Source organism: Phyllobates terribilis, unplaced genomic scaffold, assembly GCF_046119375.1.
Source record: "Phyllobates terribilis strain yellow unplaced genomic scaffold, ASM4611937v1 Scaffold_3__8_contigs__length_932513732, whole genome shotgun sequence".
Taxonomy (NCBI): domain Eukaryota; kingdom Metazoa; phylum Chordata; class Amphibia; order Anura; family Dendrobatidae; genus Phyllobates; species Phyllobates terribilis.
The window spans coordinates 68,308,367-68,440,298 of record NW_027362763.1 but is presented as its reverse complement, the minus strand read 5'-3'; the positions used below and the strand labels follow the sequence as shown (position 1 = coordinate 68,440,298).

The 131,932-nt window shown below is 44.3% G+C and overlaps 1 protein-coding gene across 3 annotated transcripts; it reads left to right on the top strand.

Moving 5' to 3' along the window:
• The first annotated feature begins 10,403 nt into the window (after positions 1-10,403).
• Positions 10,404-76,925, top strand: LOC141258820 (cytochrome P450 2K6-like). Of its 3 annotated transcripts, none has more exons than XM_073673977.1 (10): positions 10,404-10,558; positions 37,243-37,433; positions 43,195-43,357; positions 58,033-58,182; positions 60,186-60,346; positions 69,540-69,716; positions 69,902-70,043; positions 71,217-71,401; positions 74,941-75,082; positions 76,283-76,925. In XM_073673977.1, exons 2-10 carry the CDS (start codon positions 37,266-37,268, stop codon positions 76,459-76,461), a joined length of 1,467 nt encoding a protein of 488 aa, XP_073530078.1. In that variant the 5' UTR covers positions 10,404-10,558; positions 37,243-37,265; the 3' UTR covers positions 76,462-76,925. The 3 variants fall into 3 exon arrangements, with proteins under 3 accessions (XP_073530078.1, XP_073530080.1, XP_073530081.1); XM_073673979.1 differs by having other exon boundaries at positions 10,457-10,588; XM_073673980.1 differs by lacking the exon at positions 37,243-37,433 and having other exon boundaries at positions 10,509-10,558.
• The last annotated feature ends 55,007 nt before the right edge of the window (positions 76,926-131,932 follow it).

Here is a 131,932-nt window from a genome sequence, read left to right as displayed (position 1 = left end):
GGACGGTAGCATGAGGATGTGTGTAGCTTATAGACAGATTAATCGCATAACACATAAAGATGCATACCCTTTGCCCCATATAGAGGAATCCATGGCTGCACTAAAATCTGCCAATTACTTCTCTACACTGGATCTCACTAGCAGGTACTGGAAAGTCTCTGTTGCTGAAGAAGACCGGGAGATGATGGCCTTCACAACCCCGATGGGACTGTGCGAGTTCAACAGTATGCCGTTTGGAATGTTCCAGAGGCTGATGGAGTGTTGCTTGGGACACTGGAACTTCTAGACAGTGCTACTGTACCTGGATGACGTTATCATGTACTCGAGGATATATGGGGACCATGTGAAGCACCTGGCCGAGGTATTTGAAGCCTTCTAAATGCCAATTGCTCAAGCAGAAGGTTCAGTACCTGGGCACATAGTCAGCTCAGAGGGATTAGCACCAGACCCAGAGAAGGTCACTGCCATCCAGAAGTGGCCTGAACCGAGAAGCATCAAAGAAGTGCGGCAATTCCTGGGACTGGTAGGGTACTACAGGAGGCTCATAAAGGACTATACCAAAAAGGTAGCACCTCTACAAGACCTCCTGGTAGGACAGTCCAAAAGAGGAAAGAGTCCCCCATTCCAGTGGGGCAAAGAACAGGCCGATTCCTTTGCAGTAATGAAGGAAATCCTGACTGGTGAAGAAATCCTGGCTTACCCTGACTACAGCCAGCCTTTCCTGCTGTACACCGATGCCTGCAATGAGGGACTGGGAGCTGTGTTGAAGCAGAATGGAAGAGAGAAGGTAATTGCGTATGCAAGCAGGAAGCTACGCCCTACCGAGAGGAACCCGGAGAACTACAGTTCCTTCAAGCTGGAGTACCTGGCCTTAGTCTGGGCTATCACTGAAAGGTTCAAGCATTACCTAGCCTCAACTAAGTTTACAGCTTTTACTGACAACAATCCCTTGACACATCTGGAGACAGCCTGGTTGGGAGCCATGGAACAGCGTTGGGTGGCCAGACTGTCAAATTATCAGTTCACCATCAAATACCGGGCAGGTCACAAGTGAAAACCAATGCTGATGCCCTGTCAAGGATGCCCCACCAGTCAGACACCGAGGATGTAATGGATGATTTAGAGGAAGTTGAATTACCTGCTTTCCACCAAAGCGGAGTGGTCCATGAGCAACACATCACCAGAAGACATCAGGAAAGGACGCTGAATCCTCTACCCCACCACAGTTGGAAGGAGACCCAGGACAGTGACCCGGTTGACAGCCTTATCAAAAGACTGATCACCCAGGATGGTTCCCACCTGGAGAAGGATGCTCCTCCACAAGCCAAGCAACTGTGGAATGAAAGAAGCCAGCTGTTCATCTACAGAGAGAAGCTGTGCAGAAGATATGTCAACCCCAAGACCCATGAAATGGTGTGGCAGATTGTTGTACCCAGGACAGATATCCAGATGGTGTTGGAAGCCTACCACGAACAAGCAGGTCACTTTGGCTGGAAGAAGCTGGAAACCCTGCTGAAGGACCGGTTCTACCGGGTTGGAATGTGGAGCTCCATAGAGAGGTGGTGCCGGAATTCTGGGCCCTGTAGCCTCAGAAGAAAAGACTACGGCAGCCAGAAAGCACCCTTGCAGTCCATCAAGACAACCCAGCCCCTGGAGATCGTTGCTCTGGATCATGTCAAGCTGTCACCCAGCAGGTCAGGCTACTCCTATGCCCTGACCATGGTGGATCACTATTCCCGGTTCCTTGTGGTAGCCCCTGTCAAGGACCTGACAGCAGAGACTGCAGCAAGAACATTCCAAGCATACTTCTGCAGACCCCATGGATACCCGGACAAAGTGATGACGAATCAAAAGCCCTGCCTTTGAAGCCGAGCTGTTTAAAGAATTCTGCCACCTGTACGGGTGCAAAAAGATCCGGACTACGCCGTATCACCCTCAGACCAATGGTTTGTGTGAGAAAATGAACAACATCGTCATAGACCTGCTGAAAACCTTACCCTTGGAAGAAAGAAATCAGTGGCCTGACAAACTACCTGACCTGGTAGATCTGTACAATCACATACCTGTGAGTTCTACAAATTGTACCCCAGCGTACCTCATGAGAGCAAGACGCGGAAAGTTGCCCATGGACCTGGAACTCGGAGTGGTAGAACCTGAAGCAGATATGTCCACTGAAGACTGGGATACAAATCGGCAAGAGCAGAACAGGAGAGTACAGGCCTGTGTCGAAGACAGTCTGAACCAAGTAAGGAAGAGGCAGGAAGAACAGTACAATAAACATGCACCAGCAGAAATCTTGGCACCTGGAGAGATAGTGCTAAAGAGGAAGAGAAGAAGTCACAAGCTCGATGACCAGTGGGAAAGAGAGCCCTACACAGTGCTGAACTCCCGATTTGACAACAGTAAAACTTGCCTGATTAGCAAAGATGGAGGAAAAACAACTGCAACAGTCTCAAGAGACCATCTGAAAGTGTGCCCACGTCTACTGAAGATAACGGAAGAAGAAGTACCTCCTATAGCACCGGATGAACCAAAGGAAGAAGTGCTTCACACAGTTCTAGGAGATTTCCCTGTGGACTGGCCTCAACTTGATGGAGCAGTTATAATACCGGTGATACACTTCTATCAGCAACCAGATGAACCTGTACGCGCCCTGGAAGAGCCTGCTCAGGAACAGGAAGAGTCTCCAGTAATAGGAAGATCACCCGTTGAAGCAGAGCCTGCATGCCCAGTGGACAGTGTACTTGCGAGTCTAATAGAGAGATTAAGGCAGTTCTATAATCTACCAGCACGTACACCTGCTAGATTAACAGAAAGTGCATGCACAGATACTAGTGACACCCCAGTACTACGAAGATCCACACGCTGCACCCAATGACAAATCCCTACCAGGTTTAGGGAACAAGCATGAAGTGCCTAAATTGTAAATAGTTACCCAGTGGGTATTGCTACTGTTATTGTTTATTGTGTGCATTTAGTTACCCGTAAGGGTATAAAGACTTGTAGGCTGAGGACTGTGAGCAGCCAAAAATTTTAATTGTAAATAGTTGCACTCATCAAAAGTGCCCCCTTATAAGACCACAGAACAAAAACCCGCTTGGCGTGGCTGAAGACATGGTCCAGCACCTGGATCACTTATGCCCTGTAGCCACGCCCAGGGCCTACGTTGAGGGTTTTCAGGCGGGTCCCTCATGTTCTTTCATCGGTGAAATGGATACCTGATTACGGGACTTACTTTAACTTTATTAATATTATTATAATTGTTATAATTGTTATAGCCTGTTACAAAATGCTTCAGTTCAGGAGTACTGAATTGTACTAGGGGGGAATGTGGCACCCTGCTGCGCACAGGTACCACAGGACCAAGGGTGCATGGATGGACTTCTCCACAAGAGGCCCTCATTACATACAAACACCTCCACCCTTCCACCTCACACCACCAGAGGGAGCCCGTTAGGGATATATATATGGAGGGTGGAGCCAGGCAGTTCAGATCAGTCAGACAGAGAGAGAGTTTGAGAGCATGCTAACGCTGAGAGCAGCGAAGACGCAGCACGCTGGCTGCTGTGCTTAGGCGAGCCAAGGCCTACAGCACGAGTTGAGTTCTGAGGGCCCCGAGTGTGGCTGACAGCAAGAGGAGAAAGGAGAGAGGAGTTAAGGGGGCAGAGGAGCATCATAGGCTCACCCCAATATACAAACCGGACACCAGGTCCGCGCCTACAGGGTCCTTTATACCCAGTAGGGACCACCGGCATTCCAGGAGGACTACAAGTCCCTTGCAGACTTGAAGCTAGACCCATTACAGGATCAGGAACCACGAAGGCCCCAGCGTTACCAGGGATAGTGGTTGCCAGCAGAAGTTCCTACTAACGAGCAACAGGTGAAGGAACAGCACGACACATAAGCTAGGCCCAGTTGCAGGCTGACCAGGAGCATACAGAGAGGCAGACACAGACCAGGAGGCCTTATACCCGCTCACTGGGGAGAAGTCCTGAAGTGCACCCATCCTACTGAGTACCCTGGACCGTACCTGATGTCAGCACCAGTAAAGGTATTGAAGCGAATCCCCTGTCTCTGTCAGTTACTCCTGCTGCGCCATCCCGCCTGCACTACAAGCCCCAGCATCACCACCCACCAAATTCCACACTGCCCCGGGGGCCCGCTCCACCTGTGGGGAGCAGAAACACCTCAGCTGCCATCCCATCACCCCCCGGAGGTCTGCAGCAGCGCTGGTAATACTTACCAGGTACCACAGGTGGCGTCACAAACTATTTACTTTATCTTTATTTTCTATCCAAGTTACAATCCCCTTTTTGCTTGACCGCCCTGGGCCATGGACCGGGCCAGCCACTTTGTCATACCCTACCCAGCATCCATAGGCCCGGCTGCCGAGTACCCCATAGCCCTGGGGGCGCGTCAACTGCATCCCAGACACAGTGACGGGTGGAACCGTGACACATGGGTTGTAAACCTATTGATTATGTTGCGCACAGAAACACCAAGATCTCTGGAGAAGGACTTGTGACCTAATATTGTTCAATAATTTTGGTTCCAAAATCCTCAGACAGTTCTCTTCTCCTCTTTCTGGTCTCCATGCTTAGTGCGGCACTCACAGACACACAATACAAATACTGAGTCAACGTCTTTCCTATTTATCTGGTTTCAAGTGTGATTTTCATATTGCCAGAACATGTTACTTGCCACAGGTGAGTTTGATCAAGCATCACATGCTTGAAACAAATTTTTTTATCCACAATTTTGAAAATGTGCTAACAATTTTGTCCTGCTCATTTTGATGTCTAATTTGCCAGTTTTGTTCTGTTTTTTTGTGTTGTTCCAATAAACACAAAGGATATAAGCAAGTGTATAACAAAACATGAGTAATTGCAATAATTTTCTGGAAGAAATACTTCACTTTCTGAAACAATTTCAAGGGTAACAATACTTTTGGCCATGACTATATAAACGCAAAACACACCACACTACATAAACATACCTTATATGCAGGTTTAGGCCCCATTCACATGTATGTACAGTATATCCGGTACATGTGCCATCTGTTTTTTTCACGAATACCACACGTACCCATTATAACCTATGGAGCTGTCTTTGCAAACCACACGGAAACATGTCTACTGTTTTCAGACAGCACCGATGACAATGGCCAATACAAATCTATGGGGCTGTGAAAAATATGCACTGCACACATATGGCATCCTTATACCATTGTAACGTAGCCATGGGTGAGGGAATCTTCTTCCGTGCCCTGGCCCACTGCTGAAAAATGTGGACCGTTTTCAGTGTTTGTGCGAGAACAGATTAGTTTAATGAACACTTTCCAGGTCTTCTGGGCAGCCACATATTGTAACGCGTCGATACCACGCAACACCATAAACGGAAAATCACACCAGTCCATAAAAACAAACTTATATTTACTGTCAGTTTCACTTGCATTCAAAAGACTGTTGGAGATGCAGATGTCTTTCATTTGGTGATTTGCAGAACAAGTTAAAGACCTTCAACATTTCTAGTGGCATGTAAAAGTTTGAGCACCCCGGTCAAAATTACTGTTATTGTGAATAGTTAAGTTGAAGATGAAATGATCTCTAAGAGGGCTAAAGATGAATATGACACATTTCCTTTGTATTTGGGGCAAAAAATATATATATTTTCATATTTTGCACTTTAAAAATATCAAAATGGATATTGGGATGATGAAAAAGTTTAGGCACCCTGTATCTTTTGTACCTAGCAGCACCTCCTTTTGAAAGTATCAAAGCTTGTAAACACTTTTTGTTGCCAGCCAAGAGTCTTTCAATTCTTATTTGAGGGATTTTCATCCTTTCTTCACTGAAAAATTCTTCAAATTCTGTGAGATACCTGGGTCATCTTGCATGCACTTCTATTTTGAGGTCAAGCCAAAGATTTTCAATGATGTACAGATCAGGGGACTGTGAGGGCCACTGTAAAACCTTCAGCTTGTGCCTCTTGAGGTAGTCTATTGTGGATTTTGGCATGTGTTTAGGATTATTATCCATTTGTAGAAGCCATTCTCTTTGCAATTTCAGCTTTTTTACAAATGGTGTTATGTTTAGTTCAAGAATTTGTTAAAATTTCATTGAATCCATTCTTCACTCTACCCATGAAATGTTCCCCATGCCATTGGCTGCAACACAACCCCAAAGCATGGTTGATCCACCCCCATTCTTAGTGGTTGGCGAGATGTTCTTTCCCTGAAATTTTGTGTCCTTTTTTCCCCACACATACCTTTGATATTGTGACCAAAGAGTTCTATTTTAACCTTATAAGTACTTATCATTTATTTCCAAAATGCATCAGGCTTGTTTAGATTTTCTTTTGCATATTTATGATGCTGAATTTTATGGTGAGGATGCAGGAGATGTTTTTTTCTGATGACTCTTCCATGAAGGCCATGTTTGTGCCGGTGACTCTGAACAGTAGAACTCTGTACCACAACTCCAGAGTTTGCTATATCTTTCTGAAGGTATTTTGCAGTCAAGCGTGGGTTCTGATTTGCCTCTCTAGCAATTCTACGAGCAGCTCTCACTGAAATTTTGCTGGTCTTCCAGACCTTATATTAACCTCCACTGTTCCTGCTAACTGACATTTCTTAATTACATATTGAACTGCGGAAAGGACAACTTGAAAACTCTTTGCTATCGTCTTATAGTCAGGGCTGTGGAGAAGGTAAGCCAAACCTCTGATTCCGACTCCTCAATTTCCATGACACCGACTTCGACTCCCTCATACATGGCTCATGTTTAAGTGATAAATTTACTGAAGCACAAATTAATCTCAGCTAAAAGTCTAGACCCTTAGATCAGGAATAGGACAGATATTTAAAGGACATTTCATAACTTTCCCAAATTCTTATAAAAAAATATTCCCCACAAGCTCGATTGAACTACTGTACCCAATATATTATATATTTTAGGAGTCGGAGTCAGTCCATTTTATACCGACTCCCACTCCACCAAAAAGGACTCCGACTCCACGACTCCGACTCCACAGCCCTGCTTATAGCCTTCTCCTGCTTTGTGGGCCTCCACCATTTTCATTTTCAGAGTGCTGGGCAGCTGCGTAGAAGAACCCATGGTTGCTGTTTTTAGGCACAAGGTTAGGGGAGGTTGGGAAATTTGCAACACCTGGGCTTTCCTAACGATGATAGTGAACAAGCCATAACCATAACAAGCTAATTAAGGTCTGAAATCTTGGTCAAAGTTATATGAGCACACAAATCTCCAAGGGTGCCCAAACTTTTGCATCAGCCCATTTTCCATTTTGTAATTATTAAAATGTAAAAAAAAAAAAAAAACATCTATATAGAGGCCTAAACTTTTACATGCCACTATATGTTTAGCTGAGCTTTTCCAGTGACCTATTTCCTACTGCCTACTTTTCAGGAACCATTTAAAATGAAGCACCTGTGGCCGCAACTGTATATGCTCCCAGCCTTGCTGACTCTCTTCTAGGACCTGCAGCTTTCAAGACATGTCTGACACTTATACGTTATACAGCCCCACTATCAGTATTTGGTCAGTATTCGGTCAGTATTTTTTCTCAGGAGTGGTGGCCAAAACCAGGTGAAGAACCAACAGAGAAAAGGTATAAGAGAAACAAGTTCACCAATTCTGCATTTATCACCCACTCCTGGTTTTGGCCCCCTTTCCCAAAATTCTGACTGAATGCTGACCAAATGCTGATAATGGGGCTGTGGCCTAAGACTATTCCTCTGCACCAATAAAATTTTTCCTATATGCTTCCTTTCTCTCTTTCTGCTCTCTTGTTCCACAAACACCCCAGGTGAAGATCACCTTGACCAGAGGGTGTCCTACTTCTTCCTCTTCTCTTTCTTAACTAACTTACTTCTTTTTCCTGTTACTAACCCAGAATCCCCAATCCTCTTTCCCACTATGGGTCGGCCCTTCAGCTACTGTTTTTCGTAATAACAGGAACTGCAGCCACCAAAGGATAACTATAAAATACAGTACAGTACACTATATGTAAAATAAATTTCTATACATGTAATTGACGAGTTGTCAGAGAAGTGGAACACCATCCTCCCCACTTTCACAGCCTATGTGTCATCCATATGCTGTACATGTTTAACATTGCAAAGTATAGGAGAATTTTTTTAAATTTTCATGTTCTCCTTATCCATATCAGAAAAACACGGATGGCAGACTGATGACACACTGATCCAAATCACTGATGACCCCAGTACTGTTCTTCCACTTCCGGTATTCTACGGATGTGTGAAGGTGGCTTCAGGGGGAGAAAAAGTTCATTGGAGGCTTCTATAATAATGGGCCAGTAGTTGCTCTGACGACCTCAGCTTTATGTTCATATGTAATCCTTCTACTGGCCTCAATGGTTACATCTGGCTCCTGTACTTCTACAAACATTACATGGCAATGAACATGATGTACAATACAAAGTTATATTGTGGTACCATGTTAGCCAGAAAAATCTATGTGAATACTTTTATGCCCAAAAATGACAAAAGTATTCTCGGAGTGATACCTTTATTGGCTAACCAGAAAAAAATATACATATGCAAGCTTTCAGAGTGCAGAGGCTCCTTCCTCAGGCAAATTATTTGTAATTATGCCTGAAGAAGGATACTCTGCGCTCTGAAAGCTTGCATATATTTTTTTTTTTAGATAGCCAATAAAGGTATCACTCCGAGAATCATTTTTGGGCATAAAAGTATTTACATCAATTTTTTGGGCTAACACGGTACCATAATATAACTTTGTATTGTACAGTGCCTACAAGTAGTATTCAACCCCCTGCAGATTTAGCTGGTTGACACATGCGGAATTAACTTGGCATTGTGACATTTGTACTGTAGATCAGCCTGGAAGTGGGAAATGCACTGCAGCAAATTTTGTTTTTGTTTTTATCTTTTTTTTTTAAAACGTAAAAAGTTAATTCAGAGTGTCATTTATTATTCAACCCCTCAAACCACAAGAATTCTGTTTGGTCCCCCTAAAGTATTAAGAAGTAGTTCAGGCACCAAGAATAATGAGCTTCACATGTGTGGATTAAAGATCTCTTTTGCCAGCCTTTTCTGACTATTTAAGACCCTCCCCAAACTTATGAACAGCACTCAGACATGGTCAACATGGGAAAGACAAAGGAGCATTCCAAGGCCATCAGAGACAAGATCGTGGAGGGTCACAAGGCTGGCAAGGGGTACAAAACCCTTTCCAAGGAGTTGGGCCTACCCGTCTCCACTGTTGGGAGCATCATCCGTAAGTGGAAGGCTTATGGAACTACTGTTAGCCTTCCACGGCCAGGTCAGCCTTTGAAAGTGTCCTCCCGTGCCGAGGCCAGGCTTGTCCGAAGAGTCAAGGCTAACCCAAGGACAACAAGGAAGGAGCTCCGGGAAGATCTCATGGCAGTGAGGACACTGGTTTCAGTCAATACCATAAGTAACGTACTCCACCGCAATGGTCTCCGTTCCAGACGAGCCCGTAAGGTACCTTTACTTTCAAAGCGTCATGTCAAGGCTCATCTACAGTTTGCTCATGAACACTTGGAGGACTCTGAGACAGACTGGTTCAAGGTTCTATGGTCTGATGAGACCAAGATCGAGATCTTTGGTGCCAACCACACACATGACGTTTGGAGACTGGATGGCACTGCATACGACTCCAAGAATACCATCCCTACAGTCAAGCATGGTGGTGGCAGCATCATGCTGTGGGGCTGTTTCTCTGCCAAGGGGCCTGGCCATCTGGTCCGCATCCATGGGAAGATGGATAGCACGGCCTACCTGGAGATTTTGGCCAAGAACCTCCGCTCCTCCATCAAGGATCTTAAGATGGGTCGTAATTTCATCTTCCAACAAGACAACAACCCAAAGCACACAGCCAAGAAAACCAAGGCCTGGTTCAATAGGGAAAAAGTCAAGGTGTTGGAGTGGCCTAGTCAGTCTCCTGACCTTAACCCAATTGAAAACTTGTGGAAGGAGCTCAAGAATAAAGTCCACATGAGACACCCAAAGAACCTAGATAACTTGGAGAAGATCTGCATGGAGGAGTGGGCCAAGATAACTCCACAGACCTGTGCCGGCCTGATCAGGTCTTATAAAAGACGATTATTAGCTGTAATTGCAAACAAGGGTTATTCCACAAAATATTAAACATAGGGGTTGTATAATAATTGACCCACACTTGTATGTTTAAAATTTACTAAAATTCAACTGAGCAACATAACTTTTTGGTTTGTAAGATTTATGCTTCTGTTCATAAAACCTACTCTCGTTTGCAGTTTGAAGGCTCTAACTTATTTGCATCTTATCAAACCAGCTAAATCTGCAGGGGGTTGAATACTACTTGTAGGCACTGTACATCATGTTCATTGTTATGTAATGTTTGTTGATATACAGGAGTCAGAAGTAACCGGGTGAGGCCAGTAGAAGGATTACATATTCTCTCAGAGGTGGAGTTTATTAACTTTTTAAGGCATAAAGTTCATTACAGAGATACAGAGTGTAGAAGTCAGCCGGCTGTATCCACCACACCTTATGGTAAGCACAACTCCTACTAATATCTATATGGTAAGCACAACTCCTACTAATATCTATACAATTATAGTAAATGTTTCAAAAATACGACAACTGTCATAAATACAAAAGTTTATGTTACATTTTTATACATTTTAAATGAAAGGACATCTTAAAGTTAATGTATAATGCTGTAGCAGAACTATGGAGGGGGCAATGTTTGAGATCCCTTGCAGGGTAAAGGGGGGGGGGGCTATGTAAATAGTTTTAATAAGTTTGTTGTTTTTATGTTATTTTTGCAACAAATTCATTATGGCTTTTGAACCATTTTCACACACATCTTTTCAGTCCGCATCATTTTTTAGGTTTGCTTGATAATGTAATTTTTTTAAATGTTTTTCATCTATTGTACTCAATTAGCTTAGAGTACAAAATATGGCTATATTTTTTTTTGGCCGCAGTTGAAGACTAATATGCGACAACGTTAGAGCTTACTGAAAGGATAGTGCAACATTTTACTCAAACAAAGCAAGAGCATAAACATTTATCAAACTTCATGTGCTATTTTGATGACATTCCACTTCATCATGACCCTCAACCACCAAGGAGGCGAAATGGCAATAGCTTCTTTGATACCCAAGACCACTTTTGCGGTGAGTAATAACACTTCCAATACCCTAGACCTTCACTTCTCTAGATCTCCAGTGAAGCTTACATCAAATTTTTTACCCAGCCACTATAAAAGCAGAAGTCAACTGTAGACCGTCTAGAACCTTAGACCACCTTCTCACTCTATGGGCCCGTGCACAATTGTATTTTTAGTCTGAGTGCAATCTGACAAAACATTGGATCACACTCGGACCAATGTTATTCTATGAGGCCGTGCACATGTCCAATTTTTTCATTGGACACAGCCGGTCCAAGAAAAAAACTGCTGCATGCTAGAGTTTGATCTGATATTTGGATTGCTCTCATCTATTCAAGTCAATGAGTCCATGGAAAACATTAGACTGCACTCGGATGACATCTGAGTGCAGTCCAATTTCTATGGACTAACAGAGTGGAGAAGATGCAGACATTTTTTTTCTCTATGTTCTTCTCATCTGAGAGAACCGGATCTCATTATGATCACACTCTGAAAGAATAGGGTCAATCATTCTAATCACAGAGTTTGATCAAATGAGAGAAAATACGCTTGCCCATGACTGTATTATTCATTACTTACATGGCAAAATCAGTCACTGTATTTTTTTTTTTCTTTACTTTCAATTCCCCAAAAATAAGCTTCATGTTAAGGTTAGAAAGAACAACCTTTTCCTTTATAGGCAGATTGTGCCTCCTGCTTGGCGAGTTTGATTTTCCCTAAGTAAAATATTATCCTTTATCATTCACTATAATTTGGTGTAAGCTGAATTAATTGAATATTTAACATCCAATCAACCTATTTAGGAGCACATCAAGTTATTATGAATAGTGTTGAGCCACCCCCGTAGTGTTCGGGTTCGGTTCGGTTCGTCGAACACCGGGATGTTCGAGGAACTGTTCGTCGAACTGTTCGTCGAACACCTTAGAACACCGTCGAACACCGTTAAAACCAATGGCAGGCAAACAAAAACACATAGAAACACATAGAAAACACCTGCAAAGGTGTCCAAAAGCTGACAAACTGCTCAGAAGACACTCTCTTTAAAAAAGCCGGCCGGCAAATTCAGCAGCGGCATACACCGGTACCCGACAATTTAGACAAGAAGGAATAGAGCATCACACATAGATTAGATAGATAGAAACATGTCAGTCACACATATAAGAAGCACAGTGACAGTGTTGGTTACTGCACTTGTCATTTAGTGTAAAGGATTTATTAAAAAAAATATTAGTGTTTTCATGCACCGTCTCTTTAAAAAAGCCGGCCGGCAATTCAGCAGCGGTACCCGACAATTTAGAACAGAAAGATAGAGCATCACACATAGATTAGATAGATAGAAACATGTCAGTCACATATATATGAAGTACAGTGATAGTGTTGGTTACTGTACTTGTCATTTAGTATTAAAATAAAGGATTTATTATTAAAAAAATTGGCGTGGGGTTCCCCTTAATTTTAGGCTCTAGCGGAGGTTAAGCAGACGGCTGGGGCAGATGTTTGAAGCCTGGGAAGGGGGTAATACCCACGGAGCTTCCCAGGCTACTAATATCAGCCTCCAGCTGAATACATAGCCTTTACTAGCTATTAAATTGGGGGACCCCCCAAAAAAAATGACGTGGGGTCCCCCCTAATTTAATAGCTAGCAAAGGCTAGGCAGACAGCTGGGGGCTGATATTAATAGCCCAGGAAGGGAGCCATGAATATTGGCCCCCTCCCAGGCTAGAAACACCAGCCGTCAGCCGCCCCAGAAATGGCGCATTCATAGGATGCGCCAATTCTGGCACTTAGCCTCGCTCTTCCACGCTGCCCTGGTGCGGTGGCAGGGGGTAATAGGGTTGGGGTTGATGTCAGCTTATAATGCCAGCTGACATCAAGCCCAGGTTAGTAATGGAGAGGCGTCTATAAGACACCCCCATTACTAACCCCATAGTCAAAGTTAAAAAAAACACAAACACCCAGAATAAAGTCCTTTAATTGAAATAAAGACACAATCCTTTATTGTTCTAAATTAAACCATACTTACCATCACGCCCATTCCAGCTGAAGACAACGATCTCCTGCAATAAAAGAAAAATAATAAAGCAACCTCATCCTTACCTTTCCATGGTTCCCACGGCAGCTTCAGCTCTGCTACATCGAGATGACAGGCTGGACCGCAGCAGAACGCTGCCATCCAGCCTGTCATCCCGCAGACACTGAGAAGCGCAGGCTTGCTTGCGCTGCTCAGCGTCTCTCTGTGACGACATCCAGATGAGCCGAGTTCATGTCCAATGAACTCGGCTCACCTCATGCACGTCACTGACAGCGTGGGAAAATTCTCACGCTGAAGCGCTGATTGCAGGAGAATTTTCCCACGCTGTCAGTGACGTGCAGGAGGTGAGCTGAGTTCATTGGACATGAGCTCACCTCATGCACATCACTGACAGCGTGGGAGTATTCTCCTGCACTCAGCACTTCAGCGTGAGAATTTTCCCACGCTGTCAGTGACGTGCATGAGGTGAGCCGAGTTCATTGGACATGACCTCGGCTCATCTGGATGCCGTCACAGCGAGACAGTGAGGAGCGCAAGCTTGCCTGCGCTTCTCAGTGTCTGCGGGATGACAGACTGGATGGCAGCGTTCTGCTGCGGTCCAGCCAGTCATCTCGATGTAGCAGAGCTGAAGCTGTCGTGGGAACCATGGAAAGGTAAGGATGAGGTTGGTTTATTATTTTTCTTTTATTGCAGGAGATCGTTGGCTTCAGCTGGAATGGGTGTGATGGTAAGTATGGTTTAATTTAGAACAATAAAGAATTGTCTCTTTATTTCAATTAAAGGACTTTATTCTGGGTGTTGTGTTTTTTTTAAATACTTTACTAGAAATTCATGGCGGTCATGTCTAATACTGGCGTGACCCCATGAATTTTGGGCTTGGGGCCAGCTGATAATACCAAGCTGGCCCTAACCCCTTTATTACCCAGTGAGCCACCGCACCAGGGCCCTGGATGAGTTGGGTACAGCGCCAGAAGATGGCGCTTCTATGAACGCGCCATTTTCCGGGGTGGCTGCGGACTGCAATTTGTAGCGGGGGGGGGCCCAGAAAGCTTGGGCCTCCCTGCGCTGCAGATTCCAGCCCCCAGCTGCCTAGTTGTACCTGGCTGGACACAAATATAGTGCGAAGCCCCACTTCAATTTTTTTTAATTATGTCATGAAATTCATGAAATAATTAAGAAAAAAAGGGCTTCCCTATATTGTTGTGTCCGGCCAGGTACAAATAGGCAGCTGGTGGATGGGGGCAGCCCGTTCCTGCCTGCTGTACCTGGCTGGACACAAATATAGTGCGAAGCCACACTTCAATTTTTTTAAATTATTTCAGGAAATTCATGAAATAATTTAAAAAAAATTGACGTGGGGCTTCGCACTATATTTGTGTCCAGCCAGGTACAGCAGGCAGGAACGGGCTGCCCCCATCCACCAGCTGCCTATTTGTACCTGGCCGGACACAACAATATAGGGAAGCCCTTTTTTCTTAATTATTTCATGAAATAATTTAAAAAAAATTGACGTGGGGCTTCGCACTATATTTGTGTCCAGTCAGGTACAGCAGGCAGGAACGGGCTGCCCCCAACCACCAGCTGCCTATTTGTACCTGGCCGGACACAACAATATAGGGAAGCCCTTTTTTCTTAATTATTTCATGAAATAATTTAAAAAAAATTGACGTGGGGCTTCGCACTATATTTGTGTCCAGTCAGGTACAGCAGGCAGGAACGGGCTGCCCCCAACCACCAGCTGCCTATTTGTACCTGGCCGGACACAACAATATAGGGAAGCCCTTTTTTTCTTAATTATTTCATGAAATAATTTAAAGAAAATTGACGTGGGGCTTCGCCCTGTTTTTGTGTCCAGCCAGGTACAACTAGGCAGCTGGGGGCTGGAATCCGCAGCGCAGGGAGGCCCAAGCTTTCTGGGCCACCCCCGCTGCAAATTGCAGTCCGCAGCCACCCCGGAAAATGGCGCGTTCATAGAAGCGCCATCTTCTGGCGCTGTACCCAACTCATCCAGGGCCCTGATGCGGTGGCTCACTGGGTAATAAAGGGGTTAGGGCCAGCTTGGCATTATCAGCTGGCCCTAAGCCCGAAATTCATGGGGTCACGCCAATATTAGACATGACCACCATGAATTTCTAGTAAAGTATTTAAAAAAAACACAACACCCAGAAAAAAGTCCTTTAATTGAAATAAACACACAATTCTTTATTGTTCTAAATTAAACCATACTTACCATCACGCCCATTCCAGCTGAAGCCAACGATCTCCTGAAATAAAAGAAAAATAATAAAGCAACATCATCCTTACCTTTCCATGGTTCCCATGACAGCTTCAGCTCTGCTACATCGAGATGACAGGCTGGACCGCAGCAGAACCCTGCCATCCAGCCTGTCATGCCGCAGACACTGAGAAGAGCAGGCTTGCTTGCGCTCCACAGTGTCTCTCTGTGAGGGCATCCAGATGAGCCGAGTTAATGTCCAATGAACTCGGCTCACCTCATGCACGTCACTGACAGCGTGGGAAAATTCTCCTGCACTCACCGCTTCAGCGTGGGAGAATTCTCACACTGAAGCGCTGAGTGCAGGAGAATTGTCCCACGCTGTCAGTGACGTGCAGGAGGTGAGCTGAGTTCATTGGACATGAGCTCACCTTATGCACGTCACTGACAGCGTGGGAAAATTCTCCTGCACTCAGCGCTTCAGCGGGAGAATTCTCACGCTGAAGCGCTGAGTGCAGGAGAATTCTCCCACGCTGTCAGTGACGTGCAGGAGGTGAGCTGAGTTCATTGGACATGAGCTCACCTTATGCACGTCACTGACAGCGTGGGAGAATTCTCCTGCACTCACCGCTTCAGCGTGAGAATTTTCCCACGCTGTCAGTGACGTGCATGAGGTGAGCCGAGTTCATTGGACATGAACTCGGCTCATCTGGATGTCGTCACAGAGAGACGCTGAGCAGCGCAAGTAAGCCTGCGCTTCTCAGTGTCTGCGGGATGAGAGGCTGGATGGCAGCGTTCTGCTGCGGTCCAGCCTGTCATCTCGATGTAGCAGAGCTGAAGCTGTCGTGGGAACCATGGAAAGGTAAGGATGAGGTTGCTTTATTATTTTTCTTTTATTGCAGGAGATCGTTGGCTTCAGCTGGAATGGGCGTGACGGTAAGTATGGTTTAATTTAGAACAATAAAGGATTGTGTCTTTATTTCAATTAAAGGACTTTATTCTGGGTGTTTGTGTTTTTTTTAACTTTGACTATGGGGTTAGTAATGGGGGTGTCTTATAGACGCCTCTCCATTACTAACCTGGGCTTGATGTCAGCTGGCATTATAAGCTGACATCAACCCCAACCCTATTACCCCCTGCCACCGCACCAGGGCAGCGTGGAAGAGCGAGGCTAAGTGCCAGAATTGGCGCATCCTATGGATGCGCCATTTCTGGGGCGGCTGACGGCTGGTGTTTCTAGCCTGGGAGGGGGCCAATATTCATGGCTCCCTTCCTGGGCTACTAATATCAGCCCCCAGCTGTCTGCCTAGCCTTTGCTAGCTATTAAATTAGGGGGGACCCCACGTCATTTTTTTGGGGGGGGTCCTCCATTTTAATAGCTAGTAAAGGCTAGGTATTCAGCTGGGGGCTGATATTAGTAGCCTGGGAAGCTCCGTGGGTATTACCCCCTTCCCAGGCTTCAAACATCTGCCCCAGCCGTCTGCTTAACCTCCGCTAGAGCCTAAAATTAAGGGGAACCCCACGCCATTTTTTTTAATAATAAATCCTTTATTTTAATACTAAATGACAAGTACAGTAACCAACACTATCACTGTACTTCATATATATGTGACTGACATGTTTCTATCTATCTAATCTATGTGTGAAGCTCTATTCTGTCTGTTATAAATTGTCGGGTACAGATGCTGAATTGCCGGCCGGCTTTTTTAAAGAGACGGTGCATGAAAACACTATTATTTTTTTTGATAAATCCTTTACACTAAATGACAAGTACAGTAAGCAGCACTGTCACTGTACTTCGTATATATGTGGCTGACATGTTTATATCTATCTAATCTATGTGTGATGCTCTATTCTTTCGGTTCTAAATTGTCGGGTACCGGTGTATGCCGCTGCTGAATTGCCGGCTTTTCATGTTTCACTGTTGACACTGTTCCCATCGATTTGGGCAATCACTGTAATGCCACAACCACCATGGCTGTGGCATTACAGTGAGTGGCAGACAATCCCTGCATGATTGGTGCTCTAAATAGCGCCAGACATGCAGGACACGCTTTTGGTGCACAAACAGTTATCGAACATAACCTCGAACAGCCGAATTTTTTGCAAATCGTTCGGGTTCGTCGAACAACTCGAACACCGCCCAAAACAGCTCGAATTTGAGATTGGCGAACAGTTCTAGTCGAACACCGCTCATCTCTAATTATGAATAGGAAAATTAATCAATTAATCAGCTCAGAAACCCTATGCATCTGCAAACTTGGTAGAAAAACTCTCTGCTATATCCATGAGACATATACTCCAATTGTAAAGAAATTCCACAAATGACATCTAGCAGGAGGGAAGTGGACTTTTAACTATAGGTTCTTTCATTGGGTATGCAACCCTTGTTCCAGGAATACGAAGACTGTGATTCGAGGGACAGGATATTATTCTTTCCAGCAACCTTTTCAGGTTCTTGGGAGCAATGACAGAGGCTCATTGTCCTGAAAGCCAAGGGTGGACATACAGCCAGTATAGCAGGTGTAACTGCACAGGGGCCCCGAAGCCAGCAGCAGCATCAACAGTAAGAGAGGAAGTGGCCCATACCGGAGTCATTTGCAGACAGATGGGGGCCGGGCTGCTCTGCAAAAGACTCCAGATGCGGCCTCCATCCTCTCCTCTGTGTTGATGGGGCCTCCATCCTCTCCTCTGTGTTGATGGGGCCTCCATCCTCTCCTCTGTGTTGATGGGGCCTCCATCCTCTCCTCTGTGTTGATGGGGCCTCCATCCTCTCCTCTTTGTTGATGGGGCCTCCATTCTTTCCTCTTTGTTGATGGGGCCTCCATCCTTTCCTCTGTGTTGATGGGGCCTCCATCCTTTCCTCTGTGTTGATGGGGCCTCCATCCTCTCCTCTGTGTTGATGATGCCTCCATCCTCTCCTCTGTGTTGATGATGCCTCCATCCTCTCCTCTGTGTTGATGGGGCCTCCATCCTCTCCTCTGTGTTGATGGGGCCTCCATCCTTTCCTCTGTGTTGATGGGGCCTCCATCCTTTCCTCTGTGTTGATGGGGCCTCCATCCTCTCCTCTGTGTTGATGATGCCTCCATCCTCTCCTCTGTGTTGATGGGGCCTCCATTCTCTCCTCTGTGTTGATGGGGCCTCCATCCTCTCCTCTGTGTTGATGATGCCTCCATCCTCTCCTCTGTGTTGATGGGGCCTCCATCCTCTCCTCTGTGTTGATGGGGCCTCCATCCTCTCCTCTTTGTTGATGGGGCCTCCATCCTCTCCTCTGTGTTGATGATGCCTCTATCCTCTCCTCTGTGTTGATGATGCCTCCATCCTCTCCTCTGTGTTGATGATGCCTCCATCCTCTCCTCTGTGTTGATGGGGCCTCCATCCTCTCCTCTGTGTTGATGGGGCCTCCATCCTTTCCTCTGTGTTGATGGGGCCTCCATCCTTTCCTCTGTGTTGATGGGGCCTCCATCCTCTCCTCTATGTTGATGATGCCTCCATCCTCTCCTCTGTGTTGATGGGGCCTCCATCCTCTCCTCTGTGTTGATGGGGCCTCCATCCTCTCCTCTGTGTTGATGATGCCTCCATCCTCTCCTCTGTGTTGATGGGGCCTCCATCCTCTCCTCTGTGTTGATGGGGCCTCCATCCTCTCCTCTTTGTTGATGGGGCCTCCATCCTCTCCTCTGTGTTGATGATGCCTCCATCCTCTCCTCTGTGTTGATGGGGCCTCCATCCTCTCCTCTGTGTTGATGCTACCTCTGGATCTATGAGGTAGGAAAAATAGTATCACAGGGAAGAAGCTGCTCACGCTAAGCCTGACAGTCATATTGTATGATTTCATCTCTTCTTCTTCTGCATGGCCTACAGTGAAGAGGGAGGAGAGTCTTCTGTGTGCTTTGGATAGAAGCAGTCACAATCCTCACAGCTCGATCCACGGGAGAGGAGTGAGAGAGGTGGTTTCTTCCCTCATGTGTATCCTCATGAAAGGGGTGTGAAGGCTTCTATCCATGGCACACAGGACACCCTCCTCACCTCACCACTGCAGGGCGTGCAGAAGGAGCAGAGAGGGAATTGTGATAGAGGAAGAGACAATTGTGTTTAGTGGCTCAGATTGGACATTACCCACAGCCCCTGTAAGTAGTCAGGAGAGGCCCCTTATGCAGTAACAGGCACAGCACACAGTGGGGTCTCATCCTGTCAGCAATCACAGACTCCACTTTATGAGCACATCTATGCTGGGCTGTCAGGGATGAAGGACAAGTGTCTTCTGTGCCCTGGAGTAGGAGACTGCAAAAGATGACCATGGACAAATCTGATCAGAAAAGCCAGTCACGTCCGCACATTGCAGAGGTTCTGTGTGTATAGCAAGGAGCACACTGGAGGACGGCTAATGACATGCACTAGCCTGTTCTATAAGGCTACATTCTCACGATGAGGTTTTGGTGCATTTTTGATGCTGCAGAATTTCTGCACCTATTTAAATGAAAAAAAAAAAGTAGCACAGCAAAAGCAATAAAAGGAACTTTAAAAAAAAATCCCAAAATAATTCAATTAGCTGCTATGATTCTATTATTTAAATTAGGTTACTTCTGTTTTTTCATTGCGTTTTTTTAACATGTTTTTTTTTACGTTTTTGGTGTGGCATGCTATAAATAAAACTGCTTGGTTTTTGATACTTTCTGTTTTTTTGCTTTGACAAAACTTTATTGTAATACTTAGGCGCGGATCACATGCATTTCTTATGCTACGGAAACACACTAAAAGCGCATGTGTGTTTTTGTTGCAGATATTCTACATCTAATGTAACTCTATGGGGAAAATCAACACAGAAAACTAAGCTCACCCGCAAGAGAAATCGTCATCTTGTGAATTTTAAAAACGCACTGCAAATCAGTTTACACGGTGTTAAAAATAAACACAGTGGGCATTAGATTTCTATAAAGCCCCTCCACTTTGTTTGAACTGTAAGACACAGCATTTTTGAAGCAGCAAAAATATGCAGAGTCAAAAATGTGGGAACGTAGCTTAAAACAGACCAGACTAGTACATGCTATGGCTATATAGAAAAATGTCATTTTTGTCTATATATTGAAAATTTTGCAATACTATAGTATAGTGCAGTTAAACATGGCATTTGGACAGAGCAGGAGACAGGTAACATGTGCAAGACCATCAAAGAAACTTGTTTCCAGGTCATTAGCATTACAACATATATTCAACGTATGTATTTGTATCATTTACCTTCTAGCTCCTGCAATCACTCACATCTATCGCTCTTTTACTTACTCTGTGCACTCGAACCATATCAGCCCCTCTCTCCTCTCCTATGTACAGTTCTTATGCTCTTTTCACAATCTTAATCTGCACTGATCCATTCATTCCCACCATACAACACAAGAGATGCCCTCTCAAATCACTTAACCATGTGCTCACTCTCTCTATTCTTCTACTCGTAGTCACAGGAGATATCTCGCCCAAACCATGCCCATTTAGTAATAGTAAGTTTAACCTCTCCCCTGCTACACTCAGAAACCCCACAAATTTCAGTAAAGTTCCTTGCATGGCTTCTGTCTTTATTAACTGTACCTCTGGAACACACAGTCAGTGTGTAACAAAATCTCCTACATCCATGACTTCTTCCTTTCAAATTCCATTAACCTTCTGGCTCTTACTGAAACCTGGATCCCGCTGTCAGACACCATCCCTGCTGCTGCTTTCTCATATGGTGGCCTTCATTTTTCACATACCTCTAAACCTGACAACAGACAAGGTGGAGGTGTTGGTGTGCTCCTTTCAACAAAATATACCTTTCAGTTTTTCCCCCAAGTACCGTCACTAATCTTTCCTTCTTTTGAGGTTAACGCTGTCAGACTTTACTGGCCATTAATACCTGCGAGTGGCGGTTGTGTATCGCTTTCTGGGCCCCTCCCTTCAGTTCCCGAATCACTTTGCCACCTGGCTCCCAGAGTTCCTATCCTGTGACATCCCCACCCTCATCATGGGGGACTTTAACATATCCATTGTTGATCCCCTCTTCCCATCTGCTACTCGCCTTTTATCTCTAACTTCCTCTTCATTTCACAGCCTAATAACTCTCCTACCCATAAAGATGGGAATATGGTGGACATGGTCTTTTCCCGACTCTGCTCAGTGTATGACTTTACTAAATCCTCTTTCCCACTCTCTGACATCAACCTTCTTTCTTTCTCTTTCAAGACCTGTCACTTCGCTCAGGACACTCCCACTTGCCACACTTCTAGACATATATGTGCCATTAACACCCAGAAACATATGAAATTACAGTCATCATTGGCCCCAAACTTCTGATATCGTGACTCTACACTGAAATATAATGACACATTGCAAAGTGCCCGGGAAGAAATTGCACCTCCTGCATATAGAACAACTCGGCACAGTCGGCGGTAACCCTGGCACACGCTGCAAACACGTTATTCTCCAGTGGTGCTCCAGGTGTGCCAAACGTCTGTGGAGAAAATCCAATCTGGACAAAGATTTCAGTAATTTTAAGTTCATGTTTAATACGTACAACTCTTCACTTTACTTCTCTAAACAAACATATTTCAACACCCTTATCACACACTATCCAACAATCCTAAATGAGTCTGACACTTTTCATTCTCTTCTCAATCCAAAAGTACAGGCCACCCCCACCATCGACCTCAGCGCTGATGATCTGGTCAATTATTTCAATGAAAAAATGACCATATCCGACAGGAAATTTTCTCTCAATATTCTAACATTATGCATTTTCCTCTCTTCTGCACTGCATCTACCTCCCTTTCTGTCTTTGATTGGATCACCGAAGAAGTAAACAAGCTCCTTGCATTTTAACTCCCTACTACCTTCTCCAGCGACCCTATTTCCTCACATTTCCTCCAGTCCCTTTCCCCAGCTGTCAACTCTCAAATAACTAAACTATTTAATCTCTCTCTCATCTAGCTTCTTTACCTCCTCATTAAAACACTCCAGCATACACCCATTAGTTAAAAAAACATCCCTCGACCAGAATTGTGCTGTCAAATACAGACCTGTCTATAATCTTCCCTTCATCTTTAAACTTTGGGAATGCTTGGTCCATTCCCATCTAACCGCTATCTCTCAGATAACTCTCCTCTCGACCCTTTGGAATATGATTTCTGCTCTTTACATTCTATTGAAACTGCCCTCACTAAAGTCTCTAATGACCTTCTAACAACCAAATCTAATGGTCACTACTCCCTGCTGATTCTCCTTTATCTCTCCGCAGCATTTGACACTGTGGTCACCAGCTCCTCCTCCCTTTGCTCTACTCTAACTGCCTCAGGGATACTTCTCTCTCCTGGTTCTCCTCCTATCTCTCTGCCATTCCTTTACAGTATCTTTTGCTAGATCCTCTATTTCTCCTTTTCCCCTTACTGTCGAGGTTCCTTAGGGCTCAGTTCTAGGCCCCCTCCTTTTTTCCTGATACACTGTTCCTATTGGACAAACCATCAGTAGATTTGATTTTTCAGTACCATGTCTATGCTGAGGACTCCCAATTATACACATTGTCTCCTGACATCACTCCTGCATTACTACACAATTCCAGTCACTGTCTTTCCTCTGTCTCTAACATTATGTCTTCACTGTATCTAAAACTGATTTTGTCAGAAACTGAACTCCTTGTGTTTCCTCGCTCCACTAACCTACCTATGCCCAATATTGCCATTTCCATGGGTGGTTCTACCATTTCTCCCCAGCAACATGCCTGATGTTTTGGTGTCATATTTGATTCAGATCTTTACTTCACTCCACACATCCGATCGATGACTCGCTAATGTCACCTACAAAAACATTTCTAGAATTCATCCTTTTCTTACCTTTGACTCTGGAAAAACTCTTAGTGTAGCTCTTAATCATTCTTGTCTGAACTATTGCAACTCATTACTAACAGGTCTCCTTTTGCTATTGTCTCCCCTCTCCAATCTGTCCAGATTGCAGCAGCCAGGATCATATTGTCACAAGTGTTTCAGAAGTGCCATCACCCTGCAGTTGGTTGCAGGAGATCTCTACATTTGACATTACAAGCATCTTCTTAGAGGCTGTCTCTAGGATCCAGTGGCTACCTCCCTCTGGCTAATTAATACTCTGGCATGGGTGCATAAATACCTGCTGTGTTTAAGAGGGAGGTGCCGTCGATATTTATTACTACTAGTGAAGGCTTTAGCAAGATCAGTACTTCGACCTCTCTGGAGCTTGAGGACGTGTGCGCATTTGTCTGAAGTCATCTAAAGCTAAGCTAAGAAATTTCCCCCTGTTTGTTCAACCTTTTTGTCTATAGTGATTAGTGGAGATTGAGTATGGCTCATCTCCTCCCTTCCCTAGCCTTAGCCATACGCCAGGGAAAGACAGTGCAAGGCACGCATGTGGCGATTGTTGTAGAGCCAATACAGGGACGTTAGGGGAGACAGGGTGACGCTAGGTCAACCTAGGAGATCTCCACTCCCCCATTTACCTAAAGTCTGGACTCATTTTCCCTGTTCCCTTTGTGTTGAACTTTCCCACACCTTGTGTGACATTATCGCTGGCCGAGTACATTTTGAAAAAAAAAAAACCTGACACTTTGGTCTTTTTTTTTTCTGTGTGTTTTTGGGCATGGACCTTTTTTTCCCTTTCTCCCTTGGTATGGGTTCAGTTGCAGAGCTCGCAGAGCAGTTCCACCATCTGTCTCTGGAGGTGAATGACCTCCGCTGTGAGGTTCAGCAGCAGCAGCAGCGGTTTCAGGTCGCCAATGTGGGTGTCTTTGCAGGTAGGCCTCTCCAGCCTGAACCAGCCTTGCCCTCCTGGGCAGGCTTTCAGGAGGTAGGGACAATTTTTGATATTTAAGGAGGCATGCAAATCGTATTTTAAACTTCGTCCTTACTCCTCCGGAAATGAGGAGCATCGGGTTGGTATTGTGATCTCTCTATTGCAGGGAGATCCTCAGTCATGGGCGTTTTCCTCACCGCAGGACTCGGTTTGTCACCAGTCTGTGGATGATGATCATCTATGATGACCCTGACCGAGTCGCCTTGGCAGAGTATAGGCTACTTCGCCTTCAGCGGGGAATCGGTCAGAGGAGAAGTACAGTTCGGAATTCCGCAGATGGGCAACAGATTCCAAATGGAATGACTCAGCCCTTTGAAGTTAATTTTGTGAGGGGCTTACTGAAAGGTTGAAAGAAGCCTAGGCAGCATATGAAACCTTTCAGTCCTTGGAGGCTGCCATGTCAATGGCCATACTTCTTGATAGACACCTTCGGAATAGACGGTGAGGACACCTTCTCTTCTTCTTGTCCGGGTTGTGTACCTCTGCCGGGGAAATGGTCTGGGGTTAAGCCAGTACTGGGAGAGGTAGGGGAACCCATGCTGTCAGGTGGTGTCTCTACATCATACATCTCCCCGGAGATTTGCAGGAAAAAGGCGTATTTTTTTTTGTGGGAAAAAGGGCCATTTTGTTAGGACCTGTCCTGAAATTCCTAAACAAAAGGAGTCTCGATTAACTCTTTGTAGTCTGAAGTTGGATAAACAAGGGATGCATTTGTTACCAACATGCAGTTCCCACTTTGTCCTGTTGGCAGGGATGGTGCTAGAATCGAGAACATTTCTGTGTTTGTTGACAGTGGAGCCAGAGTCAGCATGATTGATGCTGAGTTTGTGAAAACTCATGATCTTGCTTGCTGTGCTTTAGTTGAACCTATTCCCATCTTTGCCATTGACTCGGCGCCAAAAGAATTTACTCAGATTGTACATAATATAAAACTGAGAGTGGGGTGAGTTCATTGTGAAATAATTTCTTGCTATGTCCTGGACAATCTTCCCACACTGATTGCTTTGGGTATTCCTTGGCTTGTTAAACATAATCCTTTGATGGAATGGCGAGTTGGGGAGATTATTGAATGGGGAGATTACTACCATGAGAACTGCTTAGATATTTACTGTCTCTATGGAAATATTACCTGATTTTCTGTCTGGTTTTACGGACGTTTTTTCTGAAAGGGGTGGTTTCAGGATTTGACTCCTCATCATGCTTATGACTGTCCTATAAACCTGACCCACGGAGATAAACTATCGAAATCCAGACTGTATAAACTTTCTGGCCCTAAGAGACAAGCCATGAAGGATTTCATCAGGGGAAAGTCTGGAGAAGGGACGTATCAGACCCTCATTTTCACCCGTGGCAGCAGGGTTCTTCTTTGTGAAGAAAAAAGATGGCGGTCTATGTTCCTGTTTATATTTCCAGGAATTAAATCAAATTACCATCTGTTATCCATACCCTCTTCATCTGATTCCTGATTTGTTCAGCCAGGTTGTAGGAGCTAAGGTATTCTCTAAGTTGGATTTAAGGGGAGCCTACAACCTGGTTAGAATCAGAGAAGGGGACGAATGGAAAGCAGCATTCAATACCCTGGAAGGACATTTCGAGAGTCTGGTTATGCCTTTTGGTTTGACCAATGCACCTGCGGTATTCCAACATTTCATATATGATATTTTCCATCATTTGGTGGGGAGGTTTGTGGTGGTCTATCTGGACGATATTTTGGTTTACTCACCTGATTTTGAGACTCATCGGGGGCATGTTAAGCAGGTGCTCCAGATATTAACGGTATTAAATAAAACTTTACGCTAAACTGAAAAAATGTGTTCAGGAGGTGCAGTTTTTGGGGTACTTTTTGTCATCTTCGGGTTTTCGGATAGATCTGGGGAATATCCGTACAGTCCTTGATTGGGAACATCCAGAAAACCTGAAGGTACTACAACGTTTTCTGGGCTTTACTAATTTTTTACCAGAAATTCATCCAAAATTACTCTGTTATTGTGAAACCCCTTACTTACATGACTAAGAAGGGGTTTTATTTTTCCAAATAGTCGGCTGCATCCCTCCAGGCTTTTTCTTCCTTAAAGAATCATTTTGCCACTGCACCTATACTCATTCAACCTGATGTTTCCCAACCCTTTATTGTGGATGTTGATGTGTCAGATATTGGGGGTTGGGGCTGTGTTGTCTCAGGGTTCATCCTCTGGTAAATGGCGTCCATGTGCCTTCTTTTCTAAAAAAATTGTCTTCAGCTGAGAGAAATTATGACGTGGGAAATAGGGAACTTTTGGCAATCAAATTGGTGTTCAAGGAATAGCGACATTGGTTGGAGGGGCTGTCCATCCTATTACTGTTATTACTGACCATAAGAACCTGTCATATCTCCAGTCAGCTAAACGTCTCAACCCTAGGCAAACCAGATGGTCCCTGTTGTTTACTAGGTTCAATTTTGGTGTCACTTTTCGTCCAGGATTCAAAAATGTCAAGGCTGATGCTTTGTTCTGGAGCTTCCCTGGTGGTAGTGACCATCAGATCCCTACCCTGATATTACCAAAAAGGGGTAGTCATTTCGACATTGCATCCTGAACCAGAGGGTGAGGTGATGGAGTCTCAGGGGGACGCCCCTACTTCCTGCCTTTCAGGAAGGTTATTTGTACCATCAAATATGCGCTAGAAAGTAATTAAGTAACATAACTCTGTGTTTGCTGGGCACCCAGGTGGTAAGGCAACCGCGGATCTCCTCTCTCATCATTTTTGGTGGCCGGGGTTGCATCGGAATGTGATTGAACACATAGCTGCTCGTAGCATTTGCGCGCATACTAAGGTTTTGTATACCCGTCCATCTGGTTCTCTTCTTCCGCTACACACTTGTCCATGGATTTTATTACTGACCTAACCATTTCTGCAGGCAAAATGGGGGTTTGGTGGTAGTAGATAGGTTCAGTAAAATGGTTCACTTCGTCGCATTGCCTGCACTTCCAAACGCCAAGACACTTGTTCAGGTGTTCATAAATGAGATCGTGAAGCTTCATGGGGCTCCCTCCGATGTGGTGTCAGATTTTGGGGCTCAGTTTGTTTCCAAGTTCTGGAAGGCTTTCTGTTCTTGATTGGGGGTGTAGCTGTCCTTTTCCTCTGCCTTCCACCCTCAGTCGAATTGACAGACTGTGTCAATCAGAATTTGGAGACCTACCTCAGGTGTTTCGTCTCTGAAAATCAGGAGGATTTTGCAACGCTCTCTGCAGAGAATTAAAGAGGAGACATTGCAGCCAGAATATGATTAGATGGATCAAGAAGCCGTAGCAGGCAATTACACACAGCCGAGCCTCATCTCATCCCAACATGCTTTGGGGGACAAAGAGGGAGAGGAGGAGGAGGAGGAAGACCAGGAGCTGGCATCATGCGCTGTAGACGGTAGTACCTGTTCAACTGTCATACCGTCGGTTCAGCGTGGGTGGCCTGAGGACAGGAGGGAGGAGGAGGAGGAGGAGAGCATGGTCAGTCGTCACCTTGGTGAGGACATGGAAGTCTTGCCCATTTCCAGTCTGGCACGCATGGCTGACTTTATGCTATGCTGCCTTACCAGTGACTCTCGCGTTGTCAAAATGTTGGGTGGCAGTCATTACTGGTTGGTGACCATTTTAGTCCCCTGCTACAAGGAGAACTTTCACTCTCTTATTCCTGAGGTGGAGAGGTATATAAAAATGGGGCAGTAGCAGAAGGCCCTTGCTGCAGAACTGTTAAAAAAATTCCAATCTGAACACGCGAGCGGCAGAGGACACAGTTTGTTGCCTCCAATCCAGCAGAGGCAGGGGAACACTGTCAATGTTCTGGGACAGTTTTCTGAGACCCACCCAGTTTACAGGCCGTGAGGTGCGGGGTACTCTCACAAGGAGTGGAAAGTTTCAAAAGATGGTGAGGAAGTACCTTGCCGACCGTGCCAGCATCCTCCGTGATTCCTCTGTGCCTTTTAATTTTTGGGTATCCAAGCTGGATACTTGGAATGAATTTGCTCTGCACGCCTTGGAGGTCCAGGCCTGCCCTGCCGCTAGCGTGTTATCGGAGCGTGTTTTTAGTGCCGCTGGGGGAATTATAACAGATAAGCGCACTCGCCTGTCAACTGACAATGCTGACAAGCTGACCCTTATCAAATTGAACAAGGGCTGGATTGGGCCAGACTTCTCATCACCACCAAATGACAGCAGAGAAACATAAAGTCAAATCCACTGTGTTATTTCAGGTGTATTCCCATGCACCGCTTCACACCAACACAGGGGTATACGCTTCTTCATTTTGACTGTATTTTTCTCTTCTCCTTATCCTCAGCCTCCACCACCACTATACCACCAGAGTGACCTTGGTCCATGTTACCAGCATTGCAAGTTCCTCTGTCCTAAATTTTGGCAGCTTTTGCTTGGAAGGCATAGGCAAAGACTATGGGAGACCCACTCCCCAATAATGGGAATAATGTTTTTAAGATGCTGTACTGCATGGCTCTTGTTTGCCAGCATTGCAAGTTCCTCTGTCCTAATTTTTGGCAGGTTTTGCTTGGAAGGCCTAGGCAAAGACTATTGGAGACCCACTCCCCAATAATGGGAATAATGTTTTTAAGATGCTGTACTGCGTGGCTCTTCCAAGTGACATTTAAATCATCTTGTTAAGCTACTGCAACCTCCACGTCTCTTCGAAAGAGCATTAAAACTGTCTTGTTAAGCTACTGCAACCTCCACGTCTCTTCCAAGGGGCATTAAAACCGTCTTGTTAAGCTACTGCAACCTCCACATCTCTTCCACTGGGCAGTAAAACCATCTTGTTAAGCTACTGCATCCTCCACGTCTCTTCGAAGGGGCATTAAAACCGTCTTGTTAAGCTACTGCAACTTTCACGTCTCTTCCAAGGGGCATTAAAACCGTCTTGTTAAGCTTCTGCAACCTCCACCACTTTTCCCAGGGGCATTGATAATGTCTTTTTATTCCACTGTGACCTCCACGTCTCTTCCAATGGGCATTAAAACCGTCTTGTTAAGCTACTGCAACCTCCACGTCTCTTCCAAGGGGCATTAAAACCATTTTGTTAAGCTATTGCAACCTCCACCACTTTTCCCAGCGGCATTGATAATGTCTTTTTATTCCACTGCGACCTCCACGTCTCTTCCAAAGGGCAATAAAACCGTCTTGTTAAGCTACTGCATCCTCCACGTCTCTTCCAAGGGGCATTAAGACCATCTTGTTAAGCTACTACGACCTCCACCACTTTTCCCAGCGGCATTGATATGGTCTTTTTATTCCACTGCGACTTTCACGTCTCTTCCAAGGGGCATTAAAACCATTTTGTGAAGCTACTGCAACCTCCACGTCTCTTCCAAGAGGCATTAAAACCGTCTTGTTAAGATACTGCGATTTCCACCACTTTTCCAAGGGGCATTGATATTGTCTTTTTATTCCACTGCGACCTCCACGTCTCTTCCAATGAGCATTAAAACCATCTTTTTAAGCTACTGCAACCTCCACGTCTCTTCCAAGGGGCATTAAAACGGTCTTGTTAAGCTGCTGAAACCTTCACGTCTCTTCCAAGGGGCATTAAAACCATCTTGTTAAGTTAGTGCGACGTCCACCACTTTTCCCAGGGGCCTCAATTTTGTCTTTTTATTCCACTGTGACCTCCACCATACTTCCCAGGGGCATTAAAACCGTCTTGTTAAGCTACTACGACCTCCACCACTTTTCCCAGGGGCATTGATATGTCTTTTTTTTCCACTGCAACCTCCGTGTCTCTTCCAAAGGGCATTAAAACCATCTTGTTAAGCTACTGCAACCTCCATGTCTCTTCCAAGGGGCATTAAGAACGTCTTGTTAAGCTACTACGACCTCCACCACTATTCCCAGGGGCATTGATATTGTCTTTTTATTCCACTGCGACCTCTACGTCTCTTCCAACGGGCATTAAAACCGTCTTGTTAAGCTACTGCAACCTCCACGTCTCTTCCAAGGGGCATTAAAACAGGTCTTATTAAGCTACTGCAACCTCCATGTCTCTTCCAAGGGGCATTAAAACCGTCTTGTTAAGCTACTGCAACCTCCACGTCTCTTCCAAGGGGCATTAAAACCATCTTGTTAAGATACTGCGATTTCCACCACTTTTTCAAGGGACATTGATATTGTCTTTTTATTCCACTGTGACCTCCACGTCTCTTCCAAGGGGCATTAAAACCGTCTTTTTAAGCTACTGCAACCTCTACGTCTCTTCCAAGGGGCATTAAAACCGTCTTGTTAAGCTGCTGAAACCTCCACGTCTCTTCCAAGGGGCATTAAAACCGTCTTGTTAAGTTACTGCGACCTCCACCACTTTTCCCAAGGGCATCAATTTTGTCATTTTATTCCACTGCGACCTCCACATCTCTTCCAAGGGGAATTAAAACCGTCTTGTAAAGCTACTGCGACCTCCACCACTTTTCCAAGGGGCATTGATATTGTCTTTTTTTTCCACTGCGACCTCCACCATTCTTCCAATGGGCATTGCATTTCCTTCTACTTTTAGTCAGCTTTTGCTTTTCAATGCATAGGCGAACACTAAGGGAGACCCACTCCCGAATAATGGGTAGAAGGTTTTTAGTATGCTGTAATCCATGTCTGTTTCAAGGGGCATTGCAGTTCCTCATAGTTTTTGGAAAGCCTTCCATTCACTGCTTAGGCCAACAGAGCACAGGAGACCCAGTTGCTATAAATGGAAAAAACCTCCAGGTCACTTCCAAGGGGCATTGGAGTGCCTCGAAATTTTTGTTAGGCATTGCAGTCACTGCATTCCCTATAACTGTGTAGCTGAACCACTCCTTTAAGTACAGAAACATATCCTTCAAGACATGTGTGGTTGACTGGCCTGATATTGATGTGAATGGTCACTGTTCCTCCTGCTCTTTCTCCTTTGCCACCACCTCATCCATCATTCATCACCTAAAGCTTTGTTTTAACGGGAGTCATAGAACTGGTATAGTAGCAGGAAAACATCCAGCACACCTCGGAGGAGCCAGGATATGCCCCAAAATGCTGACCACCTCAGGCTTAGCCGCTACTACATACATGTGCTTGCATTCCAAGAAAGCAAAGCAGACGCTAACTTCTATCATTATCATCATGCTCCTCACCCTGGCACTCTCAACTCCCCTGATGGAGAAGCCAGTGCCCACCGGAGGAGTCTGGTTCGCTGTTGGGCTCGTCCAATGCTGCCCTAAAGCAGGCCAGGCTGAGAAAAGTGTGGGGGAAGTTTCAAGGAGAAATAGGGGTGGCTGGGGACCGTTTATGGACACCCCGCTGCCCCCAAGCAGCTGGGGACCGTGTCTGGACAACCGGCCGCGGGGCAGCTGGGGACCGAGTATGGACACCCAGACTCCCCCTGGCGGCTGGGGACCAAGCGTGGACACCCGGCTGCCGGGCGGCTGGGGACTGAGTATGGATACCTCGCTGCCGAAGCAGCCATAAGGTAGTGGCCAGATTCGGCCTCCTCCAAACTATAAGGCCTCATTTCAAGTGCAAGCTAGCAGTATGGAATTTCAGCCTGGGGATGGGTGGGTGGGAGGTTGCACACTTATGCTTGCATTCCCCAAAAAAAAGCAGATGCTAACTTCTATCATCATCATCATGCTCCTCACCTTGGCACTCTCAACTCCCCTGATGGATAAGCCAGGGCCCACCGGAGGAGTCTGGTTCTCTGGTGGGCTCGTCCAATGCTACCTTAAAGTAGGCCAGGCTAAGAAAAGTGTGGGGGAATTTTCAAGGAGAAATAGGGGTGGCTGGGAACCGAGTATGAACACCCAGCTGCCCCCTGGCGGCTGGGGACCGAGCGTGGACACCCGGCTGCCGGGTGGCTGGGGACTGAGTATGGATACCTCACTGCCAAAGCAGCCATAAGGTAGTGGCCAACTTTGGCCTCCTCCAAACTAAAAGGCCCCATTACAAGTGCAAGCTAGCAGTATGGTATTGCAGCCTGGGGGTGGGTGGGTGGCAGGTTGCACACTTACGCTTGCATTCCAAGAAAACAATGCAGATGCTAACTTCTATCATCATCATCATGCTCCTCACCTTGGCACTCTCAACTCCCCTGATGGAGAAGCCAGGGCCCACCGGAGGAGTCTGGTTCTCTGGTGGACTCGTCCAATGCTGCCCTAAAGCAGGCCAGGCTAAGAAAAGTGTGGGGGAAGTTTCAACGAGAAATAGGGGCGGATGGGGACCGTTTATGGTCACCCGGCCGCCCCCAGGTGACTGGGGACCGAGTATGCACACCTGGCCGCCCCCTGGTGGCTGAGGACCGAGCGTAGACACCCGTCTGCCGGGCGGCTGGAGATTGAGTATGGATACCTCGCTGCCGAAGCAGCTATGAAGTAGTGGCCAGCTTTGGCCTCCTCCAAACTAAAAGGCCCCATTTCAAGTGCAAGCAAGATAGCAGTATGGTATTGTAGCTTGGGGGTGGTTGGCAGGCTGCATACTTGCGCTTGCATTGCATGGAATGGGGGAGGTACAATTGATCACTGCTCTAGGACAAGGACTTGTACTGGGATAGTTACAAGTCTGCATCTTCTGATGCGGAAAGGATCACTTCTGATGGGCACACTTTTAGGCAGTGACCTGGGTCCCAACCCCATTTATAAGGCAAGAAATCCCACTTATTAAACCTGACAGGGCACACCTGTGAAGTGAAAACCTTTTCCGGTGACTACCTCTTGAAGCTCATCAAGAGAATGCCAAGAGTGTTCAAAGCAGTCATCAAAGCAAAAGGTGGCTACTTTGAAGAACCTAGAATATAAGACATATTTTCAGTTGTTTCACACTTTTTTGTTAAGTATATAATTCCACATGTCTTAATTCATAGTTTTGATGCCTTCAGTGTGAATGTACAATTTTCATAGTCGTGAATGTACAGAAAAATCTTTAAATGAGAAGGTGTGTCCAAACTTTTGGTCTGTACTGTACATTACCGTTCAAAAGTTTGGGGTCACCCAGACAATTTTTTGTTTTCCATGAAAACTCATACTTTTATTTATCAAATGAGTTGCAAAATGAATCGAAAATATAGTCCAGACATTGACAAGGTTAGAAATAATTATTTTTATTTGAAAGAATAATTTTCTCCTTCGAACTTTGCTTTCGTCAAAGAATGCTCCCTTTGCAGCAATTACAGCATTGCAGATCTTTGACATTCTAGCTGTTAATTTGCTGAGGTAATCTTGAGAAATTTCACCCCATGCTTCCTGAAGCCCCTCCACCAAGTTGTATTGGCTTGTTGGGCACTTTTTGAATACCAAACGGTCAAGCTGCTTCCACAACAGCTCAATGGGGTTGAGATCTGGTGACTGCGCTGGCCACTCCATTACAGATAGAATACCAGCTGCCTGCTTCTTCCCTAAATAGTTCATGCATAATTTGGAGGTGTGCTTTGGGTCATTGTCCTGTTGTAGGATGAAATTGGCTCCAATCAAGCGCTGTCCACAGGGTATGGCATTGCAAAATGGAGAGATAGCCTTCCTTATTCAAAATCCCATTTACCTTGTACAAATCTCCCACTTTACCAGCACCAAAGCAACCCCAGACCATCACATTACCTCCACCATGCTTGACAGATGGTGTCAGGCACTCTTCTAGCATCTTTTCAGTTGCTCTGCGTCTCACAAATGTTCTTCTGTGTGATCCAAACACCTCAAACTTTGATTTGTCTGTCCATAAAACTTTTTTTCCAATTTTCCTCTGTCCAATGTCTGTGTTCTTTTGCCCATATTAATCTTTTCCTTTTATTAGCCAGTCTCAGATATGTTTTTTTGTTTGCCACTTTGCCCTGAAGGCCAGCATCCCGTATACGCCTCTTCACTGTGGTCGTTGACACTGCTGTTTTGTGTGTACTTTTTAATGAAGCTGCCAGTTGAGGAGCTGTGAGGCATCTATTTCTCAAACTAGAGACTCTAATGTACTTGTCTTGTTGCTCAGTTGTGCCGCGGGGCCTCCCACTTCTCTTTCTACTCTGGTTAGAGCCTGTTTGTTCTCTCTTCTGAAGGAAGTAGTACACACCATTATAGGAAATCTTCAGTTTCTTTGCAATCTCTCGCATGGAATAGCCTTCATTTCTAAGAACAAGAATAGACTGTCAAGTTTCACATGAAAGTTCTCTTTTTCTGGCCATTTTGAGAGTTTCAGAAGAACAAACAAATGTAAAGCCCCAGATTCTCAACTAGCTCAAAGGAAGGTCAATTTTATAGCTTCTCAAATCAGCCAAACAGTTTTCAGCTGGGCTAACATACTTGTGCAAGGGTTTTCTAGAGTTTTCTAAACATCCATTAGCCTTCTTACACAGCTAGCAAACACAAAGTACCATTAAAACACTGGAGTGGTGGTTGTTAGAAATGGGCCTCTATACACCTATGTAGATATTGCAAAAAAACAAGACGTTTGGAGCTAGAATAGTCATTTTCCACATTAACAATGAATAGCGTGCATTTCTGATTCATTTAATGTTAGCTTCATTGAAAAAAAATGTGCTTTTCTTTCAAAAATAATGAAATTTCAAAATGACCTCAAACTTTTGAACGGTAGTGTGTATAATTTGGTAATACTAATCTGTTAAAAAAAGAAAAAAATGTCGCCAGAAAATGCTGTAAAGAGAAAATAAACAAAACCCCAAAATTTTGGGGGTCACACAACAGATCACAAATAAAATGCAATAAAAAGCAATCAAACCATCTTGTTCAATCAATAAAAGTATCAATAAAAAGTCATTTTGTCACGCAAAAACAAGCTCGTACACAGCTACATTAGCAGAAAAAAAAATATTTTACAAATTTCCCATTTTTTTCATCAATTAAATGGAACCTGACATCATGATTTAACATTAAAAGCAGCACTTTATCAGCCTCCTATTAGCTTCTATAATGATGCCAGTATTATCCCTAAATAATATACGTATGTGTTTCAAAACAATGTCGTCCCTGGTCTCCTCCACGCAGCACACTGCTGTAGGCGTACTAACACTGCACAGTAGCATTGATTGACAGCAGTACTGGAACTAGTTTGCTGACTTTAGGGAGAGACGATTAAACATCATCTTAAAACACATATATTTAGCGTTTTCGGCAGAGGCGGACAAATATTAGATGTTCATCTGCCCATGGGCCAAGTAATGTAGGGAGGCTCTAGGGGGTAGGGTGGCCCATTTGCATTACAGGTTGCTCAAATATTTATGTCTTTCTATATCAACTAAGGAATGTGCTCCTCAAACCATGTGGGGGGAATCACAGCCATGGACCAGACCTCAATCACAGGACAATAAAACATTCACATTCCTTATCTATGAACTGGTCCAATCTTTACGGCCACAACTGCAATTATCCTTCTCCCATTGCAATAGTTCTGCTTTACGTCATTTGTCTCATCTATTGCATTATTTCTGCATCTTGTTGTGCATAAATATGTGACTCTTCAGATTTTGTGTTATAGTATGCCTGATGAAGAGACCCTAGCAGTCTTGAAAGCTTGCAATTTGTTACCATCTTTTTAGTTAGCCATTAAAAGGTATCAACCATTGAGGACTCTCAAATCTAAATATTTTTCTATCTAATGGCTAATACGGTACAAAGAAATATATTTTTCCTGTATTTGCATATGGAAAGTTTCTTAACTATATTTAAAGGGACATTATCTCTTTGCTCAGACATGGTTAAAATCTTAAACACATCACTAAAATATGGATGAGGGCCAGGATAGCAATCCTCGATCATCAATGTCAGATCAGAGGGGTACAACTTCCAGTCTGCTGCCCACCAGCTGCTTTCAGCTGTAATGGCAACAAGAGGTAAACATTGTGCAAAGCCTAACAGCACAGCTATGTTCACTCTGTAATACCTGTTCCCAGTTACTGTAGCTCACCCCCATTTATTTCAATAGGAGCTGAGCTGCCGAATGGCGACTGCTCATTGTACTTGTACAGAGCTGTGATATTCTGGGTCCATTCACTGTTTAATTATGGCCATCATTAAAATTAAAAACAAATGATTGCTTGGTGTAGCTATATTAATAGGGATAGGTCATCAATATCTTAAGTCCGGAAAACCCTTTAAATTAAAAACCATTTTTTTGCAAGGGTATACATGAAACTTTATAAAGTTTATCTGCTTATACACTTTCGAAAACTGCTTTGTGAGCTAATGGACAACAAAAAAGATATTTCTCCCAACCTCACTATTAACATACTTTACTTAGCCACTGCCAGATCCCTTCTTTGTCCTGATCTCTACAGATAGGGAAGAGTTTGGAAATTCCAATACACAATAGATTTATGCTAAGCTCACTAAGTGAGGTGGATGCTCGAAGCCCAAGGTCCAATTGGCACATGGGCAATGGGCGTCAGTGCAGCAGGCAGATGAATCATGCAGGAAACAGGTAGCAGAAGAATTGGAAGCTGCAGGCAGACAGGAGACATCCTGGAGACTGTAAACAGGCAGCAGAGGTACAGGAAACCACAGAAAAACAGCATAGACAAACTAAAAGCTTTACTACCAAGACACAGGTGTGGGTTTTAGTAGACCTTACCTGAGCCTACATAGATGATCACATGGGAGCACGCCTGGCTACTTGTAAAGCCGACGTGGAACACAAGACAGTTTGGTGGAGAGGGGTGAAGAGAGCAGAGCGCAGACCACACAGGTGTGTATCAATTTGGCAACATTTTAAAAGTCTTAGCTCATAACTCTGGTCTAAATCGTAATTGGATTGCAAACCACAGCCACTTTCAATTCAGCTTTCAACAGTTCCGAGTTGTTTTCTATGCCATCAAATGGTGATAAAATCTCCAAGTTTTTCATTTAGACCACACTGATAAATGAGGCTCATTGACTCTACTTTATCTTTCTTCTTGAGCTGTCTTTTTCTTCTAGAGGGACACATTCTTAGGATGATCAATAGTCATTACTTGTGATTGTTGGTTTCTTTGCTCATATTTGTCTCACATTTTAGGTTTGACATAGAAGACTTTGACAATGGAGCTCATCTCAATCCTTATATCACTTGCTGTCATCCTGTTTTTGGCCAAAATGTTTAAGAATCATAAAAAGTATGCCAACTTTCCTCCTGGACCTAAATCATTACCGCTTATTGGAAACATGAAATTGATCAACACAAGGAAACCTCAGAAGTCATTCATGGAGGTAAACAATGCACAAACATAGCTTGTATAGCACAGTCTTGTTGCCTGTCTGTCTCTGTTATTTTCTTCTGATGTAAGATACATTTGACAGTCTCTAACTTGGATTTTTTTAAGCTGGCTTCCTTTATTTTACAGTCTGCTGCTTCAGGAATGCAGAATTCCCAAAACACACTAGATAGTCTCCTAGCCATACATTGCTTTACTTCCTTCTTTAGTCCTTATTTATAGTCTGGTGGTCTGCAGTGCTATTGTTTGGCAGCAGAGAACATTGCAGATGTATACAGAATACATAGAACTATATTCAGTCAGTGTATATGTAATGACCAATACAATGTATAGAAAGGGGGCAAGTGTGTCCCTTTACAAATGCTCGGATTTTTGGTATGCTTGAGATGTTGTACCCTGTCCTATGTGATGTTTATCGAAACATATAAAGTGTGATTTGGGCAAAGTCGCCTTCATTCTTCTGCCGAGTGACTCCAAAACCTTGATTCTGTAAATGATATTAATGTACAGGGTGTGCAGCAATTAAACCACTTAGAAGACAATTCCTTTAGTTTGGGGGAAAAATGGGGGTGCGTCTTATAATCCGAACTGTATAATCTGAATGCATTGGTGGAGCGGGGTCCTAAGGTCGCTGCTGCCATACTTTCTAAAGCGGCGGAAAATGGCTGCCAGAGAAGGCGCTTGCGCAATTGAGAACTCAGGAGCCAAGATCTCAGTCTGAGCATGAACCGCCTCCAGCGGCCATTTTCCTGGTGACCACTGCATAGGAAAGTATGGAAGGTGCAGGGCTCCGGCTTTTACAAAATGTCGGCGGAGGCCTCGCACTACCGAACACCTACTACAAGCATGGGGCCTGCAGCATGGGGCATACAGCCATCTTCTGTCTCCTGCCTCTATCAGAAGGCAGAAGCTTCCAGCAGCAGTGATCCCTTGACTCCTGCCTCCGAACACCATGTTCTGCCTTGGCCCTGCCACCTGGGACCCCGCTCCACCAATGCCTTGGCCCCCCAAGGTAAAATGATTATAACAAGCATCAGTTTATAAAAAAAAAACATTTTTTTCCTATTCTCCTCCCCAAAACTTGGGGTATATATTATAAACCGGTACGTCTAATAATCCGCAAAATACGGTATTTGATACACTGCAGATTTTGGAAGTTTTCCCACCTACAAAGAATGGAGAGGTCAGTAAATTTTATTGTAGGTACACTTCAACTGTGAGAGACAGAATCTTAAAAATAACCCAGAAAATTACATTGTATGATTTTTACATGGTTGGTTAGCTTTTTTTTCATGAAATAAGCATTTGATACAATAGAAAAACAGAACTTAATATTTGGTACAGAAACCTTTGTTTTCTTTTACAGAGGTCAGATGTTTCCAGTAGTTCTTGACCAACTTTGCACATACTGCAGCAGGGATTTTGGCCCATTCTTCCATACAGATCTTATCCCGATCTTTCAGGTTTCAGGGCTGTCACTGGGCAACATTGAGATTCAGCTCACTCCAAAGATATCCTATTAGGTTTAGGTCTGGAGACTGGCTAGGCCACTCCAGTATCTTGAAATGCTTCTTATGGAGCCACTCCTTAGTTGTCCTGCCTGTGTGTTTCGGGTCATTGTCATGATGGAATACCTAGCCACGACCCATCTTCAATGCTCTTACTGAGGTAAGGAGGTTGTTGGCCAAAATTTTGCTACACATGACCCCATCCATCCTCCCTTCAATATGGAGCAGCTATCCTGTCCATTTTGCAGAAAAGCAACCCCAAAGTATGATGCTTGCTCCACCATGCTTCACAGTTGGGACGGTGTTATTGGGGTTGTACTCATCGTTCTCCTTCCTCCAAACACGGCAAATGGAGTTGACACAAAAAAATCCTATTTTGGTCTCATCTGATCACATGACCTTCTCACATGCCTCCTCTGGATCATCCAGATGGTCATTTGTGAACTTCAAACAGGCCTGGACATGTGCTGGCATCAGCAGAGGGACCTTGCATGCCCTGCAAGATTTTAATCCTTGACGGTGTAGTATGCAACTAACGGTAATGTTTGAGGGTGTGGTCCCAGCTCTCTTTAGATAATTTACCAGGTCCTCCCGTATAGTTCTGGGCTGATTCCTGACCATTCTCAGAATCATCCTTACCCCTCGAGGCAAGATCTTGCATGGTGCCTGTGGTAAAGCGGCTTGCTCGACTGTATGCAGAGGTAGACACGGAACACTGTTTCTTTAAAATTCGGGTTGGTTTATTAAAACATGTCACAAGCCACCCTCGAGTCCATAAAGTAAACACAGCCCATTCAGCATAATGGCAAAACAAACAAAAAAAATGGATACAGCACAGTCCGTACATCGACCGGGGACCAGCCACTCAGGGTTAGCCAAACACGGTTCAGAAATAGCCCAACACATGCAAGCTCCACTTTGGAGCAAGACTCTCCAGATATTGAACCACACTGAGTCAAAAAGGCTTGCTATTTATAGCTCAGACCACACCCTGAGGTGGAGATATGGAGAACAACCTCCGGCACACACTATGTTGTTCTCATAAAACACACCCTTTTAAACATGGCTGATTAACCCTCTCTGCACCTACTATCCAGGAGAAAACTTCCATGTTTCACATCACTGGGGCTAATAGCCTCAGTGAAACATATCTCCCTTTCTGTATTCTGACAGTGACTTTGTCACAAGCCCATGACCGAGAAAGATTGACAGTCATCTTGTGTTTCTTATATTTTCTAATAATTGTACCAACAGTTGTTGCCTTTTCACCAAGCTGCTTGCCTATTGTCCGGTAGCCCATCCCAGCCTGGCGCAGGTCTACAATTTTGTCCCTGGTGTCCTTAGACAGCTCTTTAGTCGTGGCCATGGTGGAGAGGTTGGAGAGTAATTGACTGAGTGTGTGGACCGGTGTGTTTTATGCAGGTAACAAGTTCAAACAGGTGCAATTAATACCGGTAATGAGTGCAGAGTACGAGGGCTTCTTAAAGAAAAAGTAACAGGTTTGTGAGAGCCAGAATGCTTGTTGGTTGGTAGGTGATTAAATGCTTATTTCATTAAATAAAATGCAATGTAATTAGTTAAAAATCATACAATGTGATTTTCTGCTTTTTATTTTTAGATTCTGTCTCACACAGCTGAAGTGTACCTACAATAAAAATTACAAATCTCTCCATTATTTGTAAGTGGGAAAACTTTCAGAATCGGCAGTGTATCAAATATTTATTTTCCCCACTGTAGGTCTTAAAGCGCACCTGTCAGCAGGATTGTGCTTAGTAAACTACATACACTGCTAGGTGGGCACCGTTATACTGATTAATATGATACCTTGCTTGATGAAATACATCCAGTGATTCTTTTGTAATATTTATTTTCATGTCTGCCATAATGATATGCTCGTGCTCTGGGGCAGGACTTTAAGGAGCGGCTGTAGCTGGTGCTCTCAGTATGTATGCCTATCTCTGGCCTCTGACAGACCACTGTTCTTTCAGTGACCTGCCTACTGTTTTAAATATTGCCTGTGTAATTTCTGTTCAAAAGTGAAAGTATATGTCCCACAATATAGCCGCCAGTGCCCACGCATGCTCAGTAGCATCTTTTGGTTGCCGAGATGCTACTGCGCACGCGTGGGCGCCATTTTACTAAAGGAAAAATAATTTGGGTGAAACAATATGGCACCACGCGTGCGCAGTAGCATTTCTCGGCAATTGAGAAATGCTACTGCGCAAGCGACCGTGACCTGTCAGAGGCCAGAGATAGGCATACATAATGAGAGTACCAGCTACAGCCCCTCCCTAAAGTCCCACCCCAGAGCACGAGCATATCATTATGGCAGACATGAAAATAAAGATTATAAAAAAATCGCTGGATGGATTTCATCAGGCAAGGTATCATATTAATTAGTGTAATGGCACCCACCTGACAGTGTATGTAGTTTACTAAGCAGAATCCAGCTGACAGGTGCGCTTTAAGGAAGGCCTGGACGCCTTTCTTGAGAACAATAAAATTACATCTTATGCTTAGTGATAGTTAATTAATCCAGATTGGTGTCGGGAAGTGAATTTTTTCCTCAATGATGTCAATTGGCCTTTACCGCATGTTTTGTTTTTTTTTGTTTTGTTTTTTTTTGCGTTCCCCTGGATCAACGCTGCAGAATAGCTGCAGTGCACAAGAAATAGGCTGAACTGGATGGACGCTTGTCTTTTTTCGGCCTTTTAAACTATGTAACTATGTAACTATGTACCTGGAGTACATTGACCTGATTTATTAAGCGACATCAACCGCCTAATAAATTAGGAGCATGTGTTACCCAACGTGCGCCGCCACCAAAAATCTGTATGAGTTTGGAACTGGCATACATTTCTGGAGAATGTTACGCCACTTTAGTGGTGCATCTTATGGTGAATTTGACAGGCAGGGGTGGTCATGATGCATCCTGCCCATATCCCATCCATGCTATAACCATATTGGCAAAGCTGATGAGGAATAGCATGTAAATACTGAATGTAAAAATAGTTTTGCCCAACTTCCGACTTATTAATGTGTTTACGCCAGATTTCTGGCATAAGCACCTTAATGAATCGACCTCTTAAGTTTCAATATTTTGCCCAAATTTTATAGCCGTGGAAAAAAGTTTTGAAATTGAAACATATTTTGATTTTCACTGCTGCCTCAGTGTTTTTAAATCTTTTATTTACTATATTTTGCAGATTATATGAAGCACCAGACTATAAGACTCACTTCAAATTTTGGGGTAAAATGGTGGTGCGTCTTATAGTTCATTTTAACGGTAGCTTACCTGGGTGTCGGTGTCAGTGGAGCAGGGTCTCAGGAGGCAGGGTCGCTACTTCACCGCCACCGACCTCCTGAAGCAGCAAACCTGCCTTCTGTGACCTGTGTTCACTGACACCGACCCCCCCCCACCCCGGTAAGTTCACTTTTATACTTTTACTACAGGGCTCACTTGCAATTTTGCCTAAGAAAGCTGTGATGAATAAAGAATGCAATCCAAACATACTCCAAGAGCAACTTCTCCCATCGATCAAGGAGCGATTTGGGGATAAGCAATGCTTAGTCCAGCCTGATGAGGACCATGTCACAGGACAAAAGTGATAGCTAAATGACTCCTTTAGCAAAATATTGAAATTTTGGGTCCATGGCCAGTAAACTACTCTGATCTCAAACCAGTTGAGATGCTGTGGTCAATCTTAAAAAGCGGATGGACACAGAAATTGTGATAACCTCCAAGCATAGGTTAAGTCAGAATAGATTGTCATCAGTCAATATTTGGCACAAAAACAGGTATCCAGCTGCCAGGGCAACTGACAGAAGTCATGAAAAATTAGTGTCAGCCCCTTTAATTATTGAGTCTTTACATAAACTTGATGTATTTGACAATAAAAGTGGAAAAAACATAAAATGCTTATAATTATACTTCGGTAATCATAGAAACATCTGACTAAAACATAAAAATTAAAGTAACAAATTTCTGAAAACCAAAGTTTGTCAGTCTCAAAACTTTTGATGACTACATTCAAGGACATCTTGATAAAACAAAATACCAAAAGTACCAGCTACTGATTGTGGTTTCATGATAAAAATACCTACTTGTAGGTTCAATTCAGATCTTCATAGGGGATTTTCCGAACATAAAAACAGTATGAAATGAATGAGGGACCTATAAATCAACATTATATTATATTATATTATATTATATTATATTAGGGTTTCTCATGTGGATTCTGATTGCAGATATCAAAGACGTATGGCTCAGTTTTCAGCGTTAACTTGGGAATGCAAAAGTTTGTTATCCTGTGTGGTTATGACGCAGTGAAAGATGCTCTTATCAACCATGCGGAGGAATTTGCAGGAAGGCCAGTTACAGCTATTGGTTCTAGAACATCACAGGGATATGGTAAGTAAAAGTGATTGAGGAAATTGCTGTATAGTAGATTTATTTAGAGTTCTATGCTGTCACATAAATGTGCTAATGTGAAGTTCTAGATACAATTGGACTATGGAGCCTGTGACTGCCTAAAAGATCAATGAAAAGATAGTATTAATGGGTAGAAAAAAAAACTATTTTCCCCTTCCTGTTTAAATAAAGGGAACCTGACGGCTCCTCCACACTCCCACCCGCCTTCATGTGTTCTTTCTTATATTAATACCCTGCCTAAGTTTGTTGAGTTAGCGTTGGTTTTCCTGAACTAATTGTCCCACTCACATAACCTTGTGGGTGTGGTAACATTATTAGCAAGGGCAAGCTTTACTGCATGCTCTCTGTGCATGTCCGGGGGAGCACCTCATGACTAAGTAGCCTGTCGTAACTTCAGTAATCTCCTTCCGGCTACTAGTCTTTGGCTCCTCCATGGATTGCAGGTTACTTCATCATGATGTGCTTCCAGCACTGGGAGTATACAACTGGCTTCATTGCGCAGAGACATGAAATGACAAAAATCATGTACCTGTGTGAGACTTGCCGAGAGCAGCCAGTGACACCGGCTTTTGAAAATCAAGTTATCATGTTGACATGGGCTTAATAAAATGGGGAGAAGGATGACTAGACCTGCAAAGCAACTCCCCCTTGACTAGTCTGAAACTAATTAGCATATTGTAAGCTGATTTTTTTTTGCCATATACAGGAATGACATATGCAGTACAAAATGCTTGTTAGGCAAGGTATTAACATAAGAACAAACATATGCTGGCAGTTTGGGTGGCATGGGGGACCTGTCAGGTTCCCTGTAATCTCTTCATGACATATTGTGTATATGTACGTCATATGTTACTACTTTTCATGCGTGTTCGCACGCCATGCCTGCATATTTTTGGACAGATGATGGTTGATTTAATCAACCATCATATACCATTAACAGCCGCAGGTAGATTGGAGCTACGCCCATGGCTGCTAACCTGTTAAATGTCGTTATTGGACTCTGTATTAAACACGTGTCGACAGAAGAATGTGTCATTCCACAATCCCATCAGTGCGCCCGTGACATGATCGTGGAGTGCCGATGGGTTGTCCTGAGAGTCGGGGGTCTGCTGATGACCCCCCTGCCTGTCATTGCGATCCTATTGTGAAAGCCAGCCCGTGGTTGGCATTCATAGGAGATTGTGTCTTTCTCTATACATAGCAGTGCATCAGAACAATTGCAGCTTCAAGTATTAAATACAGTAAAAAAAAGTTTTTAAAAAATATGAAAAAAAAGTTAAATCACCCACTTTTTGACCAATTGAAAAGAAAGCCATTAAAATAAATAGAAGACGCACATATTTGGTATTGTTGCATTCGTAAAAGTCCAACCTATCAAAATATAAAGTAAATTAATCTGATCGGCAAATGGTGTAAAGACAAAAAAATTCAAAACGTCAAAATAAGATTTTTTTGGTCGCCACAACATTGTGATAAAATGCAATAAGAAGAGATCAAAAAATTGCATCTAGCCCAAAATGTTATCAATAAAAATATAAGCTAACGCCTCAAAAAAAAAGCTCTCTGACTGCTTCTTTTCATGAAACTGAAAACGTTACAGGTCTATAAAATGGCAACAAAAGGCAAAATGTATATTTTTTTACAAACTTCTGAATTTTTGGTCATCACTTAAATAAAAAAAAATATACAGTGGGTAAAATAAGTATTTGTACACTGCTGATTTTGCAAGTTTTCATACCTACAAAGAACGGAGAGGTCTGTAATTTTTTTCATACATATACTTCAACTATGACAGACAATCTAAAAATAAAAACAAGAAAATCACATTTTATGATTTTTATATAATTCTATTCCATTTTATTGCATGAAATAAGTATTTGATCACCTACCAACTAGCAAGAATTCTGTCTCTAATAGACCTGTTAATTTTTCTTTAAGAAGCCCTCCTACTCTGCAATCATTACCGGTATTAATTGCACCTATTTGAACTTGTTACCTGTATGAAATATACCTGTCCACACACTAAATCAATCAATCAAACTCCAACCTCTCCACCATGGCCAAGGCCAAAAAGCTTTTGAAGAGCTTTCTAAGGACACCAGGGACAAAATTGTAGACTTGCGCAAGTCTGGAATGGGCTACAGGACAATAGGCAAGTAGCTTGGTGAGAAGTAGAGATGAGCGGTGTTCGACTAGAACTGTTCGCCAATCTCAAATTCGAGCTGTTTTGGGCGGTGTTCGAGTTGTTCGACGAACCCGAACGATTTGCAAAAAATTCGGCTGTTCGAGGTTATGTTCGATAACTGTTCGTGCACCAAAAGCGTGTCCTGCATGTCTGGCGCTATTTTGAGCACCAATCATGCAGGGATTGTCTGCCACTCACTGTAATGCCACAGCCATGGTGGTTGTGGCATTACAGTAATTGCCCAAATCGATGGGAACAGTGCCAACAGTGAAACATGAAAAGCCGGCAATTCAGTAGCGGCATACACCGGTACCCGACAATTTAGAACCGAAAGAATAGAGCTTCACACATAGATTAGATAGATAGAAACATGTCAGCCACATATATATGAAGTACAGTGACAGTGTTGCTTACTGTACTTGTCATTTAGTGTAAAGGATTTATCAAAAAAAATAATATTGTTTTCATGCACCGTCTCTTTAAAAAAGCTGGCCGGCAATTCAGCAGCGGTACCCGACAATTTAGAATAGAAAGAATAAAGAATCACACATAGATTAGATAGATAGAAACATGTCAGTCACATATATATGAAGTACAGTGACAGTGTTGCTTACTGTACTTGTCATTTAGTGTAAATGATTTATTAAAAAAATAATAGTGTTTTCATGCACTGTCTCTTTAAAAAAGCCGGCCGGCAATTCAGCATCTGTACCCGACAATTTAGAATAGAAGGAATAGAGAATCACACATAGATTAGATAGAAAGAAACATGTCAGCCACATATATACGAAGTACAGTGACAGTGTTGCTTACTGTAATTGTCATTTAGTGTAAAGGATTTATCAAAAAAAATAATAGTGTTTTCATGCACTGTCTCTTTAAAAAAGCCGGCCGGCAATTCAGCAGCGGTACCCGACAATTTAGAATAGAAAGAATAAAGAATCGCACATAGATTAGATAGATAGAAACATGTCAGTCACATATATATGAAGTACAGTGACAGTGTTGATTACTGTACTTGTCATTTAGTGTTAAAATAAAGGATTTATTTAAAAAAAAATTGGCGTGGGGTTCCCCTTAATTTTAGGCTCTAGCGGAGGTTAAGCAGACGGCTGGGGCAGATGTTTGAAGCCTGGGAAGGGGGTAATACCCTCGGAGCTTCCCAGGCTACTAATATCATCCCCCAGCGGAATACCTAGCCTTTACTAGCTATTAAAATGGGGGACCCCCCAAAAAAAATGACGTGGGGTCCCCCCTATTTTAATAGCTAGCAAAGGCTAGGCAGACAGCTGGGGGCTGATATTAATAGCCCAGAAAGGGTGCCATGAATATTGGCCCCCTCCCAGGCTAGAAACACCAGCCGTCAGCCGCCCCAGAAATGGCGCATCCTTAGGATGCGCCAATTCTGGCACTTAGCCTCACTCTTCCCACTGCCCTGTAGCGGTGGCAGTGGGGTAATAGGGTTGGGGTTTATGTCAGCTTATAATGCCAGCTGACATCAAGCCCAGGTTAGTAATGGAGAGGCGTCTATAAGACACCCCCATTACTAACCCCATAGTCAAAGATAAAAGAAAACACAAACACCCAGAATAAAGTCCTTTAATTGAAATAAAGACACAATTCTTTATTGTTCTAAATTAAACCATACTTACCGTCACGCCCATTCCAGCTGAAGCCAACGATCTCCTGCAATAAAAGAAAAATAATAAAGCAACCTCATCCTTACCTTTCCATGGTTCCCACGACAGCTTCAGCTCTGCTACATCGTGGGGGCAGCACGTTCCTGCCTGCTGTACCTGGCTGGACACAAATATAGTGCGAAGCCCCACGTCAATTTTTTTTTAAATTATTTCATGAAACTAGATGGTGGCCCAATTCTAACGCATCGGGTATTCTAGAATATGTATGCGGCAGACCCGGCGCAATCAGCAGAGCGGTGTTTAAATTTGGCGCCAAAATCGCTGACTGGTCGCAGCCAGCAACCGCGACCAATCAGCAAAGCGGTGTTGAAATTTGGCGACTATATCGCTGATTGGTCACGGCCGGCGGTCGCGACTAATCAGCAGAGCGGGGTTTAAATTTTGCGGCAATAATGCTGATTGGTCGCGGTCACGACCAATCAGCAAAGCGGTGTTTAAATTTTGCGTCAATAATGCTGATTGGTTGCGGACGCGACCAATCAGCAAAGCGGTGTTTAAATTTGGCGCCAATAATGGTGATTGGTCACGACCGCGACCATTCAGCAGAGCGGGGTTTAAATTTGGCGCCAAAATCGCTGATTGGTCGCGGCCGACAACTGTGACCAATCAGCCGAGCAGGGTTTAAATTTGGCGCCAATACTGCTGATTGGTCGCGGACGGCGACCGCGATCGATCAACAGGGCGGTGTTTAAATTTGGCGCCAATACTGCTGATTGGTCGCGGCCGGCAACCGTGACCAATCAGCCGAGCAGGGTTTAAATTTGGCGCCAATACTGCTGAATGGTCGCGAACGGCGACCGCGATCAATCAGCAGAGCGGTGTTTAAATTTGGCGCCAATAATGCTGATTAGTCGCGGCCGGCATCCGCGACCAATTAGCAGAGCGGGGTTTAAATTTGGCGCCAATACTGCTGATTGGTCGCGGACGGCGACCGTGATCAATCAGCAGAGCGGTGTTTAAATTTGGCACCAATAATGCTGATTAGTCGCGGCCGGCATCCGCGACCAATTAGCAGAGCGGGGTTTAAATTTGGTGCCAATCTCGCTGATTGGTCGCGGCTGGAGTCCGCGACCAATCAGCAGAGTGTTGTTTAAATTTGGCGCCAATCTCACTGATTGGACGCGTCTGGCGTCCGCGACCAATCAGCAGAGCGTTGTTTAAATTTGGCGCCAAGCTCGCTGATTGGTCGCCGTCGCTATTTAAATGTGGCGCCCAAATCGGTGATTGGTCGCGGGCAGCGTCCGCGACCAATCAGCAGAGCGGTGTTTAACTTTAGCGCCAAGATCACTGATTGGTCGCGTGCGGAGAGCACGACCAATCAGCGAATCGTATTGGTGAGGACCGGGGAGCGCCGCTGCCTGGTCGGTGCTTCCCCTGCGAGAAGCCGGGAGATGAGCGACTACTCGCAGCAGAAGTATCCCGACCCGCAGCGCCGCTCCCCGTTCCTCCCTTGACACCCTAGCCACTGATGTCCCCACAGTATCCGCATGGTGTTACAAAGATTCGGACATTTGTGTTAAAATCGCTGATTGGTCGCTGGCGCTGCCCGCGACCAATCACCGATTTGGGCGCCAAATTTAAATATCGGCCGCAACCAATCACCGATCTTGTCTCCACATTTAAACACCGCTGTGCTGATTGGTCGCCGACGCTGGGCGCGACCAATCACCGATTTTGGCGCCACATTTAAATAGCGTCCGCGACCAATCAGTACAGCGGTGTTTAAATGTGGAGCCAAGATGGGTGATTGGTCGCGGCCGATATTTAAATTTGGCGCCCAAATCGTTGATTGGTCGCGGGCAGCGCCAGTGACCAATCAGCAATTTTTAACACAAATGTCCGGACCTTTGTAACACCATGCGGATACTGTGGGGACATCAACGGCTAGGGTGTGAAGGGAGGACGGGGAGCGGCGCTGCGGGTCGGGATACTTCTGCTGCGAGCGCCCGCTCATGTCCCGGGTTCTCGCAGCGGAAGTATCCGCGCAGGCAGCGGCACTGACATCCATGCGGCTAGGACGCGAAGGGAGGACCGGGGAGCGGCGCTGACATCCAATTGGTCGCGGCCGCTATTTAAATGTGCCGCACAAATCGGTGATTGGTCGCCGTCTTGACCGCGACCAATCACTGATCTTGCCGCCAAAGTTAAACACTACTGTGCTGATTGGTCGCGGACTCTGCCCGCGACCAATCACAGATTTGTGCGCCAAATTTAAATATCGGCCGCGACCAATCACCGATCTTGGATCCACATTTAAACAACGCTGTGCTGATTGGTCGCGGACGATATTTAAATGTGGCGCCCAAATCGGTGATTGGTCGCGGTCTTGGCGCGCGATCAATCACTGATCTTGCCGCCAAAGTTAAACACTACTGTGCTGATTGGTCGCGGACCCTGCCCGCGACCAATCACCGATTTGTGCGCCAAATTTAAATATCAGCCTCATGCACGTCACTGACAGCGTGGGAAAATTCTCCTGCACTCGGCGCTTCAGCGTGAGAATTCTCCCACGCTGTCAGTGACGTACATGAGGTGAGCTGAGTTCATTGGACATGACCTCGGCTCATCTTTATGCCGTCACAAAGAGACACTGAGGAGCGCAAGCATGCCTGTGCTTCTCAGTGTCTGCGGGATGACAGGCTGGATGGCAGCGTTCTGCTGCGGTCCAGCCTGTCATCTCGATGTAGCAGAGCTGAAGCTGTCGTGGGAACCATGGAAAGGTAAGGATGATGTTGCTTTATTATTTTTCTTTTATTGCAGAAGACATTGGCTTCAGGTGGAATGGGCGTGACGGTAAGTATGGTTTAATTTAGAACAATAAAGAATTGTGTCTTTATTTCAATTAAAGGACTTTATTCTGGATGTTTGTGTTTTTTTTTTAACTTTGACTATGGGGTTAGTAATGGGGGTGTCTTATAGACGCCTCTCCATTACTAACCTGGGCTTGATGTCAGCTGGCATTATAAGCTGACATCAACCCCAGCCCTATTACCCCACTGCCACCGCTACAGGGCAGTGGGAAGAGCGAGGCTAAGTGCCAGAATTGGCGCATCCTACGGATGCACCATTTCTGGGGCGGCTGACGGCTGGTGTTTCTAGCCTGGGAGGGGGCCAATATTCATGGCACCCTTTCTGGGCTATTAATATCAGCCCCCAGCTGTCTGCCTAGCCTTTGCTAGCTATTAAAATAGGGGGGACCCCACGTCATTTTTTTGGGGGGGTCCCCCATTTTAATAGCTAGTAAAGGCTAGGTATTCAGCTGGGGGCTGATATTAGTAGCCTGGGAAGCTCCATGGGTATTACCCCCTTCCCAGGCTTCAAACATCTGCCCCAGCCGTCTGCTTAACCTCCGCTAGAGCCTAAAATTAAGGGGAACCCCACGCCAATTTTTTTAATAATAAATCCTTTATTTTAACACTAAATGACAAGTACAGTAATCAACACTGTCACTGTACTTCATATATATGTGACTGACATGTATCTATCTATCTAATCTATGTGTGATGCTCTATCTTTCTGTTCTAAATTGTCGGGTACCGCTGCTGAATTGCCGGCTGGCTTTTTTAAAGAGACGGTGCATGAAAACACTATTATTTTTTTTAATAAATCCTTTACACTAAATGACAAGCACAGTAACCAACACTGTCACTGTACTTCTTATATATGTGACTGACATGTTTCTATCTATCTAATCTATGTGTGAGGCTCTATTCCCTCTTGTCTAAATTGTCGGGTACCGGTGTATGCCGCTGCTGAATTGCCGGCCGGCTTTTTTAAAGAAAGCGTCTTCTGAGCAGTTTGTCAGCTTTTGGACACCTTTGAAGGTGTTTTCTATGTGTTTCTATGTGTTTTTGTTTGCCTGCCATTGGTTTTAACGGTGTTCGACGGTGTTCTAAGGTGTTCGACGAACAGTTCGACGAACAGTTCCTCGAACATCCCGGTTTTCGACGAACCGAACCCGAACACTACGGGGGTGGCTCAACACTAGTGAGAAGGCAAGAACTATTGACACAATTATTAGAAAATGTAAGAAACACAAGATGACTGTCAATCCTACTCGGTCTGGGGCACCATGCAATATCTTGCCTCGAGGGGAAAGGATGATTCTGAGAAAGGTCAGGAATCAGTCCAGAACTACACAGGGAGGGGGGTGTACCTGGTACCACAGTCTCAAACATTACCGTTAGTAACACACTAGACCATCATGGATTAAAATCCTGCAGGGCATGCAAGGTTCCCCTGCTCATGCCAGCACATGTCCAGGCCCATTTTAAGCTTGCCAATGACCTTCTGGATCATCCAGAAAATCAATTGGAGAAGGTCATGTGGTTGGATGACACCAATATAGAACTTTTTAGTATCAAATCTACTTGCCATATTTCGAGGAAGGAGAAGGATGAGTACAACCCCAAGAACACTGTCCCAACCGTGAAGCATGGTGGGGGAAACATCATACTTTGGGAGTGCTTTTCTACAAGGGTGAAAGGATGACTGCACTATATTGAAGGGAGGATGGATGGGGTCATGTATCGCTAGATTTTGGCCAGCAACCTCTTTCCCTCAGTAAGAGCATTGAAGATGGGTCGCGGCTGGGTCTTTCAGCATGACTATGACTCGAAACACAGGGAAACTAAGGACTCTATCCGCAAGAAGCATTTCAAGGTCCTGGAGTGACCTAGCCAGTCTTCAGACCTGAGCCCAACAGAAAATCTTTGGAGGAAGCTGAAACTCAGTGTGGCCCAGCGACAGCCTGAAACCTGAACGATCTGGAGAAGATTTGTAAGGAGGAGTGGACCAAAATCCTTGCTGCAGTGTGTGCAAACTTCATCAAGATCTACAGGAAACGTCTGACCTCTGTAATTGCAAACAATTGCTTCTGTATCAATAATTAGGTTCTGTTTTTCTATTGTATCACATACTTTTTTCATGCAATAAAATTCAAATTAATTATGTGAAAATCATACGATGTGATTTTCTGGATTTTATTTTAAGATTCTGTCTCTCACAGTTGTACCAACAATAAAAATTACTGACCTCTCCATTCTTTGTAGGTGGGAAAACTTGCAAAACTGGCAGAGTATCAAATACTTTTTTTCTCCACTCTCCATGTTTGCGTACTCATACTGACATAGAGAATCATATTACCAGGTCCATTTTACTAAATAATGAACATGTTTTTTTCTCATGTTACCACGTCAATTGCCAGTGCCACGTTTCAGCTTAACACAAATTTTAAACAAATATAGAGTTTAAATAATTTGCAAATGTTTTTTTTGCTACACTACGACACTTAGACAGCCAAGGAAAAATATGACATCAAGCAGAAACATAAGATGGAGTTCACTTGACAGCCAAAATGGCCAATACATCAACATCCTGCCCATAATATTTGCTTATTGTCTGAAATTTCACAATTTAAACAGATGTTCCAAAGCAGAACTGCACAGTTAAATGTCTCTGTTTACTGTAATATGTAATTTTACATTTTAGTTAAAGCACAAAAACATAACCCACCATGTTATGCTGGTTGGAAGTTACACGCATGGGAAAGTACTTGTGGCAACAGCAGTAGTATTTTTGTGGCGCATATGTTTGTTAAATACTTTTATTAAAACAGCCTTGAAAAAATTACCATTCTCGAAATTTAATTGAGTAATTATCTTTTTGTTTCCCACTTCTCCCAATTCCTTAGCCCTAAAAACCTATGTCACTATTTACGTACCTGCACAGAAACTAAGTGCAGTCATCAGTATTGTTGTTACACATATGCTTGTCAACCCTTTCAACTTTCACCCTTTCACCTCTGAGCATGTTTTCACCTTCATAACCATTCCAAATTTTACAATTCTTACCAATGTCACTTTATGAGGTAATAACTCGGGAACATTTCAAGGTATCCCACTGATTTTGTTTTTTGTTACATATTCTACTTCATGATAGTGGTAAAATTTCTCTCGACTTGCGTTTATTTGTGAAAAAATGGAAATTTGGTGACAACGTAGGAAATTTTGCAGTTTTTCAACTTTTAATTTTTATGGCCTCAAACAGAGAGTTATGTCACATCATAATTAATAAACTACATTTCCCACATGTTTACTTTATATCAGCACAATTTTTGAAATGTGTTTTTGTTTTGTTAGGGATTTATAAGGGTTAAAAGTTGACCAACGATTTCTAAATTTTCCAACAAAATTTACAAAACCATTTTTTTAGGGACCACATCACATTTGAAGTGACTTTGAGGGGTCTATATGACATAAAATACCCAAAAGTGACACCATTCTAAAAACGGCACCCCTCAAGGTGCTCAAAACCACATTAAAGAAGTTTATTAAACCTTCAGGTGCTTCACAGGAATTTTTGGAATGTTGAAGAAAAAAATGAACATTTAACCTTTTTTCACAAAAATTTTATTTGAGACCCAAAAGTGTTTATTTTTGCAAGGGTAAGAGGAAAAAACGGACCCCAACATCTGTTGGGAAATTTCTTATAAGCATACTGAATATGTGGGGAAAAAACACTTTTTGAGTGTACGGCAGGGCTCGGAAGGGAATGAGCGCCATTTGACTTTTTGAATGTAAAATTTGCTGCAATAATTAATGGACGCCATGTCATGTTTGGAGAACCCTTGATATGTCTAAACAGTGGAAACCACCCCAAGTGACACCATTTTGGAAACTACACCCCTCAGGTAGCTTACCTAGATATATGGTGAGCACTTTGAACCATGAAGTAGTTCACAGAAGTTTATAACGTTGAGCTGTGAAAATGAAAAACTCAAATTATTCCCACAAAAATGTTTTTTAGATCCAAATTTTGAATTTTCATAAGGGTAACAGGAGAAATTGCACTGTACAATTTTTTTGTGCTTGGGTGCATAGCAGGGCTCATAGAGGAAGGAGCGACATTTGATTTTTTTAATTAAAAATTTGCTGGAATAATTAGTGGATGCCATGTCACGTTTGAAGAGACCTGAAGTGCCTAAACAGTGGAAACCCCTCACAAGTGAGATCATTTTGGAAACTAGACTCCTCAGGGAACTTATCTAGATGTGTGGTGAGCATCTTGATCCCCCGGGTGCTTCACAGAAGTTTATAATATTGAGTCGTAAAATTAAAAATTTCACAGGTTTCCAACAAAAATGTTTTTTAGGCCCATATTTTGCATTTTCATAAGGTTAATAGGAGAAATTGCACCATACAATATTTTGTGCAATTTCTTCTGAGTATGCCGATAACCCATATGTGGGGGAAAATCAATGTTTGGGCTGTGACAGAGTCACTGGTATATTATATGAGGGAAGGTATGCGTTACGCAGGTTGCTAGCCTGTGTGAACTAAAACCAATAAACTTTTTGCCAGCATGTTATATGCTGGGGGTTAATTCTTTTAAAGGGTGTGGTTTTATGGGAATGACATAGAGATGGGAGGGAAGTCAGCTTTGTTTCTCTGGAGTATGGGGTCCGGAGAGTGATGTCTCCAGACTGTGTTTGGGTGAAATCAGAGAGCAATACCGGAGAACTGGTGTTGCTGAAGACTTCACTGTGGTACCTGCAGCAGGCAGAGCCTCGCTTAATATTGGACTCTGTCAAACCTTATCTTTTTGTTTCTCCCATTAACCCCGAGAAGGTCTGTTTATTTTTATGGGACACTGCTGGAGTTTATGTCACTGAATAAAACAGCAGGAAGTTGACCCAAGCCGTGAGTCCTGTGTCTGCCTCTGGAGAGCTGAGCAAGTCGCTTTCCCACAGGGTGCATGGCAGGGCTCGCAGCGGAAGGTGCCCCATTTGACTTTTTGAATGTAAAATTTGCTGGAATAATTAGCGGACACCATGTCACATTAGTAGAGCCCCTCATGTGTCTAAACAGTGGAAAAACCCCACAAGTGACACCATTCTGGAAACTAGACCCCTCAGGGAACTTATCTAGATGTGTGGTGAACACCTTGAACCCCAAGGTGCTTCACAAAAGTTTATAACGTTGAGCTAAGAAAATAAAAAAAATCTAATTTTTCCCACAAAAATGTTTTTTAGCCCCAAATTTTGCATTTTTACTAGAGTAACAGGAGAAAATGGGCCCCAATATTTGTTGTGCAATTTCTCCTGAGTACACAGACACCCCATGTGTACAGAAAAACTGCTGGTTGGGTGCACGGCAGGCAAGATGTTATGTTTTGGAGCTCAGACTTTGATGGAATGGTTTGCAGGTGTCTTGTCTCGTTTGGAGAGCCCCTAATGTGCCTAAACAATGGAAAACCTCTGCAAGTAACCCCATTTTGAAAATTTGACCCATCATGGAATTTATCTAGATGTGTGGTGAGCACCTTAAACCCACAGGTGCTTCACAGAATTTTACAACGTTGACATGTGAAAATGAAACAAATATATTTTTTCTACAAAAATGTTGTTTTAGCCCCAATTTTTTTCATTTTCACATGGGTAGCAGGAGAAAATGGACAACAAAATTTGTTGTGGAAGTTCTCCTGAGTACACCAATACCCCATATTTGGTCGAAAACTACTTTTTACGAACAGTGCAAAGCTCAGAAGGGAAAATGTTCCATAATGGAGTTCAGATTTTGCTGGACTGGTTTGAGGATGGCATGTCACATTGGCAGAGGCCATGAAATACCAGAACAGCAGAACCCCTCATAAGTAACCCCATTATACAAACTAAACCTCTTAATGAATTCATCTAAGGGTGTAGTCATCATATTAATATCACAGGTGGTCACATCATTTAATACCATTGGACGATGAACAAAAAAAAATTAAATTTTTACCACTAAAATGTTGTTTTCACCCCACATTTGACATTTTCCCACTGGGAAATGGGTAAAAATGGTACCAAAATTTGTCACGCAATTTCTTCTGAATGTAGAAATATCCCATATGTGGCTATACAGTACAATTTATCCACATGGCAAGACTCGGCAAGGAAGGAGTGCTATTTGCCTCATGGAAGGCACATTTTCTAAGAATAGTAGGCGGACACAATATACAGAGCCCCTAAGTGCTAGAAAAGCAAAATTCCCCCTCAAGTGACCCCATTTTGAAAATTCTACCCTTTTGGGAATTTATCTACAGGTGTAGGGACCATTTTGACTCCATGGGAGTTTTCCAGAAACAAGCAGCAGTAGATGTTGCTGAGTGAAAATTGCAAACTGCATTTGTAGTGTGTTGTAGTGACCAGAACATTGTAGTCACCAGTATGTTGTTCCCAGCTCATGCTTCTGGAGACATGGACTCAATAAATTAGATGGGCTATCATCAATACCAAACATGTGGACACTAACTGTGGTTTAGGCATACTGGGGCTCAGGAAGAAGGGGGGCATTTGGATTTGGGAGTGCATAATTTGTTAAATTTGTTATGGGGCGAGGAACCATTTTGCTTTTCCAGAGCCTTTGTACTAGCATTATCGTTGAAGCCGCTTATATTTCCATTAACAGATGATAGACTTGAGTGGAGATTTGCTTTGCTTGTGGATTGAGTTGAGCTTTTATTGGGAACATTTTTCATAACAGTTTGGATCACATTTATCCAGCGCTCTATGCTGAGCATAAATCTGTGAGTGACTTGATTCAGATGTAATCCCTGAGGGATTCACTCTCTGGCAGCAGTTGAGGAAGGCACAGGCACAAAGTTTTTTGGTGCAAAACAGATTTATTACAGTCCATAAATCTCCAACACAAAATGAAAGCAAACTGCTTTTCTCCAGCATGCAAATCAGGGTAAGGAAAAACAAAACAGGTTAAATGTCCAGCTCTCTCACAAGGTATGTCAAGGAGAAAGGCACCAAGATGTCTTTTTACCTCTCACTCACCAACAGCACTGAAATAGCTCAGCCGCTTTAAATGAGCTGTTCAAATCCTGGAAGTAGAGAATGTGACAGGCCAGTCCCACCCGGCTCTTCTGTCCATTTCTAAAATCCGGACCCAAAAATGGGGCTATTATAAAACCCTCTGAGCACTAATGGTGCTGGAGCCTACTTTTCCAGGCTTGACATCACTGAGGCTACCCATCTCAGTGACACATAACTCTCATCCAGGATCTGTCCAGCTGCCACTTTAAACCCCTTTGAACAAAAATATAGTATAACTCTTAAATTCTACATTGCGAAGTAATGATATGTGAGTTCCTGCATCACCAGAATGCTGAAAGGACGCATGTGTACTACTAAACATGCTAAATAGTAAAATTAAAACATATATTAAAACATTAAAATGTGCTCTTTCTTTCAAAGTTTTAAAAAATGAACATCTCATAATGTTACCAAAAAAGTAAGGGACAAAAAAAGCTAGGTAGGATCACGTCCCAAAAAGAAGCACCCGCAAAAAGTCACTGCATTCAAGTGACATGTACAGGTCTAATATTGCCCTATTACAAAAATGAAGTATGAGACAAAAAAACTATATACAGGTTATAATAAAATTATAAATAACATAATATATTTCATATTATATATATTGTGAAAAAGTCCCTGGCAGAGTGCTGGAAGGAAGATATGTTTCACTGATGCTATTTGCTTCAGTGATGTAAAACCTGGAAGTCTTCTCCTGCATGTTATGTGCTGGGAGGGTTAATCTGCCATTTGTAATGGCCAATTTTTTGGTGAATGACTAGAGAGCAGGTGGGAGATCGTACACCATATCTCCACCCCAGGGTGTGGTCTAGGGTTTAAATACTGTATGTTATTTTGCTAACATAATCACCAGAAGAAGATCCTGAAAACATCACTTCAGTGCGTTAACTTGTTACTTTTTTTATAGGCGTGATAGCTGCAAATGGGGAGAACTGGAAAGTGATGAGAAGATTCACTCTGTCCACATTACGAGATTATGGAATGGGGAAGAAGGGCATAGAAGAAAAGATTATTGAGGAGTGTGAATGTTTAATGCAAAAATTTAGGTCTTATGGAGGTAATTACAGTATGTTCATGTTCTGCAACCATAAAGAAATGTAATGTAAAAAAATTAACTCCTTAAAGGGAATTTGTGAGCAGGTTTTTGCTACCTCATCTTAGAGCAGCATCATGCAGGCAAAGAGAAGCTGAATCCACTGATGTATTACTTAGTTTACTGGGTCCAGTGGTTCTGACACAATCTGAGCTTTTAGATATAGCATGAAGCAGAGCTGAGAAAGCTAAACCAGCCCACAACAAGCTCTGTATGCACTGGATTGATGTAGTCCAGCAATGTTATTCTCTTAGTGATAAATCCTTCCCAATTAGTAAATTACAGCAGCACTTTGACAAGTGACACATCCCTGAATTTGTGTTTCGCTCTCTATCTCCTGCTGTCTTCAGATTACATAGAAAAAGCCTGCTGACAGATTCCCTTTAATGCCAAAGGATGAATATATATAAGATATAGGCAGCATCAGTGTGCCATCCATGTGCTGTACATGTTTAATATTGCAAAGTATAGAGAATGCTTTGTAATTTCCCTTTCTTTAGCCATACAGGAAAAACACTGATGGCACACTAATCCGAAATGCTGATGACACCGGTACTGTTTTTTCTGGTACTGTTTTTATTACAAATGTGTGAATGTGGCCTAACATTACAATTAATAGGAGAAACTTTGCCATTCATTTATTTATTCTTTCATCTGTGAAAATCACTGAAGAAACAATGAAATTTGAGGGTGATTATCTATTACTGCACAATGCAGTGCATCTTAATGATATCAGCAGGGACATTTTAATTTTAGGAATGTAAAATGGAATTGAAAGGGCTCTCTTCTTCCTGGATGGCGGAAGGCGTATCATATACAGTAGGTTTACAAGAACTCCTTGTGGCAAAAATTGTTTCTTGTTGGTGAGAAAATAACATATTGTACCTGTCGGGAGTGTAATGGTGGCATACGGTTTTGTTTCAGTGTGTTTTATCACGTTAAATGATTTGCAATTCAGATTTTATATAAATCAATAAAGATACCTTATAAGAAAAAGTTTGCTTTATTACGGTGTTCCAATAAATGCTGTGGCTTAACCCTGTGCCACCTAAAAACAAACCGGTGAGATTATTTATTGTGAGTAATTGTGTTCAAGATGTAAATTGTAAAATTGTAATAGGACTTTTCGGTTTCTGTTTTTGTTTTTTTTTTTTGTCGCAGTCTAACTCCTTTCACCCTAATAAAAACTTCAGGACTGCCTACATCTTCTTATGGCCAAAATTAACTTGATAGCGGAGGTATAAAAGGGTCTGTAGGTGCCCAGTTGACCAGACAATAGTTGTAGTTGCTGGCTCACTAACGGACCTTGGTGGCATATAAGGATATGTTACCAATGTCAGCTCGGCAGATGTCAGAGGGGGTTCTTTAAATGGCCAATCACAAAGTCATACTGAAAACGTAAAATAGAAGGCGCATATGTCAACATTACTGAATGATTACTAAGGACACTGACACATTATTCTAGTATTCAGGGAGGACCACAGGCCTTAGGACTACATGAATTGGATAACGCAATACACTAGTCTGTGATCTTCTGCGCAGGCACCGGTGAGTCATGGAGACTCATGGGAGGGAGAGACGGAGGGAGGTTCGTGGAGGGATTTTTATGCACACGGTGAGATTATAGCACCACAACAAGACATTATGACGTGCATAGGTGGAGGGTACTAAAATACTATACTATGATAAAGAGAGAAGGTGGGGATTCCTTACGGGCCTGGGGCCTAAAGAAATCATTACCATAAAGTCATATTATAAGATTTCACAACATCAGAACTGTTAATATGAAGCATACAGGTATGAATAGATTTACATTTCTATCACCTTCACTGTATACCCATAATAGGTTACATGGGTCCCTGGGGGAGACAGATTCCCTTTAAAACATGCGATGAGCCCTTTTAAGAATAGCTAATTCATTTTCATCACTTAATAATATTCTTACTATATTTTTCTTACATTTTCAGGAAAACCGTTTAATAATTTAACCATTATAAATGCTGCCGTGGCCAATATAATCGTGTCCATACTGCTGGATCATAGATTTGAATATGATGACCCCACAATCCTGAAGCTCATGAGGTTAATTAATGAAAATATCAGGATTGCAGAAAGTCCTATGGTGAAGGTATGTTTTTTAATACCATTGCTAGATACAGAACCTAGCATAAAAACAAATTAGAAAATATCCTATCATAAATAGAGATGAGCGGTGTTCGACTAGAACTGTTCGCCAATCTCAAATTCGAGCTGTTTTGGGCGGTGTTCGAGTTGTTTGACGAACCCGAACGATTTGCAAAAAATTCGGCTGTTCGAGGTTATGTTCGATAACTGTTCGTGCACCAAAAGCGTGTCCTGCATGTCTGGCGCTATTTAGAGCACCAATCATGCAGGGATTGTCTGCCACTCACTGTAATGCCACAGCCATGGTGGTTGTGGCATTACAGTGATTGCCCAAATCGATGGGAACTGTGCTCACAGTGAAACACGAAAAGCCGGCAATTCAGCAGCGGCATACACCGCTACCCGACAATTTAGAACCGAAAGAATAGAGCTTCACACATAGATTAGATAGATATAAACATGTCAGCCACATATATACGAAGTACAGTGAAAGTGCTGCTTACTGTACTTGTCATTTAGCGTAAAGGATTTATCAAAAAAAATAATAGTGTTTTCATGCACCGTCTCTTTAAAAAAGCCGGCCGGCAATTCAGCATGTGTACCCAACAATTTAGAATAGAAGGAATAGAGAATCACACATAGATTAGATAGATAGAAACATGTCAGTCACATATATATGAAGTACAGTGACAGTGTTGCTTACTGTACTTGTCATTTAGTGTAAAGGATTTATTAAAAAAAATAATAGTGTTTTCATGCACCGTCTCTTTAAGAAAGCCGGCCGGCAATTCAGCATCTGTACCCGACAATTTATAACAGACAGAATAGAGCTTCACACATAGATTAGATAGATAGAAACATGTCAGTCACATATATATGAAGTACAGTGATAGTGTTGGTTACTGTACTTGTCATTTAGCATTAAAATAAAGGATTTATTATTAAAAAAAATGGCGTGGGGTTCCCCTTAATTTTAGGCTCTAGCGGAGGTTAAGCAGACGGCTGGGGCAGATGTTTGAAGCCTGGGAAGGGGGTAATACCCACGGAGCTTCCCAGGCTACTAATATCAGCCCCCAGCTGAATACATAGCCTTTACTAGCTATTAAAATGGGGGACCCCCCCAAAAAAATGACGTGGGGTCCCCCCTAATTTAATAGCTAGCAAAGGCTAGGCAGACAGCTGGGGGCTGATATTAATAGCCCAGGAAGGGAGCCATGAATATTGGCCCCCTCCCAGGCTTGAAACACCAGCCGTCAGCCGCCCCAGAAATGGCGCATTCATAGGATGCGCCAATTCTGGCACTTAGCCTCGCTCTTCCACGCTGCCCTGGTGCGGTGGGAATTTTCCCACGCTGTCAGTGACGTGCATGAGGTGAGCCGAATTCATTGGACATGACCTCGGCTCATCTGGATGCCGTCACAGCGAGACACTGAGGAGCGCAAGCATGCCTGCTCTTCTCAGTGTCTGCGGCATGACAGGCTGGATGGCAGCGTTCTGCTGCGGTCCAGCCTGTCATCTCGATGTAGCAGAGCTGAAGCTGTCGTGGGAACCATGGAAAGGTAAGGAAGAGGTTGGTTTATTATTTTTCTTTTATTGCAAGAGATCGTTGGCTTCAGCTGGAATGGGCGTGATGGTAAGTATAGTTTAATTTAGAACAATAAAGAATTGTGTGTTTATTTCAATTAAAGGACTTTATTCTGGGTGTTTGTGTTTTTTTTAAATACTTTACTAGAAATTCATGGCGGTCATGTCTAATACTGGCGTGACCCCATGAATTTTGGGCTTGGGGCCAGCTGATAATACCAAGCTGGCCCTAACCCCTTTATTACCCAGTGAGCCACCGCATCAGGGCCCTGGATGAGTTGGGTACAGCGCCAGAAGATGGCGCTTCTATGAACGCGCCATTTTCCGGGGTGGCTGCGGACTGCAATTTGCAGCGGGGGGCTGGGGCCCAGAAAGCTTGGGCCTCCCTGCGCTGCAGATTCCAGCCCCCAGCTGCCTAGTTGTACCTGGCTGGACACAAAAATAGGGCGAAGCCCCACGTATTTTTTTTTTAATTATTTCATGAAATTCATGAAGTAATTAAGAAAAAAAGGCCTTCCCTATATTGTTGTGTCCGGCCAGGTACAAATAGTCAGCTGGTGGTTGGGGGCAGCCCGTTCCTGCCTGATGTACCTGGCTGGACACAAATATAGTGCGAAGCCCCACTTCAATTTTTTTTAATTATTTCAGGAAATTCATGAAATAATTAAAAAAAAATTGACGTGGGGCTTCGCACTATATTTGTGTCCAGTCAGGTGCAGCAGGCAGGAACGGGCTGCCCCCAACCACCAGCTGCCTATTTGTACCTGGCCGGACACAACAATATAGGGAAGCCCTTTTTTTCTTAATTATTTCATGAAATAATTTAAAGAAAATTGACGTGGGGCTTCGCCCTGTTTTTGTGTCCAGCCAGGTACAACTATGCAGCTGGGTGCTGGAATCCGCAGCGCAGGGAGGCCCAAGCTTTCTGGGCCACCCCCGCTGCAAATTGCAGTCCGCAGCCACCCCGGAAAATGGCGCGTTCATAGAAGCGCCATCTTCTGGCGCTGTACCCAACTCATCCAGGGCCCTGATGCGGTGGCTCACTGGGTAATAAAGGGGTTAGGGCCAGCTTGGCATTATCAGCTGGCCCTAAGCCCAAAATTCATGGGGTCACGCCAATATTAGACATGACCACCATGAATTTCTAGTAAAGTATTTAAAAAAAACACAACACCCAGAAAAAAGTCCTTTAATTGAAATAAACACACAATTCTTTATTGTTCTAAATTAAACCATACTTACCGTCACGCCCATTCCAGCTGAAGCCAACGATCTCCTGAAATAAAAGAAAAATAATAAAGCAACATCATCCTTACCTTTCCATGGTTCCCATGACAGCTTCAGCTCTGCTACATCGAGATGACAGGCTGGACCGCAGCAGAACGCTGTCATCCAGCCTGTCATCCCGCAGACACTGAGAAGCGCAGGCTTGCTTGCGCTCCACAGTGTCTCTCTGTGAGGGCATCCAGATGAGCCGAGTTAATGTCCAATGAACTCGGCTCACCTCATGCACGTCACTGACAGCGTGGGAAAATTCTCCTGCACTCAGCGCTTCAGCGTGGGAGAATTCTCACACTGAAGCGCTGAGTGCAGGAGAATTCTCCCACGCTGTCAGTGACGTGCAGGAGGTGAGCTGAGTTCATTGGACATGAGCTCACCTTATGCACGTCACTGACAGCGTGGGAAAATTCTCCTGCACTCAGCGCTTCAGCGTGGGAGAATTCTCACGCTGAAGCGCTGAGTGCAGGAGAATTCTCCCACGCTGTCAGTGACGTGCAGGAGGTGAGCTGAGTTCATTGGACATGAGCTCACCTTATGCACGTCACTGACAGCGTGGGAGAAATCTCCTGCACTCAGCGCTTCAGCGTGAGAATTTTCCCACGCTGTCAGTGACGTGCATGAGGTGCACCGAGTTCATTGGACATGAACTCGTCTCATCTTTATGCCGTCACAGCCAGACACTGCAGAGCGCAAGCATGCCTGCGCTTCTCAGTGTCTGCGGGATGACAGGCTGGATGGCAGCGTTCTGCTGCGGTCCAGCCTGTCATCTCGATGTAGCAGAGCTGAAGCTGTCGTGGGAACCATGGAAAGGTAAGGATGATGTTGCTTTATTATTTTTCTTTTATTGCAGGAGATCGTTGGCTTCAGCTGGAATGGGCTTGATGGTAAGTATGGTTTAATTTAGAACAATAAAGGATTGTGTCTTTATTTCAACTAAAGGACTTTATTCTGGGTGTTTGTGTTTTCTTTTAACTTTGACTATGGGGTTAGTAATGGGGGTGTCTTATAGACGCCTCTCCATTACTAACCTGGGCTTGATGCCAGCTGGCATTATAAGCTGACATCAACCCCAGCCCTATTACCCCCTGCCACCGCACCAGGGCAGCGTGGAAGAGCGAGGCTAAGTGCCAGAATTGGCGCATCCTATGAATGCGCCATTTCTGGGGCGGCTGACAGCTGGTGTTTCTAGCCTGGGAGGGGGCCAATATTCATGGCTCCCTTCCTGGGCTATTAATATCAGCCCCCAGCTGTCTGCCTAGCCTTTGCTAGCTATTAAATTAGGGGGGACCCCACGTCATTTTTTTGGGGGGGTCCCCCATTTTAATAGATAGTAAAGGGTATGTATTCAGCTGGGGGCTCATATTAGTAGCCTGGGAAGCTCCGTGGGTATTACCCCCTTCCCAGGCTTCAAACATCTGCCCCAGCCGTCTGCTTAACCTCCGCTAGAGACTAAAATTAAGGGGAACCCCACGCCAATTTTTTTTAATAATAAATCCTTTATTTTAATACTAAATGACAAGTACAGTAACCAACACTGTCACTGTGCTTCATATATATGTGACTGACATGTTTCTATCTATCTAATCTATGTGTGAAGCTCTATTCTGTCTGTTATAAATTGTCGGGTACAGATGCTGAATTGCCGGCCGGCTTTTTTAAAGAGACGGTGCATGAAAACACTATTATTTTTTTTAATAAATCCTTTACACTAAATGACAAGTACAGTAAGCAACACTGTCACTGTACTTCATATATATGTGACTGACATGTTTCTATCTATCTAATCTATGTGTGAGGCTCTATTCCTTCTTGTCTAAATTGTCGGGTACCGGTGTATGCCGCTGCTGAATTGCCGGCCGGCTTTTTTAAAGAAAGCGTCTTCTGAGCAGTTTGTCAGCTTTTGGACACCTTTGAAGGTGTTTTCTATGTGTTTCTATGTGTTTTTGTTTGCCTGCCATTGGTTTTAACGGTGTTCGACGGTGTTCTAAGGTGTTCGACGAACAGTTCGACGAACAGTTCCTCGAACATCCCGGTGTTCGACGAACCGAACCGAACCCGAACACTACGGGGGTGGCTCAACACTAATCATAAATAAGTAAATAAATAGTAATTGTACATGAATATAACATAGGGTAGTATTTTGACACTATTTTTATTAGAAGAGCGTACAAGCCATCCCACTGTGACAAAGTGTACCCAAATCAGGATGGTCCCTAACTTTTAGTTCACCTCGCTATGTGCCAGTAGGCCTTAAAATAGAAGGGGCAGACCCAGATCTGACTGTTTCACACCTGCCCGCACTGACGAAGTGCAATACCCCAAAACAATGTGTCTGCAAATTGGGATTCTGGTTTGGCTGTTATCCTAAGTCATATTGCAAGGCTCGTCAAAGGGTCGATATTTACATGTGGTATTGCTACTTCCAATAGGTGGCACTAGAGATTAAGTCCTTTTCCTCTCTGAGCAGACAATTTGCATATTTAATTTCCCAGAGGAGCATGCAAGGTGTTTAAGTTTCCTCATTCTGGCATGCCAGACCTGGCTTGACACACTCCACAAGGAGAAACCTTACCCCTTAGGACCCAGTCTTAGCCTCTCACCTAGCCAAATGAGATCTCATATTTTGCACTTACGAGGGGCAATAGCCCGAAACACAGGGTCTGCAAATTGGGAGTCTGGTTTGGCTCTTATGCTAAGTCATATTGCAAGGCTCTTTACAGGGTTGATATTGACTTGTAGGATTGTTACTTCCAATAGGTGATGTTTAATTCTCCTGCAACTGGCGTGCCAGACCTGGCTTATCACTCTCCACAAGGAGAAACCTTACCCTTTAGACACCTGGATGTCGACTGTATTACAGAACCCGCAGTCAGAGAGAGCAATGGGCACATCAGATTAACCTTTTAAATGCCTACATCAAGGGTGACAGTGGAATTTATCAGATCTACAAGATGGTGACCATCACTCCAGAGCGCATCAGCTCCTTGTGTTATGTGATCATGGGATATAGATGGTTTGTCATGGCGGCTAAGGGCTTTCTGAAGCCCCCTATGTCTGTTGTGGCATTACTACTTTGAAGCCCAGATTTTAGATGGTCTTCATAGAAGACTGATAATTTTGTAATACACTGCAAATAGTACATTGTAGTGCTGTAGTATGTATAGGTGGTCAAGCAGGTTCAAGTTTTTGACTTATTAAAAATTCTAAAAATTGTAAAAAAATCTTTATTTTTTTTTACAAAGCTATATACAGATGTTTGAATCACTTCCTACTGCCAAAATTGACTTTTTTGGTCCTACACTTTCCCCCAAAAAATGCAATAAAAGGCTATCAAACTGTTGAATGCACAAAAGAAGCAAGTCCTCACAGGTTTGACTCAAAAATAAAAAAAGTTACAGATATCAGAGAATTATGACAGCAAACAATCCTTTTTTAGTCCTCAATTTTTTTTATCTAGTAAGATATGAAAAAAACTTTACTAGTTTAGAATAGCAGTAATTAGAGATGAGCTTATCAGGCAAAATTGAAGTTCACTTGTTTGCGTTGATTTTCCCAGGAAATTTGATTAATGGAGAAGTCATTCTCCACATATTTAATGTCTCTTATTATGTTCTGGGGTCTGAGCATAATAAAAGTAAGATGTAAAAAAAAAAAAAAAATCCCTATACTCGTTACTCAACTACCTGTCCCCTCTTCTCCACACCGCCACCTGTCCGGTAGTTGTCAAATCTTCAGATTGCTCCCGCATGGCATCATGATGTACACATGACCTAGCATGCGCTTTCCCAGGGCTCTCCAGGCATAATTAAACCTAGAAGTCCTGATCCAGTGTGAGAGGCCTTGGAGAAATGGCAATCTGAAGATGTGTTGAGGGTCAGACTGGTTACCGTAAACAACAGAGGGGCCGGAGTGGTGAGTGCTAAGGTGAGTTTAAAGAATGTATTTTTTATTTTTATTTTTAATATTCTGAAGGCCACATAGCTTAATTCCAATGAAAGGTAATAACAAAAAAAATCAGCATTTTGAGGAAAGCAGATTTTTGTCAAATTGGAGTAGAATTCAATCCCAATGAAATTTTTTCCTTCGTCTCTAGCTATAATCATACAGACATTGCACTTGAACATTTTTCCCCATTTTACATGACTAAATGAATGGTCAAAACTATGTCAACCACAAAAAAGAGCTCTCATACAGCTGCAGTTGAAACCAGGAGTTTACATGCACTATATAAAAAGACACATCTGCATGTTTTTCTCAATATCTGACATGAAATCAGAATAAACCTTTCCCGTTTTAGGTCAATTAGGATTATCATAATTTTTAATATTTGCCAAATGCCAGAATAATGAGATAGAGAGAGAGAATGTTTTAAGCCATTTTTATTACTTACTGCAAAGTAAAAAATTTACATACATTTCATTAGTATTAGGTACCACTGCCCTTAAACTGAATGACTTGGGTCAAACATTTGGGATATCCTTCCTCAAGCTTCTCACAATAATTGGTCGGAATTTGGGCCCATTCCCCCTGACAAAACTGGTACAACTGATCCAGGTTTGTAGGTCGCCTTGCTCGCACCAGCCTTTTTAGCTTTGCCCATAAATTTTCAATAGGGTTGAGATCAGGGCTTTGTGATGACCACTCCAAAACATTGACTTTGTTATCCTTAAGCCACTTTGTTACCATTTTGGCAGTATGCTTCGGGTCATTGTCCATTTAGAAGACCCATTTCCGCCCAAGCTTTAACATCCTGGCTGATGTCCTGAGATGTTACTTCAGTATTATCACATAATCTTCTTTTCTCATGATGCCATCTATTTTGTGAAGTGCACCAGTACCTCCTGCAGCAAAACAAACCCACAACATGATGCTGCCACCCCGTGTTTCACAGTTAGGATGGTGTTCTTAGGCATCTTAGCTTCTCACTTTTTCCTCCAAATGTAACAATGGTCATTATGCCCAAAAAGTTCAATTTTAGTTTCATCAGACCACAGGACATGATTCCAAAAATTAGAGTCTTTGTTCCTGTGTGCATTAGCAAACATTAATCTTTTTTTTATGTTTCTTTTGGAGTAATGGCTTCTTCCTGACATAGTGGCCTTTCAGCCCATGTTCATACAGTACTCGTTTCACTGTGGATATTGACACAATCTTACCAGCTTCCGACATCATCTTCACAAAGTCTTTTGCCTTTGTCCTTGGGTTGATATGCACGTGTTGGACCAAAACACATTCATCTCAGGGACACAGAACACATCTCCTTCCTGAGGGGTTTGATGGGTGGACATTCCCATCTTGTTTGTACTTGCGTATAATTGTTTGTACAGATGAACGAGGCACCTTCTTGAAATTGTACTCAAAGATGAGCCAGACTTGTGCAAGTCCACAATTCTCTTCCCGATATCTTAGCTGATTTCTTTAGACTTTCCCACGATGCAGAAATGCTCCGGATTTTTCCTGAGCATTTCTGCATCTCCCCTGGCAGAAAAAATGCATGCGGATTGTACATGCGTTTTTCCTGCCAGGGGCATGCGGATTTGATGCGTTCTTCACATACATTTCCGCATGCGGGTTGACAAGCGCTTTCCAAGCGATTTTAGCATCACTTGGAAATTGCTTGTCAACTTGGTCACACTATATAAAGCCATGCAAACTGGGACCCGAGAGAATGTCAAAAAATAAAAAATAAATCTATACTTACCTTCCGATGGCCCCCGGAGTCTTGCTTCACCGTCCTGGCTGCCGGCAGATCGCGGTAGACTGAAGGACCTGCCGACGTCAGCGTCGCGTGACCCGTCACATGACTATGACATCAGCGCAGGTCCTTCAGTCCATCACGATCTGCCGGCAAGTGAAGACAAGGAAACCGGGGGCCGTCAGAAGGTAAATATAACATTTATTTTTTTATTTTATTCTTTTTTTCACAGTTTCTATGGTACCCGGGTCCGGAGGAGAGTCTCCTCTCCTCCACACCTGGGTACCATTCGCACATTGGAACGCATGGAATGCGCATCTACATATACAGTGATGCGGAATCCATGCGTTCCAATGCAAGTCAATGGCGGCGAAAATGCAGCGCTTCCGCAAAATAATTGGTAGTGCTGCGTTTTTTGCCACAATGATAATTGGGGAACATGGCAGGCCTTCTACCATGCGTTTTTTAAGTGTTTCTGCAGCGTTTTTGCCGCTGTGGAAACGCTTAAAAAGCGCATCGTGGGCACACAGCCTAAAGGGTTAAAAATCAAATCAGTCAAATTACAGTTATCTCATACATGTACCTTTTTTAACATATACTTGTGTTGAATGGTAAATGTTGTTGCTTTTTTGTCAAGCTGTACAACAGTTTTCCTTCGCTGATTCGCTGGCTCCCAGGGGAACACAATAAGATATTTGAAAACCACAATCAGATGCAGAGCTTTATAAGGGAAACATTCACAAGAAAGGAGAAAGAACTGGATGTGAACAATCAGAGGAACCTTATCGATGCCTTTCTTGCTAAACAACAAGAGGTACAGTAGTCCCAATTCATATAATGTTAAATACAAACAAACATCATCATAATTAAATGCTATCAGTTTGAGTGCATTGTCACAAAATTACTAATATTGGTCTCATTACATTGATTTATAAAGCTATGTTTAAAAATAAAAAATATCTTACTCTTTACTCTATTTTCCCTTTTTTTTTCATGAAGGGAAAACCAGATTCTACTTTATATTTCCATAATAAAAACTTAGGCAATTTGGTCAGCAACCTTTTTGCTGCTGGAATGGAGACCACCTCGACTACTTTACGATGGGGCTTATTGTTAATGATGAAATATCCTGAAATCCAAAGTAAGAAATTTACTTTTTTTAAAATATTTACAGTTGTACATTAATATTGCATAGTTCTCATAGTCATCTATTATTCTTTTAGTACGTATAATGAATGTTTTATATATTTCTGAAACTAAAAATGGAACAATTAAAATGATTGGTACCACACCAAAGGTCAAAAGTCCCTGGTTTCTCATATGTTGCATTTTATATCAGGAGTCAACAAAAACTAATTCATGTATTATAATTTAGCAAGTATGCAAGAATTGCTGAATAGAAAGAAAAATTGAATTCAATATTTTCTACTTAAAAACTTTAGGTACAGTAATGGACATCGTAACTGCCCCATAATAATGCAGCACAGTATAAATGCAAATCTGTTTTCTAAATGCTTGATATGCAAAGCTTTAAACTAAAGGGGTATTCCCATCTCCAAGATCCTATCCCAATATGTAGTAGGTGTAGTAATAATATTAGCTAATACCTCCAGTTAGAAATGTAGTATAGTTCTTCTCATAAGCTTTGTCACTTACCTAATGTGCAGGGCATTGCAGTAGCTTAGGTATCCATGGTTTCGACCACTCATATAGTGACAGTTAGTTAGTTATTAGTGTTGAGCGAGTATGTTCTGTTAACCCTTTCGCCGAGTATGCTCGGGTGAGCACCGAGTAGTTACAGCTGCTCGGTGTTATGTTTGAATCACTCCCGTGTGTATGATTTGCGACTGTTTGAAAGCTTTATTACATGTGAAGAATGTCTATTTCTTATACATTCCTCACATGTATTAAAGATGTCAAACAGTCGCAAATCATGCACACGGGAGTGATTCAAACATAACACCGAGCAGCTGTAACTACTCAGTGCTCGCCCGAGCATACTCAGCGAAAGGGTTAACAGAACATACTCGCTCAACACTATTAGTTATTAATTTTAATAACAGTGGATACCTAAACTATTGCATTGCCCTGCAAACGGGGTAAGTGGCGAAGCTTATCAGAAGAACTACAAAACATTTCTAATTGGAGATATTTGCTAATATTATTACTACACCTTCAACATTTTTTGATAGGATCTTGGAGATGGGAATACCCCTTTAAGTTAATACAATCACATCTGTTTTTACTACTAACACCACCAAAATTGCTACTTTATTGAATTATAACTTCCTTTATGTCTCATTTTACCTGACAGAAAAAATACAATGTGAAATTGAAAATGTCATTGGATCTGCTCATCCCCAAGTAGAACATAGAAAGGAAATGCCTTATACTGATGCAGTAATTCATGAAATTCAAAGATTTGGTGACATTGTACCTGGAAACCTCCCGCATTCAACAACTAGCGACATCACATTCAGGGGCTATTTTCTGCCAAAGGTGCAATAACCAATGTTTTTGTTTTATTTTTATTACTGTTCATTAGTGAAATACTGTGCTTCAGGAATTCGGGCCTGCTAAAAATTTAGAAAGTAATTATTGATTGCACGTCTTCTGTTTTTCATTATGGGCATTATGTTACAGTATGATTTTTACATGATAACGGTGAATTTTATTTTTAGAATGCATCTGTCATACCATTTCCTAAAGTCATCAGATGACAGATTAAAGCAGCTCTAATTAAAGGTCTTATTATTAGGAGTATAAAGGTAGATCATTACTGGATGACACCACTTATTAATAGTCTTATCTACTACTTGGATAACTCTTTCTTAAATAAAAAAGTGCCCCATGTAAAATAAAACAGTTTACACTCACCTTCCATACTGTTGGCATGTGTCACCACCACATCTGCTGGGACATTGTTATGCCGCGGGAGCGCTGTGGCCCATTATGGTCTGCAGCTAGGCTTGGACTGGCCCACATTGGAACAGGACAACCCTACGGTGGGCCACCACCCTCTTATATGAGCAGTACTTGGCACGATATACTTAAATACTATGTACAGACAAAGGCGTCTTATTTATTTAACAATCTACCCAGTTCATTGTTATATAAATTTGTGATTGAGGATAATGTCACATTTGCATGTAGCTGAAAAGTGGGGCCCTGAAGTGGGTTACTGGTGGGCCTTTGGCACCCCAGTCCAATGCTGTCTGCAGCGCTTTCACTTCTCATAAATATCCAAGTTTTGTTTCAAAGAAGTGTGAGTGCTGCTGTCTATTAGTCCATTGACTACAGCACTCACGTGGCATAGTAATGTTTAGTGAGCGCTAGAACAGTGGCAGTAGAAAAAGGTAAGTATATGTTGCTTTTAATTTATTTCATATAAGAAGTGGTTGCCTAAGTAGTCGGTAACTGCTTTAATAAACCCAGGAAGGTGAAAAAATAGATGAGGACTGGAGAATATATTCAATACATTGAAACTTCTGCTATGGGGCCCCATGATTTCTATGTATGCCTCTGACTGGTTCTGCATCATTTTTCTCCATGCTATTGCTTGTCTCTGTGTGCTATAAAAAAAGCAATGAATAACAGAAATCCCCATATTATAGAGAGCCGGCAAAACTGATGAAAATGCAAAATACAAGTCATATAATAGAACAAATATTCCTCATACTCAAATAGGACAATTTATTATGAAAAGTTACTTGAAAGTAAAGACACCCTTTAAGGAAAATATGATACTTCCAATAGCAGAGCATGCACATGTATTTAATACAACACAAAAAAAACTCAGAGTTGTATGGAGCTGTAATGAGGCATACAGTGGGTTTGGAAAGTATTCAGACCCCTTTAAATTTTTTACTCTTTCTTTCATTGCAGCCATTTGGTAAATTCTAAAAAGTTCATTTTTTTCTCATTAAAGTACACTCTGCACGCCATCTTGTCTGAAAAAAACAAAAATGTAGAAATTTTTGCAAATTTATTAAAAAAGAAAAACTGAAATATCACATGGTAATAAGTATTCAGACCCTTTGCTCAGACACTCATATTTAAGTCACATGATGTCCATTTCCTTGTGATCCTCCTTGAGATGGTTCTACTCCTTCATTGGAGTCCAGCTGTGTATAACTAAACTGATAGGACTTGATTTGGAAAGGCACATACCTGTCTATATAAGACCTCACACCTCACAGTGCATGTCAGACCAAATGAGAATCATGAGCACAAAGGAACTGCCCAAGGAGCTCAGAGTCAGAATTGTAGCAAGGCACAGATCTGGCCAAGGTTACAAAAGAAGTTCTGCATTACTCGGGCATTAATGGCAGAGTAGCTCGACGGAAGCCTCTCCTCAGTGCAAGACATATGAAAGCCCACATAGAGTTTGCTCAAAAACACATGAAGGACTCCCAGACTATGAGAAATAAGATTCTCTTGTCTGATGAGACAAAGATAGAACATTTTGGTGATAATTCTAAGCGGTATGTGTGGAGAGAACCAGGAACTGCTCATCACCTGCCCAATACAATCCCAACAGTGAAACATGGTGGTGGCAGCATCATGCTATGGGGGTGTTTTTCAGCTGCAGGGACAGGATGACTGGTTGCAATTGAAGGAAACATGAATGCGGCCAAGTACAGATATATCCTGGATGAAAACTTCTTTCAAAGGGCTCTGGACCTCAGACTTGGCTGAAGGTTCACCTTCCAACAAGACAATGACCCTAAGGACACATCCATAATAACAAAGGAGTGTCTTCAGAACAACTCTGTGACCATTCTTGACTGGCACAGCCAGAGCCCTGACCTAAACCCAATTGAGCATCTCTGGAGAGACCTGAAAATGGCTGTCCACCAACGTTCACCATCCAACCTGACGGAACTGGAGAGGATCTGCAAGGAAGAATGGCAGAGGATCCTCAAATCCAGGTGTGAAAAACTTGTTACATCATTCCCAAGAAGATTCATGTCTGTACTAGCTCAAAAGGGTGCTTCTACTCAATACTGAGCATAGGATCTGAATACTTATGACCATGTGATATTTCAGTTTTTATTTTTTAATAAATTTGCAAAAAAAATCTACATTTCTGTTTTTTTCAGTTAAGATGGGATGCAGAGTGTACTTTAATGAGAAAAAAAATGAACTTTTTAGAATTTACCAAGTGGCTGCAATGAAACAAAGAATTAAAAATTTAAAGAGGTCTGAATACTTGTCGTACCCACTTTACATAGAAGGCATTTATTTCATGCAGAGCAATAGGGGTGCAGCTATAGGGGTTTCAGTTGTTGCAGTTGACCATGGGCACTAGAGCTTTATAGTGACCGACAGGTCCTTTTTTTCCAAAATAATGAGATCAATAAAAACAAAACAAAAATCAGGGCCCTGTTAAAGTTTTTGCATTAGTTTATATTACCTGTAAGTTATGCCTCTGTAGAGACACACAGAGATCTCTTTGGTTGAATTTAGTATCAGTGACTTCATTAATCCAAATTAATCCACTGTAACTGTACGATTGCACCATATGGTGGCATATTCCGTTCCGTCACAGGGTCGGACTGGGACTTAAATTCAGACCTAGCATTTACAAGCACACAGGCCCACTTGCTATGAAGTGAATGTGATATATGTTCATCGATTTTGTGAATCGCTCAAGATATATATCACATTTACAGAATGCAAACTGCTGTGAAATTTAAAGGGAACCTGTCAGGTCAGATAACTATTTACTTGCAGATATAGGGTTAATCAGCAGGTTAATAGTATTATGAAAGTGCCTAGCGGCTGTACTGAAAGTGCGGCACACGGGACAAAATACATTTTATTTCTCCCAGAAACCAACGGTTTCAGTCATGCAGGTGTACCTGAAGAAGAGGCCCACAGCAGCAGCAGCCCATCTGGCATTTGCCAGAATTGCCAGATGGCAAGTCCGGCCCTGCATTCCGATGACTCTGTAGTGCAATGCTTAAGAATTATTTGATCCAGACCTTCATAAAATCTCCATGACAGTGCTTCTACATTATCTGTTTTTTCCCCAGGGCACAACTGTCATGCCATTGCTACATTCTGTGTTGAGAGATGAAGCCTACTTTGTGAAGCCTGAACAGTTTTATCCGGAACACTTTCTTGACTCCGATGGAAAGTTCAAAAAGAATGAAGCCTTCATCCCCTTTTCATTAGGTAACAATCATGTCATTTAAATGACCATAAAGGAGATATTATGTAGTAGGATGCCAAAATCATGTACATTTTTAATAATAATGCTAAAATGCTATAAAAAATGCAACTGGGCAGCACGGTGGCTCAGTGGTTAGCACTGAAGCCTTGCAGCGCTGGGGTCCTAGGTTCAAATCCTACCAAGGACAACATCTGCAAGGAATTTGTATGTTCTCCCCATGTTTGTGTGGGTTTACGCCAGGTTCTCCAATTTCCTCCCACGCTCCAAAGACATACTGATAAGGAATCTAGATTAAGCGCCCCAATGAAGACAGTGCCGATAATGTCTTTAAAGTGCTGCGGAATTAATGGCGCTATGTAAGTGAGATAAATAAATAACTGCTTTTCAATTGTAACCTAGAATAGAAACACTGCATAAGTAAATAAGTAGTACAGTATGTAAAAATAATTTAGGGTACATGGTTAACATTAAAAAAAAAAGGCATGAAAGTCCCCCTGATCAGCTGAGCTATACCATGGGAGTCTTTTCTGGCTGAGTCAATCTTCTGCATTGTGTAAAATGGCGTAGGGCATTTTTCATCTATTTATGTAAATGAATAAAAAAAATTTCAAACTTGTCAGGTCCAGTAAATTTGAAAAATTGTAATGCAAATTTGATTTGAATCGAGTACAAACCTTGCATAGTGGTTTTCAGGCTCTTTTGTATATATGCTACATGCTTCTGTTAGATTGCATAAGGTTACGGTCAACCAATGACCCTTGAACTTCATTGAGCCATGACATGCAGCACAGTGCAGCCTCTACAGTGCCTTAGATCTACATCTGTTACTCCATTTTATTGCTCACAATTTGGAATGATCTATATAACTTTAGCTTCTGATCATTGCCTTCTGGTTACTCCTTCTTAAGCAGTGCTTGCTCTAAGGCAGTATAGCACATATAGTTGCAAGACCTACAGCCCGCCTATAGTGATTTCTACAGTTAACATGGAGGGCAGAAACTACATTATACTCTTGTAAAAAACAAATTAGAGATGGTTTCTGGTATTAGAATTCAGATCCATCGAAGCAAATTGAACTGAGATGCAATAACACACAAAACCTGAGGATAAGCATGGCAGTTAAACTGGAAGAATACACCCATCGATTTCTACTCCTATAGAATTACTTTAATATTATTATTATCTATTTATATTTTATCCAGGTAAAAGAAGTTGTGCTGGAGAAAACTTGGCAAAAATGGAATTGTTTCTGTTCTTCACAACCCTGCTACAGAATTTCACTTTCCAGGCTCCACCAGGTGCTGAGCTGGACCTTAACCCGGCTCCGGGGTTTACTAATTCCCCGTTTCCCCATGAAATCTGTGCAATCCCTCGCAGATAAGATAAATTAAAAGAATCCTTAGATTATCCATAGACAGTATAATGTTAGAAGAATAGTTTCACAATGGAGCTGCATCTTCAAGGTTTAATACGAGGATTATAAATTATCTCCCAACTCAGAACCAGGAGGTCTCACATAGCTGGTAAAACAGTGAGACAGATTCTCATCAGTGCACTGTGAAATCATGGTTTTGTTTTATTTTTTCAAAGTTGGTTTTCTTGAATAAAAATACTGAGTAATCCTACTGATATAAAGTGCAAATGAAAGTATAAGCAAACAACAAAGTGAAAATGTAGCGTCACTGACTTCCCTGGTGTAATTTTGAAGATGGTAATTTCATTGTTTTTTTATATATATATATTTTTTTTAATATAAATTGTTACTTTATATCGTATTATAACTGTAACCACATTACCAAATTGTAATACAATTTCAAATTAAAATAAAAAGCTAAAAAAATTCAACATCTCATTCGGGTCTGATGATGGGTATTTGGTTTATTTAAAGTTTCGAATTTGCAAAAAGAGAAATAAACAGATTCACCACCTGTTCTTGTCCTACAAAACATAAAAAAGCCACAAATTTACTTTACATACCCAAACTGTTCTTTCAGCCAATCAATAGCTGCTTATTGGCTTCAAGATTCATATATCCATCTGAACTGCTCCATCTGCATTGCAGCTGATCAGTGGTTTCTGATTGGCTGTAGTGGTCATGTGACCACAATGTCATGTGAATGCTAGAAATAGCAGTGGGGTCGATCTGCCTGCAGCTCCTCTCTCCTCCTTCCCCTACGCTCTACATTTACTATTTCACTATTTACTATTACTGTTCACTATTTTATATTTTTATAGTTAACCACTTCACCACAAGCGCTGTACATGTATGGCATAAGTTGGTAGCGAGTGTATAAAGTGGGCTCTTTGGGTGTGGTCGCCCCATAACCAGCAGTTAATGGCTGTGTGTTACCCAGGACCTGCCCCTAACAATCATGGGCGGCGCATAATGAAGCCCACAATTGTAATCCTGTTAAATGTCACTGTCAAATTTTGACAGTGGCATTAACCGAGCTGTCACGGGGGCTCATCATTCCATGTGCCCATTGGTTCGACCATGGCATGTTTGTGGGGTGCCTATGGGTGACTATGTCTTGACACCCAACCCGTGGCCGAGTTTCAAAGGAGACTGTAATTTTCACTTTATACAGCAATATTGTGGTATTGCTGCAAATGGCACAAATGATCAGACGATTCCAGCTTCAAGTCCCCTAAGGGAACTAACAAGTACATTGAAACTAAAAAATAGTTTTAAAAAACATGAAGAAAATCAAAAAAACATAAAAGATCAAATCACTCTATTTTTCCCCTTAAAAAATGAAGATGGTAAAAAAAATAAAACATTATGCTATCAAAATCTAAAAATAATTAACCCAATTGGTAAACAGTAGTGATGAGCGAGCACTAAAATGCTCAGGTACTCATTGTTCAAGTCAAGCAAATTGGAATGCTCGAGTGCTCGGTCCGAGTAACAAGCCCAATGTAAGTCTATGGGAAACTTGAGTATTTTTCCGGCGGCTCCCCCAGGCGGTCTGCAGAGGGCCTAAAAATTTTCCAAATTGATGGGAACAGTGCTCAAATGACATGGGAACAGCATGGGGAAAACCCTTGGAAGCTTTTCTGACTCCCAGGTCACTGCTGTTAATAATGTTGTCAGATGTATTATGCCACTTTTACAAACTCACAATAAAACATAGAAAAACTAGACCAAAATGGATTTTCCTGGGAAATATGTTAAGGAACATCCTTTCCAGGGTAATGACTTGTATATAAGGCAAAATAAATATACAAAAATAAAAATGATCCTCCACAACTTGGGCTATGTTCACACATAGCATTTTTGATGTGTTTTTGCACTTTTGCTTTGCTTTCAACCAAGACAAATGCATTCACCAGGAAATGTAATTTTAACATTTTACAACCTTATCAGGCCATGTGGTGTGTGACACGTCATCAGACACATCCTGTTTCATTTATGATGGAGGGACTCTGAAAGTCACAGAGCCTATTTTTATAGGGCCATCAGGCAGCCCTTACTATTCTTAAAGGACCAGCAGTCGGCCCTCGCTAATTGTTAGAGAGCCATCAGACAGCTATGCTTTGTTGCTCCCATTTTTAATGAGTGGGTCTCCTATACTGTTATTGCGTATGTAGTGACTGCAAGGGCTGCCAAAAATTTGGACGCAAACCAATGCCCCTTTGAAGAGACATAGAGGAGGGTATCTGTAAAAAAAAAATTTCCCATTACAAATGAGCGGGTCTCCTATATCGATAATGCCCATCCTGTGACTGCAAGGGCTGCCAAAATTTGGGAAAAATCCCACTAACAATTTAAAGACACATAGAGCAGGGCCACAGTAAGGAGTACGACATGTTACCATTAGAAAGGAGAGGGTCTGCTATTCAGTTATAGGGTATTCAGTGAGTCCAACGGCTGCCAAAATTTAGATAAAACCCCACAAACAATTTAAAGACACATAGAGCTGGGCCACAGTAACGAGTACGACATGTTCCCATTAAAAAGGGAAGGGTCTGCTATTCAGTTATAGGGTATGCAGTGAGTCCAACGGCTGGCAAAGTTTAGGAAAAACCTTACTAACAATTTAATGACACATAGAGGTGGGCCTCAGTAACGACATATTCCCATTATTAGCATTTGTGTCTCCCATACTGTTTGTCTATGCAGTGAAGCAATGGCTGCCAAAAATTTGGAGGAATACCAATGCCCATTGCAAGAGATGTTGAGGTCAGAGGGCCTCCTGAAAATAATGTTCCCATTATTAGGAAGTGTGTCTCCCCTTCTGTTTGCCTATGCAGTGAAGCAATGGATGCCAAAAATTTGGAGGAACTCCAATGCCCATTGCAAGAGATGTAGAGGTCAGAGGGCCTCCTGAAAACATTGTTCCCATTATTAGGAAGTGTGTCTCCCAAACTGCTTGCCTATGCAGTGAATGCAACGGCTGCCAAAAATTTGGAGGAACTCCAATGCCCCTTGCAAGAGACGTAGATATGTTGATATGGTACATATGGTGGTGATATGGTGGTGGAGGATGAGGATGCGGAGATGAAGGAGGACAAGAGCAAATCGGCAAAATCAGAAAGCAAATACCCATGTCTGGACGTGAAGACAGGTGCACAGGAATAGTAATAGACCTCCCAAAAAAATACACTGTATTTGAGTTTATCTTATGCTACTTTCATTTGGTGGTGTTCAGAAGTCTGGCCAAATCTAGCCCTTGTTCATTTTTTTAAGAGTCAGCCTGTCAGCATTTTCAGTTGACAGCCGGATGCGCTAATCAGTTATAATTCCACCAGCGGCACTAAAGACCGGCTCTGACAAAACGCTAGCGGCAGTGTAGGCCAGGACTTCCAAGGCATAGAGAGTCAGTTCATGCATGTGTCCAGCTTGGATATGCAATAATTATAAGGCACAGAGGAATCACGGAGGATGTTGGTAAGGTTGGCAAGGTACTCCCTCAGCATCTTCAGAAATTTTTCCTTCCTTGTGAGAGTACCCCGTGCATCACGGCTTGTGCGATGGGAGGGTTAGAGAAAACTGTCCCAGAACTTTGACAGTGTTCCCCTTCCTCTGCTGGATTGCATTTGTGTCTCTCTCGCCTGTTCTCATTGGTTGTGCAACGAACTGTGACCTCTGCCACCAGCGTTTTCAGATGGGAATTTGTTTAATTATTCTGCAACAAGGGCATTCTGGTAATGCCCAATTTTATTAGGCCTGTGCTGCGTGGGAATAAGAGACAGAAAGATTTCCTTGTAGCGTGGGTCTAGAAGTGTCACTAACCAGTAATGACTGTCACCCAAAATTTGAACAACGTGAGGGTCAGGGGAAAGGCAGCATAACACAAACTCAGCCATATGTGCCAGACTGCAAGGACGACTGACCATGCTCTGTTCCTCATCCTCCTTGTGTTCAGGCCATCCATACTGAACAGACGGTATGACAGTTATGCAGGTAGTACCATCTATAGCGCAGTAAACTAGCTCCTCTTCGTCCTCCTCTTCCTCATTGTCACCCAATCCATGTTGGGTTGAGATGAGGCTGGGCTGTATGGAATCACCCTGTATGGTTCCTTGCTCCATCTCCTCGTGCTCTGCCTGCAATGCATCCTCTTTAAATGTGAGCAGAGAGAGTTTCACAACACAGAGAAGTGGGATGGTGACACTAATTATGGCATCATCGCCCCTCACCATCTTGGTGGAGTCCTCAAAATTTTGGAGGATGGTACATACAGTACTAACCAAAAGTTTGGACACACCTTCTCATTTAAAGATTTTTCTGTATTTTCGTGACTATGAAAATTGTACTTTCACACTGAAGGCATCAAAACTATGAATTAACACATGTGGAATTATATACTTAACAAAAAAGTGTGAAACAACTGAAAATATGTCTTATATTCTAGGTTCTTCAAAGTAGCCACCTTTTGCTTTGATGACTGCTTTGCGCACTCTTGGCATTCTCTTGATGAGCTTCAAGAGGTAGTCACCGGAAATAGTTTTCACTTCACAGGTGTGCCCTGTCAGGTTTAATAAGTGGGATTTCTTGCCTTATAAATGGGGTTGGGACCATCAGTTGTGTTGTGCAGAAGTCTGGTGGATACACAGCTGATAGTCCTACTGAATAGACTGTTTGAATTTGTATTATGGCAAGAAAAAAGCAGCTAAGTAAAGAAAAACGAGTGGCCATCATTACTTTTAGAAATGAAGGTCAGTCAGTCTGAAAAATTGGGAAAACTTTGAAAGTGTCCCCAAGTGCAGTTGCAAAAACCATCAAGCGCTACAAAGAAACTGGCTCACATGAGGACCGCCCCAGGAGAGGAAGACCAAGAGTTACCTCTGCTTCTGAGGATAAGTTTATCCGAGTCACCAGCCTCAGAAATCGCAGGTTAACAGCAGCTCAGATTAGAGACCAGGTCAATGCCACACAGAGTTCTAGCAGCAGACACAGCTCTTCAACAACTGTTAAGACGAGACTTTGTGCAGCAGGCCTTCATGGTAAAATAGCTGCTAGAAAACCACTGCTAAGGACAGGCAACAAGCAGAAGAGACTTGTTATGGCTAAAGAACACAAGGAATGGACATTAGACCAGTGGAAGTCTGTGCTTTTGTCTGATGAGTCCAAATTTGAGATTTTTGGTTCCAACCACCGTGTCTTTGTGTGATGCAGAAAAGGTGAACGGATGGACTCTACATGCCTGGTTTCCACCGTGAAGCATGGAGGAGGTGTGATGGTGTGGGGGTGCTTTGCTGGTGACACTGTTGGGGATTTATTCAAAATTGAAGGCATACTGAACCAGCATGGCTGCCACAGCATCTTGCAGCGGCATGCTATTCCATCCGGTTTGCGTTTAGTTGGACCATCATTTATTTTTCAACAGGACAATGACCCCAAACACACCTCCAGGCTGTGTAAGGGCTATTTGACCAAGAAGGGGAGTGATGGGGTGCTGCGCCAGATGACCTGGCCTCCACAGTCACCAGACCTGAACCCAATCGAGATGGTTTGGGGTGAGGCAAAAGGGCCAACAAGTGCTAAGCATCTCTGGGAACTCCTTCAAAATTGTTGGAAGACCATTTCCGGTGACGACCTCTTGAAGCTTATCAAGAGAATGCCATGATGGTGCAAAGCAGTCATCAAAGCAAAAGGTGGCTACTTTGAAGAACCTAGAATATAAGACATATTTTCAGTTTTTCACACCTTTTTGTTAAGTATATAATTCCACATGTGTTAATTCATAGTTTTGATGCCTTAAGTGTGAATGTATAATTTTCATAGTCATGAAAATACAGAATAATCTTTAAATGAGAAGGTGTGTCCAAACTTTTGGTCTGTACTGTATGTCTGACATCCATGTCCACTCCTGAGGTCTTATGTGTGGAGTTTGAACTGAATAACGATGGCCTTGTTGATGCTGGTAGTCAACAACTTCCCTCTTCTGCTCACAAAGCCTTCCCAACATCTGCAATGTAGAGTTCCAACATGTGGGGACATCACAGATCAGTCGGTGAGCCAGAAGCTGGAAACGCTGCTGAAGTACGGCAAGGGCAGCAGAAGCTGTAGCTGACTTTCTAATATGGGCTCACAGGTGGTGTACTTTGACAAGCAGGTCTGATAGATCCGGGTAGGTTTTGAGAAACCGCTGAACCATGAGGTTAAGCACATGTGCCAGGCATGGTACGTGTGTGAGCTCGCTTCACCTCAGAGCTGCCACAGGTCCTGGCCATTGTCACACAGGATCATGACTGGCTGTAGGGTCAGCGGTCTCAACCACAGAGCTGCCTGCTTTTTCAGAGCTGTCCACAACTCTTCAGCATTGTGCACTTTGTCAACTAAGCATATTAGCTTCAGCACAGCCTGTTGCCTCTTGGCTAAGTCAGTGCTACAGTGCTTCCAGCTTGCAACTGATGTGGTCATTTTGGAGATGGAGGCTGAAGAGGAGGAGGTGGAGGTGCAGGAGTTGTAGAATGTGGGCGCAAGTCTGACTGACCCATGGCCCACAATCCTCAGCATCGGGAGGACTTGTTCCCTCCCAAGGTCCGACTGGGTCCGGGCTTCCACTATATTAACCAAGTGTGCCATCAGCAAGATGTGCCGTCCCTGCCCACAAGCACTTGTTCATATGTCTGTGGTTAGGTGGACTTTTCCAGCAACTGCGTTGTTGAAGGCAAGTCTAATGTTGTGGGACACGTGCTCTTGTAATGCGGGGACAGCACACCGGGAGAAATAGTGGCCACTTGGTACCAAGTACTGAGGGATGGCTCCCGTCATCAGGTTGCAGAATGCTTCTGTGTCCACAAGCCTAAAAGGCAACATTTTGAGCGCAAGCATTTGCAAGATGTGTGAATTTAGTAGTGTTGCCTGTGGGGCATTAGCTGGGTATTTGCGCTTGTGTTCCAAGGACTGAGGTAGGGACAACTGAATGCTGCGGTGGGACAAGGACTTTGACGTGCTTGTTGATGGTGCTAGTTGAGAGTGTGCAATGACTGGTGCAGGGCGGGAGGCATCTTAGCATGCACCATGGACAGGGGATAGGCGGGCATGCACAACAGCGGAGCCAGCAGTGGTGTCACCCGCAGACACTGTTCCCGGACCCTGGGATTCGGCCCACTTACTTGGGTGATTTGCTGCCATATGCTTGATCTTGCTATTAGTGGTCAGGCTGGTAGTTTTGCTATCCCTGCTGATGCTGGCCTAGCAGGTTGTGCAAATGGCCTTTTTGGGGTTATCTGCAGAGTCTTTAAAAAAAAACAGACTCAGGAAGACCTAACAGTTGTACTTGCAACTTCCGTCGTGTTGGCGTTACGAGGAACACTTTCCGGTCTTGTGTCTGCAGCCACCACACTGCTTCTTCCTGCCTGTTGTGGTGCTACGCCTCCCTCCCCCTTTGTGCTGCTGTCCTTGCTCTATTTGTTCCCCTGCCAGGTTGGGTCGGTTACTATATCATCCACCACCTCATCTTCTACTTCCGCACCCTTGTCCTCCTCCTGACTATCTGGCAATCGTGTTTCATCATCGTCCATCTCTTGTGACACTTTCCCACCATCGCCTTCATGTGACCGTGGCTGCTCAAATATTTGGGCATAGCTACATGCGATCTCCTCCTGCCCTGCTTCAAGTGGACCGGGCAAGAGGCCCAAATCTTTAAATGGAAAAGTGAACAACTCTTTGGAGTGTCCAAGTGTGGCATTATTTGTCTCTGGGCACTCGGCATGGTGGGAGGAAGGAGGTACATGGTGAGAAATATGCGGTGCAGACTCACGGCTACTGAGACTTGACCGTGTGGAAGACAGAGTGGTGGTGGTGGTGGCAAAGTGACTAAAAGCATTATCTGCTATGCAACCAACAACCTTTTGACACTCATCTGTGTTCAATAGTGGTGTACTGTGGTCCCTTAGTAATTGGGACAGGAAGGTTGAGCAATAAGATGTGGGTGTTTGTTGTGGCACAATTTCAACTTGCCCACGGCCACGTCCTCGGCTTCGGCCTCTGCATGCACAATCACCATCACGGCCACTTCCCCTTCCCTTGCCACGCACCTTGCCAATTTTTAATGGCGGACAATATTTTCCACATTCACGAGAAATAGCTGATTTTGGAATGCAGTTATATGTGATATGTGTGACAGAGAACCACGATTTTAAATAGCAGGCCTGTAATTTACTAATACTATTCTTCACAGACACCTAGTGTGAATAGCTTGACCGACTCACTGCAACAGAATAGAAATGGAAGAATTGTTTGATTTTGGAACAGTCTTATAGGTAATATGTCTGACAGAAAACCACGGTTTTAAATAGCAGGCCTGTGATTTACTAATACTATTCTCCACAGACACCTAGTGTGAATAGCTTGACCGACACACTGCAACAGAATGGAAAAGAAGGGTCAATATTTTCCACTTTCAGTTAAAATTTCTGGATTTTTATCGCTGAAATATTGAACAGATCTGGCTTTATTCTACAGTGAGAACAAGCAAATGGAGCAGAAAAATGGTGTACTCTGGATTTTTATCGCTGAAATATGGAAGCGATCTGGCTGTATTCTACAGTGAGAACAAGCAAATGGAGCCGAAAAATGGTGCACTCTGGGTTGCTTTTTAAGCAAATAATCAGGATTAAGATAAAAAAAAATTAGCTCTGGCTCCTGATATCTGGGGCTATGTCTACAAATATCTGTAATTATTATAGCAGCAACAGACAGGACTTTCAATGGACCTTCTTGTGCTGTATCATACACTGCAGTCTGCCACATACACTGCCTGCCTGACTAGCACTGATTATATGCAGCTGGATTAGTCCTCAGGACTAGAGATGAGCCTTGTTCTACTCGAACTGTTCGCCAATCTCAAATTCGAGCTGTTTTGGGCGGTGTTCGAGCCGTTCGGCGAACACGAACGATTTGAGAAAAATTCGGCTGTTCGAGGTTATGTTCGATAACTGTTCGTGCACCAAAATCATAACTGGATTTTTTCTCAGTAATGATGAAAATTAATGTTCATACGCAGTTTGAGTGCACAGCGGGGTGGGGGGAGGGGCAGGGGATGGATCTCTGCAGGAACAATGAAGAACTCTATTTTTTTTTCTCTTTCCCGCATTTACAGTGGGGAGGTGCAATCTGTCAGCCTATCAGCAGCGCACACACGGAGCGAAGTGCTTTTTTTCACACAAGCAAGGGCATGTGTCATTGGCAGTGTATGTCACATGTCGTTGCCCTATAAGACCCAGCCATTTTCCCCGTCGCCACCATTTTCTCACTGCTGCAGCTGCGTGTTAGACGGCACCGCTGTTGCTGTGTGCGCTATACCATGTTAATTTCAAGCCAATTTTCGCACAAATCTACAGATAGCTTGGGAGTAGGGAATAGTTGTGATTGCAGTCCTTTTAAGGACTAGGTTACAGCATTCCTACGACTTTTATCAGGCAGGTCTGTGCTCTTAAATAGATAGATTGTAGTAAAGACTAGAGATGAGCGGTGTTCGACTAGAACTGTTCGCCAATCTCAAATTCGAGCTGTTTTGGGCGGTGTTCGAGTTGTTCGACGAACCCGAACGATTTGCAAAAAATTCGGCTGTTCGAGGTTATGTTCGATAACTGTTCGTGCACCAAAAGCGTGTCCTGCATGTCTGGCGCTATTTAGAGCACCAATCATACAGGGATTGTCTGCCACTCACTGTAATGCCACAGCCATGTTGGTTGTGGCATTACAGTGATTGCCCAAATCGATGGGAACAGTGCTCACAGTGAAACATGAAAAGCCGGCAATTCAGCAGCGGCATACACCTGTACCCGACAATTTAGAACCGAAAGAATAGAGCTCCACACATAGATTAGATAGATATAAACATGTCAGCCACATATATACGAAGTACAGTGACAGTGCTGCTTACTGTACTTGTCATTTAGCGTAAAGGATTTATCAAAAAAAATAATAGTGTTTTCGTGCACCGTCTCTTTAAAAAAGCCGGCCGGCAATTCAGCAGCGGTACCCGACAATTTATAACAGAAAGAATAGAGCATCACACATAGATTAGATAGATAGAAACATGTCAGTCACATATATATGAAGTACAGTGATAGTGTTGGTTACTGTACTTGTCATTTAGTATTAAAATAAAGGATTTATTATTAAAAAAATTGGCGTGGGGTTCCCCTTAATTTTAGGCTCTAGCGGAGGTTAAGCAGACGGCTGGGGCAGATGTTTGAAGCCTGGGAAGGGGGTAATACCCACGGAGCTTCCCAGGCTACTAATATCAGCCCCCAGCTGAATACATAGCCTTTACTAGCTATTAAAATGGGGGACCCCCCAAAAAAAATGACGTGGGGTCCCCCCTAATTTAATAGCTAGCAAAGGCTAGGCAGACAGCTGGGGGCTGATATTAATAGCCCAGGAAGGGAGCCATGAATATTGGCCCCCTCCCAGGCTAGAAACACCAGCCGTCAGCCGCCCCAGAAATGGCGCATTCATAGGATGCGCCAATTCTGGCACTTAGCCTCGCTCTTCCACGCTGCCCTGGTGCGGTGGCAGGGGGTAATAGGGTTGGGGTTGATGTCAGCTTATAATGCCAGCTGACATCAAGCCCAGGTTAGTAATGGAGAGGCGTCTATAAGACACCCCCATTACTAACCCCATAGTCAAAGTTAAAAAAAGCACAAACACCCAGAATAAAGTCCTTTAATTGAAATAAAGACACAATCCTTTATTGTTCTAAATTAAACCATACTTACCGTCACGCCCATTCCAGCTGAAGCCAACGATCTCCTGCAATAAAAGAAAAATAATAAAGCAACCTCATCCTTACCTTTCCATGGTTCCCACGACAGCTTCAGCTCTGCTACATCGAGATGACAGGCTGGACCGCAGCAGAACGCTGCCATCCAGCCTCTCATCCCGCAGACACTGAGAAGCGCAGGCTTGCTTGCGCTGCTCAGCGTCTCTCTGTGACGACATCCAGATGAGCCGAGTTCATGTCCAATGAACTCGGCTCACCTCATGCACGTCACTGACAGCGTGGGAAAATTCTCAAGCTGAAGCGGTGAGTGCAGGAGAATTCTCCCACGCTGTCAGTGACGTGCATAAGGTGAGCTCATGTCCAATGAACTCAGCTCACCTCCTGCACGTCACTGACAGCGTGGGAGAATTCTCCTGCACTCAGCGCTTCAGCGTGAGAATTCTCCCGCTGAAGCGCTGAGTGCAGGAGAATTTTCCCACGCTGTCAGTGACGTGCATAAGGTGAGCTCATGTCCAATGAACTCAGCTCACCTCCTGCACGTCACTGACAGCGTGGGAGAATTCTCCTGCACTCAGCGCTTCAGTGTGAGAATTCTCCCACGGTGAAGCGCTGAGTGCAGGAGAATTTTCCCACGCTGTCAGTGACGTGCATGAGGTGAGCCGAGTTCATTGGACATTAACTCGGCTCATCTGGATGCCCTCACAGAGAGACACTGTGGAGCGCAAGCAAGCCTGCGCTTCTCAGTGTCTGCGGGATGACAGGCTGGATGGCAGCGTTCTGCAGCGGTCCAGCCTGTCATCTCGATGTAGCAGAGCTGAAGCTGTCATGGGAACCATGGAAAGGTAAGGATGATGTTGCTTTATTATTTTTCTTTTATTTCAGGAGATCGTTGGCTTCAGCTGGAATGGGCGTGATGGTAAGTATGGTTTAATTTAGAACAATAAAGAATTGTGTGTTTATTTCAATTAAAGGACTTTTTTCTGGGTGTTGTGTTTTTTTTAAATACTTTACTAGAAATTCATGGTGGTCATGTCTAATATTGGCGTGACCCCATGAATTTCGGGCTTAGGGCCAGCTGATAATGCCAAGCTGGCCCTAACCCCTTTATTACCCAGTGAGCCACCGCATCAGGGCCCTGGATGAGTTGGGTACAGCGCCAGAAGATGGCGCTTCTATGAACGCGCCATTTTCCGGGGTGGCTGCGGACTGCAATTTGCAGCGGGGGTGGCCCAGAAAGCTTGGGCCTCCCTGCGCTGCGGATTCCAGCCCCCAGCTGCCTAGTTGTACCTGGCTGGACACAAAAACAGGGCGAAGCCCCACGTCAATTTTCTTTAAATTATTTCATGAAATAATTAAGAAAAAAAGGGCTTCCCTATATTGTTGTGTCCGGCCAGGTACAAATAGGCAGCTGGTGGTTGGGGGCAGCCCGTTCCTGCCTGCTGTACCTGGCTGGACACAAATATAGTGCGAAGCCCCACGTCAATTTTTTTTAAATTATTTCATGAATTTCCTGAAATAATTTAAAAAAATTGAAGTGGGGCTTCGCACTATATTTGTGTCCAGCCAGGTACAGCAGGCAGGAACGGGCTGCCCCCATCCACCAGCTGCCTATTTGTACCTGGCCGGACACAACAATATAGGGAAGCCCTTTTTTTCTTAATTATTTCATGAATTTCATGAAATAATTAAAAAAAATTGAAGTGGGGCTTCGCACTATATTTGTGTCCAGCCAGGTACAGCAGGCAGGAAAGGGCTGCCCCCATCCACCAGCTGCCTATTTGTACCTGGCCGGACACAACAATATAGGGAAGCCCTTTTTTTCTTAATTATTTCATGAATTTCATGAAATAATTAAAAAAAATTGAAGTGGGGCTTCGCACTATATTTGTGTCCAGCCAGGTACAGCAGGCAGGAACGGGCTGCCCCCAACCACCAGCTGCCTATTTGTACCTGGCCGGACACAACAATATAGGGAAGCCCTTTTTTTCTTAATTATTTCATGAATTTCATGAAATAATTAAAAAAAAAGTACGTGGGGCTTCGCCCTATTTTTGTGTCCAGCCAGGTACAACTAGGCAGCTGGGGGCTGGAATCTGCAGCGCAGGGAGGCCCAAGCTTTCTGGGGCCCCCCCCGCTACAAATTGCAGTCCGCAGCCACCCCGGAAAATGGCGCGTTCATAGAAGCGCCATCTTCTGGCGCTGTACCCAACTCATCCAGGGCCCTGGTGCGGTGGCTCACTGGGTAATAAAGGGGTTAGGGCCAGCTTGGTATTATCAGCTGGCCCCAAGCCGAAAATTCATGGGGTCACGCCAGTATTAGACATGACCGCCATGAATTTCTAGTAAAGTATTTAAAAAAAACACAACACCCAGAATAAAGTCCTTTAATTGAAATAAAGACACAATTCTTTATTGTTCTAAATTAAACCATACTTACCATCACACCCATTCCAGCTGAAGCCAACGATCTCCTGCAATAAAAGAAAAATAATAAACCAACCTCATCCTTACCTTTCCATGGTTCCCACGACAGCTTCAGCTCTGCTACATCGAGATGACTGGCTGGACCGCAGCAGAACGCTGCCATCCAGTCTGTCATCCCGCAGACACTGAGAAGCGCAGGCATGCTTGCGCTCCTCACTGTCTCGCTGTGACGGCATCCAGATGAGCCGAGGTCATGTCCAATGAACTCGGCTCACCTCATGCACGTCACTGACAGCGTGGGAAAATTCTCACGCTGAAGTGCTGAGTGCAGGAGAATTCTCCCACGCTGTCAGTGATGTGCATGAGGTGAGCTTATGTCCAATGAACTCAGCTCACCTCCTGCACGTCACTGACAGCGTGGGAAAATTCTCCTGCAATCAGCGCTTCAGCGTGAGAACTTTCCCACGCTGTCAGTGACGTGCATGAGGTGAGCCGAGTTCATTGGACATGAACTCGGCTCATCTGGATGTCGTCACAGAGAGACGCTGAGCAGCGCAAGCAAGCCTGCGCTTCTCAGTGTCTGCGGGATGACAGGCTGGATGGCAGCGTTCTGCTGCGGTCCAGCCTGTCATCTCGATGTAGCAGAGCTGAAGCTGTCGTGGGAACCATGGGAAGGTAAGGATGAGGTTGCTTTATTATTTTTCTTTTATTGCAGGAGATCGTTGGCTTCAGCTGGAATGGGCGTGATGGTAAGTTTGGTTTAATTTAGAACAATAAAGGATTGTGTCTTTATTTCAATTAAAGGACTTTATTCTGGGTGTTTGTGTTTTTTTTAACTTTGACTATGGGGTTAGTAATGGGGGTGTCTTATAGACGCCTCTCCATTACTAACCTGGGCTTGATGTCAGCTGGCATTATAAGCTGACATCAACCCCAGCCCTATTACCCCTTGCCACCGCACCAGGGCAGCGTGGAAGAGCGAGGCTAAGTGCCAGAATTGGCGCATCCTATGAATGCGCCATTTCTGGGGCGGCTGACGGCTGGTGTTTCTAGCCTGGGAGGGGGCCAATATTCATGGCTCCCTTCCTGGGCTATTAATATCAGCCCCCAGCTGTCTGCCTAGCCTTTGCTAGCTATTAAATTAAGGGGGACCCCACGTCATTTTTTTTGGGGGGTCCCCCATTTTAATAGCTAGTAAAGGCTATGTATTCAGCTGGGGGCTGATATTAGTAGCCTGGGAAGCTCCGTGGGTATTACCCCCTTCCCAGGCTTCAAACATCTGCCCCAGCCGTCTGCTTAACCTCCGCTAGAGCCTAAAATTAAGGGGAACCCCACGCCAATTTTTTTAATAATAAATCCTTTATTTTAATACTAAATGACAAGTACAGTAACCAACACTATCACTGTACTTCATATATATGTGACTGACATGTTTCTATCTATCTAATCTATGTGTGATGCTCTATCTTTCTGTTCTAAATTGTCGGGTACCGCTGCTGAATTGCCGGCCGGCTTTTTTAAAGAGACAGTGCATGAAAACACTATTATTTTTTTAAATAAATCCTTTACACTAAATGACAAGTACAGTAAGCAACACTATCACTGTACTTATTATATATGTGACTGACATGTTTCTATCTATCTAATCTATGTGTGAAGCTCTATTCTTTCTGTTCTAAATTGTCGGGTACAGATGCTGAATTGCCGGCCGGCTTTTTTAAAGAGACGGTGCATGAAAACACTAATATTTTTTTTAATAAATCCTTTACACTAAATGACAAGTGCAGTAACCAACACTGTCACTGTGCTTCTTATATGTGTGACTGACATGTTTCTATCTATCTAATCTATGTGTGAGGCTCTATTCCTTCTTGTCTAAATTGTCGGGTACCGGTGTATGCCGCTGCTGAATTTGCCGGCCGGCTTTTTTAAAGAGAGTGTCTTCTGAGCAGTTTGTCAGCTTTTGGACACCTTTGCAGGTGTTTTCTATGTGTTTCTATGTGTTTTTGTTTGCCTGCCATTGGTTTTAACGGTGTTCGACGGTGTTCTAAGGTGTTCGACGAACAGTTCGACGAACAGTTCCTCGAACATCCCGGTGTTCGACGAACCGAACCGAACCCGAACACTACGGGGGTGGCTCAACACTAGTAAAGACTAATTGTAATTGCAGTCCTTTTCAGGACTAGGTTACATCAGTTCCTATCAGTTTTTGCCAGGCAGGTCTGTGCCAGGGCTGTGCAAGTTTTTTTCACAGCATTTGGCTGAATGTAGCAAAGCTAATCCTTTTTGGCCTATTGCAGAGTGTGTTAGTCAGTGGAGTAGCCTATCTGTGTTGCAAGATATACCACCTGTGTATAGAATACCAATTTTTTTACTGCACCTAGTGAAGTAAAATCTTTTGGGCATAGCATCATTCTATTAGTCCATCTATACTGACCTCCATCAGGTTGCAAATTGAATATCATTTTTTTCAGCATCTAGCTCTGAAAAAATATTTGGGCTTCTAGCAGTGTGTGGGACTTGTTCTATTAGTCCATCTATACTGACCTCCATCAGGTTGCAAACTGAATATAATTTTTTTCTGCATCTAGCTCTGAAAAAATATTTGGCCTTCTAGCAGTGTGTGGGACTTTCTCTATTAGTCCATCTATACTGACCTCCGTCAGGTTGCAAATTAAAAATAATTTTTCTCTGCATCCAGCTCTGAAAAAATATTTGGCCTTCTAGCAGTGTGTGGGACTTTCTCTATTAGTCCATCTATACTGACCTCCATCAGGTTGCAAATTCAAAATAATTTTTTGTCTGCATCTAGCTCTGAAAAAATATTTGGCCTTCTAGCAGTGTGTTGGACTTTCTCTATTAGTCCATCTATACTGACCTCCATCAGGCTGCAAATTAAAAATAATTTTTATCTGCATCTACCTCTGAAAAAATATTTGGCCTTCTAGCTGTGTGTGGGACTTGTTCTATTAGTCCATCTATACTGACCTCCATCAGGTTGCAAACTGAATATAATTTTTTTCTGCATCTAGCTCTGAAAAAATATTTGGCCTTCTAGCAGTGTGTGGGACTTTCTCTATTAGTCCATCTATACTGACCTCCATCAGGTTGCAAATTCAAAATAATTTTTTGTCTGCATCTAGCTCTGAAAAAATATTTGGCCTTCTAGCAGTGTGTGGGAATTTCTCTATTAGTCAATCGATACTGACCTCCATCAGGTTGCAAATTCAAAATAATTTTTTGTCTGCATCTAGCTCTGAAAAAATATTTGGCCTTCTAGCAGTGTGTGGGACTTTCTCTATTAGTCCATCTATACTGACCTCCATCAGGCTGCAAATTAAAAATAATTTTTAGCTGCATCTACCTCTGAAAAAATATTTGGCCTTCTAGCTGTGTGTTGGACTTGTTCTATTAGTCCATCTATACTGACCTCCATCAGGTTGCAAACTGAATATAATTTTTTTCTGCATCTAGCTCTGAAAAAATATTTGGCCTTCTAGCAGTGTGTGGGACTTGTTCTATTAGTCCATCTATACTGACCTCCATCAGGTTGCAAATTGAATATCATTTTTTTCTGCATCTACTTCTGAAAAAATGTTTGGGCTTCTAGCAGTGTGTGGGACTTTCTCTATTAGTCCATCTATACTGATCACCATCAGACTGCAAATTAAAAATAATTTTTATCTGCATCTAGCTCTGGAAAAATATTTGGGCTCCTAGCAGTATGTGGGACTTGTTCTATTAGTCCATCTATACTGACCTCCATCAGGTTGCAAATTGAATATAATTTTTTTCTGCATCTACTTCTGAAAAAATATTTGGGCTTCTAGCAGTGTGTGGGACTTGGTCTATTAGTCCATCTACACTGACCTCCATCAGGTTGCAAATTAAAAATAATTTTTATCTGCATCTAGGTCTGAAAAAATATTTGGGCTTCTAGCAGTGTGTGGGACTTGTTCTATTAGTCCATATATACTGACCTCCATCAGGTTGCAAACTGAATATCATTTTTTTCTGCATCTACCTCACAAAAAAAATTTGGGCTTCTAGCAGTGTGTGGGACTTGTTCTATTATTCTATCTATACTGACCTCCATTAGGTTGCAAATTGAATATAATTTTTTTCTGCATCTAATTCTGAAAAAATATTTGGGCTTCTAGCAATGTGTGGGACTTGGTCTATTAGTCCATCTACACTGACCTCCATCAGGTTGCAAATTAAAAATAATTTTTATCTGCATCTAGCTCTGAAAAAATATTTGGGCTTCTAGCAGTGTGTGGGACTTGGTCTATTAGTCCATTTTTACTGATCTCCATCAGGTTGCAAATTAAAAATAATTTTTATCTGCATCTAGCTCTGAAAAAATATTTGGGCTTCTAGCAGTGTGTGGGACTGGGTCTATTAGTTCATCTATACTGACCTCCATCAGGTTGCAAATTAAAAATAATTTTTATCTGCATCTAGCTCTGAAAAAATATTTAGGCTTCTAGCAGTGTGTGGGACTCATTGTATTAGGCCATCTATACCAAGCTCCACCAGCTTTGAAATTAATAATAATTTTTAGCTGCATCTAGCCCTGAAAATAATTTTTCCCAATAGTGGTAGCAATAGAAATATGGGGCGCGTGCCTGGCTAACAAAAATATACGCTTCATAACACAAAACACCAGCCTAGCGCACTGCATTAATAAGATGGCATCATCGTCTCTCCCAATGCTAGGCCTACTACGCAGGCTAGCATTCCTGTGCCTAAAGCACAATGTATTGGTCCGCGCTAGCTACTATGCTGAGGGGTATAAAGCTGCTGCTAACGCTTTATAACAATTCAATTGGCAGATTTTCACAGAGCTCTTCCACAACGCCCACCCATCGGGCAACAGTTGCCCACCCTCCCTATGGGATCTAGTGGCGAATAGTTGATGCCATTAATCAGAGCGTCAGTTGCCCCGTCAACTTGGCAAGCATACGGTAAGGCATGGGAAGAGTGGACACGACTAGTAGCAGGCAGACGGGTTGACCAATGTGAACAAGCCAGATCACAAGTCACCATAGAATTTCTCCACCAGCTAATGATGAGGGGCATATCAGGGGCGTCAGCGCAGCGGTGTCTGACCGGAGTAGCATTTCACTTCCAACTACTGAATTGGGGAGATGTGACAAAGATTCATCATCAGACAATCCATAAAAGGGTGGCAAAGGGGTCAGCCAAGTCAGGAATGTAGACGTCCCGTCCCGTGTCACTAAAACTGATTTCTCACATCTTATCCCTAACACCATTAACATGACACTCACAATTTGAAGCAACACTAATGTCTACTGCATTTGTGATCGCCTTCTTCGGGGCGCTATGTATAAGCGAATTAGTCCCTCAATCCAAAATTACCACCAGTGGAGGCTTATTACACCAGGACGTAGTCATAGCCAATAATGCAATACGTCTACGCATACACCAATCGAAAATGGTTCCAGCGGGCAGGGGTACTTGGGTACTTCTACAACCCACAAACGGTACACTGAGTCGGGTAACAATAGTAAAAACATATCTAACCATCAGATCACAAAGTAATTTCTTCCTATCACACATTGATGGAACGCCATTATCAAGATACCTGTTCCAAGATATATTTAATAAATGCATAACATCGGCAGGGAACCACCCCAAAGATTACGGGACACACTCATTCCGCATAGGTGCGGCCACGGAAGCAGCAAGAGCAGGACTGTTAGAAACGGAAGTTCAGAGGATAGGGAGATGGCGATCCACGTGTTTGGCGAGATAGATAAGACCGGACTTGTTATCCTAACGTGGTTTGTTTCTTTTACAGGTGACGCTAAGCCAACAGTGTGAGTGATAGGCCACTCGTATATATATTGGGCACAAAAAAGGGCGAAAGTCCGCCCAGGCGGGAGGAAATTAGAGTTTCATAACACATATTTCAACTGGAGAGGTATTAGAGGCCTGCTATGGCCACAGGTACTAATGGAGGTAATCAAGGTAGGAAGAGAGGCAAGAGGTCCGGTCATCTTAGTTATACAGGCCGGGGGAAACAACCTAGGTCATCACAAGAGCGCATAACTAATGGCAATAATGAAACTAGACACTGAGCGCTTCAGAGAATTTTTCACAAAATTAGCTATAGTATGGTCAGAGATTGTGCCGATAGCGGTATGGCAAGGTGCGCGAGACATCACGGCCATCGAATGGACAAGGCGGGTAATAAATATTCAGATGGCAAAATTTAGAAGAGACAGAGGCGGTGTAGTGATACGACACCGACAACTGGAAGGAGATAAAGCAGGCCTCATACGGCCCGACGGTGTTCACTTAATAGATATTGGACTGGACATATTCCTGTCAGGACTCCAGGACGGAGTGGAACAAGCGTTAAGTGTGATGGGTGGGGGTCAGAGTCCTGCATACGAGTACGCTGGATCCTCCGTGGCCTGGAAATAGAAAGGACATGTTGGAGAGTTACACTTGTTGGCCAACTTGCCGGAGTGGGGACCCAGGGCATGCTGCAACAAGCTGAATTATTTTAGAAATAAAATGCCTTTCTAATGGAATGAGTATAAAGAGTTAATAAAGCTGTGACCGATCCTCACCCATCCAGTTGTAAGAGTTACATTATTGTATTGTCCATGAAAGGGGGGCGGTAGGGGGGCTGAGCGTCTGGGTTTGGTTGGGGGTCCCCACAGTCTGCCTAGGCTAGATTCATTTAAAAATTCTTATTAGATACACAGGCGGTGCAGCTTGCTTCGCAGCTGGGCTACTACGCCCAAAGTATAGCCTAGGCTAGATGCAGTTAAAATTTCTATGCTGACTAGCAGACACTGAAGATTTGGAGCAGACCTCTGAGTAAACAGCTCTTCAGACTCAACCATCTGTGTTACCCCAAGCCATAGTGTATGTTGTTTCTTACAGTTAAAAGGGGGGGGCGGGGGGTGCGACCCAACCCACCTGGAATTGACGATGCCAACGTCACGTAAGACACAGCAAGGGGACTCCCAAAATTGTGGCACAGACACCACTTAACCCTAGAACGCATACCTGTGGCCTTGCAGGCCCGCCCAGTTAATTGTTTTCTATTTTCTGCAAGATTACTTTAGTTAGAATTTTGAAACTCTAGGTATTCTTCATGTATATAGTTGTTTGTCATTTGAGTTTGAGTTATTCCATGTTATTTGCACACGGGCCTAAAGGGCCCCAGGTATGTGAAAGTGTAGATTATTATGGTCATGCATTCTAGGGTTAAGTGGCATCAATTGCCCCACTGTTGCTTAAAACGGTTGGTGAGGTGATTTTACCAAATCCCCAAGCTTTTAGTCTCCCAAGGATGACACAGGGGTAGAAATGTCCTTGCGAATCCATGATTTGTTCATCTTTATGAACGTGAGTCTGTCTACATTCTCAGTGGACAGCCGCGTGCGCTTATCTGTCAGCACACCACCAGCAGCGCTGAACACACGTTCAGAGAGAACGCTGGCTGCATGGCATGACAAGATCTCCAAGGCGTGAGTGGCGAGCTCCGGCGATTTTTCCAGATTGGAATACCAAAATGAGCAAGGGTCCAGTGACACAGTCATGGCTTCGATGTTCACTTGGAGATTCTCCTGTACCATCCTCTCTAGGCATTGACTATGTGTCAGACTTCTTGTCTCCTGTGGCCTTGCAAAGGATGGTCTAAAAAAGTGATGAAACGATTCTACAAAATTGCTGTTACCAGCAGATACTGTGTTACTGTTACTGTTTGAGTGATGAAGACTCGACAGTCCCACTGTTGGCAAGTTAGAACTGTGAGATTCACTACGTGCACCACTGGTGTTTTGTGGAAAAGCACATGTAAGATTCTGCAACAGCGTCTGCAGATACTCCTGCATTCGTCAATACCTTTTTATGGCAGGAATTATTTCGGCAAATATACTTTTGTACCGGGGATCTAAGAGTGTGGCAACCCAGTAGTCGGGATTACTTCGAATTCTGACAATCCGGGGGTCATGTTGCAGGTAGTGCAGCAAGAAGGCACTCATGTGTCTTGCGCATCCAGAAGTACCAAGTCCTTGTTGTGTTGGTAGCGAGGTAAGAATCATGCTTCCTTCCTCTGCCCTCTCCCTCCAACCTCGCACAACAGAAATGTGATCAAGGTCTCCCTCATCTGATGAGTCTTCCATGCCCATCGCCAGTTCATCCTCCACTTCTTCCTCGGCTCCTGCACCTTCCTCAACAGTTTGGCTGCTACCATGCGCCCTGGTTTATCCCTCTCCCCCACCCTCCCATGCCTGCCGCCTTGGTGCTGCCAACCGTCTGGACCTTGGAGATGTTATCCCTTCCGCATACGACTCCTCCTCTACTTCCTCCACCTCCTCTTGTCCCACCACCTGACTCTGAATTCTGTTTAATGTGTGCTCCAGCATGTAAATCACCGGAATAGTCATGCTGATAATGGCATCGTCGTCAGCACTAAACATCTTCGTCGCCATTTCAAAACTGTGCAGAAGGGTGTGTGGCGCCCCTGAGGGTTCAGTCGCCACAGAGTTACTGCATCTCACCCAGAGGTGTGGTATCTCACCCTCAGGTAAGGAAGGCGTATGGCTCGGGACCCTGACTCCTGCATCCAACACATACCCGCATTGGGGGTAGGGCGAGATTGCTCCTAAGGGAAAGCACAGTCCCAGGTCCCTAGCTGGTTTGAGGGTCCTATGTAGTGGGTGCTTAGGGGAGCAGCTTAGGGGAGCACATGACAAGGAGAGTATAAATAGGAAGTCATCTTAGAAAGAGCAAGCCAGACAGAGGAGGAAAAGTGACAGGAGCAGAGACTAGGCATGAGCTCTGCTCCGGAGGCGGGCCTAGCCTGGGAGGCCCAGGACTGAAGGAGAGAAGAGAGGAGTGGGAGCTGGAAGGCTCCAGGAACCGAAGGGACCCTACGGCTACGGGCCGTGCAGAAGGCCACCCGTACTCCCGCTGCTACCAGGAGGTAGAGGAGTCAGGCCAGATAAGGGGATCCGGTCCCTCAACTAGCGGAGAAACAGCAAGGCTCAACTAGAAACCGGAGGCTGCTGCATTTCATGTACTGCAGGCCAAAGTCCACACCAGTCTCACTAAGAAGGTAGCCACATAGGACCCAGGGGACAGAACACACGTCACCCGCCAAGGCCCGAGGATACCGGATAGAAGTGTCACTGGGTGTGAGGTGCAGGGAGAAAGCCAGAGAAAGGACACACAGAAGGGGGTCCTGCTAAGTACTCCGGAGCTATCTGGGGGTGGACTGAGCCCCTCACTGAGTATGCACAGCATGACGGGGGAGATTGCTCTGGTACCTGTAATCTGGACTACAACAACTGTGAGTAATATCTTGAGACGGCATCACACGGACTCTGTGTTCATTACTGACTCCCTGCACTACAACCACCATCATCCACCCACACTGCCCTGAAGCTACACTCTTCCTGTGGTGAGTAATAATACCGTTGCTGCAAAACCACCAGCTTCAGAGGACTGTTCCGCAGCGGCGGCCCCTTTTGGCCGCACTCCACAGGTGGCGTAGTCAGACATTATAAAATCCATATATACAAATTACCCTTGGATTGACCGCCCTGGGTCACGGACTGGGTCACCGCCACAGTGACTACAACCCCCAGTGTCTACCGGCCCGGCTCAGGGTACCCCATGGCCCAGGGGGCGCGTCAACTTCATAGGTCCCTGATCTGAGACCACTCCTGCAGCGTGATTTGCCCCACCTCTGGATCTCGTTGGCCCAGGCTATACGTCAGAACGTATTGCACCAGGGCTTGTCGGTGCTGCCACAGTCGCTGCAACATGTGCAGAGTTGAATTCTACCGTGTCGGCACATCGCATTTCAGCCGGTGAACTGGCAGGCCCAACGACTTCTGTAGAGATGTAAGTCGTTGAACTGCGGGATGCGAACGGCGGAAGTGAGCACACAGCGACCGTGCCCTCTGCAGAAGGCCATCTAGTCCGGGATAGTGGGCTAAAAATCGCTGGACAACCAGGTTCAACACATGAGCCATACAAGGCACGTGTGTGACATTGCCCCGGCGAAGTGCCGCACCCAGGTTTGCAGCATTGTCGCACATGGCCTTCCCTGGTTGCAGGTCCAGTGGAGACAACCTTTCATGAAACTGGGTCTCCAGAGCTGACCACAACTCCTCAGCTGTGTGACTCACATTTCCCAGACATTTCAAAGTAAACACTGATGCCGTTGAGCCCTACTGCCAGCATAGTAAGGAGGTGTGCAGGATTCCTTCTGCGCAGTTAGAAAGCAGGTGGCATTACCAGACAGGCTTTGGGTGCATGTGGAGGACCGAGAGGAGGTTGAGGAGGCAGAAGCAGTGAAGGAACTTCGAGATAAAGAGGATTGACGCACAACTCGTGGGGACGGTAAGACTTGGACAGCAGCCCCTTGTCCTGCTGTCACCATAGTTACCCAGTGCCCAGTCAGCGACATGTAACGCCCCTGTCTATGCCTTCTCGTCCAAGTGTCTGTGGTGAAGTGTACCCTGTCACACACAGAGTTTCTCAAAGAAGCGGTGATGTTGTGTGCGACATGCTAGTGGAGCGCAGGCACACCTTTCTTTGAGAAGTAGTGCCGACTGGGCATCTGGTACTGGGGCACTGTGACGGACATAAGGTCTTGAAAATCCTCTGTGTCCTCCAGGTGGAAAGGCAGCATTTCTGTAGCCAACAGCTTGCAGATGGTGAAATTCAACCTCTTAGCTTTCTCATGGCTAGGAGGAAATGGTCTTTAACTTTTCCACATCTGAGGGACCGAGGGCTGGCTGTTGTGCTTAGACGGTGTTGAGTAGGGTGTCAACGGCAAACTGCCGGTCTGTGAGGAAGATGCAGGCGGACATGTTAGGTTGCCTTGATCCAAAGGTGGTGCTCTCGATGTCGGAGAGCGCTCAACACTAGCAGGTGTTTCCACTTCCCAATGAACTGACGACCTGCCAATCACACTGGCTGTTGCGGGTAAAGAGGTGGCAGGTCTGCGTCCAAAAACATGTGTGACTGCTGTCCCCCCAGTCACAGAGGATGAAGAGGCTGCGGATGCACAAGATGGGGCAGACGGTGGTTGGCCCAGCCGGCTAGGCCGCATTGTAGCACAGTGAGCTTCCCACTGCAACTTATGCTTCATATCCATGTGACGGCACATGCATGAAGTACTCAAACTATGGATTTTTTGGCCTCTACTTAGCTTTTGCTGACAAATATTACAGATAACACGAGTTGGGTCATCCTTATCGATCTGAATAAATGCCCAGGCTATGCAAGGCTTAGAGCCCATATGACCTGAAGAGCCACTACGACTTGTGGTCAGAGGCAGAGTTGTGGTTGAGGATGCAGTTGTTGACTTGCTTCCAGTACTCTGTCTCTGTTCAGGAAGGTGCAGACCTAACCTCGTCGTCAATAGCATCTGTGATGCCCCACTGCACTTGGTATCACAGATCCTAGAAGAGTGCATTGATGGAATCCTCCACAAGAGGCCCCCATAAACATTCACACATCTCCACCTTCCACCTCAGACCAGCAGAGGGAGCCCGTTAGGGATATAAATAGGGAAGGTGGAGCTAGGCAGTTCAGTTCCTCTGAAGAGTTCCTGCAGTAGAGAAGCCTAAGAGAGGTCAGTCTGCAGTGGAGCTCAGTCTAGTCTAGAGAACGCAGTTAATAGTTCAGCAGTGGAGCACGAGGCTCCTGCTTTCTAGATTCAGGGAGCCCAGACAGAGCTTAAGGTGTGCCGGTGCCGTAAGATCAGTGAAGCATGGCAAGCTGCCGTTAGTGTGTATAGCCTAGTGAGGGCCCGAGTAGGCCGAAGGCGAGTGGCGAGTTAGTACATAAGCGGCAGAGGAGCTTAACCAGCTCACCCCGAAGCATTTACCGGACACAGGATCCGAGCTTACCGGTATCACTATGACCCAGTAAGGCATAACCGGAATCCCTGGAGAACTACAAGTCCCAGGATCGCTAAGGTGCTGATATGTAACAGAGCCAGGAGACGCTTAGACCCCGCATACTGGGAGCATGAACTCCAAGAGAAGGCCCTACCACAAGGTCAGCCAGCGCAGGACAGAGACAAAGTTAGGCCTAGCTCCAGGCAGGTCAGAAACTTACTACGCAGAGGCAAGAAACAGGAGGCCCTACACCCGCTAATTGGGGAGGATCCTGATATGCACCCTTCACCCTACAATGCTCCGGGATGTGCCTGAATTTCCACCAGTAAAAGGTACTGAAGTGACTACCGTGTCCGTTCCCGTTCTTGCTCTGACCCAGCTGGGTCTCACCTGTCCTGCATTCCCCCTGCATACGCTGCCCTGAGACCTAGGTCCACCTGTGGGGAGCTATACCATCGAGCTGCCTTATCACCGGCCTCAGTGGACTGCTGCAGCGCTGGTGCTTGTCACCAGATACCACAGGTGGCATCATGAACTCTTATAAAATTAACAATTATCCACCCTTTTAAAGAGAGACCCCAGGGTACGGGCCAGGGAGCCGACCACCGCGATATCCCCAAGGCCAGGCAAATGCCCGGGTACCGAGTCATCCCCATCCCCAGGGCTAGTCACATCCTCCTCCACCTCCCCTGCTGACCTCATCGACTGGCTGACTGTGGGTTGACAGTAGATGGGATCTCCAACCTCGTCATCATCACCCTGTGTGTTATCACACCCGTCGTCCTCAGAGCCAACCTCTTCCTGCCCTGACCGAAAAGTCAAGTTGTCGCTCCAATCAGGTATTTGAGTCTCATCATCGTCTTCATCATTGTCTCCACCAACAGGAGTTACAGTTTGGGAACAAGGGTCTACATTACGCTCAGAACCTTCTTCATCTGGTCCTGGATCCGACTTATAAAGATTCTGGGCATCAGATCAGATCATTTCCTCATCTGGATTAACAGAAGCTCTGGAGCAGACCTCCGTTTCCCAGGTTATAGCATGAGTAAACAGCTGTGCAGACTCAACCATCTGTGCTACCCCATACTCAGACGGGCAGCTGGAGACTTGGGAGCTGTGAGGAAGCAAGTGCGATTGGGGTGACACCTCTGAGGACTGGAGTATTTGTGATGTTGAAATTGAGGTGATGGAGAGCCCACTTGAAGGAGCACTTGATATCCGTTGAAGCACCTGCTGTTTTTGTGCCTCATCTAGAATTTGTAGCGATGGGCGTGTCCGTAAGAATGGGATCGTATCACATTGTCCACGAAAAGAAGTCGACATCTTAGTTTGGCTGGAAGATGGTCTTTCTTCTGCAGATGTTACCCCCCCCCACCGTGGGGGGCCTCGACCCACCGGCGGACAGGCACCAGTATTGGGATAGGGGGGCTGGCCGTCAGGGTCCACCGCGGCTCTGGCACAAACCCGGCGACACAGAGGTGGCACGGGCAGGAACGGACTGGCCGTGTCGGCTTCTCACTTTTTGGATTTTAGAAGGGCATGACATGCCTATATCTGTGTCTCCCCCTCCTTTTACTCCTCCACCTCTTTTCTTTTCGCATGACTATATGTACTTGTCACTTTTCCATGTATTAGTTGTGTCTTCTGAGCAGTTTGTCAGCTTTTGGACACCTTTGAAGGTGTTTTCTATGTGTTTCTATGTGTTTTTGTTTGCATGCCATTGGTTTTAATGGTGTTCGAAGGTGTTTGACGAACAGTTCGACGAACAGTTTGGCGAACACACGGGTGTTCGACGAACCGAACCGAACTCGAACACTACGGGGGTGGCTCAACACTACTCAGGACTGTTAGTTCAGATGGATAGAGATAAATGTTGTGGAATACCTAGACTAACTATAAATAAGCAAATCTCTCTCTGACTCATCAGCAGCTCTCCCTACTCGGCCTGGTTCTGGTGTAGATTGTGATGAGCATAGCGGCGCCAGGTCTTTTATAGACCTGATGATGCTGTGCGGCCAGACAATCACTGTAATGCCCACAACCAACATGGCTTCGGCATTACAGTGCATGGCAGGCAATCCCTGCATGTTCATTGGCTCTCTAAAGAGCACCAAACATGCAGGGAGGGGACCCAAGTTCCCGCCCGATTAACCTGGAAATACTCGCCGACCTTGTCGAGCACAGTGATGCTCGGGCGGGTACCGAGAAGTAGCGAGCACGTTCAATCACCACTAGTAAACACCGTAAATGGAAAAAACTCAAGAGCGCTAAAATTATGCTTTTTTGGTCACTGCACTACCACAAAAATGCTAACAAGACATCAAACTGTCATTTCAATGCCACAATGGTATGAATAAAAACATTGTCTCACCCTGCAAAAAGTTAGTCATCACACATCTTTGTTGACTGAGAAATGAAAATGTTATGGGTCTCGGAATATGGCGACACAATCCCAAAAATATATATATTTTTTCAAATTCTGAGGGTTTTTTTCACCACTAAAATAATAAAAAAACTGGATGTGTTTGGTATCACCACTAGTGTTGAGCCACCCCCGTAGTGTTCGAGTTCGGTTCGGTTCGTCGAACGCCCGTGTGTTCGCCGAACTGTTCGTCGAACTGTTCGTCGAACACCTTCGAACACCGTTAAAAACAATGGCAGGCAAACAAAAACACATAGAAACACATAGAAAACACCTTCAAAGGTGTCCAAAAGCTGACAAACTGCTCAGAAGACATAACTAACACATGGAAAAGTGACAAGTACATATAGTCATGCGAAAATAAAAGAGGTGGAGGAGTAAAAGGAGGGGGAGAAACAGATATAGGCATGTCATGCCCTTCTAAAATCCAAAAAGTGAGAAGCCGACACGGCCAGTCCGCTCCTGCCCGTGCCACCTCTGTGTCGCCGGGTTTGTGCCAGAGCCGCGGTGAACCCTGACGGCCAGCCCCCCTCTCCCAATACTGGTGCCTGTCCGCTGGTGGGTCGAGCGAGCCCCCCTGTGGTGGAGGCAGCTCTAAGCTTTTTAATTTAAATTGTCTCTCTAATTTGAATGAATACACTTTAAATCCATTTACAAGGATCTATTGGAGGGCAAGTCTCATGCCAGCAGCCGCGGTAATTCCAGCTCCAGTAGCGTCCACTAAAGCTGCTGCAGTTAAAAAGCTTTTATAAGGATCGAGCTCGGCTGTCCACCGCAAGGCATCCTACTGCCAGTCCCAGCCCCTATGCCTTGGGGTGCCTCCTGATGCTCTTCACTAAGTATCCCATGGTCCCGAAGCATTTCCTTTGAAAAAATTAAGTGTCTAAACTACAGGTGGTGCAGCTTGCTTAACAGCCGGGATAATCCGCTGACTAGCAGACACTGCTACTAGGCACAAAGTATTTCCTGGGCTAGATGCAGTTAAAAATTTGTAATTAGATACTCTCGTTGGATGCTGAGAAAGCATTCCATAGAGTCTCCTGGCACGCCATATATGATTCTCTTAAAAAGCTTGGGGTAGGGGTCTAGGGGACCCTTTTATAGCCAAAATCACGGCCCTGTATCGCAATACGTCACCTAGGCTGAAGATAAATGGAACTGTAGCACCCTGAGGGCTCGGTTGCTAGAGACGTATTGCACCTCACCCAGAGGTGTGATATCTCACTCTCAGGTAAGGATGGAGTGTGGATCAGGACCTGACACCTGCATGCATTACACCACATTGCCGTGGGGCAGGGCGACCAATATGCCCCTGAGATGGGCACGACAGTCCCTGTCCCTGGCTGGAGTGGGGGGAGGGAACACTGAGGAAGGGGAACCCTGTAGTGCAGGAGCAGGGAGGAAGCAGTTCCTGGGTGCATTGAGAAGGGAGTATAAAAGGTGGGCACCATCTTAGTTCAGTGCAGAGAAGTCTGAGCAGAAGTGGCAGGGAGCAGGGGCTCTGCATGAGCTCTGCTCCGGAGGCGGGCCTAGTAACAGAGGCCCAGGCCTGGAAGAGGGAGAAGGAAGGAAGAGGAGCGGAGAAGGCTCCAGGAACGAGGAATGAAGGGATCCCAGGGGTGCGGACGGGCGAGTCGCCACCGCACGCCCGAATCCACCTGCGTGGAGGGGTCAGGCCAAAGGGGGAGACCGGTCCCCGAACTAGTGTAGGCAGGAAACGACCCTCAGCTAGAAACCGGAGGCTCTGACATTTTATGTGGCGCAGCCCCTCGCTACACCCGCTAGGAAGGCACCACATAGGGTCAGGGAAACTGGCGCCAAGTTTACCAAGAGGAGGCCCGAGGCAGCCGGACAGAAGTGTTGGTAAGAAAGGCCAGACAAAGGACACACAAAGGGGGTCCTGTGAAGTGCTCCAAAGTTATCTGGGAGTTGTCTGAGCCCCTCACCTGGTGAGCACAGTACGACGTGGGCAGCCGTTACCTGCAGACGTGGTCTGGATAATAAGAACTGTGAGTAAAGGCCCTGGACTGCATCACTGACTCCGTGTCGTTACTGCTGCTGCCCTGCACCATCACCCCCATCCTCCGCATACACTGCCCTGAGGCTATACTCCTCCCGTGGGGAGTTATGCTACGCTCTGCTGCACCCACAACACCAGCCTCAGCGGTCTGCCCTGTAGCGGCGGTTCACTCTGACCGCAATCCACGGGTGGCGTAGTCGGACATTTAAACATCAAAACCACATAAATAGTTCCGCCACTGGTTTGACCGCCCTGAGCCACGGAACCGGGTCGCCGCCACGAAGACTACAACCACCAGCATCCACAAAAAAGGGTCCGGCTCCGGGTGTCCCAAGGCCCAGGGGGTGCGTCAGAACATTTTCATCACCTTTCACAATCACCAATGGGACAAGGCAGGGATGTCCTCTGTCCCCTCTCTTATACATCCTAGTGACGGAGCACCTGCTCTCATCAATTCGCCATAACCCCAATATTAGGTGGATTGAGGTGGGAGGCACCGAGTACAAGTGCTCTCTATTTGCTGATGATGTCCTAGTATATATCACTCAATCAAATATATCCATCCCTGCTGTTATGGCTGAAATAGATCTCTTTGTTACATGGTAAAATTTTAAAATCAATGCAGCGAAGTCTGAGGCCCTCGATGTCTCCCTCCCCAAATCCATATAGGATTCCATCCAGTCCAACTTTCCCTTTGCCTGGCCCTCACAGGGTATCAAATACTTAGGAATTCCTATTCATAGAGACCTCTCCCATCTATGTTATCTTAATTTTGGGCCCTTTATTGAACGATTCCATACAGACCACGGTTGGCAAGTTAGAACTGTAAGATTCACTACGTGAACCACTGGTGTTTTGTGGAAAAGCACATGTACACTGCGTTCCAAATTATTATGTAAAAAGTGTTTAGGAGTGATAAGGGAAGAATTTGTTTGTTTGTCAGTTAAACTCATTGATGGTGATGTGTGTCAGGGCTCTTTATATCACTGTAAGCAATTGCAGACACCTGTGCTAATTAGTTTGGCAGGTGTGTCCAATGAAAGGCAAGACTACTTAAGAAGGCTCTCTCACATTATTAAGCAGCCTACATTTTCTGCCAAAATGGGAAAGAAAAAGGATGTGTCGGCTGCTGAGAAGCAACAAATTGTGGAGTGTTTAGGTCAAGGCATGACTACAATCAACATTGTGCGATGATCAGGATGAAGTGTCTTGGCAATCAAGAAGTATGTAGCTGATTCACAGTACACACGTGTGCGTGCTGATAAGGGCAAATTGAGGACTCTTTCCTACAGGCAATTACGTCAGGTTGAAAGAGCAGCGGCCAAAAAGACTTGTCATAGCAGCAGACAAGTTTTTGAAGCTGCTTGTGCCTCCAACGTCCCCCCAACAACAAGATGCAGGGTCCTTCAGAGGTTTGCAGCTGTGCATACGCCATCCTGTCGACCTCCTCTATCCACTTCACACAAGCAGAAACGGCTCCAGTGGGCCAAACATTACATGAAGACTGATTTCAAAACAGTTTTGTTCACGGATGAGTGCCGTGCAGCGCTCGATGGTCCAGATGGATGGAGTGGAGGATGGCTGGTTGATGGACACCCCACGCAAACACGGCTACAGCGCCAACAAGGAGGAGGTGGAGTAATGTTTTGGGCTGGAATCATGGGGAGAGAGATTGTCGGCCCCTTTAGGATCCCTGAAGGCGCTAAAGATGAACTCCATAATGTATGTGGATTTTCTCAAACAGCACTTCCTGCCATGGTTCAAGAAGAAGAACCGTGTATTTCACAGCAAGATCATTTTTCTGCATGATAATGCACCATCTCATGCTGCACATAAAACATCTGCATCTCTGGCTGATATGGGCATAAAAGGGGACAAACTTATGGTGTGACCCCCATGCTCCCCTGACCTCTACCCCATTCAGAACCTTTGGAGCATCATTAAAAGGAGTGTCTATGATGGCGGGAGGCAGTTCACATCTAAGCAACAGCTCTGGGAGGGTATTCTGTCCTCATGCAAAACAATTGAAGGAGAAACCATCCAAAACCTGACAAATTCAATGGACGAGAGAGTTCAGAAGCTCCTTTCGAACAAGGGGTCCTATGTGAAAATGTAACATCACCTAGAATAAAGTTTTGAGTTGAAAACTGTTTGATTTCAGTTTCTAACAACCTGCTAATGCTTATAATTTCAAAAATGACCATTTTTTTGGTCTTTATTAAAATGAAAAGGTTGATCGAAAAGTTTGGGGGATCTAAGAGTGTGGCAACCCAGTAGTCATGATTACTTCGAATTCTGACAATATGAGGGTCATGCTGCAGTTAGTGCAGCAAGAAGGCACTTATGTGTCTTGCGCATCTCGGAGCCCCAAAATTATTTTCCGGGCTAGATGCAGCTAAAAATTATTTTTAATTTTAAATCTGGTGAAGCTTTAGTATAGATGGCCTAATAGGATCAGTGCTGCACACTGCTACAAAGCCCAAATTATTTTCCAGTCAAGATACAGATAAACATGATTAGTAATTTGAAAGCTTAAAACGGTTGGTAGGGTGATTTTAACCAATCATCAAGCTTTTACTCTCCCCAGGATGACACAGGGGTAGAAAAGTTGTTTCGGATCCATGATTTGTTCATCTTTATGAACGTGAGTCTGTCTACATTATCAGTGGAGAGCCGCGTGCGCTTATCTGTCAGCACACCACCAGCAGCGCTGAACACACGTTCAGACAGAACGCTGGCTGCGGGGCATGACAAGATCTCCAAGGCGTAAGTGGCTAGCTCCGGCCATTTATCCAGATTGGAAGCCCAAAAAGAGCAAGGGTCCAGTGACACAGTCGTGGCTTCAATGTTTACTTGGAGATACTCCTGTACCATCGTCTCTAGGCGTTGACTATGTGTCAGACTTCTTGTCTCCTGTGGCCTTGCAAAGGATGGGCTAAAAAAGTGGTGAAATGATTCCGCAAAATTGATGTTACCAGCAGATACTGTGGTTCTGTTACGGTTTGAGTGCTGAACACTTGACGGTCCCACGGTTGGCAAGTTGGAACTGTGAGATTCACTACGTGCACCACTGGTATTTTGTGGTAAAGCACATGTAAGATTCTGCAACAGTCTCTGCTGATACTCCTGCATGCGTGCATCCCTTTCTATGGCAGGAATAATTTCTGCAAATTTACTTTTGTACCGGGGATCTAACAGTGTGGCAACCCAGTAGTCAGGATTATTTCTAATTCTCACAATTCGAGGGTCATGTTGCAGGTAGTGCAGCAAGAAGGCACTCATGTGTGTTGCGCATCCAGGAGCACCAAGTCCCTGTTGTGTTGGTGGCGAGGTAACAATCATGCTTCCTTCCTCTGTCCTCTCCCCCCAACCTCGCACAACAGAAATGTGATCAAGGTCTCCCTCATCTGATGAGTCTTCCATCAGTTCGTCCTCCACTTCTTCCTGGGCTCCTGCACCTTCCTCACTAGTTTGGCTGCTACCTTGCGCCCTGGTAAAACCATCTCCCCCACCCTCACATGCCTGCCGCCTTGGTGCTGCCGACCGTCTGGACCTTGCAGATGTTAGCCCTTCCGCATACAACTCCTCCTCCTCTACTTCCTCCACCTCCTCTTGTGCCACCACCTGACTCCGAATTCTGTTTAACATGTGCTCCAGTATGTAAATCACCGGAATAGTCATGCTGATAATGGCATCGTCAGCACTAAACATCTTCGTCGCCATTTCAAAACTGTGCAGAAGGGTGCATAGGTCCCTGATCTCAGACCACTCCTCCAGCGTGATTTGCCCCACCTCTGAATCTCGTTGGCCCAGGCTATACGTCAGAACGTACTGCACCAGGGCTTGTCGGTGCTGCCACAGTCGCTGCAACATGTGCAGAGTTGAATTCCACCGGGTAGGCACATCGCATTTTAGCCGGTGAAGTGGCAGGCCCAACGACTTCTGTAGAGATGTAAGTCGCTGAGCTGCGGGATGAGAACGGCGGAAGTGAGCACACAGCGACCGTGCCCTCTGCAGAAGGCCATCTAGTCTGGGATAGTGGGCTAAAAATTGCTGGACAACCAGGTTCAACACGTGAGCCATACAAGGCATGTGTGTGACATTGCCCCGGCGAAGGGCCGCACCCAGGTTTGCAGCATTGTCGCACACGGCCTTCCCTGGTTTCAGGTCCAGTGGAGACAACCATTCATGAAATTGGTTCTCCAGAGCTGACCACAACTCCTCAGCTGTGTGACTCACATTTCCCAGACATTTCAATGTAAAAACCGCCTGATGACGTTGAGCCCTACTGCCAGCATAGTAAGGAGGTGTGCAGGATCCCTTCTGCGCAGTTAGAAAGCTTGTGGCATGACCAGACAGGCTTTGGGTGCAGGTGGAAGACCGAGAGGAGGTTGAGGAGGCAGAAGCAGTGGAGGAACTTTGACATAAAGAGGATTGACGCACAACTCGTGGGGACGGCAAGACTTGGACAGCAGCCCCTTGTCCTGCTGTCACCATAGTTACCCAGTGCCCAGTCAGCGACATGTAACGCCCCTGTCCATGCCTACTCGTCCAAGTGTCTGTGGTGAAATGCACCCTGTCACACACAGAGTTTCTCAAAGAAGCGGTGATGTTGTGTGCGACATGCTGGTGGAGCGCAGGCACACCTTTCTTTGAGAAGTAGTGCCGACTGGGCATCTGGTACTGGGGCACTGCGACGGACATAAGGTCTCGAAAATCCTCTGTGTCCACCAGGCGGAAAGGCAGCATTTCTGTAGCCAAGAGCTTGCAGATGATGAAATTCAACCTCTTAGCTTTCTCATGGCTAGGAGGAAATGGTCTTTTACTTGTCCACATCTGAGGGACCGAGGGCTGGCTATTGTGCTTAGACGGGGTTGATAAGGGTGTCCCCGGCAAACTGCCGGTCTGTGAGGAAGATGCAGGCGGACATGTTAGGTTGCCTTTATCCAAAGGTGGTGCTATCGATGTCGGACAGCGCTCAACACCAGCTGGTGTTACCACCTCCAAAGAAAATGATGACCTGCCAATCACCTGGCTGTTGCGGGTAAAGAGGTGGCAGGTCTGCGCCCCAAAACAGGTGTGACTGCTGTCCCCCCAGTCACAGAGGATGAAGAGGCCGCGGATGCACAAGATATGGCAGACGGTGGTTGGCCCGGCCGGCTAGGCCGCATTGTAGCACACTGAGCTTCCCACTTCAACTTATGCTTCATGTCCATGTGCCGGTTCATGCATGAAGTACTCAAACTCTGTATTTTTTGGCCTCTACTTAGCTTTTCCTGACAAATGTTACAGATAACACGAGTTGGGTCATCTTTATCGATCTGAAAAAATGCCCAGGCTATGCAAGGCTTAGCACCCATGCGACCTGAAGAGCCACCACGACTTGTGGTGAGAGGCAGAGTTGTGTTTGAGGATGCAGTTGTTGACGTGCTTCCAGTACTACATCTCTGTCCAGGAAGGCGCAACCTGACCTCGTCGTCACTAGCATCTTCCTCCACCTCCTCTGCTGACCTCATCTCTTGGCTGACTGTGGGTTGACAGTAAGTGGGATCTCCAACCTCATCATCATCACCCTGTGTGTTATCACACCCGTCGTCCTCAGAGCCAACCTGTTCCTGCCCTGACAAAAAACTAAAGTTGTCGCTCCAATCAGGTATTTGAGTCTTATCATCGTCTTCCTCATTGTCTCCACCAACAGGAGTTACAGTTTGGGAATGAGGGTCTACATTATGGTCAGAACCTTCTGCGTCTGGTCCTGGATCCGACTCATAAAGATTCTGGGCATCAGTGCAGATCATTACCTCGTCTGGATTCACAGAAGCACTGGAGTCGACCTCTGATTCCCAGGCTATAGTATGAGTAAACAGCTCTGCAGACTCAACCATCTGTTCTACTTCATACTCAGACGGGCAGCTGGAGATTTGGGAGCTGTGAGGAAGCAACTGCGATTTGGGTGACACCTTTGAGGACTGGAGTATTTGTGATGTTGAAGTTGATGTGGAGGAGAGCACACTTAAAGGAGCACTTGATATCCGTTGAAGCACCTGCTGTTTTTGTGCCTCATCTGGAATTTGTAGCGATTGGCGTGGCCGTAAGAAAGGGATCTTATCACATTGTCCGCTAAAAGAAGTAGACATTTTAGTTTGGCTGGAAGATGGTCTTTCTTCTGCAGATGTTACTGTTGCTTTAACACCTACCCCACGGACACAACCTTTTTTCCCCTTCCCAACACGCCTATTCCCCTTTCCACCAGCAGCAGGCCTTTTTCCACTCATTTTGGTGGTTAACTAATTCACAACTCTGGAGTTGTTTGCACAAAAAAACAATGGATGGTAACCGAGCAGAGCTGAGTGGCCAAACTGTGGTATTAGGCCAAAACTATTGGCTGGGTTAGATGCAGAAAAAAATTATATTCAATTTGCAACCTGATGGAGATCAGTATAGATGGATTAATAGAACAAGACCCACACACAGCTAGAAGCCCAATATTTTTTCAGAGCTAGATGGAGAAAAAAATTAGATTCAGTTTGCAACCTGATGGAGGTCAGTATAGATGGACTAATACAACAAGTCCCACACACAGCTAGAAGCCCAATATTTTTTCAGAGGTAGATGGAGAAAAAAATATATTCAGTTTGCAACCTGATGGAGGTCAGTATAGGTGGACTAATAGAACAAGTCCCACACACTGCTAGAAGGCCCAATATTTTTTCAGAGCTAGATGCAGAAAAAAATTATATTCAGTTTGCAACCTGATGGAGGTCAGTATAGATGGATTAATAGAACAAGACCCACACACAGCTAGAAGCCCAATATTTTTTCAGAGCTAGATGCAGAAAAAAATTAAATTCAGTTTGCAACCTGATGGAGGTCAGTATAGATGGACTAATACAACAAGTCCCACACACAGCTAGAAGCCCAATATTTTTTCAGAGGTAGATGCAGAAAAAAATATATTCAGTTTGCAACCTGATGGAGGTCAGTATAGGTGGACTAATAGAACAAGTCCCACACACTGCTAGAAGGCCCAATATTTTTTCAGAGCTAGATGCAGAAAAAAATTAGATTCAGTTTGCAACCTGATGGAGGTCAGTATAGATGGATTAATAGAACAAGACCCACACACAGCTAGAAGCCCAATATTTTTTCAGAGGTAGATGCAGAAAAAAATATATTCAGTTTGCAACCTGATGGAGGTCAGTATAGGTGGACTAATAGAACAAGTCCCACACACTGCTAGAAGGCCCAATATTTTTTCAGAGCTAGATGCAGAAAAAAATTATATTCAGTTTGCAACCTGATGGAGGTCAGTATAGATGGATTAATAGAACAAGACCCACACACAGCTAGAAGCCCAATATTTTTTCAGAGCTAGATGCAGAAAAAAAATAGATTCAGTTTGCAACCTGATGGAGGTCAGTATAGATGGATTAATAGAACAAGACCCACACACAGCTAGAAGCCCAATATTTTTTCAGAGCTAGATGCAGAAAAAAATTAGATTCAGTTTGCAACCTGATGGAGGTCAGTATAGATGGACTAATACAACAAGTCCCACACACGGCTAGAAGCCCAATATTTTTTCAGAGGTAGATGCAGAAAAAAATATATTCAGTTTGCAACCTGATGGAGGTCAGTATAGGTGGACTAATAGAACAAGTCCCACACACTGCTAGAAGGCCCAATATTTTTTCAGAGGTAGATGCAGAAAAAAATTATATTCAGTTTGCAACCTGATGGAGGTCAGTATAGATGGATTAATAGAACAAGACCCACACACAGCTAGAAGCCCAATATTTTTTCAGAGCTAGATGCAGAAAAAAATTATATTCAGTTTGCAACCTGATGGAGGTCAGTATAGATGGATTAATAGAACAAGACCCACACACAGCTAGAAGCCCAATATTTTTTCAGAGCTAGATGCAGAAAAAAATTAGATTCAGTTTGCAACCTGATGGAGGTCAGTATAGATGGACTAATAGAATGATGCTATGCCCAAAAGATTTTACTTCACTAGGTGCAGTAAAAAAATTGGTATTCTATACACAGGTGGTATATCTTGCAACACAGATAGGCTACTCCACTGACTAACACACTCTGCAATAGGCCAAAAAGGATTAGCTTTGCTAGATTCAGCCAAATGCTGTGAAAAAAACTTGCACAGCACTGGCACAGACCTGCCTGGCAAAAACTGATAGGAACTGATGTAACCTAGTCCTGAAAAGGACTCCAATTACAATTAGTCTTTACTCCCACAACCTATCTATTTAAGAGCACAGACCTGCCTGATAAAAGTCGTAGGAAATGCTGTAACCTAGTCCTTAAAAGGACTGCAATCACAACTATTCCCTACTCCCAAGCTATCTGTATATTTGTGCGAAAATTGGCTTGAAATTAACAAGGTATAGCGCACACAGCAACAGCGGTGCCGTCTAACACGCAGCTGCAGCAGTGAGAAAATGGTGGCGACGGGGAAAATGGCTTGGTCTTATAGGGAAAGGACATGTGACATACACTGCCAATGACACATGCCCTTGCTTGTGTGAAAAAAAGCACTTCGCTCCGTGTGTGCGCTGCTGATAGGCTGACAGATTGCACCTCCCCACTGTAAATGCGAGAAAGAGAAAAAAAAATGGAGATCTTCATTGTTCCTGCAGAGATCCATCCCCTGCCCCTCCCCCCAACCCGCTGTACACTCAAACTGCGTATTAACATTAATTTTCATCATTACTGAGAAAAAATCCAGTTATGATTTTGGTGCACGAACAGTTATCGAACATAACCTCGAACTGCCGAATTTTTCTCAAATTGTTCGTGTTCGCCGAACGGCTCGAACACCGCCCAAAACAGCTCGAATTTGAGATTGGCGAACAGTTCGAGTAGAACAACGCTCATCTCTAATCACCACAATTGGACTGATGAGTAGAATCATATTGTGAGGTCATTTTTACAACATAACTTACGCCATAAAAACGATTCACAATAAACAATGATATAATTGCATTTTTTTCACAATTTCTTCCTACTTGGAATTTTTTTTTCATTCACCAGCACATTATGTGGTAAAATAAATCAAGTCATTCAAAAGTACAACACTTCTCATAAAAATCAAGCCATCATACAGTGGGTACGGAAAGTATTAAGACCCCTTTAAATTTTTTACTCTTTGTTTCATTGCAGCCTTTTGATAAATTCTAAAAAGTTGATTTTTTTCTCTATTTTAATAGTACACTCTGCACCCCATCTTGACTGAAAAGAACAGAAATGTAGAGAAAAACTGAAATATCACATGGTCATAAGTATTCAGACCCTTTGCTCAGTATTGAGTAGAAGGACCCTTTTGAGCTTGTACAGCCATAAGTTTTCTTGGGAATGATGCCACAAGTTTTTCACACCTGGATTTGTGGATCCTCTGCCATTCTTCCTTGCAGAACCTCTCCAATTTCATCAGGTTGGATGGTGAACGTTGGTGGACAGCCATTTTCAGGTCTCTCCAGAGATGCTCAATTGGGTTTAGGTCAGGACTCTGGCTGGGCCAGTCAAGAATGGTCACAGAGTTGTTCTTAAGACACTCCTTTGTTATTTTAGCTGTGTGCTTAGGCTCACTGTCTTGTTGGAAGGTGAACCTTCGGCCAAGTCTGAGGTCCAGAGCATTCTGGAAGAGGTTTTCATCCAGGATATATCTGTACTTGGCCGCATTCATGTTTCCTTCAATTGCAACCAGTTGTCCTGCCCCTGCAGCTGAAAAACACCCCCATAGCTTTATGCTGCCACCACCATGTTTAACTGTTGTGATTGTATGATTGTATTGGGCAGGTGATGAGCAGTGCCTTGTTTTCTCCACACATATCGCTTAGAATTATCACCAAAAAGTTCTACCTTCATCTCATCAGACCAGAGAATCTTATTTCTCATAGTCTGGGAGTCCTTCATGTGTTTTGGAGCAAACGGCTTTCATATGTCTTGCACTGAGGAGAGACTTTCATCGGGTTACTCTGCCATAAAGGCCTGACTGGTGGAGGGCTGCAGTGATAATTGACTTTGTGGAACTTTCTCCCATCTCCCTACTGCATCTCTGGAGCTCAGCCACAGTGATATTGGGGTTCTTCTTTACATCTCCCACCAAGGCTCTTCTCCCACGATTGCTCAGTTTGGCTGGACGGCAAGGTCTTGGAAGACTTCTGGTGGTCCCAAACTTCTTCCATTTAAGGGTTATGGAGGCCACTGTGCTTTTAGGAACCTTGATTAATGCAGAAATTGTTTTGTAACCTTGGCCAGATCTGAGCCTTGCCACAATTCTGTCTCCGAGCTCCTTGGGTAGTTCCTTTGATCTCATGATTCTCATTTGGTCTGACATGCACTGTGAGCTGTGAGGTCTTATATAGACAGGTGTGTGCCTTTCAAAATCAAATCCTATTGGTTTAATTAAATACAGCTGGACTCCAATGAAGGAGTAGAACCATCTCAAGGAGGATCACAAGGAAATGGACAGCATGTGACTTAAATATGAGTGACCATGTGATATTTCAGTTTTTCTTTTTTAATAAATTTCCAAAAATTTCTACATTTCTGCTTTTTTTTCAGTCAAGATGGGGTGCAGAGTGTACTTTAATGAGAAAAAAAACAACTTATTAGAATTTACCAAAGGGCTGCAATGAAAGAAAGAGTGAAAAATTTAAAGGGGTCTTAATACTTTCCGTACCCACTGTATGTCTATGTGGACAGAGAAATAAAAAGTTGTGGCTCTGGAAAGAAGATGAGGAAAAAACTAAAAGGCAAAAACTGAAATTGGCCATGTTGTGAAAGGGCTAAGCTTTTATGAAAATGTTGATTATTTGGAGTAGGTCCATCTACCTACTTTATTTTTGTATACAGCTATTAAGCTCATCTATGAATTGCTATGGTTTTGAAACCCTGTGTATAGTCTGTTTCTGCATGCTGTCAAACTCCCTTGATATCATGTACTAGTAAAACAGTTATGCAAAATAATTACCCTCTTTTGTATTTTTTTTTTGTTTTAATTCTCCCCCTCTTAGAAAAAATCCAAACCCTGAAAAACTATAATGCAACAGTCAGCAGTATTGTTGTGGCTCTTACGACTGATAAATTTGACAAGCAAAACAGTTGCAAAATTTTAATCTTTTTTTGTATTTTATTTTCATTTTGTCTTATTATTCACCTTGTACAAAAATGTAACATAAGTAACGTAACTAGTGTTGAGCATTCCGATACTGAAATATCGGGTATTGACCGATATTCGCGGTATCGGAGTTCCGATACTGAGTTTCGATACTTTTAGAATATCGAATACCGGAATCGGAAGTTCCCATAATGTAATGAGCCAATGATTTTATTCAGCCAATGAGGATCCTAAGAATTGTGGGCACATCCTGTTAGGCATGTTAGACACTTTAACTAATGGCAGGGCTGTGATTGGCTGCTGAAATTATGTCATGATGCACTTTAAAAGCCGCCGCCGCCATTTTGGGTTCACTCTGCTGTAAATTCAGTTAGGGACAGGATGCTGCTGTTCTGAGGGACAGATTTAGCTACCGATTTGCTTTATTGTGCTTTACCCGGGCTACATTATAAAGCTTTCTTTTGCCTTGCAGAGCTAGTGCACAGTTCTCTGCACTGTTCACGGCTGTCTGCGAGATCTCTGTGTGTGCTGCAGCTACGTCCGGTTGTAGTGCGCTCAGCGTGCGTCACTGCCTCATACATTGTCCTTTGTTGCATTAGCGCTGCTCATTTTTCCTGATTTCTCCTATTAGTGTGGTTCCATCCGTATCCAGCTAGATTGCTTCCAAACACACTGTATAGGAGTAGATAGAGAAGCTTTCTTTTGCCTTGAAGAGATAGTGCACAGTTCTCTGCACTGTTCACGGTTGTCTGCGAGGTCTCTGTGTGTGAGTGCAGCTCACGCTGTAGTGTGTTCTGCAGCCACGTTCGGTTGTAGTTCGCCCAGCGTGCGTCACTGCCTCATACATTGTCCTTTTTTGCATTAGTGCAGCTCATTTTTCCTGATTTTTCCTATTAGTGTGGTTCCATCCGTATCCAGCTAGATTGCTTCCAAACACACTATATAGGAGTAGATAGAGGAGCCTTTCTGCAGCCTTGTGCCCTGCAGCCCCAGCCAGATTAGTATTAGCCTACTTTTTGAAGCCTCATCTATTGCATTGTAGGTTACCTTCCTGCATTGTAATAGCTACAAAAAGTTTGTGATACTATCGGTTTTACATCTTTGGGCACATCCAGTGTCTTTTTGTGAAAAAAAAAAACGTAAATAAAGTTCACGAGGCACTCCACTTTACAGTTGTGTAGGCCACATTAGCTCATATTAAAGTCTAGTCCACACTTTATAGAATTAGTGTTTCTTAAAACTGTTAGCAGCTCTTCAGGAATAAGCACACTAAGCCCTTAGTAATTTTCTGCCTATCTTTATCAGTCTACCAAGATGAAGAAGGCAGGGAGTAAGGCATGTGGTCGTGGTCGTGGGTGTGGGCGTGGAGTTTCTGCAGGGAGAGGACGTGGGTATTCTGTGCCCATTGCGGGCACCAGTGACTCAGCATCCCCCAGTTTTACAAGGGAACAGTCCTTTATGCGCAGCTTTGCAGGAGCTCGCCATACCCCACTGTTATGGGAGGACCTAATTGAAGCCGTTGTCGGATGGATGGCAGCTAACGCATCGACTTCAATTAGTTCCAGATCCTCTCAGGTCCTGAGCACTGAAGAGCACCCATCTGTCTCTTCACCACCTGCCAAATTGCCAAGGCAGTCAGAGAGCCCTGGACAGGAGCCATCTCTACTTCTGTTCTCTGAATTTCTTGGCTTGGAAAGAGGGGGACCGCCAAGCAAAATTCTAGAATTTGAAGAAGAGGTAGTATGCAGTGATGCGCAACCGCTTTGTCTCTCTGAATCTGAAGAGGCGGGTGGGCCAGTGCGCATCTGATGATGAGACTCAGGTGCCACTTTCTGGTGAGAACTGTGCTCTCGAGACTACCCAGGAGAAGCAGTTGTTTGAAGAGGGTGGTGTAGATGATGAGGTCCTTGACCCATCATGGCGTGAGGTACAGGAAGGTGGTGTGAGCAGCTCTGAGGAAGAGATTCCCCGAACGGCCCAAAAAGGAGGGAGAGGGAGGGGGCAGACTTGGTTGCCTGTAGCCTCCACTTCGGCACCCATTAGGAGCATGCCTCTTCCAAAACCCAAAACGGGCGCTCCCAAGACTTTCAGTGCCTGGTCCTTTTTTGACACAGTTGCAGATGATATTTGCTTTGTCAAATGCAAGCTGTGTAGTCAGAAAGTGAAACGAGGGAAAAGTGACAGCAACCTCAATGCCACAAATATGTGGAAACATGTGCAGACCAAGCACGTGGTGGAGTTACAAAGACACACTGAAGACCTAGGCCAACCTACAGCGCCACCTACCACCCCTTCAGCTTGTGTAGCCTCTTCCTCCAGCTCACACACAGCTGGTTCGGCTTCCTCACAGGATTGCAATGGAAGAACCTCCGGCACTGTTGTACAGAGACACAGTGTCATTCCACCCACAGCACCACGTTCCCTGTCATCCTCACACTCCCAGGCCAGTCTACAACCATCGTTAGCACAGGCATGGGAGAAAAGGTGCCCATACCCGGCAAACCACCCCTGAGCACAGGCTCTAAATGCTGGCATTGCAAAACTACTGGCCCTTGAAATGCTATCATTCAGGCTGGTGGAGACTGACACCTTCTGTAACTTGATGGCATTGGCAGTCCCACAATACAACGTGCCCAGCCGCTTTTATTTCAGCAGGCAAGCCGTCCCTGACCTGCAACAGCATGTGGAGGGAAAAATTAAACCTGCGCTACAAAACGCCATCAGTAGCAAGGTCCACCTGACCACCGATGCGTGGACAAGTAAGCATGGACAGGGATGATACCTTTCCCTCACTGCCCATTGGGTAAATGTTGTGGAGCCGGGTACAGATCTTGAGAGTGGCGCTGTACGTGTTCTGCCAACTCCAAGGATTGCAGGAATCAAGTCTGTACACATTGACTCTTCTTCATACTCCGGTTCCTCTGAATCAGCGCTGCAGGAGCCGTCACAGTCTACCTCCACATCCACCCGTGAACGGTTAACTGTTACGACCGATATGAGCACAGCCATGGCCAAACGTCAATAGGCGATATTGAAATAAATTTATTTGGTGAATCGAAGCCACAAAGTGCGGGAGCTCTGGAATGCCATCAAGCAGCAGAGTGACGTGTGGTTTGTGCCAGCGAATCTCCAGCCAGGCATGGTAGTGTGTGACATTGGCCGAAATCTGGTGGCAGCTCTGGGCCTAGACAACCTCACTCACATCCCATGTCTGGCACATGTGCTCAACTTGGTCGTGCAGAGTTTTTTGAGGGACTATCCGGATCTTGATGCACTGCTGCACATGGTCCGCATAGAGTGCGCTCACTTGCGGCATTCCAGCATCGCAAGATCGCACATTTCAGCTCTGCAGCGCCGATTACACCTTCCGGAACATAAGTGACTTACCCACCAGGTGGAATTCAACGTTACATATGTTGGAGAGGTTGTGTGAGCAGCAGGCAGCAGTAATAGAGTACCAGCTGCAGCAGGCGCAAACAAGTCACACTGTGCCCCGTTCACACTTCACCACCACTGAGTGGGTCTTTATGAAGGGCATCTGCCACGTTTTGCGTGCCTTCGATTATTCCACGCGGATGGTGAGTGCAGATGATGAACTAGTCAGCATGACTATCCCCCTTATCTGCCTGCTTGAAAAAACACTGCAAGCACTAAGGGAGGAGGTTTTGGAAAAGGTGGAGGATGAGGAGTCACAAATGCCATCTGCTTCTGTACAGTCTGCGCAACGTGGTTCCTCACAAAGGCCTAGGCAGGGGACACTTTGTGAGGAGGATGAGGAGGAGTCAATGGAGGAGGAAGACATCTGTCCAGAGGAGGGAGGTGCACAATGCTCTAGTAGTCAGTATCTAGAGCGAGGGTGGGGTGTTGTTGAGCAGGCAGAGATCACGCCTCAAGCAGGGGACAGCGTTTCTTGGCCAATTGGCAGTCTGCAGCACATGGTTGATTTCATGCTGCACTGCCTGAGAAACGACCGCCGCATTGCCCACATTCTCAACACGGCTGATTATTGGGTGTTCACCCTCCTAGATCCTCGCTACCGGGACAACTTACAAGGCCTCATAACACAGTTGAACCGGGAGTGTAAAATGCAGGAGTACAAAGACACACTGGTGCATTCCATCATGCTCTCCATTCCACCCGAGAGCAGTGCTGCTAGTGCTTTACAAAGCAGCTCAGTGCGTCGAGGCAGTGGAGGAACAGAACAGCGCCTCAGCACAAGGCAAGACCAGTATGGCCCAAATGTGGCAAAGCTTTGTGTCCCCGCCACAAATGTCTACACCATCACAGACGGCTCCAGTCAGCAGGAGGCAACGTTTCGGTCAGATGGTAACAGACTACATGTCTTGCCCTGTCAGTGTACTCTCAGACGGCTCTTCCCCCTTCAAGTTTTGGGTCTCTAAGCTGGATACATGGCCAGAACTTAGCCAGTATGCATTGGAGGTGCTGGCTTACCCTGCTGCTAGTGTATTATTGGAACGCGTATTTACTGCCGCAGGTGGTGTGCTAACAGACCGTCGCATCCGACTATCCTCCGATAACATTGACCGGCTTACTTTTCTGAAAATGAACAAGGCCTGGATCTCGCATGAATTTGCCAGTCCTCTACCAGATTAAATAATTGGTTGGCAACAGTGTCCAGGTCTCCTCTTGTGTTCATGTTTCTACCACCTGAACTGTAATCCCTGGGCTCCAACAACGCCAGTTGCTGCTCAGAAGTGCCATCTGCACAGTCAACACTTGCTCCAGTGTTATTGGGGTTCAGTAACATCAGCTGATCCCCTGCTGTGTGCCCGGCAATTTCTCCTGCTCTGTCCACATTCACACTACTACTGATTCTAAACTTGCTTCAATTAGGCCTCTGGCTCCACTCTGTTTTCAGTATTTACCCTGGGTGCCAGCACTGCCAGCTGTTTCTTGGCACGGGTACTCCCTCCTGCCCAGCCTGGTTCCAGCACGCCAGCTGTTTCCGGGTAGTGTCAACGTCACTTTCCCTCCAATACGTTGTCCTGTCGTGTTGCGGTTTGGTTAGCCGACTCTATGGTGCCAGCAGTTTAGGTGACTCCTATGTGGGCTGCGGGATCTGGCAATGAAGGCTGGTTCCATAGTGCCAATAGGACAAGCACCTCCTGTAGGACTGTGTGTTTCGGTAACTCCGGCCGGCTCATGGCCTTGCAACTTTTTTTTCATATGTACCTTCTGCTGCCTATCTGAGTTCCAATACCATTAGCTGGTTCTTTGGAAGTCAATCATGAATATGTCCCCCTGGGTTCCAGTAACATCAGCTGGTTCCAGGCAGTGCCTTTGGCTTATGTGCCACCGAGTTCCACCAACGTCTGCTGGTCCTTGGTAGTGTTTTCTGGCACAGGTACCTCCTGCTTAGTAACCAGGTTCCAGTACCAACAGCTGGTCCTCGGTAGTTCCGTTGGCTCTTGTACCTTCTGCTACCCATCCAGGTTCCAGTACCGTCAGCTGGTTCTCGGCAGTTCCTCAGCCTTCTTTTACCATCTGCTACATTTCCAAGTTCAAGCTTTTTGAAATGGTTTTTGGTAATCACTCTGGATCTCCCTGACGACGCCCCTGAAGATGACGACCCTGAGGACCACCCCGAAGAAGACGATGACCCCGAAGACGATGACCCTGAAGATGACGACCCTGAAGACCACCCCAAAGAAGACGAAGATCCCGAAGACGATGACCCTGAAGACGACGACCCTGAAGACGTCCACAAAGAAGACGACGACCCCGAAGGCGACGACCCTGAAGACGATGACCCTGAAGACCACCCCGAAGAAGACGAGGACCCCGAAGACGCCAACCCTGAAGACGACGACCCTGAAGACCACCCCAAAGAAGACGAGGACCCCGAAGACGATGACCCTGAAGACAATGACCCTGAAGACCTCCCCGAAGAAGGCGACGACCCCGAAGATGACGACTCTGAAGACGACGACCCTGAAGACCATCCCAAAGAAGACCAAGAAGATGACCCTGAAGAAGATGACCAAGAGGACAAAGAACAAGAAGACAACCACCAAGATACATAAGAACAAGAGACAGAAGACCAAGAAGCTGAAGAACAAGAAGCTGCAGAACAAAAATCAGAAGAACATTAAGCATAAGACTAAAAATCAGAGCAAAAGATATTATCTAAATTATAAGCAGAAGAAGACTAAGCAGTGTATGGGGGTGAGTCCGTTCCTCCTCGTGGTGCGCCTGGAAAATACCTGCTCCTGAAGGCCAAACTGAATGTGGACAAATCCTGTTGTAAATCTTTTGTGACAGGCAGAATGGAAGGTGTAATCTTCAAACTTTTATTGATAACAACTACAGGAATGCCTGTCACAAATAAGAATATGATGAAGAAGAATATGAAGAAGATGAAGAAGTAGAATATGAAGAAGAATAATAGTTGAATAAGAAGAATATGAAGAATGTAAAAAAAAATAATAATAGGAAGAAGGTGAAGAAGAAGAAGATGAATAAGGTGTAGAAGAAGTTAATGAAAAAGATGCTGCTGCTGCTGAGGATGATGAAGGAGAAAGTGTGGGAGAAGTAAAAAAGAAGGTGAAGAGCATAGAAGTAGTGAAACATAAATATCTGACCAAATATAAAATAATAATAATAATAGTTTATTTTTATAGCGCCAACATATTCCGCAGCACTTTACAAATTTTAGGGGGGACTTATACAGACAATACAGAATAAGCATATCTCATATCGAAAGGAGTGAGGGCCCTGCTCGCGAGCTTACCGTCTATGAGGAAGTGGGGGAGAAACAAAAGGTAAAAAGTACATATATTGTATAATGCAGCCTTGATATACTGAATAGGATAAATAATAATGCATGGACTGGTCGCCAGCCAGTATATGTGCAGTCCTGACAGAGGCTATTATGTGCATGGTTGGTTTGAACCCGAAGTTGAAGAAGATTTTAATATGGGGGAAAGCTGGGATGGACAGAGTGTGTTTAGGTGATACGCCAGTCTAAAGAAATGTGTTTTTAGGGTTCGCTTGAAACTGTGGGTATTGGGAATTAATCGAACTGTCCTGGGTAGTGCATTCCAGAGAATTGGCGCATCACGCGAGAAATCTTGGAGACGGGAGTGGGAAGTTCGGATTATGGAGGATTTTAGTTTCAAGTCATTTGCACAACGGAGGGCACATGTAGGGTGGTAGACTGAGACAAGGGAGGAGATGTAGGGGGGTACTGAAGCATGGAGCGCTTTGTGGGTAAGCGTGATAAGTTTAAAATGAACTCTATATTGGATGGGCAACCAATGCAATGACTGGCACAGGGAAGAGGCATCTGAGTAGCGGTTGGCGAGGAATATGATCCTGGCTGCTGCGTTCAGTACGGATTGGAGAGGGGAGAGTTTAGTAAGAGGGAGACCGATTAGTAGAGCGTTGCAATAGTCAAGACGAGAATGAATAAGAGCTACAGTAAGAGTTTTTGCTGAGTCAAAGGTGAGAAAAGTCCTGATTCTTGAGATGTTTTTGAGGTGTAGATGACATGAACGATCGAGAGATTTGATGTGAGGAGTGAAAGAAAGATCTGAATCAAAAATGACCCCAAGACAGCGGGCTTGTTGCTGGGGAGTAATGGTTGAGCCACCAACGGAAATGGCAATATCTGGCACAGGTAGGTTAGTGGAGGGAGGAAATACGAGTAGTTCAGTTTTTGACAGATTCAGTTTTAGGTAGAGGGAGGACATAGTGTTAGACACAGCAGAAAGACAATCACTGGTCTTTTGTAGTAATGCAGGGGTGATGTCCGGAGCAGAGGTGTATAATTGGGTGTCATCAGCATAGAGATCGTACTGAAAACCGAATCTACTGATTGTTTGTCCAATAGGAGCGGTGTATAAGGAGAAAAAAAGGGGGCCTAGGACTGATCCTTGAGGAACCCCGACAGTAAGAGGAAGTTGGGAGGAGGAGGAGCCGTCAAAAGACACAGAGAAGGAGCGGTCAGAGAGATAAGAGGAGAACCAGGAGAGAACCGTGTCCTTGAGGCCAATAGTGCGGAGCATAGTGAGGAGGAGCTGGTACTCCACAGTGTCGAATGCTGCAGAGAGATCCAGGAGAATCAGCAGGGAGTAGTGACCATTAGATTTAGCTGTTAGTAGATCATTAGAGACTTTAGTGAGGGCAGTTTCAGTAGAATGTAAAGAACGGAAACCAGATTGTAAAGGGTCAAGAAGAGAGTTGTCTGAGAGATAGCAGATTAGACGGGAATGGACCAGGCGTTCCAGGAGTTAAGAGATAAAGGGAAGATTGGAAACAGGTCTGTAGTTGGCCGTGCAGTTCTGGTCGAGGGATAGTTATTTAAGTAATGGTTGTATGCTGGCGTGTTTAAAAGAAGAGGGAAAGATACCAGATGAGAGGGAAAGGTTGAAAATTTTAGTTAGGTGAGTGGTGACAGCTGGAGCAAGGGACTGAAGGAGATGTGAGGGAATAGGGTCACTGGTGCAGGTGGTAGGGCGAGAAGATGCAAGGAGCCTGATCACTTCATCTTCCGTGACTGGTTCGAAGTCAGAAAATGAGCAAGATGCAATGTGGCGGGGGAGAGCATGCATAACATTTGGGGATTGGGAGAAAATTTCCTGTCGGATATGGTCAATTTTTTCTTTGAAATAATTGGCCAGATCGTCAGCGCTGAGGTCGGTGGTCGGGGCCTGTGTTGTTTGATTGAGGAGAGAATGAAACGTGTCAAAGAGTCGTTTAGGATTATTGGAAAGTGAGATTATGAGGTTGTTAAAGTAGGTTTGTTTGGAGAGGTGAAGGGCAGAGTTATATGTTTTCAGCATAAATTTATAGTGGAGGAAATCTTCGGGCAGATTTGATTTTCTCCACAGCCGTTCAGCGCACCTGGAGTACCTCTGGAGAAGACGTGTGCCAGGGTTGTCGCCGTCTATGCCGAATTTTTCTTTGTGTAGGAGGTGCGGCTTCATCCAGGGCGCATAGCATTATTTTGTTATAATGCTTCAATGCAGAGTCGGGGCATGAGAGGGAGGAGATTGGGGCCAATGATGATTGCAACCTTTTTATAAATTTCTGGGTGTTAATGGCGCGTAAATTTCTATAAGTGTGGACGGTGGGAGTGTCTTGAGTAGAGTCACAGTTCTTGACAGAGAATGAAAGAAGATTATGGTCAGAGAGTGGAAGGGGAGAGTTAGTAAAGTCATGTACTGAGCAAAGCCGGGAGAAGATCAGGTCCAATATGTTCCCATCCTCATTTGTAGGAGAATTAGCCGAAGGAGGAGGTTAGTGATAAAAGATGCGTGGCAGATGGGGAAAGCGGATCGCCAATTGGGATGTTAAAGTCTCCCATGATTATCGTGGGAATGTCGCAGGATAGAAAATTTGGAAGCCAGGCAGCAAAGTGATCCAGGAATTGATGGGGGGGACCTGGGGGGCGATAGACAACCGCCACTCGCAGGGAGAAGGGCCGGTAGAGTCTGACTGTGTGGGTCTCAAAAGACGGGAAGATAAGGGAGGGTACAGGGGGGATAACCTGAAAAGTACATTTTGTTGAAAGAAGCAGACCAACACCTCTCCCTGATCTGTTGTCAGGTCGCGGGGTATGAGAGAAATTTAGGCCACCATAGGAGAGAGCTGCAGCGGCGGTGGTGTCCGACTGCTGGATCCAGGTTTCAGTGAGAGCCAGAAGGTTGAGGGAATTAGAGAGGAAAAAGTCATGGATGTAAGAGTTTATTACAAGCTAAGCGTGCATTCCAAAGGGCACAGTTGAATGAGACAGAAGATATGCAGGGAATATTAATGAGATTAGCAGGGAAAGAGTTAGTTTTATTATTACTGGAGGGTCCTGGGTTGGGAGAAATATCACCTGCGACTAATACAAGGAAGATACAGAGAGTGAGCAGATGATTGAGTGATTTGTGAGAGCGTTTCCTGCGTTGTATGGTGGGAATGAATTGATCTGCGTGGTATAACATTGTGAATAGAGCATGACAACTGTACATGGGAGAAGAGAGGAGTGAGGGATTAACATGGATGAAGTGTGCCGCATTTGTGGGAGAACGGTGAATGTGGATGATTGTAGCAACCAGGAAATAAATGACACAGATACAAATGGTGAGTACTGTTTTCCAAAAACATGACCTGGAAGCAAGTTTGTTTGTTTGTCTTGCATGTCTTACCTGTCTCCTGCCCTGTCTAACTGCCATTTTCTAACTGCCAGGGCACTTTGATAAATTATGGCACTTCGATAAAGTATGCATAAATACTATACGCATAAATGCTGCTCCTAGACTAAGTCTCAATATATAGGGACGTATCTGCTTAGATCTACACAGATTTAACTCGTTAGCAATCAATCACTAGCTTAAAAGACAACAGGAGACCATAAAGTGCAGGGAAAAAAAAAAACAGACTAACAAACTCGGCATGGATCATAAACTCTTAAAGTAAGTGTGAAGACCTTTAAGTATCATGGAATAAAAAACGTAGAGGAGTGAAAAATATATACCAGAGATTGATAGGCTGCAGAGCATTGCATGGAGATACAAGGCAGTTTTCAGGATAGATCACACAAGCAGTGAAAAATATATACCAGAGATTGATAGGCTGCAGAGCATTGCATGGAGATACAAGGCAGTTTTCAGGATAGATCACACAAGCAGTGAAAAATATATACCAGAGATTGATAGGCTCAACATACTTAAAATCTTTGTAACTCCGAACGTCTTTAAAAAAATATTAATTCCTGCTATTCCATTTGATTGGGCTAAACCTCTATGCTTTTATTGTCTCCCCCACTTCCCCCAATACATTCTACATTATTCTTAGTTGTTTTCCTTCATGTAGAATCAACCTACAAGGAAAGAAAGGGTTTATTTTCATTCCGATATTTGTGTCCCATTGACTTGCATTGATTTCCGATATCGGAATCGGTGATATCCGATATTTTTGGGGTATTGGTCCGATTTAATCCGATCCGATATTTCCCGATATTGGAAGGTATCACTCAACACTAAACGTAACTGTAAAATGCTACACTGCGAAGTATGAGCATCAACAGCATGAAATATGGTCGTGGGGTGTGAGGTTGCTAAATTGGACCGTTAAACAAGTATTCAAAAATTTAAATATGCCCTTTCTTTAGAAGATTTGAAAAAAATAAAAAAGGAAGAAAGAGAAAAAGATAGTAAGTAGAGAGGATTGGATCTTTTGAAATTCAAATTTGCTGGCTTTGCCAATTTTTCCAAAAAAACCTTGATTTGTAGAGAATAAATTTGTGTGAATCTCAATATTGGAAGGCTTGTAATCATTCGTAAAATTGACGTTGCGGACCTGACTATAAGAGCTTTCATGTACTAGGAGAGAGAGGAACCCACTGACCATAAGAGCTTACACTCTACAGGAGAGAGAGAGAGGACCCCGCTGAACATAAGAGCTTACAATCTACAGGAGAGAATGGACCCTGCTTACCATAAGATCTTCCACCCTACAGAAGAGAGAGAGAGAACCCGGCTGACCATAAGAGCTTCCACTCTACAAGAGAGAATGGACCCTGCTTACCATAAGAGCTTCCACTCTACAGGAGAGAGAGAGAACCCTGCTGACCATAAGAGCTTACACTCTACAGGAGAGAATGGACCCTGCTTACCATAAGAGCTTCCACTCTACAGGAGAGAGAGAGAACCCTGCTGACCGTAAGAGCTTACACTCTACAGGAGAGAATGGACCCTACTTGCCATAACAGCTTCCACTCTACAGGAGAGAGAGAGAGAACCCTGCGGACCATAAGAGCTTACACTCTACAGGAGAGAGAGAGAGGACACCGCAGACCATAAGAGCTTCCACTCTACAGGAGAGAGTGGGCCCTGCTTACCATAAGAGCTTCTACTCTACAGGAGAGAGAGAGAGAACCCGGCTGACCATAAGAACTTCCACTCTACAGGAGATAGAGAACCCTGGTGACCATAAGAGCTTACACTCCACAGGACAGCGAGGACCCTGCTGACCATAAAAGCTTACACTCTACAGGAGAGAGACGACCCCGCTGATCAAAAGAGCTTACACTCTACAGGAGAGAGAGGACCCCGCTGACCATAAGAGCTTACACTCTACAGGAGAAAATGGACCCTGCTTACCATAAGAGCTTCCACTCTACGGGAGAGAGAGGACCCCTCTGACCATAAGAGCTTACACTCTACAGGAGAGAGTAGACCCTGCTTACCATAAGAGTTTCCACTCTACAGAAGAGAGAGAGAACCCTGCTGACCATAAGAGCTTACAGTCTACAAGAAAGAGAGATGACCCTGCTGACTAAAAGAGCTCACATTCTACAGGAGAGAGAAAGAGAGAGAGGACCCCATTGACCATAAGAACTTAGAGTCTAGAGGAGAGAGAGGACCCTACTGTGAAAAAGGGCTTACAGTCTACAGGAGAGAGAGAGATGACCCAGCTGACCAAAAGAGTTACACACTATAGGAGAGAGAGGGTCCCACTGACTATAAGACCATACATTCTACAGGAGAAAGAGACTTACCCAGTGACTCTGCCAAACTGTGTTTCACTGGGTGACGCTAATCTGTGATGGCTCACGTACTGACACCACCATGCAAGGTATGATAATCCGCTAGATGCCATACCTGCAGGGTATTACTGAGAAGCTCATGCAACAACACCCACTTTCTAATGCTTCACCAATGTGGGAAATGGAGCAGGCAATTTTTTTTTGTGAACATCGAATCTCATAGTGTTTAAATTCAAATCTTATCTCTACTTGGTGGATTCAAGTTCCAAACTAAGGATCTGGTGGCATGTAAGGGTTCAATATTGGACCATTATAACAACAAAATATTTAAAAAAAGATATATTTTTTACTTGCAAATTGCCTCTTCAGAGAAAAAGAGGACTTGGACTTTATAACGCCACCTATTGGAAGCAGCAATCCTACAAGTCACAATCAACCCTTTAATGAATCATGCAATATGACTTCGGATAAAAATCATCTGAGCCCTTATACTGACAGGCAGCCAAATAGACCATGCATCTAGCACAGAATATTGGGCATTCATCTATGGCAGACATGGAGACAAATGTTCAGCCTCCAGTTGTCATAGCATCATTGGCACCCCATGATCATGCTGCAGAAAGTTGATGGACCGACAGAGGGAGGCATCTTCCTCTGTCACACTGTTTTCATGCAGCAGTTGCTAGTAACAGAGGCATGTAAAGAGTCAGTTGAGTTGCTCTAAACACTAACAGCGCTCAAAATTGACAGGTTTCTCCCATAGCAAGAGACCTGTCAATCACCTGTAGCATCACTGGGAAGATCCAGCACTCCTTCTGCTGCATCTTTGCTATTAAGGGGAATTGAATGCTGTTGGGCAGCGGTAGCCCTAAGTTAAAGATTCACTGACCTTTCACAACCTAATTGAAAAGTTTTCTGTCCATTTGGATCAGAAAAGTCAGTGTTGTGATAGGAATTGGTTAAGAAACGTGGCAGGAAAGAGTTGCTACTCATTGCAAAAATATAACATTTTTCCACCCGAAAACTGAAGTAGAGCCAATAAATGTTCCTTTCTATAGGTTTTTTAATCTTATTCATACAAGTTTTATTTCAGAATTAAAAAAAATATACATGTCAGTAAGGCTGATCCGGAGTCGGCTGCGGCCCCGAGCCTGCGGACGAGCATTCTCCGGTTTCTGCTCATTATGCAAATGAGCAGCGGACGTTTTTTTTTTTCTCACAGGTGGGCTTTCCTCATAGAGATTAGGTCTATGGGGAATGCCAGCATGTGGACGCGCAGGAGAAATTGACATGTTGCGGTCTGGAAAGATGCGCGGCATGTCAGTTTCCGCGGGTGCGCCACAGACGTGGGCATGGGATTTGTATAATCCCATCCACTATGCTGTAACATCTAGTCACTGAGGATTGGACACAGAACACTTGCGCTGCGTCCTGTCCGCAGTGAACACTGATCATGTGCACATACCCTAAAGCTATAAAAGAACAAACTATATCTATTGTAATGTGAATAGGTAACAAAGCTAAAGAGATAAATCTTATACATTTAATACCATAGACAAAGTACAAAATGGTAATGAATAACATAAAGTGGGTTCAATGTGCAACTTAACATTGTGCAGAACAAAGTTTTGTCTGAAGTTACATGTCAATATTTGCCAGACTGCTCCGAAAAGATCGCTGTGTTTAGTAGAATCAGAAATACCTCAGTGCGGGTCCATCAATTGCTTAGAGATGTGTTCCTTATGTGCAACTGAGGAAGAGTCAGCATCTGGTCACTGATTCAACTGTGAATAATCAACTTCTTTACTTAAAAAAAAATATTTCTGTTAAGGAGGTAGAGATTAAAGCGAATAAATTTGGCATGTTAAAGAAGCCCTCCTCCTAGCAAAGGTTTTATCCTCTTAATATATTGCAATCATCACATTATATAGCACTGTGTACTTACACTTGCTCCTTTTTCCTTTCTACCCAGTTAATTATTCACTTCTCTCTTCTTTTCTCTTTTCTATGTAGAAACAGGAAGTACCTTTTACCGGTACTAGTCATTCCCTTCTTCAGCTCCTTACCCAGTTGCTCCACACCTTTGCCCTGCCAAGGACTTTGCAGTGATGACTCATGCAGGGAAACAGAGACTTTCTGTTTATACATAGAGCTTAGACAAATTTAGCTCGTCAGTTTTTAATCACGTGATATCATAGACCTAATGGAAAAGAGAAGAATTAGTTGGGTAGAAAGGCAAAATGAGCAATTGCAATTACA

Excerpts from the sequence above, each read along its gene's own strand:
- LOC141258820 (XM_073673977.1), top strand. The coding sequence starts at position 37,266 with ATGGAGCTCATCTCAATCCTTATATCACTTGCTGTCATCCTGTTTTTG. Across the intron at positions 58,183-60,185 it reads AAAATTTAGGTCTTATGGAG|GAAAACCGTTTAATAATTTA; the intron begins GTAATTACAGTA and ends TTACATTTTCAG. Across the intron at positions 70,044-71,216 it reads GAAATATCCTGAAATCCAAA|AAAAAATACAATGTGAAATT; the intron begins GTAAGAAATTTA and ends TTTACCTGACAG.